This window comes from Thermobia domestica, chromosome 9 (genome assembly GCF_964235325.1).
Source record: "Thermobia domestica chromosome 9, izTheDome1.hap1.1, whole genome shotgun sequence".
NCBI classification, from domain to species: Eukaryota; Metazoa; Arthropoda; class Insecta; order Zygentoma; family Lepismatidae; genus Thermobia; species Thermobia domestica.
Window position 1 is genome coordinate 126,277,910 of NC_137462.1, and position 144,179 is coordinate 126,422,088.

Below are 144,179 nucleotides of genomic sequence, written 5' to 3' on the forward strand. Positions count from 1 at the left end.
CCCACTCTTAGGTTAGGTATCTATTTAAAAAATGGGGTAACGAAAAGAAGTGCACAAAATAAACAAACTTAAAAGAAAAATAACCTACTTCAAAATCGCACTAAACATAAATCAGAAAATAAAAATAATATTAATTGGCTTCCAGGGGCAGACCAAGGGCGGGGCAACTGCCCGGGGCGCCCAGTCAGAGGGCGCCAAGTTGAGCCTTAAAAAGTAAGTTTTACAACACGTTTTCTACTGACTTTTTTGGTTTATATTCTTGTAAAGTACTAGAGGGGACAAATGGAGACATGGCATGTATAAGAAAGAAGCTCTAGTCTTGTAAGAGTGTTCAGCTTTTGTCGAAATTCATGAGATACGTTTTATGAATGCTTTGGACTTGTAATTATTATAACGTACATAAAAAGGGTTGTTATATTGCTGTGCGTAAAACACGTTCAACTATGTCAAATGTATTTGTTGATACCTCACATTACTAGAAAAGATTGTTACATAATCGGATATATATCGTAGAATGACTCCTAATGTTATTGATATAACAAAACAATTTGCAATATAGCAGTAATCATGTATGCATCACCATTAGTAGTATGCAATAAATGCTGTTGAATATTGTTTTTGTTTTATACATATCGGTACATAAATAGTAATAATAATAAACACAATGTAATTGATACCATATGTATATTTTTGTATGTGTTTGAGTATTCATTTTTTAAATTTTTTTTTTTTTGAAAATGGGTTTGAAATAATAAAATCACGGTAATAAAATGTGAAATATAAGTTAGGAGTAAGGTGAGGGGGGCACCAAAATGTTACTTTGCCTGGGTGAAACTTTTGCCTTGGTCCGCCCCTGTTGGCTTTAAGATACGCATTAAAAAAACAGAAAATAATTAAATGCTAAAAGACGGAAGACAGTTCATTACTATTATCAATAAAATGTTTTTGAAGTTTGTTCCAGGCCAAACAAATTAATGCCTGAAATAAAATCAGTTTGGATGGTAATTTTGTAAGGCATTAATTTGTTTGACTTGGCAGAGTCTTCAAAAATTTTTACGCATAATAATAATAATGAATTTTCTATCTTACACATAATAGTGTTATTTTCTGATTTTTAACTCTTATTATTTTCTGCTTTTTACCACGTTTGTCAAAATCGACTAATAATATATATTTTTAAAGAAACAGTACTTGTTTAAAATTTTGTTTAGGAGCGACTAGGTTGGTTAGATTACAGTTTAGCGTTGCTTTCTACTAACGAGGGTACATGTGATGTGGAACTACAGTTTAACATGGGATTCTAAACACGTGAGTTTCCACCGGGAATCGAACTCTTGTTTCCCACTCCTATTAGCAATCGAATATTGTATGAAAAACAGGATTCATAATCTACTTTTTTTCTTTTGATTTTATTTTGAAACAAACCTAACAGACAGGTAGCAGACTGATAAAAATGACTGCCAGAGTCTAGGAGAAAGCATTTTCGTGTTACGTGGTACGTCAGTTTCGTGCATAGGAAAGGACTAGCAAAGAATTGTATTCAAAGTAGCTATTATTAGGCACAATCAAGAGACTTGAATTGTATGGGTAAATCGCTTAGCAGCTCTTCGACGTGTAGGTGGAGAGAATGAGTTAATGTTTTAAGTGTAGCTCACAGAATTTTACAGTAAAAGCTAGTCTAGAACTTGCTGAATGGGGTGCGTACTGCATTAACGCCTAACACACAGGATGGTACAAGAAATAATACATTCGTTTTTTTATTGAAATTATTATTGGTAACAATATTACAATGAAACTAGTATTGAAAGAAGAAACATGCTATAGAGAAATGTTCTAATGCAAAATATATTCAATATAACGGCCATTTTGATTTTGAACCAAATATAAACGAGCATAGATGTTATTGCTCAGTGCTTGGAACATGTTTCCCGTAATTTCACTGCACGACTGAATAATAAATCTTACGATCTCCATCAAATCTTAAGGGAAGAATTCCATGAGAAACTCCCGCAGAAAATAGACACATGAGTTAAAAATCTGGGCTATAACGGGGCCAAGATTGTCCACGATGAAATAGGTCTGGAAACCGATCTGAAACGACCAGTATGTTGAAATTCTCATGTAGAAACTCAACATAATGTTTTCAGAGCACGGTCTTGCACCACTCAGCATAAACTAGTGTATATTGATAGTTGAAGCAGTACCAAATAGCTGTGAAACAAAGTTATTGCGTATCACGATCAAGTATTACCCACTTTTTACCTTTTCTGTTCCGAAAGAGAAAAGTCCAATCAGTCCATGGTTGCAAAACTGCGACTCACACTGCAATTCTCGGAAAATGGCGTTTTTCATGATGCAATAGTAAATTCTCATTAGACCAAAAGCGCACATTTTGTTTGTTAATCAAACGAACGTGTGCGTCATTAGAAAACTAAACGTTTTTAAGAGTTTTCTGCTTACTTTCAGACTTACTGGGAGGATTTCTAATGAGTGTATGATTGGTCATATAGCTCCAAAAATTAACTGTATTTTTGGGAAAGCTACATTTGTACCCTTTACTACGTTTCTTATAGTGCGTGGAGTTAGCGTAAAAATATTTCACTTCCGGCTACCAGTCTGCAATTTTACACAATTCTTATATGTATACCAAAGAATAGAAAACCGCCGGGAGACACTCGATCCAATGTCCAGAACTCGTGTGATGATGTCATCAAAATGGCGGACAGCGCGATTTGAAAAATAAACCATATCTCCGTTATTTATGGACTGATTTTCTTCAAACTTGGCTCATTTTAAAGGAAATTAAATTTGCAATAAAATATGTTACTAAAATATTTCCTCTAAAATCAATCGTTTCGGAGTTATTTAAGAATTTAATAAATTAATGAGTATTTATTGAAGAAAAATACAAAATAACTCCGAAACCCTTAGTTTTAGACGAAACACCTAGGCAACGTGTTATATTGTTAATTTCATTACCTTTAAAATGAGCTATTAATGAAGAAAATTGATCCATAAATAACTGAGATATCACATATAACGTGTTAATTACATTATTAGAATGGCGGTCACAACTTCTAACACATAGCGACAAATTTAGTCAAAATATTTCACTTCCATATACCAGTTCCAAATTTTGCACAGTATTTATATACATAATAAATAATTTTAAAATACCTGGGAGACACTTGATTTAACACACTGAACTCCTAGGTTGACGTCATCAAAATGGCCGTCGGGAAAACATAGGTTTGCTTAAATACACTTAACTCCGTTACCAATCACTTTATTGAGTCTTCCAATTGTTCCATTTGAAAGAGCATGAAATAAGCTACAAAAATTTTATTCGATTTTAAATGGTTTATGACGATGACAACGTGGAAGGGAGTAAAAAACCATGTTTTAAAATGGTTGCTGTTGGCTTAATATATTTTGCAATGACATTTCTGTTATTATAAGAGACGTTAACTCAAGTAAACACATTACATCCATTGCAAGGTTGCATGCTTGTATATTTTTTTTAAGAGTGATTCATCTTTAATTATAAATTATACCACAAAAGTGTGAATATGAAAATAAAAATAGTTATTTACATCTTTTAGTGGATCCAATGCCCTCTTTTTACTGATTGGCAGAAATGAAAGAAAAAGCTTTTCTTTTTTAGGAAGGATAGCAGATATTTACAACAGTTTCTCACAATGAAAACATGTACAGTCCATTTGGATTATTAGCGCGGAAGGCACAACTATTGAAAACAATGTAAACTTTAAACAAAGTGAAAAGTTTGTAAGTTTAAACTTAATTTCTGCATTGACCCTCCCAACTACAAAGTAAAGTGCAAAGTTCGTGTATTTTTATACATCGACAGCGCGTGCAAATCTGTTTGCACTTGCATGCTATTAACTCTTTTAGCTTTTCCATGGTGAAGTTTGGGCTTGTCGACCAGAGGGGCTCGTAGTCATATGCGGTCTTCTTCCATCCCCACTCACAAGGATCCAAACGTTGGCTGTTCCGTTGAAGACAGTTTGTTCACAAAGAACATTGTAGGATGGCCCTCTTCAAGTGTTGCAACAGAGCGTTGCTGGTTGGTGGAATATTTTCAATGTGTCTGTTTTGCTGGGTAAAGAGAATCCGCCTGGTCTCATTGACGGCCTCTGCAGAACTTGATGAATGGTTCATAAGAACTACAAAGCGTTGAATGAGTAAAAACGTGTCGTCATCTTCAGAGATGTTGTCCAGAACTTGAGAATATGCCGAAAAAGCTTTGTCTACATCTCGGAAAGTCATTCACGTTTTCCATGCAGTGGTTTTACCAATACTTACAAAACTTGACACAGTGTCAGCCCCCGTAAATGCATGGAAGAAAGGCAAAAGATCTGGAACTCCTCGTGGAACTTTGTTGTGCAACTCGTGGATCGGAAGGTATTGGAGGTGCTTTCCACTGCCGTATTCCATCCAAAATTCTTTCAGTGTATTGAGTCTAGAAAAGGCATACATAGCAATTACTACCACGTCACTATCAACAGTTTTCACCATGATTTTAGAACAATCCGAGTATTCCATGGCATGCCATACATGAAGTAGGAGAAGGGCATCGGCTTCTTCATGGTATTTGGAAGATATAGCTACAAATGTCGCCTCCGTTTGCGATCCAATTACCGTGTCTCTGTAGGTGCAAATGACTTTTTTCCCGGCGCAAAGATCCATTTTGACCAGGTTTTCAGCTAAAAATTCAAAGAGTTCTTCTTTGTTTTTACTGTGAGCAAGGAACTTACTGAAAGATTTGGGGATGACAACATTAGATTTTACATTTATTCTGAGCCCAAACCCTCTCGACTGTCTTACGTCACTTTCTAGGCTTCCTTCTAGGTAGCGGTCAGAAATTAGGTCAACTCTTTCCACAGATCTTAATCTCATTAGAATGTATGATTTAACAATCTGATTGCAGTAATCTTGAAATGTCCGGCTGGATTTAGGGACAAGCATATGGATCAAGGCTGCTGCATCGATTATGAGCGAAGAAACTTCGGACTCATGAGCAGTGGTCACCCGAACTCCACTTGACTCGACGATACAGGACACCACGTCGGACTTTTTTATTGGTTTTCCGAGCTTACCGCGGTCAGATATGAAAGGTGGACATGAGCTGTTTTCATGGGTAAAGAACTTTTTGACGTCGATTCCCCTTGATTGACTAGCAACGTACAACTTGGCAAAAGGAGTACTGTCTTTTCTCAGGTCTACTATTTTCTGCTTGTCTTTGGACTTAACTGTAACTTTCTTAGCACTCATCACGGGAAGGTTGTCTTTTTTGATGACTTCATGAATGGAAACTTTTCTAAGGATCAACCGATCTTCGACAAACGTATCAAATTGGCTTTTCCCTGTAGCATTTGCCGACCTGACGCTCATCGCATTTTCTTCTGAGAGAATGATTCTACTGCTGTTGACTGTAGTTAACTCGCCTTCTTCGAATGGATTGCCGTGTGGTTCAAACACTTCAATAAGGGCAGAAACATGGGTTTCGAATTTCTTATGAAAACTTGGAGTATTTTCATGATGCTCCTCGGAAGTGATGTTACGATTTCAGGTTCCGATCCTTTTCGAACTCTCCAATCATGCGGACAACTTCGGGTCTTGCAACCATCCATTGTAATAGCCCCTCCCCTTGACTTAGACGGGATAGGTTAATTGAAGATTTTTTAATTAGTTTGTTGTTCTGCTCATGTAACTGGTCATGTGCCATCCTGGAAAATTTTCTTTTAGTTTTGCAGCCAGATATATTTCCGTTTTGGAACTCACGGAACATTGTTGGATGCATCTCTGGCAGTTGCTTTAAGCTGTACAAAAGCATTGGCAGCCATCGCGCATAGTATGATCGAGAACAAACATCCATGGACAATTTTTTTCCAGAGTATAAGTCTATCAAACTGCCCTGTCGAATGCTGCGGACCTAATCTAAAAGGAAACATTCTAGCACCATGGTGGTCTTCCAGTACATTGTGTGATAGAATATTTGTTTCTTTTCTAAAAATTCGGTAAGTATGAGAAATCACCACTAGCAAAAACGTTTTTGCGTTTTCTTCAAGTAGAAACTTCTGCCATCTACTAGAAGAAGAAAATATACGGATGTTCTTTTCATCCACTTCCAAGTTGTCATCGCCATATATAATTCATAAACTATTTACCTATAAACTAAATCGAATAACATTTTTGTAGCTTATTTCATGCTCTTTCAAATGGATCAATTGGAAGACTCAAAAAAATTATCGGTAACGGAGATAGTTGTATTTAAGCAAACCTATGTTTTTAATCCCGGCGGCCATTTTGATGACGTCAACATAGGAGTTCAGCGTGTTAAATCAAGTGTCTCCCAGGTATTTTAAAATTATTTATTATGTATATAAATACTGTGTAAAATTTGGGACTGGTATATGGAAATGAATTACTTTGGCTGAATTTGTCGCTATCTGTAAGAAGTCCTGACCGCCATTCTAATAATGTAATTAACACGTTATATGTGATATCTCAGTTATTTATGGACCGATTTTCTTCATTAATAGCTCGTTTTAAAGGTAATGAAATTAACAATATAACACGTTACCTAAGTGTTTCGTCTAAAACTAAGGGTTTCGGAGTTACTTTGTATTTTTCTTCAATAAATACTCGTTAATTTATTAAATTCTTAAATAACTCCGAAACGATTAATTTTAGAGGAAATATTTTAGTAACATATTTTATTGCAAATTTAATTTCCTTTAAAATGAGCCAAGTTTGAAGAAAATCGGTTCATAAATAACGGAGATATGGCTTATTTTTCGAATCGAGCTGTCCGCCATTTTGATGACATCATCACACGAGTTCTGGACATTGGATCGAGTGTCTCCCGGCGGTTTTCTATTCTTTGGTATACATATAAGAACTGTGTAAAATTGCAGACTGGTTGCCGGAAGTGAAATATTTTGGTGGTTTCTGACACTAACTCCATGCACTATTAGAGCTACTGAAATAAGTAAACAATATTTGACGTTGCGTTTCCGTGTTCTAAAGAAAGGGATCAACGTGAATTGAATCGGAGCAAAACAGGTACATCTGGTGTTGCTAGGCTACGCAGTATTGGGCATCGTAGAAAAAAAAGAAAGAAAGAAAGAAAGAAAGAAAAAAGAAAAAGAAAAAAAACGTTCCGAAATGTGACGTGAGAATCCACCTTCCCAAAGAGCATTAACAAGAGAGTGCCACGTTCAGTCGCGATCGAAAATGCTTAATTGTGCAAGATTTAGAAATACAAAGTTTGTCCAACTTCTTTATTTTTTATTTCATAAACTACTTACTTCAGAAAGTTGAAACTTGTGTCACTTTTCCTTTAGTCAATGTAATCTCCCTTTGAACATAAACATTTCCATGCAATATCAATGCCATGATTCCATGGCCACCAAGGATACTTCTTTAAGGATGTGCTGTGACCACTAAAATATCGTTTATACCAGAACGTACTGAGACGCCTAACTGAAAAATGAACTTCCACGAAGAGTGTCCTCTCTGTCAGAAACAGTTAAAAATCACTAGCAAAGAGGTCTAGTGAATAGGGAGCATGAGACAGTTCAAAGTTGTTAATACGAAGAAAATCCTGAATTAGTTGTGTCCAATAAGGAATGGAGTCTTGATGGAAAAGCACATGATCAATCTAATCGGATCATTTTGCTTGCAATGCTGGAACGCGTTCAGTCTTCAATACATATTCGTAAGATACAGCCATGGCCTCTAAAAAACATTGAGTGTGCCTTCGCTGTTACCAAACATGACCATTACCTTCTGGGCACTGGCAGTAACTCGAAATTTCTTTGGTGGCTGACAGCCGGTGTGCTTCTATTGTGATGACTGACGTTTCATTTCAAAATTGAAATCGGTACTTATGTCTTGCCCATTGTGGCAATTGACGAAATGGAAGCTCCATTAATGGCGTCGTCATATTGCTACCCGCACAATCTTGTAGTCAATAGTCTTGATGAAACTTTTTGGATTTTCAGGTTTCCATGCAAAATGATCTCAACAGATCCCATAGAAATGCTAGAGGCGATATCACATACATCTTATAAGACGTCCTCCATAGTAATTTCCTTCACTTCCAGTTGTTGGGCAAACTTCCTACCCTCGTACTCCTCTTTTTTACATCACCATATGTCTCACTGAGTTCTCGTTGTTAATGAATATAGATAGGTGCCTCACGGCGTAGGTTAATAAACCAGATAGTCACCCTAGAAGCTTAACCTAAAAATTACCCTGGCTCTAAATCAGTTTTTCCGGGTAACGTCTAGGCTCCTTATGACACGGAAACAACATGTTTGTTCATATTCTATGCTCTAGCAATACATTTTACATTATAAATAAATAAACAAAAGGACACAGTTATCATCACATACAGTATATGTTCATAAGGTTAATAAATTATAGGTAAGAAGTTATATGACAAAAAAATAATAAAAGGTAGTCAAAGTCGGATCATCGGCTTGTTATTAGGTTCATCTCATTATGTATTGCATGTTACCATGCAGTGCATGATAGGATGTAACCTGGTGCCTTTGAACCTTCGGACTACCTTGTAAACTGAAATTTTAAACCGTGTTTATATATGTCAAAATGAATGATTAATCTACTTGTGAGTTACAATGTTATTATTAAATATAAATTCTGTACAAACATTTGAGACTGATACTTGAGCAAAAGTTTAAATAATTATTTTTTCTGAATTTTACTATAATAATAACTTCCTTTTATGTATGTTCTGAAAAGCAATTTAAATGCAATATGTTGAATGACGTATTACATATTTTTTATACAAATTAAAGATTTTTGTAAATAAATTTTCATTATTTACTGTTAAAATAATCAAAATTTATTCTTTTATGTAAGAAAATTATTAATATTGTAATTTGACTTATTATATCTGAATATGCTTGGATTATTTAACAAACTTTTCCAAGTTGCGCAGTAGATCGTATTTCTCTCATGCGACGCATTACGTCACTCAGAGGTTTGAAGTCTTATCTATCGCATTTGTAGTATTTGAAACTCGTGTTTCTGTGTGGTGTTTTAATAAATGTATATTTCCACTTTAGATTGGGACAGCTTTATTAAATCATCCTCTGAAAATCCACTTGAGTGTTCGGCTCGGCTTGTATATGGTATTTTACTTCTTAGTAACTATTGAGCGCTCTGAACGAAATCTGGTTTTCAAGTAGCACATCGTCTAAGGAAATAAAGATCATTATATTCAGTTGTTGAGTTTGGCCAGGGAAAGATTCGTCTCGGCAACATTGGCTGTATTGCACAGTTTTGAACGCCAGGAGCTTTTGATTTCGATTCACCAACTTTGTTTCTCTTGTTTTATTTCATTTTCTTTTACTGTGACTCACATTTAATCAGAGATATTCCATGAGAAAGGAGAAACCCGTTTGTTATGTGGCAGAGGTCTAACCACAAACCTCGTGGTTCCTTATGTTTTTTCCTCTTGTCCAAACAGCTAATTTCCTAACCATGCAGTGCTTGTTTATCAAATGTTGTTTGGAAATGTTTCTAATAACGGTTACTGAAGAATATTATATAGCGTATTCGAGTATTTAGTTAAGATTTCTCTGTTGCTGATGCAGCCATTTTGCATACCAGCACCTCTAGTGGGCAATTTCGGAAATGGTGAATTTTTCAGTGTTGCCAAATTAAACTTCGGAAATTTACCTTTAATGTTACATCAGTATTTAAAAAAAACAATACAGCAGCAGACCAGTTTTTCAGAAACAATGATCCGAGAGAGATCACACTTTGTATTCCGGGAGGACATTGCTTGTACTATTCTATTTATTGTTATATTATAGACGTATTATCTTATCTCCTCCGGGAGGAGGACACTCCTAGAGCTCTGGAGGGACAGTACCTCCCAAAAACATGTCTGGAAGAAACAATGCAGCAGACATGGGTAACTTTTCTTTTTGGATCATTCATTTTCAATTTATAATCAATTTAATTGTTATACTCGTAGTTGTATGCAAACGGTTTTAGAGAACATATAACTAGTTTTACCATCGTTGAAATTATATTCCGAATAAAAGCCCTATTGATTATCACAATTCATGGCTTTCCGAGATCACTTCATATCAGGACTAGAACAAAATCGAAAGTGTCAACCATAACATAGTTTAGTACATTCAAAATATACAAGTATAATGCTACAATCTGTTGGAACATTTCTCCATCCTGTTAGTCAGTATCAAAGAGTCGCTTTTGTTATTCTACGTCCATATAACACATAGTTTTGCTACCGAAAATAATCCCTTGTTCCTCTCGTCCGCCACATTACCCTATAAAATTTTCAAATCTTAAGTGATTATATAAGGGAGTACTCATCTAAATTTTCAAATTTTCTTAATTTTAGGCTATGCATAAGTGTTGGAAGTCTTCTAGAACGGCTATGTTCGTCCGTCCGTCCGTTTGTTGACAAGTATCAGAGCAAAAATGGTAAGAGATATCGAGATGTGATTCCTAGCAATAGCTTCAGCGTACCAAGAATAGGTTCCATCTCCTCCGGTTACCTTCTATTCAAGCTAGAAGTGGTTCAAATTAGTCATTTCCCGTTTCAGTGTTAAGAAGTTGCTTTCTTTAAACGATTCAGCACCTCAAGGCAACATACAATGACTGCAACAGTCTAGCAAAATCGGAAGTAGTTGAAATATGCTATTACTACCGGTTCCAATACTGTTTTTCATAGCGGGTGGGGGAGAAAGATAAGGAATATCGAGATGCGGTTTTCTGTAATCGATTCAGAGTCCCAAGGATATGTTCCATTTCCTCCGTTAATCCTTAACCCACATCGAAAGTGGTTCAAAGTGAAACATGTAATTTAGGAAACAGTATGTCCCACTACAACCTCTCACATTTTTATTTCTTCCTTGTTGCATCCTTCTTCGAATAGTTTTCTGAAAGAAAAACTGGTTCTATAAGTTTAGAAACTCATCTATGATCATTAGTTTGCCAAGTATGATTTATTATAATCATGCAGTCCTCTTAAAACTGTATCGAAATATAGTACATATTAAAGAAAAAAATAGAAAATCGTTTGAAAGGAAAGTGAAGTTACGAAAATGAGTATGCTAGAATAGTTCAACCTATAACATGTGAGAAATTCTAGCATGAATACTTTTTTCTATGTGTTCGACTTAAAAATAACATTATGTTTATAGTAACAATATTGGTATAACATCTTGTGTTTCTCTTACTTACCAGCCGTTCCACCACATATATTACTATACATCAGAGTCCGAAGTTTGTGTAAAAGTAATTTATGTCAAAAGGGAAATTACTTGCTTGCATTATCGTATCAAATGTATGTATTTATTTTAAGTGTTAGCCTACAAATTTTGCAAGAAAGAATTTGAACTTCGCCCATGTAAACCAGTTCTTCTGGAAAGTAAGAATATCTTATATCGCTATTCAATTCTTATGTCATTGGATAGGTCGTAAAGATTTTTCAGTCTCTTCCATGGAGATTCTTACCTTGAACTAGACCTTGAGATCCGTTAGACATTAATTCTACGAGGAAGGTTTTTCACTGTTACTAAGTCACTCTGAAGGCCGTAAGATTAAATCAAAAATTACCTGAAAACCACATTTTGCATTCTTGCAACATTTTACTCCCTACAAGATCGATGACAGTTAGAAAGGGATAGAAAAAATTAAAATTACAGGATTCTGTAGTTATGATATCATCATATCATAATTTGGTTATGAATGAATAGCCTTTTGGCCGAAAGGAAGAAAAAAAATATTTAGTAAGTATGTAATTTAGTAATTTAATGTATAACCATAAATTAAGTGGTACATGGAATGTAAGAATATGTTGTGGAATAGAAGTGATTCATGCAGGAGGGAAGACATTTTATTGCAGAATTCTTCCGCAAGGAAATGCTGCAAGACCGTGACAAATTTTTAGTGTCTTTATTTATATTCGTGGTTGTTTTTTTTAAATTATTTGTCTCGGAATCAACCCACAGTTGGCCATCAGGTGTAAATACCCCCATCCGGGCAAGGATGACGTGCAAGGTCGGTACGGGAATCCGTATTGCCATAGTGAACGGGATACAAAGAAGGATTAGAAAAAGTATATGATTGGATCGTTCTGCACAGAAGAAAGCGAAAGCACTTACTTTGTATTCTGATAAACGTTTTCTCTCTATCACTCTTTATTTGTTGTCTGGCGCATACATAAATACCTAACGAGTTTATAACGGATCAATCGTAGAAGAAAGTATTTCATTTTTTTTTTTTTTTTTTTGTATTCTTTTCTCTCCTGGCAACGAAATCAATTCCTTCCTCTTCTTTAGATACAAGTTTCTTCTTGTCGATGCTTTTTATATATACAGTGAATCATATAACTTGGCGACTTAAGTCATGCGATTTAAGTCTAATACTGCATTAGAATTTTAGATTTTTGCCATGTCGATGTCTTTAGATATCAACATTTTTGTGAGAATAAAATTATTGAACAATTTACAGGCAATCACGTTTACTTTAGGTTTATATTCAGCTGCGAGACTAAGATGTATGTAGATGTAATGTTTTGATGTGAAATCTGGACAAAATGTGCCTGTCTATCCACTGCCAATCAAACTGCTCCAAAAGCATGAACTATTAACATAACCATACGGAACCTTCACGTAACAATATGTCAGTCATACTGATTTTAAGTTGAAAAGCTAATGTTATACATACATTCAGTGGCGGATCCAGGACATGATCAAGGGAGGGACTGAAGCATAGTTTGCAGCTTTATCCAGTGTAAAGCAGGATTGAAGCCGATTTTATCCAGTGTATATCTTTTCTATCTAAGTGTCAGTCCCCCTTATAGTCCCCCTTGAATTCACGCCTGCATACATTGACATTCACGTGACATGTTATACATACATTGACATTGACATCTGCGCCTGCATACATTGGTAATTTCCACGTAAGAAAATATTACATTTCAGGTCGAAGCTCATGTGGTTTTAATCTCGAATTAAGCAGTTAGCACGTGTAGATTGTTATGTTGCAATCGAGGGTTTTATTTCGTATTAACAGTACAGTATGCATTGCAAACTGTAAAGCGACGCAAAATTAAGAATATCTGGTGATGGGTAAGTGAAAAATATGTGGACCTTCTAGCCACATGCGACGATTTCCCTATCAATGCCCACTAGGCTGGTCACAAACTCAAAAAATTGTGTCACTGTCCTCATAGCGTAAAATAAAAATGTGATATCTAATATCACAAATTAAAACGCAAATTTTGTCTTGAGTTAACGCAAACTGATATGAAATTAGAGCCTCGGGCCCACTCACACACACAATTCTCCATAAGGTTCACGAAACTCAGGCTTCAATCACTCAAACCCGGGCTCAATTGCCTTAATCAGACAAGCACGTGGTTTCTTAATCTCACGCTCACTAACTTCATTGGGTATTTTTTTAAGTTTAACATTCCTTTCAATAGCGAGGCTGTATGAGACGTGGGCCGACAGCTTATCGTGGAATCCGAACCACATGAGCTCCCACCGGGAATCGAATCAGGGTCTCCCATGCCAAAGGCCCGTACTTTAACCGTTTAGTCACTAGGAAGCTCAGTAATTTCATTGGGATCACGCAAATTTGGGCTCTGGATTGCTCTCCACGTAGCTATAGTGCTTGTGTTTTGCGCGCATTGGTTCGTGCTGAATTGTTGAAGTCGATCCCGATTGAGTCCAAGAGCCAAATCTTTGTTTCGTCTAATTAAATCTGCATCTTTCCCAGTGGTAAATGTCTTCTGACAGAAATCAGCTACAAATCTTATTCCTATAATTTTACTTTCGCTAGTCATTATATTAGACGTACCTCGATCAAAACAGATGTGGTGCGGATACTGTTGTTACAAACAATAATGAACGTCACTGTTATTGAATAAGCATCCTGCAGTTAAATTCAAGCTAAGTTGAGACAAGGAGGCCTTTCGAAAAGCGGATCGATTTTATGCTGCCTTTCGCAGAGCATATCGTTTATTATCATGAAGAAAAGAAGTGACTTGACGCTGAGAAAAAATACTGAAATAAAAAGTTTAATACAAACTAAAATGTATTCGAACCGAAAACTTTCTGGAAGATCTGGTATGTCTGAAGCGTCTGTGAGATGATTTAGGAAGAAAATTGATTATGGTGAACAGTGTAAAACACAAATAAAGGGCAAATGTAGGTGCAAAATAATTTTTACTCCAAGATCGTTAAGCTTGTTGAAGAACATTTACCTCAGGAATACATTTGTTAGTACAAACGATCTAAAACAGAAACTTGAAAATAGTGGTGTTGAAGCCTCTGAAAGAACAGTAAGGCATCGGCTCTCTGATATGAACGTGAAGGCACACAGAACTGTTAAGAAGCCAATCCTTGCCATGATTCCACGGACGTCTCTGGCTTGGGGGATGAGGGGGACACATCTCCCCAATATTTTGAAATACAAAATATTCAATGTTTTATTCTAATTTAAATATAATATTGAGTAATAAATGCACCTTAACGATGAAATGAAAGCAAATATGAATGCTCATTTGTATTGAATACGGAGTAAGTTTTGCGCACACTCAATTTTTATCTATTTACTAGTAGAATACCCGGTCTTCGCACGGGGAGAATATGTTTCATTCTGAACATAATGGGCCGAGTTTGGATTTAAACGGCATAGAAAGTGTCACTCTTCATCTCACCGACCCCGAAAACTATGGATTCGGTATATCGGTCATTTTCGATTATTTTTATATATCTCCCTCTCCTTCAAGTTGCGGGGCTGAATTTGGATTTAAACGGCATAGGAACTGTCGCTCTTCATCATAGCGATCCTGAAAACTATGGATTCAACACTAATATTGGTCATCTTCGATCATTTTTAAATATCTCCCCCTCCCTCTCCCCTAAGTTGCACTGTCAAAGTCAAATGATAGAAACCATCCCAGACTGGAATCTTATTTATGTGGCAACTTTAATCGAGATTGGTCGGATGGTTCTCGAGTTATCAAGTCAAAAACATATTGATAGGCCTATATATACGGTATATTATTATCACAGATCATCTACGAATATCAAAGAGAAGTCGCTCAACGATATATTACCAAGGTGTACGGAGTCCCGGGTCCACATCTCATACAGCCTTAGTGCTAGAGAGACGCTAAACTTCAGTCAACAAATCTGCGATAACACACTGCCTCTCACTTTTTCCTGATTGACCCCAGTGGTCATGACTTCGAACCCAGGAAGAGCACACGTGATTAAGATTCCAAATAAACTGTTTACTGGTTAAGTCTTAGTGCTGTAAAAGGAACTGAATTTTTTCAATTAAATACATAAAAATTTCCCGGGTATTCAGTTATAACTTAATCCTTGATCCGGGTATTCAGTTAAATTTATCGACGTTCTACAACTATGGAAAAGATATACGGAAGCGCCGGAACGAAAGTTTGACATGATATAGAGTGCAAAATTTCACAATCTTATTTTGTTTTACACGAATTTCGATTATCAATATCAGTTTAATTTTGAATGTAGAGTAAACGTATTTATAATACTACTTTTCTTCTTAACAATCACGAAACGGAAGATGTAATTTATGTTAACTAGAATAATGGTAGAAATATTCTACCATTATTAGCAGGTCACTTACTCAAATTAAAAAGCTTCCGTGCTAACTTCTTCGTTTTGAAGCAACAATTTTCTATTGTCTATAGCCTCCTTCGCCCCTTCCTCTCTATTTTAACTCCTACCACCGTACTGTTTATCACGTCCCTCATAAGTACAGATGCTTCTCAGCCAATGTCCTACGGTTCTCTTCACTGTTAAAAATAATTTCTTGAATTTGAGAAACCGTTTCTTATCTGTGCGCCAAGACAAAATTTTCTTAGAAATGAGATTAGGCAATTCTCATTCATAAGGAAAGTAACATCATATTTTCTCGTTTCGCTTTATGCAACCACATCTACTTTTCTTTATTTCTCATTAATGAGAGTTTAAAACTCTTGTTTCTAAGGAAAAATATTCTCGGTGCACAGATAAGAAACGTTTTCTCAGATTTAAGAAAGTATTTTTAACAGTGTTCATCTTTTTAATTACATATAAGATTGTTCCCTCTCTTCCCTTATATTTCTAACATTTCCTCATTTGTTTTGTTAGACTATTAACTTAATCTTTTCCATTCTTCTCCATGCCTACCTTTTGAAAATATCTAGTCTCTTTTCATTGGTTTTGTGTAATGTCTATTATTCTGCCCAGAGTACGAAACCCCACACGGGTCATTTTATGAGTCTTTTTCCTAAAAATTCTTTTTTTAAGATCCCATAAAAATAATTTACTTCTTTCTGAAATGCTTCTATCGTCGTTCCTATCCTCAGTTTCATTTCATGTTAGCAATTCTTTAGTTTACTGCTAATACCAGCCACATACTGAAAACTAATCAGCCACTTGATCTTCCACTGGAGAAATAATACCTAATTCAAATGAAACAAGATAAAATAGATCATAGGCACACTTTTGCATTAAAGATCGAGAGGGATGCTATAAATTAATTAGTAAAGTTCAGAAATAAAAGATACTCTTTTACGTAAAAAAATACAAGTGGCAGAATCATCTTTGACTTCCTGATACATCTTTCATCTTATGTTCTCTCAAAAGGATAGTTTTAAATTAAATAGGTCTATATATTAATTGATTGCTTAATCACCAGACTAGTATTTATTGAGGTTTTAAGTAGTTAAGTTGAATTCAATAATATGTATTTTACCTAGCTTTCTACTTTTAATTATTATTATGTAACTTCATGAAAGCCCTGGAAACAAAAGAAAACAAAAGTAATAATATTAATTATAAGTCTGGAATGTAAAAAGAATCTAGTTAAATTGCTGTAATTTGCATGTATAATTCACTAAACACTGGAAAATGTGACAGGTACTGTCTCTTAGGTATTAACAAAAATGATCCATTGCAGTTTTCTACTTATACTTGCAAACACCCGAATTTTTTAAATTAAGTATTTTCCTGATATTGTAATAGAAAATATCCCTGAGGATAATGTTAGGAGAAAAAGAAAGTGAAGAGGTAAATTGTTAGAATATTTTTAAAAATATTTTTCTAGATGTGATGGAAGGATCCGTGGTAAAAGGGAAAAAGGTAAAGGTAAGAAGATCCCGAAAGATGGGCTATATTAAAGCATTTAATGATCAAAGGTTATAGAAAAGAACTGCTATACATATGCACTTCTTAATTTGCAGCAAACCACCTAAAACATACTAGGATAATGAAAGAGAAATCTTATTTGTGAGCTCCTTCGTGGCTAGCGGTTAGCCTTTGGCGTGGGAGACCCAGATTCAATTCCCGATGGGAGCTCATGTGGTTCGGATTTCACGTTAATCAGTAGGTCCACGTCTCATATAGCCTTGCTACTAAACAGGACGTTAAACTCAAAATCAACTAAAATTAATCTTAATTATAATTGTAACTTTGACTTTGCAGATCTATGTCAACTCAAACTTAAGAGTAATGCATGTTTTCGAGGTATTTCATATCGCGATAGTCTTCATTGGTGCACAGAAACTTCTTAATGGTAAATAATTGTAATAATTTAATATACACTGTTTAAATATATGGGTTTAATATAATTCCTCACAGCTCTTCCCGCTGGTCTAGTGGCTAAAGCGTAGGCGCTTTTGGTGCACGGGGTCCCTGGTTCAATTTCCGTTGGGAGAGCATTATGGTGGTTAAGGATTTCGCTTTAAACCCTAAGTCCACGTCTCGTGTATAGTAGGCTCGGTGCTGAAGAGAGTCATGTAACAAGCAGCATTCCTTGACATTATTCATGTTTGCGGTCGGTTATTTACTTGAAAGTTTGGGATTTTAACGTAAAATTCCTAAGAATTGCTGTCACTGCACCTTCAAATAAAATTTAAAAAAAAATAATAAATAAACTAACTAACTAAAAGCTTAAGATTTAGGGTAAACGACAGCAACATAATTTATGTTGAAAAGGCGTTAAATTAAACCTAAAAGTAGTGGTTTGTCTTATTTCGGAAAAGATGAATTTACAGCTTAATTTATGTTTTTAAAGATATTAAGGAAGATATACTTACTGATTAATTAGAAAGCGGCAGTAATGATAAAACTGTTGTGTGTTTACATACAATATCACAAAGATCCTAATATTCATTGAAATATTTTTAATTTTGCTTAAATCGCAACAAGAAATTGAGAAAAAGGATTTGAATAGTACAAATATTATTACCTCTCAAATGCAATTAACATATCTTTTTCTTAAAAAGTGTTCAAATAAAGCCTTTTAATTGGGTTTTACACTTTGCAGTCTTTTCCCTCTCTTTTTTGCTAACAGGAAAAAAGGGACATAGTGCTCTAGTTCTTTGATAAAAGACTGAAGGAAATAGGCCCTTAACACATACATACAAACATACAAAATACACACACTATTAGACTTATTGCACGTTTGGCCTGGAGGAGTTTCAGCTCAGAGTCACGACACCTGTCATACAGCGGTAATAAGCTTAGAGAATATGAGTACGTGTGTGTGTGAATTTTGTACATATCCATGCGTGATGCAGGAATTAATTCCTTTAAGATGTGAAGTGGGGAGGTCCAACTAACAACCTCCTTGTCGTATATTTTGTGACTATTTATGAGAATATTCTTACCGTATGTTGCCATGACTTTACGTATGTATGTATGCATGTAAATATGGCAAACTATGTTTGGGTGCTGATGCAAAAGTCTACTAACCAAGCTATTCTGTAACTGACTGACTTCGGAGACTTTCGATGACCCGTTTCCGACACTTCCGACCGGCTGGGTCTCTGCTCTTGTTGCGTTGCCCATTGCTTTGGCTGGAGGACGCACACACACTCACACCACACCGCTGGAGAAAGGAAACGAAGGGCGGAGGGCGGGGCTCAATGAAAGTCCGCCACCCGTTGGATATATAAAGCTGATGTTCTCCAGCATTCGACACATCAGTTCTTAGCAACAGATACCAACAATCCACATCACCATGAAGTACTTGGTAGGTATCCAACAATGTGTTTTGGGTAGGCCTAGTAGGTATACCTGAACATGTTGTATTATCTGTTCCATACAGTTATTAACACCACATTGAAGTTCTGACAATATAACGTTCGGTACAATTCCATAGTGCTCCGCAGATGTGTTACAGAAATCTGTAATATCATTTTCCAAAAGTTTTTCATGCACAATATTCTATACTACTAGATACCCACCAAATTATATTTCTTATTTTTTAATACTTCTAGTATGCTCTTATATTTCTTATATTAACCAAAAATAATACCAATACCAAAAATACTTTTTATCGTATAATACTTTCAGCATGTATTAACGTGTAGTTATTAACAACATATTGAAGTTTTGATAATCGAAAGTTTAGTACGTTTCCAAGTTTGTCAATCTTTTAGTTATTATTGGTATGTTTACATGATAACATTCTATATGCCTTACCAATATCATTATTAGTACTTCAAACCGTTTTGCTTGTTATTTTTGATAACACTACCAATATCTTAACACAATATATTACCAGTATATTTTTGTCAGTACCATCGATTGTTTTAAGCACTGAAAGTTTTATTAATATTACCAATATCCTACCAACACTATTATTAATAAATTAAATACTTTTAGAACCAAATTAACAACAACTTAACACTATACTTCTCAATTTGTATGTATGGTGAATGTCTTTAATAATTTCAGTATACACTATTAGTTGATATGGGAACACAATGGCTGAATAGTAAAGAATTATTCTCTGGTTTAAGAGGTCCTTGTTTCGATCATGGACTACATGAAGTTGTGATAGGCAAACGTCGTTTTTGTTGATGCTTTTGGTGTTCTTCCGTTTCTATGAATTTGCATTGTGCCAATCCTTCTTCCATCTCTATTAACTTGCATTTGAAGACTACAGGGGAAAAATGAGGCAAGTCAGTTTTTTTTTTTTACATATATATATAACTTTACACAACTGCCCTATTTTCCACTGACTTACCTCCTTCTTCCCCTGTAGGTGAAATCTTTAACATTAAATTTCTTTGTTATTAACCTTCTTCTAACGGTGGGATTTAGTCCATGCAAAGTACATCTTTCAGGCTACATAATTCTGCTGTTAACATATTTTCGACCAATTCTTGACTTACCTCCTTTACTCCCTGCGTTCTTCATTTATTATTATTATTATTCTCCCTTAGTTTACACGGGAAATAAGTGAGGGATGTCAAACTAAAAATTTTATTTCATTTTACTAGGGCAACTGTTACAAAGTTTTGTGTTTTATTCTATTCAATTTTTGCTTCGCTTATATCGTCATTGCTTGGATGTTGAGAAAAATGTTTCGGAATTTTTCCTCCTACAGAATGTTAAACATCGTTGAATTGAATTCGACTCAAAAACTATAGCCGTGAAGTGTTGGGGGCTTTGTATTGTATTTTACGAGGTGTAGAGCGGTCATATATGAAGTGCAGAGTTATGAGTTCTATACTAGATTATGATGGAATAGAATTACTCTTTTCTAATGTTGCATTGTTTTTCTCTTTTATCACTTCAGTATTTATTTCATTCGCATTGGTCATTTTAGTCATTATTAGCCACAGGTTATGACCTATTTCATTTATTATTATTATTATTATTTTCAATTTCTAATCATAGTTTCTAATTTCTCTAGTTTTACGCATTTTTCTAATACTTACAATTATACAATTTAGATCGTAATGAAAGGACAAAGTATATGTTGATACTTTCACTAAGCATCTTTTTTCTTCTCAATTTTTTTGTCTCATAAAAAAATAATCAATCACCATAAATATGCAACAACACATGAATATTTTTAGAATGACTCTAACTAATGATTGTATGTAATTGTATATCGTCCGTTGGAATATTGTTTAGCAAAGACATTCCAGTCAGGTGAATGACAAGTTCCCTTATTCAAAGTACGATATCACTGTTTGCTTTCAAATAGTTTCTAATATGAAATCTAATCCTTAAGAATAGTTTTAATTATTAATAATTGTTTATGATATCGTGAATTACTAGGAAATGACATAAATATAGTTAAATGTTGCTATGATAGTGAGGTCTATCCATAAAAATAAGAAAAAAAGTCTTAACTGGTGCAATGTAATCTACTTTCACGTAGCATATACCTATCTGAAAACCTCGTAATTTGAAAAGATGAGGGTTTAAATTTACAGTCCGTACTACATGTAAGATCGAATCCAGGTCTCCGTTCAATTCAAATTACAATAGAGATCCACGTATTCTTTAATTTGGCAATAAATACATTGGAACGATTTTAGGACATCGAATTGTCCTTGGGTTAGATGGTGGCTCAGTGGTAGAGCGCTTACCTCTGGTGCGTGGGAACTCTGGTTCGATCCCCGGTCAAGTAAGTGTGTGGTGGACAACATCGTGTCCGTGGGTTTTCTCCAGTTTCCTCCCACGTTCTCATTCCACCAACTTCTTCCATTATCGTTCACTTGCCTCAATCATCCGTTTCCCTTAGCGTAAATGGCATTATCATGAGACGTTAAACTGACAGATTTCCTTTAATTTTCAAATTGTCGTTAATTAGTGAAAATATTGGATCTGAAGTATAATTGGTTAGTTTGGAGTTCAGTGACCCTTTGCACCACCGAAGCTACAATTTAATGTGAGATCTAAAGCACATGAACTCCCACTGGGAGTCGAACCCGGGTCTTTAGAACTGAAAGCGTGTACGCTAACCTTATAACCACGATATAACTCGACCAATCTTTACTTCATCACACATAGTATTACTGATATTAGTCGATGTATTCTTTTCACGTCATTTTCTTCTCGTTCAAAAGAATGCTTTAAAAAAAAGTTTGTCTGTGACATACGTAATTCTTGGCAGTAATTATTTTAGTAATTCAAATAATGTTTATAGGCAAGCTGAGTTCTTTTAAGCGATTTGACATGATACAAAAGTGGGTAATTTTTATGTAATCATTTTCAGTACAGGAACAAATAGCACAAATAAAAATAACTAATACTATTCATAGTTTAAAGGTTTTATGTTTCATGATTGGAGCTAAGCCAGAATGTCCGTTAACCTAACTGTAATAACTGTCTAGTTATTACTAAATTTATTACACTTGCTTGCTGGAGATTTCATTGATATTCTAACACAGTCCTTTGTAACGGAAGGTAGTCTATTATTCATTGTAGACCAAGAGGTTAAAATACTCTATTCATAACTAATCGTCCATACGTTTAATATAAAAGATTATACTTTTTTCATGTTCCGAATATATAAACGTACTTTTAATACAATATAATATTATCCAAAGCTGTAAGTAACAGACGTGACTCTTGATAAACAAATACTCTTAAAAAAAACGTGTAGTAATGATTACAGTAGTCAGCAAATAATCATACCCAGTTTGTGAATATGATATATTTGTCAATAACATAATAATAATAATAATAATAATAATAATAATAATAATAATAATAATAATAATAATAATAATAATAATAATAATAATAATAATAATAATGTGAAACATGGGAATAATTTTGTTTAGCAAAGATACTTTTTTTTCTTTTAAGCAAACTAGATTATTAAATTTATCCAATTGTTACGAAGTTAATGGTAAGAGATGCACTTTACTGAGTGTACGCACTTTGTGTACTAATGCTTGTGAAGTTTAGCGTCTCTTTTCAGCACCGAGACTGTATGAGACATGAATTTACAAATTAAGATGAAATACGAACTACCGTTATGTGTTCAATACTATCCCATCGGGAATCTAAGCCGGGACCCATATAAAAAAGACACCCACGCTATCCACTAAACCAAAGCTCTTTAGTTCTTAGTTTAAGCAAACGTAATCACTATTATTAGTTTGTACAGAACCAAGTTAGATCCCAAAAGATCGTTATGAATTGTTTCACTAACTTTTCCGCCATTGTTTAATGATATTGTATTAGAGTTACAGAGTGCATTAGACTTTGAAGTTGCTATTTCACTGTTAGAAATATAGATAGTTAATTACAGATAAGACAAGGTAATTTGAATTCGTTTCCAATGGTAAGATTTTTTTTTAAATATGGTAATTCAGTCGCAAAATTGTCTTCTTTCTTTAAAAAAAAAAAAAAATCTGCGGAGTTTGAACCAGGGGAATATTTGTATATAGCAGTGAGCTATTTGTACGAAATTGATAAGCATTTCATAATTATTTATGAACCAGTCACCAAACAGGTTTGACATAATGTTTATTGTTTCTTCCTTTTTATTAAACGAAAGTGCATTTGTTAACGTCTCAGCAAGAGAATTGTATTCATATCCGTAAGCGCTAAACATATTTTCGTTTTGTTTAGCATAACATAGCATTGAAAACATTGAAGAGAAATCTCAAGATTATATGTAGCCTATATATATATATATAAAGCCAACAAGACTTTAGGTTGTCTTTTGTGCTTTAATTTTTTTGTTTGTTCCAAGCAAAAAAAAAAATGTATTGCAACACTTAGAAAATAACATAAGGCACTGGCCAATTTGAATGACGATGTGTTTACAAAGAAAGCAATAAATCCATCTCTGCCATTTCATTCGAAATACAATTTTCCTCACGGTACTTGTTATTTGAAAGAACATGCTTATTCTTTTTCCTTTCTCGACTTACAGAAAGCTCAAAACCTTGCACGTATTGTCTAGGGCTTCCATATTTCTAGATTAAAAAAGCGAGGAACGTCCTAGGAAAATGTGCAGTATATTCTTAGTTATGCACTTGCTTCTTTCTAAAATTTCAGAATTAAGTGAACAATAGGACAACACTGACTAAAAGTGAGTAACAAAGAATAAATTATTCCTGTTAGTTGAATACCAATAGTAGGAGACCCGGGTTCGATTCTCGGAGAGAGATCATATGTTAATTAGAAAGTCCATGTCTCATATTGCGTCACTGGTGAACGAGACGTTACACGCAAAATCAATTCAACAACAAAGTATCAATAATCAACTAATAGAAGAATTTTTTTTCTTTTTCTAATATCGCACGAATGATATTAATTTATGGTTTGGAGGGAAACGGGACATTTGGAGTCTCAAACAAATTCCTTTGGAATATGGGAACAGATTATATAAATTCGGGACTGTCCCGGATGAACTAGGACGTCTGAGAACCCTAACTATATAAACAAATAATTATTCTTCATTAACAAAGTTGGAGATAGAACTGGTATGGAACTACTTTGTATGAGAAGCATTCGTACAACGTAGCTCGATATAGAATAATGCAGGAGGTGAGGTTTTTCCCTAAAATAGAGCAGGGTTACCGTGGTAAATTACAAATGCGGAAGAGCCTTGGAAGAATCTTCAAATGTTTACCCTTATGATTCGAACGCGGAGCTTCCTAGTTTTGTCGTCTTCTCTGAGTATTCTGACTCATATGAAGGTCTTAGCTCAGTTACCTAGCGTAACTAGTGCGGATACTAAACTAGTAGAACACGGATGGGGTGGCAAAGCTACTTTCAAGAATGCGAAATAAGTTTATAGAGAACAGAAGATTTCGGAACCGGAGTAAGAGTATGGATTAAGAATTAGGGGAAATTCTTCACACACATATATTCTTCATTTGTCCATTCAGAGTACATATTGTTCTTTCTTCCTTTTCTTCCTTCCTTTCAATCTTTTCTTTCGATAGATAAAATCTTATATGAAAATTTTACTTTAAATTAAGTTGTATAGAGAGCTTTCGAAAAATTTAAAAATACATAATCACTTCTTTGTTTTAGGCAGGTAATGTTAAACCGATAAAAAAAAATCCAGTCTCAATTTGCCTCGAAATTACTAGAGAAAGATTATGACCATGAATAATCAGCGTTCTCGAGAAGATAACAATAACATAGGGGAAAAAATAAGAATATCTTAAGGCGTCCTTTCACATTTTTATTTCTGTTATCATATTCATAACATGTTGGTTATCCTGTGACATTTGTGTTACTTAATGCTTTCACTTTCAACTTGAATAGGCTGTCGTTGTTCTCGCTTTGGCCGCTTGCGCCTTTGCTGAAGAAGAAAAGAAGGAGAAACGAGGTGTTTTGGGTGCTGCTTACGGCTATGCTGCCCCAGTAGCCACCGCCGCCTACGCTGCTCCAGCTGTTGCTGCTGCCCCAGTAGCCTATGCTGCCCCAGCTGTCGCTGCTGCCCCAGTCGCCTACGCTGCTCCAGTTGCTAAGGCCTACGCTGCCCCAGCTCTTGCTGCTCACCCCGTCTCCTACGCCGCTCCAGCTGTTGCTGCCCCAGTAGCCTACGCTGCTCCAGTAGCTAAGGCCTACGCTGCCCCAGCCATCGCTGCTGCCCCAGTTGCCGGTTACGGTCTTGGTTATGCTGGTTACGGTCTTGGATATGCTGGTTATGCTGGTTACGGCAAGGCCATCTACGGTTAAATAATTCGTCACGCATAAGGTAAGAAATGTGATAACGAATATTTTATTCTTTTGTATCAAAAATCTTTTTGTATAGACAGAAATTAAACTAATGAAAAGATCTTATAATTTAATAGAACTTCATTAGGAATTTTATAGTTAATTTAAAAAGATGTAATGTTTATAAACAATATATATGGCTCAAATAATTTTATTTAAAAAAGTCGAAAATTACAAACATCTTAAAATTGGAAGTAAATTACTTTTTTGTAACATGTTATTTAGAGCATATAGAATATTATTTAGTGTTCGACTTGTGTTTCTCAGTAAAAGAATGTTTCACATATAGAATTTTGATTAATATATATATAATTGCAACGTGGAAGTAATTTCAAATAGTGTACAGGTATATCGTGAGTTGCAATATTTGTGTGCAATGAGAATTATCTCACATTACGAAAATAGGTTTTCATACCTCCGGATTTAAAATATTTTATGTATCAAATTTCATTAAGAACAAATTATTTTAAGCTTGATTGATAAATTTTATATTTTTTTTTTTACATTTTCAAGATGGTACTCAGAAATAACATGTTTACACTTATTTTTTCGTAGCCATTAATCTTTAGTAAATCTTTTTGTGTTCCAATGTGGCAACGTTGAACTGAACAGATATATACACACTAGTTATTGTTCAATTCTTTCAAGTTAGAGTAAATTAGTTGCCAATACTTAGCACTAACTAGGGACGTTTTGAGAACATCGAATTAAGATGGAAATATATTGGAATTATTATAACACTCCTTCCGTAACTTTCTCAGTGGCATACCTAAAGGGGGGGGGGGGAGTTTCGAGTATAAAAAGCTCTTGAACAAGATATTATGCATAAATAAACATTTACTATAATAATATATATTCACAAAAATCACGATTGCTCTGAAAGGATGAGATTTACTGTTTGAACTTACCCCTTGATGAAATTCTGCGTAAGCCACTGAATGTTTTAATTCCTTTCACAAGGATATGAAAACTCCCCTCCACAAAAATAAGTTTAAGGAACTTGTAACTTACTTATGAGAACTAAATGCGCAAATTACATTAAAAAAAATAATTCAAGAAATTCACTTTACCTAATTAGCACTTACATTATGAAAAGTTCGTTGTAATAATTTGGTGTTATTTTGTGTTGTAAGCATTTGGAAATTAGATGAAGTATAAAGTATAAAATATACTATACTTAGGTATATGTTTATTTTCTTTTTGCTTTCAGACTTTCGCACACGACTTCAAGTGCCATTTCTTCGAATAGACATCGTCTACCTACCTATCTATCAATCTGCACACTTCATCTTTGTCTTACGTCATCGATCACGACGTATTTCACATCTCTCGGATACTTTTTTTTTCACAATGTAGTAATTTATTATTACGTAATACATCCAAAACAAATATATTTCGTATTTTCATCCATAGCTGGTGATATACCATCCTGGTGATGTGTGATCATTGGTTGTGAGAGCTGGTTTAAACTTACAAGAAAAGCATATGTCTATAAAATATTCTGTATGAATGTGAATTTTCGCACATTGTGCAGAATGTTCGTATAAATAAATTAAAAAACGTTATTTTTCGTACAACATGTCTATAATTTATTTTTTTTATTTCCTGTTCATTACCCCTTACATGTGTGATGGTTGTAATTCGTTGCCTGGTAGTCTGACAATGGGTAATTCAAATGAGTTTAAATTTAAATGCTGTGTAATCAAAATATTACAAGAAAACATCCCTCGAATACCTATTATTTGAACAAAATAAATATTCGAATCACGTTATGTAAATTATTCGAACAGTTGGTCGATTGGAATGACAAATATTCGATTTTTTTTAAAAAAAACAGCAGTATTTCGAATCCTAATCTGGAAAACATACAGAGTTTGATTTCTTTCCTCATATATTTCATCATGTCTGGATAGGCCTACTAAGTGAATGCAAAATATAATTTATTATTGTTATTTTATTATTTTAACCATTTGGTCTATAATAAATTACATATTTTTACACAGTACTTGGTTAATAGAATGCTAATGATATCTCTAGAGAAAATATATAATAAATGTAATAGTAGACAGCTATTGTGGCCGATAGAAATTCTGGTTAAAGTTCCAGGGCGTGAAACGAAATATCTAACTTGTGATTACACTTATTTTTTTTTTTTTTTTTTTTTTTTTTTACTTTCACTATTTGTAGCAGCATTGAATTAAAGGCAGCATCAGTATCAATTTCATATCTGGTCATATTGCTATTACAACCCTCTTTAATTATTATTTGAAGTATTTGATTACTTTCAGGTTTGTTATACATAAACTTCTATTACTTTCAGAATTGTTATACATAACCTTCTATTACTTTTAGGATTGTTATACATAAACTTCTATCTGCTTTCAAAGTGTTCTCTGGATTGGTTTGTCTGTTAGAAATTGTATATTCAAATCTCGTCTCTTATGTTACTGCTGTTCTCCTCCTTCCACCTTTTATTTGGTTTTTCTTTTTTTGTGTTTCCTTGAATCCTATCGCCATTACTGTCCTTCTCAGATAAATCATTCTCATCTTATAGCATGGCCAATAACATATCAGTCCTATCTCTTTTGTTTCTTCTTTTAGATCTCCTACATTTAGTTTATTCCTTTATTCATTCATTCCTACACCGTTTCTTTTTGTTAGTCTTTTAATGACATTGACCTTTGAGAGAAACGGTTGGGTATGTTTGCTTATATATATATATATATATATATGTGTGTGTGTGTGTGTGTGTGTATGTTATATAGTATGTATATGAATCATCCAGATAACTGGACTTTTTCCCCTTACTAGAACCCAAATCAAAGATCCGAACATGGTCCTGTAAAGTAGAATTGTACCGTATTATTCATTATTAAACCATGACATAAAATAACGTTTTTTACATCATAAATATAATTGACATTACTCTTAATAATGAACATTTTCTAATGTTCTGACTACACTGTTTTTTAAATTGTATTTTAATACTACTAAATATCATTAACGTCAAATTTAGCAAAGTATAAGTTACATTCACATTTCTTAATGCCATCCCATGCTAATTAGACTTTTGTGCACTTGTTTGCTAAAATTAAACTTTAGAATTTAATGTCTAGGGCAATGGTTCCCAAACTAAGAAATCTAGAGGCGGAAACAAGACTACTGTAAGCGTTTGTTGTTGATGAGAAATAATCTGGAATCAAACCTTGGCTCGCATGTGCCAAAGTCTCATATGTTACTAGAAAACCAACGATAAGGACCGTAGTACTTGCAGAGTGCTTGGGAAAATTGGTTGGCAGTAACAAAATATTCTGGATCTATAATCTAAGGCAGTCGTTTTCAACTGAATACTCTATGACGTCACAATATGCTGCTCACATTCTTAATAAACTAAACGGACAGAACAAGGAGAAGTCATTGAACTTAGTGCTAAAGACAGTGGTGGCAGGTAAACAAAGGGTAGTTGATAGTTTTGTATATTCACTGCTAGTGGATTCTTAGTTATTGAACGCTGGCAACACTTGTTTATCCCATCGCAGCTATCTCGTTCCCTCCTCTTCTTTGCTCAACCTGTTCTATATGTCGTGGTCGTAATCGTCACTTCTACATCAAACCTCAAGCAGTTGGAAATGATTGGTCTATAGTGCGACCAACCGTCACGATTTTTATTCTCTCATTCCTCGTCTGAGCTTACGTTTCCTGGAACACACTAAAAATATATCAGTTTTGTTTAAGCAGTATATAAAGAGTAATTTGCATTTCAAAATCACCTTTAGGTTACCCGAGGTCGATTTCCCAGTTAATTGGTTCATTGGGATGATAGCCTATTTGTTTGTTTAATTGAGGTAAGCAGAAATATTGATGTTTTGATTTTGCTAGTTTTCTTTCCTTTAATTGTCTCAAGAACCTTTGCTTTGTGGAAATTTAATTCCATGGGGCATAATAATAATACATGTATATAGTATGTCTACTAAATTTTAAGACTGGCATTATCATAAAGGAATGCAGAAGAGAAGAATTACCTTGATTGGCTGTTAATCTTCAATATATGACCCTCCTTCAATATATGACAGGCAATTGCACTGCTGTATAGTTTCTGGATTCCTTTTTGAAAGTCCTCTTGTCTGACAATGTTGAGTTCCTTCGTTACAGCCCTTTGGGTGTCCGAAATTGAGTCAAAAGTTTTCTTTTCAACGTGGAAGAGTGTTTCATCACCAATTATGATTTCTTTCACGACGACACCTGGTCTTCTGTTTGCTCTGCTGTCCGACTGCGGGGCACAAATCTAGAACAATCTTCCTTTTCCGTATATCTTGGTCCACGATCTTCCGAACAGTATCCATAAATATATTCAAGTCCTTCGCAATAATCCTGAGGAACTGACAACGATTTTCAGCCAGCTTTGCCCGCACTTTTTGAACATTTTCGTCAGTTCGAACGATTATCGGACGGCCAGGTCTAAGGTCGTTCGTGACCACCTCCTCCCGACCCTCACGAAAACAACAATGCAAGACAAAAATGTTCTCTCTCGAGAAAGAGCATCATTCTTGTAAGCTGTTTGAATCATGTCCACAGTCTCCCTGGCTGTTTTGCCAGGTTTTCACTCACACAAAACTCGATGGCTACTCTCTGCTCCATTTCACTATATCCATGACGAACAAAGGAAACACAGTTCACTGAAATCACTGAAACTCACATGAATTCGGAACACAAATTCGTGAATTCTTCACACAACTCACAACATACTCGGTAGTAAAAACTACACACAATAACCGCTTAGTGGCTCCACCGGTGATCTTACAGTGTTGCCAGTCTTGAAATTTAATAGATACACTGTGTATGTATAACTAAAATTTAAGCAAGGCTAGTAACGGGCACATAGTCCTAGATTTTCTTGAAGTTTCACGTCTCACGATTATGCCGAAACTAGGGGAGACGGCGATTATGAGATTGTTGAGTTGAGTTGATTTTGAGTTCAACATTCCTTTCAGCAGCGCGGTTATATGAGACAGGACCTACTGATTAACGTGGAATGCGAATCACCTGAGCTCCCATTGGGAATCATGAGATTGTTGATAATGGATTAGTGACGAAAGTGCAAGAAAACGAAAGAACTTCGAGAAAATCCAGGTATACGCTGTCCGTCCATCAGAAAACCCTTGGTAGGAGCTGGGACCGAATCGGAAACCCCGTGTCAAAAGATACGCGCTCTACTATTTTATTAAATACATTATTGGACTTTTAACAGCAAATTACATCTATATGTGTAACAGAAATCAAACTTAGAATAAATATATCAATTAGTTTCTGCTAGAAAATTAGCAACTTTTGTTTACGAATTGAAAGTGCAAATATTTGAACGCTTAACAAAAGTTGATGGACGTATAAAGATGCATTATCATTGAAGTCTATATTAAAAAAAAAATATGTACAAGTGCTGCGGGTAATGCATAAGTTATGTTTAGAACATGGATAAAATTCGTAATCAGGAAACACAATCAATGAGAAGGGCTACATCAGACAAAGTTTGAGCTTCGTAAGTTAATGTATGTTTTATTTCAATTGACATTTCGTAACTTTTTTCTGTTCTTGTAATAGTATGAGTTTATCTATAAAACCTGGTTCTACAGTCACATAGCATAATGGATAAATAGAACCGTGTATAACATTAGGTAATAGAGAAAATGACCGTCTGGAGGTGTGAAGAAATGAACGTTCACTTGGAATTGTGGCAAAACGGCCAGTCATTGAACTGCGGCAACAGGCGGAACACAAAGAAACAGTACGCAGAGAATCCAAAGATGTAGTAATTGCTTGTGTACACTGAGGGCGCAAGGGATTTCCCAAAGGAAAAGAGGGGTTCCCAGCAATTTTTTAAAGGATACATGGAACAAAATAGGCGAAATGTACGGCATGCTGTAATAGATGTTGACAGCGTAAGCCGATTCAAGATGGAGAACGAAACATGATGTGCAGGGTTGCATACTCATATGCAGAAAGCAGTACATGCATACATGGAACATGTAATTAACCACATTCACAGTGATGGCATTACAAATATTGCGCACTATGATATGCTGATTGCAATAGTAAGGATACTATCAGTTGAGTAAAAGTATTTTTCCAGTCGGTAACCCTGCGTTCGATATCTTGCGGCGGCCACCCTGACAAGGGTTTTCCAGTGTTTCTTATCAGTCACACTAGTCAATGCCAGGACGACACCTTTCCGGCATCCCTGTCCCCTTTCCTATCCCAACATCGTCAAAGTTACTGCAATGTCATAAAGAGCGTTTAAATACGTAAATAATGGCTGCCCACCGTCACCTTTCATAGCCAGTTTGTAGGTGACTAAGGGGACATATGCATGATGTCAGCTAACTTCATCAGGTATAAGACGTACATGCTTGAAGGAACAACATAATTGTCAACGCACAAGTTATACGTACATTGCGGGGATATGTGCGTGCTACCAACCCACATACGTCTCCTGTAGACGAGCACCGAACAGAAAAAACAAGGACCAGTGCTTTGTTTCTCATTTGTATCAAGCACACCATAGGTAAGGTTTGAAGGTAATCCGCTTGAGGAAGTCTTAACAAGCTAGTTTTGTGTGATGCTTGCAGTGCTTCGCTTTGCAGGTAGTATTTATACAGTAGATTGCAAGATACATCAAATTACGTTCCTCAATATAAAGTGGGCAGTTGTGGAACGTGTGATTTGAAAGAATACAGAAACTGGAAGACAATACTCTAGTGTTAACTGAGGTTGTTTGTATGTGATATCACTTTATGGACAGGATGGCACTTTCTCACTATCCGAGCTGGCTGATATGTATCTCATTTATGAGAAGGCAAGGGGTAATAGTCGAGATGCGAGGCGGTTATATAGTGATAGGTTGGTTCCCTAATCGACGAGAACCGCCGCACGTCTGTTTTGAACGTCTCGATCTTCGTCTTTGAGAAACAGGATCTCTGAGACTCCAAATGGATATTGGACGAACTCAAAATGTGTGAACTGTTAGCTTTGAAGAGGAAGTTGTTGCGTCAATTCAGGTCCGTTCTCAATCCAGCACACGCGGTATAGCACAGACACTACACGCCAGTCATATGAGTGTGGTGTATCCTCTATTACGAAGCTATGCAATCATTCAAGTTCAAGAAAGTACACGAGCTGTTGCCAGAAGACTTTCCCCATCGTGTGGACTTTTTGGCAGTGGTACTTACGTCATATTATCCCATTTCGAACTTTCCAACTGTGATTTCGTGGACCGACGAAGCAATATTTACAAGACGAGTGTGTTCAACAGTCGCAACAGTCATGTGTGGGATGTGGAAAATCCACATGTCACTTTCGTGCACGATCATTACCACAGATTTGCAGTCAATGTGCTATCGGCATTTTAAACGACCATCAATTGGGCCTTACGTGTTGTCAAACTGACTTCTTGATGACACGTACCTCATATTTCTCCGTGAGGTCTTACCGGAACTTTTAGAACACGTGTCCTTGACACTTAGGCATAGAATGTGGTTCCAACACGACGGTACCCTTGCGCATTTTGACCATCATATCGAGGTCTTCCTCAATGAAACGTATCTCGAGCGGTGGATTGGCAGGGGTGGACCTGTGTTATGGTCACCTTGCTTGACTGACATCACACCGCTTGATTTCTTGACTCCTGTCTCAACAGCCGAGGATTTCATGGGTTGAGTTGTCGCAGCTGCAGCACTTATTTCTGACACACCAGGCGTGTTTGATAGCACGAGACAAACTCTGCCCTGCCGGTATCATTTGTGTATTGAGATGAATGGTGGACAATTTCAACACCGTCTACAATGAACTGTTTCTTCTTTTTACTGCGTAGCAGTGTTTGAAATTTGTGAATCCACTTTTTGAGATCATTATGCACATTGACACACCTGTGTACGTTAATGCTGTACTTATTTGGTATGTAATGTTGTCACTCGCTGTTTTGCTGTGGGCGTGTACTTGCGTGTTGGTATGCAACCCAGCACAACATGTTTCATCCGCCATCTTGAATCGGCTTACGCTATCAACAACTATCAAAGCATGTCGGTACAGTAAGGTGTTATATTTCGCCTATTTGGGTTCATGTATCCTACAGAAAATTGCTAGGAATCCCTCTCTTCCTTTGGGGAACTCCTTTCACCCTCGGTGTACACAAGTGATTACTGCATCTTTGAATTCTCTGCGTACTGTTTCTTTGTGAGTCGCCTGTCACCGCAGTTCTATGACTCGTCGTTTTGCCACAATTCCAAGTAGATGTTAACACTTTCGGATGCTAGTAAGTCCAGATAGATGCGGTATTGACTTTGTGTTACACAGACACTTTTTCCTTGTTTTCGTGTCTACAATCATTTCCCAAGTGTTGTAAACAACGAGTTGCTACACCCTGTATATATACACAGTTTATGTTTGTTTTCCACACCTAATGTTAAAGAACGTAAAGTTCCTTAAATCTAGTACTGCTATGAATGAAGTAATAAAGCACTGATACCAATCAAAGACCTCAAAACTCTCAGTCTATTCACACCAGTTCACTAAAAGAGGGTGTAACTCTCTCAAAGAATGCTAGCCACGGGTAGAAGAAAAGAACTGAGTTAATTGTCGCGTGAAATTCGTAGATACGTTAGATCAGCGGACGACTATAAGAATCATCGTATAGTTATTTACATTACAAAAAGAAATCAGTTAATGAAGCTGTTGGATAATTCATGAAGACAGGGTGTCCAATAAAAATTGGCATATCACAAAGTGCGTCATTGAAATTTTAGGGAAGAGGGGAATATCTCCGAAAAATAATCAAAGACAAGATACTTAAATTCACGTCACCTTACATTCTCACTTCTCAGCACGGCTTTCTACCGAGAAACTCAAGTCTCACAAACTGAAGTACTCTTCTTTCCTGAGCCGTTAAATGTATGAATAACAATGATTGAATTAGACGTCAATTATACTGAATTAGATGTCATCTATTTTGATCTGTTAAGGCCTTTGATTCTGTCTGTCAAATTCTTCTTATCCACAAATTTTCCAATAGGTTTAATGTACATGGTAAATTTCTCTCTTTAATCACTAGCTACTTAAAGGTCCGTAAACATAAAGTTTTCTTTCAGGGGAGACTTCTAACCTCAACCTATTATCTCAGGTGTGCCTCAGGGGAGTGTACTTTGGCCTCAGCTATTTGTCGTGTATATGGACGACTTCCACTGACACTTATCAGCTAATCCTAGCGGCCTTTTATTTTTTGCTGATGAATGTAAATTATATAAAGAAATATTGTGCTTCCATGATACGATTGCCCTACAGTAAGACATAAATTACCTTGTACTCTGATGTGAAATGTGGCAATTGAAACTTAACAGAAGGAAATGTGACTGTATTACAATTACTCTGAAAAAGTCTTCTGTTCCCTCCAAATATCACATTAACGATTCTCATATAACACACTCTGCTAGTCATAATGATCTTGGTGCCATCTTTGGTTCGAAACTCATGTTGTCTGACCACTTCTCCTCATTAGTTAAGAAATCAATGCGTATGTTGGGGCTTCTTTACTGATTCACTGCACTGTAACATCACTAGCAACATTCTATAAAACTCTAGTAGCGCTCAAGATAGAATACTGATCTTTCATATGGGCTATGGCCGCATCTATACTACATCTCTCCTATAGGGATGCGCAGGAGACGAGACAAGACAGAATTTTCCTGACAAAATTCGAGTCGTGACACAGCCCTTCTAATAGAGAAATATACATTTTTCGAGTCGAGACATCACTTTTACAGCACATATTCGAGACGATACAGCCACAAATCTTGTCTTGTGCGCATTCATATCTCTCTCGATTTTATTTTATTCTTAATTTCTTTATTGCAATAGTACGCTTTCGTATTCCCGCACTTCGAATATTAGCCTAGGAGGAACTCTTGCGACATCTTAATATCGAGACTGCGGAAGTAAGCAGAAATAATCCTGACCTGAAATTTCTTCATAAAATGGTTAATGGGAATTTAAGATCGAAAACTCTACTTCAAGAACTATCCTTACATGTCCCTTTCCACAAAACCCACAATACCCACCTATTACATCTTGCAGACCTAGGTTGGCAATTATACAGAGGTTTCTTTTCACAGAATATCGGATTATTATAACAATCTAACAACTGATATGGACATTTTCTTGAGTTAGACAGTGTTTGACAGATTAATTAAAGTCATGCTGGCCAAATAATATTACTGTTGCACTCTTTGTTGACACTGTTGGTGCTATTGTTGTTTATCTTTATTTTTATTTTTTAAAATTTTTTTTCCTGCTTGTTAACATTTCCTTGTGTAAAATGACAGAATTATGCTGTATCTGGGAATTTGTTCAATAAATAAATAAATATGACATTTGAACCAGGTAATAATTAAAAACTTGTAAGAAACTGTATAAATTATTATATAAGAAGATATTGTCAAGAATATACCTTAGGCAGAGTGGTTGATAGTGAGAACAATGAACTTAAAAATTAGAGCTAACTTTTAAAGGGGAAATGTTTTGATAAAATTAGGAGGTGCGTGATGTACCTTTGAAAGATGGGCACCCGTGGTTGGAGCATTAAATAGACGCTAAGATTATCTTTGTTCAGTGTAGACTCCTGTTGGAAGTCATGTTGGTAAAGTCTTATTGCTTCAAAACCACGGAGAGAAAGCTTACCTGATGTATCATCTCTTGTATTCATTAGGTAAATTTTCTTCTCTTAGTTTGAAGCAATGAAACTTTAATTTTAAGCACTTCCTTCCTTACCAGCCGACACTCCTAATGATATTGGACACAGTCTTATAAGATTTACATCCTGTGCTCCAATTCGCGTACAAATCTATTCTCCTAATGTGGGTACGTGATCAATTAAGCTATTTCACCAGAGCTACACTGGCCAGAGTGGCTGTATTGTTCCATAACCTGTTACAATTTGCTCCAAAATTTGCATTTTTAAACCAGAAGAGAAAATTATTAGGGAATGTGATATGCTAGCGAACTTTAAATTCTACTCAATTATCATCAACATCTTAGGCATTTTCCAATTATTGACAGGTTACTTTCCTCGATCTTCCGTGCACCATGGTCTTCAACTTACCTCTTCATCTCCACGTACAATTTTTCTGTTTTGATATTGTCCATCAATTGTAACATCCTTCGCCTTCTACCCTCTCTTTTCTGCCACCGTACCCTCTAGTATGTCCCTCATGATAGTTTTCTCTGAGCCAGTGTTCCAACAAGTTTTTCTTCTTCATGTGAATTACTTCTAAAATTATTCTTTATTTTCCAATCATTTCTAACATCCTCACATTCGTTTGCCGATCTACCCAGCTAATTCTTTCCATTCTTCTCCACGCCCAAATTTAGCAAGTTACCAATTTTTTCTCAACGTTTTGGCGTAATGTCCATATTTCTGCTCGTACAGTACAATACTCGGCACAAAGCAATTTATAAGTTTCTTTATCAACTCTGCTAGGGCTTTTCCCCTCCTACATGCTTCTGTCGCCTTCCTATTCTTGCTTTTATTTCACGTTGCCAATTCATATAATCACTAACAATATTTCCCAGGTATCGAAAACTAGTCACCTGTCGTACACAAAGAAGTTAAAAAAAATAGAAACGTTATATTTAATTAATTAATTAATTTACTACTTTCAACAAAGAAATTTCTCCATTTACAGATGGTTTACATAATTTGTTATACATATTAATTGCATCATTATAATGTCAAATAAATGAGTTTTCGTTTCATAGTTTTGAAACTACGATAGACTTCCAAACTATGTCATTTCCGTATTAACACAAATCTATAATTTCCAAGGGCCGGGGGCCAAGGGAGCAAAGAAGTTAGACCAAGTCGCCTCCTTACTACTGCAAGTACCAGAGGCAGACAGCCAGGAAATTGACTCCGTTGCATGCTATGTTATGTAGTGTCCTCCATGAGACGAGGAATTTCTCGCCTTGTCTCGCAAACGAGACGAGAAGCACTTTTATTTTTTTTTTAATTCGATACGATACGAGAAATATAACATTTATCGTTCGTTCGCAAGACGAGGAACTTTCGAAGTCTCGTGGGGAACACTAGTACATCCAAGTCGTAGATTTCAAACACTTTGTGTTACATGATTCTAATAAGATACTATAAATAGATAAAGTGATCGTACGAGAACATTCAAGAAGATTCCAACAATAAAATATGGTTTAAATGTCATTATATCACACCTTTCATGGTCTCCTCGTGATGTAGAAGGAGTGTAATAATATCTAAGATGAAATCAAGAAGGAAATAAGAGTAAAAATTTGGTTCATAAATTTAATAAACGAGACGAGAAAAGCTTTCCGGGAATCAAGACGAGAATTCAAGAAAAATTTACAAGACGAGGAGATAAAACTTTATATATTTCTAATTTCCTCTCATCTCGTGGAAAGTGTTACTACTATGGACAGCAACGGAAGAAGAATGGAAAGAAGTCTACCCGAGATGTTGCCAGAGATTATGGGATACCATTTCAATCTAGGAATGGACAAGACTGTTTTGTATAATAAAAATCGAAACCAGTTTGTAGGAAAACCGAAAACGACATTTTAGTCTTGTCCAAAACCGGTTCGGTTTTTCACTGAAACCAGTTTTTTGATAATAAACTGAAACAAAAACACGTTTTGGTAGAAAATCGAACCAGTTTTTGGTAAGAAAGAAGAAACCCGTTTTACACTGAGACAGATTTTTCATAGAAAACCAAACTTGTTTTAATGGAAAACCAAAACCAGTTTTTGATGCAAAACCGAATCGTTTTTGATAGTAAAGCAAATCGACGTTCAAATAACGGTTTTTCGAATATTTTCATAATTTGATTTTTCTGAAAACAAAATCGCCGAATTTTGCACTCACAGTACTTTAAACACTGGTACAATATTGTTCGCGACTATCTGAAGAAGAACAAGTCAGTAAGTATTCCCAACTATCCTTACATATATACAAATTTTCTTCATACGAGGGTCGGCTGATAAGTTCTCGGCCCGACCCTCTTCCGAATGTACTACCCTGATGTAATTTATGTCATGTGAAATGTTGATCTTTTATATGTTTAAGTACCAAATTTCACGATTCTACCTTGAAAGGATTTTATTTTACAGGTAATTGAATGAACCATGGCGGAGCCAGATGTCAAATTCATTAAAGAGGAGTTGCGAGGTATAATGAAGTTCTTCTTCCTGCAACAGAAGTCGCCCAAGGAAATCCATGGTTGCATGCTAGACACATTGGGTGGACAGTGCCCTTCATACTCCAATGTGAAGAAATGGTGTGTGAAATTCAAGCGTGGTGAATTTTCATCAGAAGATGGTGACAGGTGTGGCAAGCCAGTGTTAGTGTCAACTCCGGAAAAAGTGAACCATATTCATGACCTGATTTTGAGCAACTGACGGATTTCGCTTCAGGAGATAGCTGACAAAGTGCACATATCCAAAGAACGTGTTGGGTCAATAATCCATGATCAGTTGGACATGCTCAAGCTTTCTGCGAAATGGATTCCGAAATGTTTGAACGCGGATCAGAATCGCGAACGTGTGAGATCATCGCAGGTGATTTTACGGCATTTTGCGAACTCCAAGGACGATTTTTTGAATCGGCTTGTTACCCAGGATAAAACGTGGTTGTATTACTTTGATCCGGAAACCAAGCAGCAGTCATGCGAGTGGCGCCACTCAGGATCTCCAAGGTCCAAAAAATTCAAAGCACAAAATTCCGCAGGGAAGGTGCTTGCCTCAATATTCTGAGATAAGGATGGTGTTTTGCTCTCAGACTACCTCCCAAAGAGCCAAACCATAACTGCAGAGTATTACTGCAGTCTGCTGGCTAAGGTAAAGAACGCTATTATAGAAAAGCGCTGGGAAAAGTTGACACGAGGTGTCTTGTTCTTGCAGGACAATGCTCCCGTCCACAAGGCTGGCAGAACAATGGATTTTCTGAGGGACCAAGGGTTTCAGTGCATTGACCACCCCCCTTACTCGCCAGATCTTGCCCATTCTGATTATTATTGTTTCCAAAACTCAAGACAGCACTGAAATTACAGAAATGTCACAGTGATGAAGAGGTTATAACAGCTGCGGAACAGTTTTTTGCAGACCTTGAGAATTTTTTTGAGGGGTTTGAGCAGTTGCAGCATCGAAGTGCCAAGTGTGTTGACCTTCGAGGGGACTATGTTGAATAGCCTCACACTTTCATGCCTGCAGCTCAAGTCCTTCTGAGTCGGGCCGAGAACTTGTCAGCCCACCCTCGTATATACCGGTATATAAAGAAAGAGAAATGTATGTACGTATCTGTGTATGTTCAGCATTAGCCTGGAAGACCTGGAACAATTTCAACCAACAGATTTGACTTCGACCAACACTCTCGAAAAAATACTGCGAGGGTGACACCACTAGTAGGGATGCACATGAGACGAGTCGAGACAGGATTTTCCTGACAAAATTCGAATCGAGACACGGCTCTTCCAATAGAAAAATATACATTTTCCGAGTCGAGACATTACTTTTACAGCACATTTTCGAGACGAGACAGCCACAAATCTTCTCTCGTGCGCATCCCTAACCACTAGCACTCGTAGAAGATGGGATATTCTATAGGGCATGTGTAGAGCACTAGTATTAGTGTGGAACCTATAGTTTTTGAGGCTGTTGAAATGATTGGTGCCACTTCCGAAGATATCTAGGCGCAAAGTTAGGCAAGACTCTGCTAGAACTTTTAGAGTGTATGGGAAGGGACACAGCTGTAAAAATAACCGAAATATCCGATAGTAGTGTGGAAACCATAGTTTTCGAGATCCCTGAGATGATTGGTGAATCTCGAAATGACATATTAAGTCCACGTTCAGGCAAGAAGAGGTATGCCAGGCAGTAAGGATTCCAGACGATTTCTTGCGGGTGTGGGGAATTTCAAATACTCAAGGAGTTAAGTAGTAGGGCTACTGCGAAAATACTGATAGCCTTTACTGAGCATGATCGGAGATTTGTCCCGGGGAGAATTTTGCAACATGGGGAGGGAAAATCCCACAAGGCCATTGGTTAAAATTCCGACCTTGCTCTTCAGGGAAATTCGAACTTTTAGTGCAGTAGTTCTCAAACTTTTCGATAACGCGGACCCCTTTTTCATCCGGAAAGTGATCTGTGTACCCCTTGCAATGCTATCTGTAATTTCACAAGGTATTAAAAATGTGTACTAATTTGAATTACCACTGATAATAAAAAGATCAAGAAACATATTGCAATACGGAATTTATTTTAAATATACCTGATTGCTTCGTAGTGATAAATTCTTAAATGTGGGGGCATTAATGTGAGGAATTAAATCCTTTGGGTCTTTCCATAATTACATTCAAATCTGGGATAAATTTTGTCACCATCAATCTTAGGTCCGATTCCACATGAAGATGATTTCGTTTTAAGGTTCGAATACTGCAAGGAGCAGAAAAAGTTTGCTCACGCAAGTAAGAGGTAGGAAAAGGCTTCAATGTTGCAGTATAATTTTATACACCTCTTCATACTCACAGCAACTACTCAACCAAAACCTACGAAGTTCATTTTCTCTGAAAACGTTTTTCCATGAAATATCGCATGATAGTTCCAATAGCTGTTCTTGTTCTGTGTTCGTATCTTGTATGTCATGGATTTCTACATTAGTGAAAGGATTTTCAATTCAACCATTACCACGTTGTGGGACAGAGAAATATTCTCGAAAATTTGCAGCATATGCTTTCAAGTTTCCTTCAAATGTTTTGTGCATTTCAGCAGAGAGTTTTCACATGAAGTCAATGAAATCCTTCAGCACTGGAAATGATGAATAGTTATTGTTTTTTACTCGTACTGCCCACAGCTGCAGTTTCTTAATTTTAAAAATACTTCTTGCACAGCAGCTGTGAGTTCCATTTTATTACAACACATTTCAATTTTTAGAACTCGCGGACCCCCTAGCTAGATCCCACAGATCCCACTTTGAGAACCACTGCCCTAGTGGATTGTGCCTCATGATCAAAAACCGAACGCCCGAGATTACTCGGCTAGTGCCACCGGCTCAATTTACCACAAATTCCTCATATGAATATAAGAAAATAAATAGTAGTTATGGAACATAAACATAGAAGTGTCTATTTCTACATGTGTTGATACAATTCAAAGAATGCGAAAATAATTTCTATCGTCTTTTCTTCTTTGGAAATTAGAAGTTATGGTAAAGACGAAATGTAAATCGGGACCATCCCTGCAACCGATGACGTAGTCTCAAGTTGAAGAACGTTTCATGATATTTTCCTCATTGAGGAACGTCTATATAACTTGTTTTTCAGTTAAATAAGAAAATCTCAAGTAAGTCTTTAAGACACTCACACAAACATTAGTATCTTGTTTATATTTTTTTTCATGAAACGATTTTAACTAGGTATTAGTTTGGGTGGTGGAAGGTTAAGTGGCGCGGTAGGTGACTGGTTAGCGCATTGAACTTCTATTCGGTATACCCGGGTTCGAATACCGGTCAGGTTGAAAGGTTTTCAAGTGTTTCTGTTTCAATTTCAATTTCAATTTCAGTGCATACTCAGTGTGAGAAAAAAAATATTCTCTTCCCTAAAAAGAAAAAGATGTTGGAGTAAGGAGAATTGGAGGAGGTCTGTCAATGGAGAGAGTGATTCCAAACTTATTTCCAGCAGTTGTTCTAGATTTGATATTTTCGTCTACTTTCAAGCATTTTCTGATTCATGTGTGATCAGTGATTTTATTTCTTTGAATATACAGTATACAATGAAATAATGCATTACATACACGGCAATATTGAGATTAACGTATGATGTTCATTGGACAACACGCTCTGAACCAGAAAGATTGATCTCAGAATAGAGAAATGTTTCGTGCGCCATCTACTCACAATTTTACTTCCATAAAGACTTGACTCACAAGGGAACATCTTATATTGATAGTAGCATTAACCAATCAAACAATTTGCAATCGATAGAGGAGTGAAGAAAAGTGAGAAATCCAGAGTTTACGGGCCGACACACAGAAACACATAAGATACAGAGGAAAGAAGAGTCTAGAATCATGTGAAGATAGAAATGCGAAAGGTACACTGACACATGATTAAAGTAATCAAAATGACATTTACACAACAGTATAGTGAGCAAACATTGTACCCACAGACATGCTCAATAACATCATATGTAATGCAGTGTTGCCAACTGACCACAAAATATGTTTCGTTAAATGGCACGGAACACAAATTATAACATGTAGGAAATCAAATTATGAGTAGAACCATACCTGTGAAGTCATGATGTACAGTGTTGCTAACATTTGAAGATAGGCATATATGAATTTCTACTAGAATCTCGGTTGTAGAAAAGTACATATAGTATCAACGCACTGCGGAGCGCTATATCAAAAGCAACTCTGAAAAATTGACTACCAATAATGTGTGAGGTAATATAAAAATTCGTGCATGAGAAAAGTAAGCCTGCTAATCAATTGTCAATCCAACAGCATGCATCATTTCAGTTTTGTGTGTTGTGTTTGATACTAATCTGATTTTCCACTTGGGCAAACCTGCTTCGACACTGTGCTTCGTCCCTTATTTTCGTGTTTCAGTGATTACATTTTTGTTTGTTGTGTCATATTTTGGTTTTAACTAGTTTGAATCGTGTACTGTATGTTCTCTTCTACATCCGAAATTCGTATAGGAATTCATATAGTCCTATTTTCAAACACTGTGCATTATGACTTCACAGGTATGGTTCTAGCATCTAACAAAACTTCATTTTGTGCTCAGTTGGCAACACTGCATTACATATGATGTTATTGAGCATATCTGTGGATACAATGTTTGTTTACTATACTGTTGTGTAAATGTCATTTTGATTACTTTAATAATTTTGATGTTCTTTCTGTGTCGGTGTATCTTTTGCATTGCTATCTTCACATGATCTAGATTATTCTTCCCTCTGTATCTTCTGTGTTTTTGTGTGTCGGCCCGTAAAACTCTGGATTTCTCACTTTTCTTCACTCCTCTATCGATTGCACATTGTTTGGGTAACAATACTATCAATATAAGATGTTCCCATGTCAATGCTACCAACTACTGTCAGTGCCGAGAAAAGTTACGTGTAAGTTGGGTTGCATCTGTCTAGGCGTTCTCTCAACTGCAAATAACCTGGACTTCCAAGCAATAGAATTATAACAGTCAGGGGTCCAGAAACTTATGTGAGTGGCTGTACATGTCCTATTACCTTAAACTTTATGCATAATTCTGCACAATATTGGTGTATAAAGGTACTTTCTGTACCAGAGACTTACGCACGTATAGGTCCTGAGAGTCCGGATTCCCTCAAAATCCCGACTTCTCTGTAAATTAGTCTAATTTTAGGGATAATTTTGTAAATTTTAAAGTAATTTATCATTGTACTGAACTGGTACAATTGGCACACCAGACAAATACAGCGCATCCCACTAGCTTTCGAACCCGAAAAAACGTTGTAATTTCCGAACAGATGTACATAAGAAAATCAAATTCACAATACACGTACCTTGTTTCATGCTAAACATGAGAAAGGGTTGAACAGAAGCGCACACGTCAAAACAAAGACGATAGGTGGCGCCAGGGGAAGTGCTGCTTGGCATGGTGCGCGTGCGTTAGTGTGACTCGAGTCGCTGCATCGTGAGGACGGTTCTGTACATCGTACAGGAACGCGTGTTCATTGTTAAAAAATATTAGATATCGAGATCGTATCAGACCGTTCAACGTGAATTTTGCCGTGAATTTGGATGCCGTAAAGGACCATCGAAATCATCAATACATCATTTGGTGAACAATTTCGAAACAGCAGGAACCTTGCTTACGGGATATGGAGGCGCGCGTCCACGGATGTCCGAGGAGACAGTACAGAATGTGCGGCGATGTCTTTTGCAGTCCCCTAAGAAGAGCCTGCGTCGAATATCACAAGAGGTAGGGATGTCAAAGTCAACTGTGCAAAGAGCCGCCAAAAGAGCCAAGCTGTTTCCATATCGCGTTACAGTCGTCCAGGAGTTGAAGACTACAGACTGGGAAAAGCGCGTGATGTATTGTCGTTGATTGCAAACTTTGTTGCATGACAATCCAGGAATCCTAGACTACACTTGGTTCACAGATGAAGCTTGGTTCCATCTCTCCGGTTATGTGAACTCGCAGAATACTCGGGTGTGGGCCGGCAAAAATCCGGATGTGTACCATGAAATTCCACTTCATCCCTTGAAGGTGGGAGTTTGGTGTGCAATTTCCCGACAGCGTATCATTGGACCCATTTTCTTTGAAGATACAGTAAACACACAAGTTTACTTACACATCTTAAGTGAATTTGTGAATCAGCTGGACGATCAAGAACTGCGTCGCGGTTATTTCCAACAAGACGGAGCAACATGCCATACTTCCAACGTGGCCATGGCAGAAATTGAGTCCTTTTTTGGTGACAGGATAATCTCCAAAGGATTGTGGCCACAAAGATCCCCGGATTTGACACCACATGATTTCTTCTTATAGGGTTTTCTTAAAGGTTGTGTCTACAGAAACAACCCACGATCACTGCAAGGGTTGCGAAACAACATTGAGAATGCGATTCATGAGATCACACCGGAGACTCTACATCGGACTTTTCACAATATGGGACGCCGTGTACAAACATGTCTTGACGTCCAGAGAGGACACTTTCAGCACCTGCTGCGACAGTTATGTATTCAACATGAAACAAGGTACGTGTAGTGTGAATTTCATTTTCCTATTTATATTTGTTCGGAAATTTTAACGTTTTTTTTTTGGGGGGGGGGGGGGTTCGAAAGCTAGTGGGACGCACTGTACTTTGGACAATACTCAAATTAATTTACTTAAACTCTTTACATGCTGCAGAAAACCCAGGAAAACCATGACATATGAGTAGTATTTTACAATTCTTTGGTATCACGTATTTCAAATCACTTTTCGATTTCTATAATGAGTTAACAACTAATAACAACATAAATATCATTTGCAATCTTGTTACTACATTACAAAATGAACATTTCAACTTCCAAATAAATAAAACAATTTTGCAAAATAGTTTTTAAAAATTGAGAATAATTTTTCTAAATTTTCAGAAGAAAGCTTTAAGAACTACGAGACCCCTTTTCAGCGATATCTGTTGGAGGAAAAATATACAATTAATTAATCCAAATTCTATCGTCAATTAAACATAAATTCAAAGATCGTATTCAAAGGGTGGTAGATACAGTACACAGAATCTAGCACAGTAATCTTAGATTTGAATCTAGTTTAAGTGTTCAAGACACTTTAGTTCTCACGATATGAACTGATGAACTTAGTTGATACACTAAAGCGTAAATGTGTCGGGTCCCAACTAGTATTGTCTACAACATGAAACGAGACGAGAAAACCTTATTTTTCCGTTTCGTCTCGTAAATTTTGTACATCTCGTCTATTTTCAAGAAATTTTTAACATCTCGTCTCGATACTAGAAGAACTTTTTCTCATCTCGTCTCGATACTAGAAGATTTTTTCTCATATCATCTCGATACCCGAAGAATGTTTTCTCATTTCGTCTCGAAACTCAAAGATGTTTCTCATCTCGTCTCGATACTCGAAGAATGTTTTCTCATCTCGTATCGATACTAGAAGAATTATTTCTTGTCTCATCTTGATGCTTGAAGTATTATTTCTCATCTCGTCTTGATGCTCGAAGAATTATTTCTAATCTCGTCTCAATACTTAAAGAATGTTTTCTTATCTTCTCTCGATACTCAAAGATTTTTCTCATCTCGTCTCGATACTCGAAGAATTCTTTCTCATCTCGTCTTGATGTTCAAAGAATTATTTCTTGAGATGTCTCGATACTCAAAGAATTCTATCTCATCCCGCTCGATACTCGAAAAATTATTTCTCGTAATGTCTTTATTCTCGAAAAGCTTTTCCCGTCTCATCTCGTCTCGAAATGTTTCTGGTTTTGGTTTGTATATTTGGGTACTTTTTTACATTATATTTAGAAGTTACCAAAATACTTTCTCGTCTCAGTGGTATAGAAAGAATATGATATAACAACATTTAGAGCATATCGGAGTATATTGTGTAATAACTTGCGTATCATTAAACGTTGATAAATGCTCATCTTGCAATCATTTTATCAAATTACATTATACTTTGAATTATGTAACATTAAAAGAAAATTTGAAATCTAAGACTTTGGGTGAACTAGTGTTACCCACAAAACTCGTAAAATTTCTCATCCCGAAATCAAATAAAACAGAATCTCTAAGTTTAACGTCGCACGATTAACCACTTTAGGCTAAGGAAAACGGGTGATTAAGGCAAGTGAATGATTATGGAAGAATAGGTGGAATGAGTGTGTGGAAGGAAACGTGAGTGCCCAGAGAAAACTTACAGAAACAATATTGTCCGCCACAGTTAGTTGGGCGGGAATCGAACTAGAGATCCCTCGCACTATAGGTAAGCGCTCTCCCACTGAGCCACCGTGGTTTTTCATCTCGGAAAGGAGAGGAGAATCGTCATATTTTTTGTATTTTGTTCGAATTTACAAAGGTCTCGATTCTCGTCTGGTTTCAAGGGGAAAATCGACAGGAGACGAAACATTTCTCATCCTGTGGGCAACACTTGTCACCATACTACAACATTTCCACAATTTGCGAAGAGCAGGGTTCCTTACAAACTAGAATAACCTCCAAACAAGATATCATCACTACAAATACGCTGAATGATCTACAAAAATTACAGAATGGACTTGCTCAGATTAGAATAGAGAGCTACAAGAGTTCCTGTTACATATGGATTAGGATCTAGATTTCTGGGTTTTCTATGGCCATGTCAGTCCGTCACGTATAAGCAGTGGCGTATTTAGGGGAGTGGCTTCCGGGCTTAAGCCTCCCCCGAAATCTTACTTAGTATAGTAAAGTAAATGAAATATCTTGCAGAATTTTCACATTTCCAGGCAAAGCCCCCCCGAAAGTTAGCAAAGCCGCTCCCGAAACAAAATCGTAAATACGCCACTGCGTATAAGGGATGACGTTCCTTGGAAATCACACTGGAGGAAGGAAGAAAGGAATGGAGGAGGAAGAAAGCTACATGGAACAATTAAAGTAATTACCATCCCAGCGCTTACTTGGTGTGAATGGGAAAAACCCAGGAAACTTTAATTTGAATAGTTAATCTAATCTAAATGCATAAAAATCTCACTAAAGTCAACATGCAAAGAAAACTTAATCTAACCCACTATCAACAAGTAAGACTAAATAAAGTAGGAATAAATTAACAATTCGATGAAAACAGCGGTATTTTGATTGGCACAAAAAGTTTACAACTTTGATATGTATACTTACCTTAATTTTGTAATTCATGTTATAATTATTCTTCTGGTTAACGTATTATACTTTTCTATCTTTTAACACAACGATTTGTTTGTAGATTTTACTATTTACTGTTTGTTAACTCATAAGTTAGATACATTTTCTAAAATTTATCCCCAGCATACAATATGAAAGATTCAATATCCATACCACGCAATAAAAAACTGGGAAAGCGTTATCTGTTTCGAGGACACACCTCAATGGCGATCTGGGTCAACAATTCTACGACGTCTGCCTAGGTCACTATTCACGGTTGGGCATTTCCGTAGATCACAAATGAATATGACATCAGTACGAGTGATCCACGACAACCGAATACGAAGTCGACAATCACCCGTGGCAATAGGATCGTCAAGCGGTTTACAACTCGTTTAATAGCTGCTAGCAATTTACACAAGTTTATACCACTTATCTTGACCTCAAGAGCCAGTAAATCTCCTGATAATGGGGGGTTAAAATAATTCTTGGAACATTTTATGCAAAAGAAAGATATTCCTGTTATATATTGACTTTCTACCAGCGGAGATACAGGTTTAATAATGATGTGATAGCAGGGTAAAAGTGTGGGGGAACACGGGGACACCGTACCCCCGCTTGCATGAAATATCCGTCGCGTCCCCCCACTTTCTAACTAAATTACAATGGGGAAAGATGTGCACGGAGGATGGTATGACGTCATGCGTCCCTTTACCTTTTCAGATCCACTTTTACCCCCCGGGTGAAACGAAATAATAATAATACAAATGGATTGCTTGAAAGATCCTGACACACAATCATAGTCAAAGTCTTGCAAATGAAATCAGAAAAATAAACACACAGCTGAACAAGACTGCACTTATTTAATATAAAAACACATTTACAGACACGTGACGTTTCGATCTTCTAGCCAAGATCCTCAACAGACATACAGTCTTGATAAGATCATTTAAAATATTTTCTATAAAGCCCTTTAGGGTTTTAGGCAAAACGAGAATGAATCTTTTTAATATTGCACCCCCTAGTTTGGGTGTACAAGGAATTTATTTCCGGGGGTGTCCGAAAATTTTAGGGGGTGCCGAGCGATGTTAGGGGGGTGTAGATAAATCACTGAACTGAACCTATTGGCATCATCAGACAATGTCTCCGATGAAGCCGTTCAGTCAGTTGGTGAAAGATGCAAGTATCCCTTTTCGCTGGTAGCAATTTTTGCAACACCTAGTAAACTCCTTATTGTAGGCGGGAAGCAAGTTATTTGATTGACAGTTTCTCAGCGTGATCTATGTAAAATCACCAATTTGTTCTTTCTTTCCACATGGGTAGTTTGACACTATTTGTAACATCTTCAAAATTAACCAGTAGAACAAGTTTGTTTACTTTTCTTCTTTGATTTTTTTTAAAAGAAATATTCTTTCAAACCTCTCTCCAGAACACTTGTCTTAATCTGATTTCTTAGCCAATCTTGAATAGAAAAAACATAAAACAAAACAAAAACGAACTGACCGTTCATGCGGTTTCGCTGGAAGCAAATGCATTCATTATTACTCATTATTACTCACACGGTATGACTGGTAAACTTGCTATGATCACTATCAATGAGGCAAAGTTATGATTTTATTTCTCAGAATTCAAGGTAACAAACTTCTTCTTCTTCCTCCTTTCGTTACGTACTAAAAGATTACAAGGAAGATATCTTGACAAGTAATGAGAACCCGTTCATACGATTTAGAAGGTTATGGGTTCAAATCCTTGTTCCGAACATGTTTCATAAATTTTTCACTTTTAATTTTTCTTGTGCATATTTTTAATTTTTTTATTATACTTTCAATTTTCTTATTTAAGAAACCATTATGTGAATCATCAACCATAATGGTATCATTATGTTAATATGGTTTCTAAATACGAGTTATCTTTCTTCAATAAAAGAGCTCCTATTTACAAAATAACCAAGTCTATGATATCGTATTCAATACCTACTCGGATAATTTGGAATGTAAGCAGGGGCGGATCTAGGACGGACTTCTCGGGGCGAGGGGCGAAAGATTCTCAGTTTTCTCTCTAAACGGGGTCTTTCAGTATTGGAGCCTGTGCCGCTGGTTAACTTCCTTCGTCCCCCCAGATTCGCCTATGAATGTAAGAATATTTCTGCTGAAGGGTGAATAGTTTTTGCTTTTAGTACTATATTTTGACTTATATAAATTAGGATTAAAAAAATAATATTTTCCAGCAGAAAAATAATAATTATCATTTTATTTTGGTAACGATCGACATATGTTTCTAGCGTCACAAAAGTTCGTCTTTCTAGATTTTTCGAAAACTATGCATGAGAGAGCTTACCCTCTAGCAAGATATTTTGTTCAATTCCATTCAATTCCAGTATCACCTGAATAAGCGTTAATCCAACTAGTGACAGTTGTGCCTATTATCAAAACTAACGCTTAAAAAAAAATCCAAACCGTAACAGATCAATTTGCAAATTTACATATATGAATGTATTTTTACCTGCATACATATAAGTAAAATTACAAGCGGAGGTGATGGCAATCTGTTTGCCAAGCCTCTATGTAATTCAATTTGCACCTGTAAAGTTGTAAAACAAAATACATGTATTATAGTAAAATAGTTTACATTGCACGATGTTTTTTTACATTATACAATGTGGAAATACACCTTTAAGTGTAAAATATTTTACAATAAAACATGTAATTTGATTTACAACTTTACAGGTGTAAATTGAATTACATAGAGGCTTGGCAAACAGATTGCCAACGTTTTTTTTTTGTAAATTTACCCATCAATTTTTTTAGAGTGCATGTGGTATATGATTGGTTTATGTCGTATATTTGAATAATATTTAAGTTAAACAGAAAGTAAAATTTAAGTGTTGATTATTACTTTTAAGATATACCGTATCTCATTAACCTTACTATGTACTGCCAAGATGCTAGTGTCAAAGTGAAGAGCTTAGTGAGGATGGATATATTTCAGTATCAGATTCATCTCAATAAGTACCATAGCTCTTGTATATACAACATCAAATTTTTAGGTTTAAAATGAAATCCCTTTTTCTCAATTTTCTCGGAAAATATGCATAATGTTTTATACTCACGTAAATCATTTTGTTCAACTAAATAAGATTTATCAATTCGTATAATTAATATATAATCTTTGGACTTCTTTTTCGGTCAGTCCCTAATAATATTGTGGAATTTGTTTTATCTCCCTCCACAGAATTATCCAGAACTAAGTTAGCCACCCCTATTTTCCTTAATTACTGTGTTTTTCTTATTTTTAATAATTTTATCCTTTTGCAAAGTGAGTATGTAGGGTAGTATTCCAGACGTAACATTCTTTTTGAGTCATTCAGCTTTTTATTAGTATTATTACTTTAGAAACCCTTTATCTCATATTTATGAGCTACCAGTGAGGGCACAATGGCTTAGTGGTAGAGTATTCACTTTTGAGGTGAGGAGTTTCTGGTTCGAGCCCAGACTCCTCCCACATTCTCATTTCATCGTTTTTTCATAACTACTCACTTTCATTAATCACTAGTCTTCGTTAACGAAAAGTGCATAACCCTGGGACAAAAAAGAAAAAGAACCTGGAAGATTTTTTTTTTTTTTTTTGAGTTACCACCTTAGGTCTAAATGAAATGAACTGTACAAGATAACACTTAAAGCAGTTTCCATCACACATGCATCTACCAATATTTGTATATACATGAAAACATGGGACGTAATGCTCCACAATCCGAGTTTTATTCATATCGATCACGGGACTTATTTATTTATTTATTTATGACTTCTTTTACGTGGCGAAGTTAAGGCTTTGCAACCTTCTTCGAGCACTTTACCAAGTGAATACATTATATTAAAAAACACCAATACATAGAAAGTTTTAACAATCACAAAAGGAAAGTATTTTAATCACATAAAAATAGAATATCGTACTTAAGTAAAAAAATAGTTAAATACATGAAAATAAAGAAAATAAAAATAATATACAAGAGACGAAACAAAAAAATATGTCTATGTAGGAATACAATGTAAAATATATATAAAAGCTTTACAAATTAACATGAGTTACTAATTGCGTGTATATTCATACATGAGTAATTAATAATCTGGGTAAGACGAAGATGCCTCACGTGCTACTCATACCCTTATCTTTGCTTAAGAGGAGTGAATTTACAGATTAGCATCCCATACATTACAGATTTGCATACAGATTTGTATTCGTACTTAAGAACCATATACTTAACGGCCTTTTCACATAGATACACCATACTTGGCATCAGTCGTTCTTTCAGAAGAAAATGTTCCGGAGGGGGGACACACTTAGTATTCCGGGAGGGCACTGTTGGTACTATTCTATTTATTGTATTATAGATGTATTATTTTGGGCTCCTCCCTGGGGCACTCTCAGAGCTCCGGGGGGACAGTGGCCCCAAAAACATGTCTGCAAGAAACACTGCTTCTCATCAACAATATTTTCAATCAAATATGTTCAAAGAGGATTATGCTCATTGGGTTAGACCATATTTGATGGAAAATTCTCAACTTGCGGACACGTATCCTGCCAATAACGGAAATATGCTTACTATGTTGACGGATCTTATTACAATATAAACTTAAAAGAATTGTATCATTTGTGCAATGGCTATTACAAAGGAGTCACTAAATGTTAAATTGGCATTTATTAGACATTGATTGCTATGGTTTTATATGTACATCTTTTTCTTTCTCCTATCATATGGACACTCCCCTATCATTTTGAACATACAAGAATGATATACGGTCTCGTACATGAATGAATTTTACAAAATTATATACTGTATAATTTTAGTTTCGAATTGACTGCTTATCTATTAAGTATATGTGACGACTTTTGCGGAAAATTACATCGGCAAAAAGTTAAGTTTTAAGGCAAGAAAAGAAATATTACAACTTCAATGCTAATTCTTGTACAGAAACTGTACTAATTCCTGTAAGTTTCCTTTCTGTAGCTTGTAGCGACAAATAGTATTGCAACGAGACGAGAAATAAGGTTTCCTAATCTCGTCTCTACTTTTTCCTTGTCGTTTTATAAATTTATGTATAAAATTTATGCCGTTATTTTATTTCTTGATTTCATCTAAAAATTGTCAGAATCACGTCACGAGAGGTCCTACGTAGGGTGTGGTGTAACAAAATTTAAATGATATTTATTATTAGAGTATATTGTGTAATGACATGCATATCTTTAAAACGTTGATAGGCGTCATTATCTATGTTAGTATAATCACTATATTAACATATACTATGGATCATGTAACAGTAAAACAGTGTTCAAAATCCAAGAATTGGGTGAACTAATATTGCACACGAAACTCGTAAAATTTCTCCTCTTGTCTCGAAAACCTGACGAGAATTGTCTTTTGTTTTGTTTTGTTTTGTTTCGTTTCGAATTTAAAATGATACTTCTCGCTTTGTGGGCAACACTAGCGACAAACCTTAATATTTTTTTTTAGCAATGTGCCTCCCCTGAAGAGCCGCCGCTGGTATATTTTGTTGTGTCAATGGATTCGAATGTTTCAAAATGAAATTATTATCTTAACGTCCCATGGTTATGCCATGTAAGCTAAATGAGACGGTGATGATGAGTAATGAATAAAATGGTGGAATGAAGAAAGTGAGGAAAAAACCGGAAAACTCCGAGAAAATCCACACACACACACACAATGTCTGCCCACCACAAAGCTCACTTGGCGGGAGCTGGGATCGACTCAGGGATCTCACACACCAGAGGTAAACGCTCCACCACTGAGCCACTACGGTCCTCTTTCAATTGATTTAAGTAAGAATACTTAACTGGACGTCCAACCAATAGAGATTTTATGTGTTGTAATCGTCTATTGCAAATCTCTAGAAATGAAAGCAACATTTTCATTCGATATGCTTGACCACTACTGATATCCGAAATAACATTTTTCATATATGTAGATGTTAAGTTGTAATCTAAGCATAAGCTTAGTAATTACTACAAATATTAAGAGAATTGTTTAAAAAGTAATAAATTTTGTAAGAAATTGTGCTCTGTACTGAGGTCTTTTTTCTTCAAAAGAAAAACAGCAAGAAGTTTAAGTTGTATTATAATATTCACTATGGTGTGGGATTAATTAAATTATTTCAGAGAAATTATTTCATGGTGTATGCTCTAACATAACACGTAAGACATACTGTGAGAAAATTTTAATGAATCTACAAACACGTATATGTAGTTTGCTTTTGTCTTTGAAATAGTTTCAATTTAATTTTCAATCTTTCTTTAAAAAGAAATCGAAGCTGTAGTGGATAATGAAGAAAAGCAGATAAATTGTCACAAAGTAACGACGTTCTGTATTTGGACTAGATAATGGTAGACACATACTGTATATGCAGAAGCGGATTTAATGTTTTGCTATCCTAGACTCGTTACTCACCCCAACGTACATACTTTTAACACAATAGAAAATGAAAAATAAACGTATTTATGCATATTTTTGTTTTGCGTTTTTAGTAATGAATTTTCATTTTGAATCTGCTGTGAAGAACGATTTTAATCACAAATTTGTGTTTTTTTAAAGTTATAGAGAATAATTAGTTTTATTTTTAAATGTGAACTGGTGCAATATTAAAAGAATCTGGTTTTGAATTTTTTTAATGTGTAGTAGTGTGAATACGAGGATGAATTGGAAAATTCGTAGCCTGACTTACAGAATTAGAAAATATTTGGATAACTTATGTCTTATTTTTCCACGTAATTCCTCTCGACTGATATACATTTACGCCACCTCTCCTAAACGCCTCTGTACCACTTTTAAAAAATGATCCCTCGAGCCCTGCAAACTATCCCAGTACAGCACTTTTCACCTCTGCATCCGAAGAAAATCGCTGACCTTTTAAAAAAACTTTTTCAGGTTTCTAACGAAGTGAAAGTTCGAGGGGAGGGGGAAGATCAGGTGATTAGGTCCGGTATGGCAACAGTTTGAACCCACGGGAATAAATTTTTGCCATGGATGCAAGGAACGATTGAATGCGCGATATAGTCCAGCTCGATTTTTTCCATGTCACAAATTTCCGTCTCTTCCGCCGACTTAGCGCCTTATAAATTTCTCACTTGAAACAATATAGAAATGAAATTTTACACAGTGATATAAAGCGAACATAGTTATGCAGCTAATAAATACAAACATGAGATAATTGCTACCTTCCTAGTCAGGCCACGAACTTTCCAATTCACCCTCGTATTCAAACACCAAAAGTATCACTAAAACGAATAAAATAATTGTTTTGATTAGACTATAGAATAGTAGACTATAAAAATTTTTTTGTAATAATCATGTTCACTATTATTATTATTATTATTATTATTATTATTATTATTATTATTATTATTATTATTATTATTATTATTATTATTATTATTATTATTATTATTCAACTTTAGCATTTTTTCCTGTTATTATATTTTCGTTCAACGTGCGCCCCTAAGAATATTACGAGCTTAAGCCTGGGCTTAGTGGGCTTAGTGGGCATTTAAAAATGTGTTATTTTTCAGTATCATCACAAATAACGGAAGTCTTCTTGAAATACTTAATCAGTTCATTCCTTCACTTTCAGAGTAGTCAATATTCAACTTTAAAATTATTTTGTAATTTGATATACTTTGATTTCTCCTATACATATACAATATAGATAAAAATGACCATAAAATCACCTGCAAGTTTACAAAGTAACATAACATTTCAAAATTACAAACAGTGACTTTAATAACATCTATAAACATATAGAATCTTCTAGATTCTATGGGACACGAAAGGACTTTGAATAAGCACCTGCATTATATCTTTCCATAGTAGGCCAAAAAAAAAAAAAAGTTTATATATCACAAAAGAAAACAAAAGAAAAAAATGGGTTTCGTAGAATCTAAGCCCTAATTGTTACTAATGCTCCTTGAAAGAATAGTTACGTAATATTTAACGTTTTTCGTTAATGGTCATTACACCTTCCATGTCTCTAACAAAATAGTGCACAGTGTGATTAAATGCACACACAAACACAAACATACACACACACACTTCCAACTTGCATCACACGCTGCGGCGCTGCTGGAGAAAAGAAAGTCAAGGGCGGAGGGCGGGGCGCATCCGACGTTTGCCTCTCCCTCCTGGATATGTATATAAAAGCAGTACTTTCCAGCATCAAATACATCAGTTCACTCACATACAACTGTGAAAAACCCTTACAAAACACACAATCATGAAGGTCTTGGTAGGTATCTATAACACTACGAAAGTACTTGTGTTTCCTTTAAAGTGAATTGAATACATTACTGGAAATAGGTCTAACAGAGTTTTGGTAGCTAAGCTTCCAGTTTACCTGTTATATTTAGATATGACTTCAATGTTAATTATTTATCTATATATATATATATATGCATAGTACACACTAGAAATAATGAAATAATGAATATAACTGTTCGTAAGTAATATTTTGAGAGTGGCTATTGTAGATATTTCAGTGGGCCTGACTAGCAATAGTCAAGCGCTTCTGGAGCGTGAAGTGGGGTCCCTGGTTCGATTATCAGCCGAGTAGGTTTGTGGTAGACAACATCGTATCCGTGGATTCTTTCGGAGCACTCCTGTTTCCTCCCACATTTTCATTCTACCAATTATTTCATAATCGTTCACTTGCTTAAATCATTCGTCTCCCTTAGTCTAAATGACAAACGTGAGACGTTAAACTGAAAGATTTCATTTCACATTTGTAGATTTTTCAATTTGTTTACGAATGTATGTGAAACTCATACTTTAAATATGCTAATAATGTAAGTTTCTGATGCGATTTTGAATTTGTAGATATTCACATAAAAATTTCCGGTATAGTACTCATATTGAGGATCAATAATTCATAGGAAACCGACCGCGGAAGAATTAATAATACGTGGTTTAAGTGGTCTTTTGCGTGAACTATATAACACAAACCCAGACGCTCACCAAGATTGTTTTCTTGGCAGGAGGTCAAAGTTTAAGGGGAAGGGGGTTCAATGCTACAAGAAACTACGTTTATGTACGTATATTGAACTGATGTTTCTTCTACACATGAGAAAACGATAAGTAATTGTCACCTATATCCTCAGAAAAAATGATGCAATTAGATTGGTTTTATAAGGAAAGAAAGAGTATAAATGAAGCATAAGGTCAAAATCTTTAGGCTACATCAATCATTTCTCTACTAAACAAATATAGTTTTATTAAGAAAGTGTACAAATATATGTCAAGCTACTAAGTTATATTTTTTTGCGGGGGGGGGGGAGTTTCGAACATGGTGAATTCCCCTGCTAGTAGATATAACATGTTTTAAGATAACCCTATTTATAAGGTAATGATGATAGTAATATACAGATTTACATTTATTTCAAATTCTAGAAATGTTTTGAGTATGTTCTAAGTTTTTTTAGAAATTTTGAAAAAAAAATAAATACTTAAAAATTCATTATTTTACAATCTTTTCTTCAAAATTTTCCAAGAAATTTTCTCAAAAAAAAAAAAACTTCTTATATGTACGAGGAAAGGCGTTCGTTGTTTTGTTGTTTCAAATAACTGCATGCTAAAACCCTTTTTAAACAAAGAAAAGTTTCAATTGACTCCAAGGTATTGTTGTTTATTCAAAGGTTATTTAATGTGACAAGTAGAAATCTATAACCAAAAGTATCAAACGTTTTCGAATTCTTTGTTGTTCAGTAACGTGTTTTCAGTTCAATAGTGACTTCATCGATTTCAATGACATCTTTCTCAATAGCAATAAGCTTCTCTGAAGTGTTGACCTGCCTCACCTAAGTTTTTATAGTGGAGAAACTTCAGATATTCTTTTTTTCTTTTTTCTTTGAAATAGCTGACAGCAGACAGGGATATTAATAGTTTGATTTGACCGGTTTCTTCTTCAAGTCAATTTCAATGTTCCGTGTTTTTACAAAATTAAAATTCTTTATGTATAATGCAGTATTGCCTCCGAAATCCGAATGCTGTTTAATTGGAACAAATTGGAATATGAATACTGCTTTGAAATCCGAATGTCTATCACCGTTGTTCGTGCGTGCTTTTTCCATTCGCTTGGATTATCCCATATGCTTTGTCTCAGTGTTCGTAGTTTGAGGGAAATTTTTCTAATCTAGGGAAATTTCGTAGGTAAATTTAGCAAAATGGGGAAAAGAGAATTTTTCGATATATCGTGAATAATCCAGGGAAATTCTCGCGTCAACTGATTGACCAATATTAATACTTAAATTTTTACTTGTCTTTCAGAAATAAAACAACAGCATAATTTGCACCAATTGTTCACTAGATGTATCTGTGTATTTTTATCTGAAAAAAAATGAGGAAAAGGTAGAAAAAAATAGAAGCAAAAAGCAAACAAATTCAACTAGTGTGATTGGCACTTCTTTTAATATAGCTAAATTAATCTCATCGCGTAACTTCTATCATAGGAATTGGACACTCGACGAACTATTAAGAAATTGATAAGAAAAAGGAAAATTTTGTGTCAGTCGAGGAAACTTTTGGTAGGGAAATCTAGGGACGTTGTCTGTCATTTCGTTCGTTGTCGGAAGCTGTAGTGAAAAGAATTTCGTGTGATTTTTCGCTCCTCTAATTTTATCCTTTTGTACATGTTTTTATGTTATACATTTTAAATAATAACAACTTAAAGTATTCGCCATGGGATCTCAAAAGTTCATTTTTATTCTAGTATTATTATTTGTTACTATTTCCACCTTAATTAAAATCCAGTTAATTTACAGTTGAAGATCATTTTGAAATGTCGACTTCGTAGAACTTAGATTAACCCAGTTTGTATTATTTTAAAGGAAAAAAAGAAAAACTTCTCTTAGAACGAGAGTCACTGTGTTCGTATTTATAAATTAAAATTAAGAAATAACGCATTTTGACAAAATGGGGTACACTTAACTGTACTTGAGAAAGAAATCAGTTCAATGAAGGCATTGAAATTTCATTTTTTTTTCGTCCAGGAGAATATATGCTTGCATAAAGCAATGATCAAATAAACAAAGAGGGCGCTATTATTTTACTGAGGATACTGGATCTTGCACAATTACTAGTTTATAGAGTACATTCACAAATTAAGGTTGGTTTCTTCTGTAATTTTTTGTGTGTACTCTATTCTCGTATGTCAAACCTTAGATTCTTTTCGTAATGTTTCAAGTTAAAGCAAATGTTGTGTTTCTCACTATTTCACTATTTTTCACATATTTTATTACGTGTCACACTGTTTCAATTATTAGTTTTAATTTTACATAACGTGTTTTATTTTAAGCTTTCATTTTCGTATCTATTATTTGTAACGGGGAAGTGTCCATTTTAATTTTTCTGTTTTAAAAACTCTGTATTATACTGCAAAAACATCTCAATCTTGAACTATGCTATGATGTGGACTCGAACTGACCACCAGGATTCGAATCAGCAACGGTCATGTCAGGATTTGCTTGGCAGGAAAGGCCAAGACCCTCCTCGTTATAAATACATCTTTTTAACGTTTTTCATTATTAAAGTATTGACTAAAAGTACATACACATCCTAAACTCAGGGGACAGCGGTCCTCCCTTCAAACTTTCAAATGACCCCACTAACTCGAATCCGAGTTTCTTGTACTAAAGGAGCCTGAACATTAACACAGGCAGAGACCATTCTAGGGGAGCTTGAAGGTGGTACCAAGGAAGATTGACCCCACATGGACACTTCTAGCTACGGACCTGGAAGGCTCTTGGGATTGCTACGTTCTCAGTTATATGCTTCCGTTAAATATAGCCTTCTAAAGTTCAATGTATGAAACAGAATTTTTAAGAAATAAAACTCAGACGATAATCTAAAAATAAAGTTGTATTATAGAGAATACAAGAACGGTTGCCATATGGGCTAAGATTAGTTTATTTTTAGGGCGACGATTTCCAATCTTTTAATAAACATTACATGCATCTATTTGGTTTTAAACGTGTTACTTGTGATTTCTGAAACGCTTAGAAATAATTAGTCTTATTTAAGTAAAGTTTAGGGTAAGTCTGTTAATATTAATATTGCTTTTAATTAAGAATTTGTTAAGTTGAAGTCTAGTAATGTACATAGTTAAATAATTTTAAAATCTTACTGGAGTAAATTAAAATAAATTAAATTACCAATTATTTTTATGTAAGGTTTATTAGATCTTTAAAATAATATTCTAGTTTTTAAACGTTACCTACAAGCAAATGTGCGCATTCATAATATGCCACAATAACTAAATTAATTTGAACCTTATAAAATTGTCTTATGTATACTGGCTCAGGAAGGCTTTTCTAGATCATCTTAAGTTAGTTTTATGTAATATCCTTAACTGTTTCGTGTCCTTTGATGTCGATTACCATTCTACTCATCAAATCATCCTTTCAAGTCTGTTACATAATGCTAGCAAGCGAGAAAGCGCAACATTTTTGGAGGCTTACTCAAGTATAATTCCCCTGAATCTCCCTGATAGAAAATAATCTCTTTCTCAGCAAGAGTGTCCCCATACTAACAGGGTACAGGTACTTACTCTCAAAAAATCCTGTAATGTTTCCTGATACCAATATCTCACTCAGTTATCTGATACCAATCTCTCCACCAAACAGACGGCATAACTCTCTAAGTAGTTTAACAATTTACCGAAATTAGTCTCCTAGAGAAATGAGTAGTGGTGAAATCACAATTGATAATGATATAACTTAGCTTACTGAGTTGGAACAAAAATCAGTGTAGATATTGGAAATTCGCTTAGTATTTAAATATTGTCATATTATTGTTGTGATGATATGGTACAATATGATAAGTGAACTATAGTGCAAATTCAAATATCTACTCGAAATAGTAGCTACTTAAAAATATTGGGCCTTATGCAGAGTCGTTCTGACGAATGATTAGTTCCATACTAAAGAATTCGACTAACATATGTTTCCTGCAGTAGTCAGTCCTTTAGTATGACGCTAATCGTACGTCAAAACTACTCTGCATAACCCTCATTATATTTAAATATACAACAATAATTATTTTTCCTTCTTATATCATTTTGAAAAAGTTTTAAAACTTCAATCTTAACTTGAATAGGCTGTCGTTGTTCTCGCTTTGGCCGCTTGCGCCTTTGCTGAAGAAGAAAAGAAGGAGAAGCGAGGTGTTTTGGGTGCTGCTTACGGCTATGCTGCCCCAGTAGCCACCGCCGCCTACGCTGCTCCAGCTGTTGCTGCTGCCCCAGTAGCCTATGCTGCCCCAGCTGTCGCTGCTGCCCCAGTCGCCTACGCTGCTCCAGTTGCTAAGGCCTACGCTGCCCCAGCTCTTGCTGCTCACCCCGTTTCCTACGCTGCTCCAGCTGTTGCTGCTGCCCCAGTAGCCTACGCTGCTCCAGTAGCTAAGGCCATCGCCGCCCCAGTTGCCGGCTACGGTCTTGGTTATGCTGGTTACGGTCTTGGATATGCTGGTTATGGCAAGGCCATCTATGGTTAATCATTCGTTATGCAAAGGTAAGTGGAAGAAGAACAATATACCACTATTTAAGTATTTTACACATGGACAAGCCAGAAAGAAACTTAGGAGAGTTATAATTACTTTACCTAGCTAAATAAATACGCTGTAATCAAATCATTCTGTAAATTCTAACCCGAAATAATCGCACTCTTTGTTTTCGTTCCCTGAAAACAGGGAAAATAATTTCTGTAGACATATAGGATAGTAGCGGATCTAGCCCGGGGGTCTAGACCCCCCAGTTTTCTGAGGGACAAAAATAATTTAAGCTATTGTTTATATATTATTGAAAGTTTATAGTAAACATGATATAACTATCATAGTCTGGGCTCTGACTGGCCCCGCAATTTTTTACTTCTACATCCGCCTCTGGTGTAGGAGATAAACTCTTGAATGATCTTAAGTTTGTTTCATTGTTACACAAACAAATTCAATTGATCGTATAACCAGCACAGACCCCTAACTACGTATTTCATTTTTTTATATTGTAAAAATTGCCGGTCTTAAGCAACCAGAATCGTTAACCGATTTGGGAGCTACTCAAATTAAGAGGAAGCAAACTTGGGCCTAGAATGGCTGAAACACTGGTGTAGTCGACGTCATACGCTAACTATACATCACCCAAACAAAAGCTGCCTGACTACGGGATTAGCGCTACGGAACGCTAATATTAAAAATGTAGCTGTATTGAAATTGTAACGGCTATCAACACTTTTAGTCTACAATTGCTCCAACTTTTTCACGCTATTGGTCAGTTTTTCCTGAAAAGTAAGCGTCATCATTATCATTTTTTTTACTCCCCTACTTAATGAGAGAGGGCCTAATTAGTATTTTTACTATGGAATATGTATATTGTTTCGGGGTCTATATAATAAACCTGTTGGGAATTCTAGTTAGAGAGAGCAGAAAGAGGCACAGCTCTTGACAGAGGCCGGAAGGTTTCGGTGTCGAATTGTAACTAACATATATTCTTCAAAGGATTCCAATGCAGATATTGATGAAAATGGTTCCAGTACATTTTGAATTAAATAAACATATACTATACTCAGTGGCGTATTTAGAGGGGCTTCAGGGCTTAAGTCCCTTCCGAAATCTTATTTACTATAGTAAAGTATATGGAATATCTTGCAGAATTTTCACATTTTCAGGCAAAGCCCCCCCCCCGAAACAAAATCGTAAATACGCCACTGACTATACTAGATTTTTAAATTTTAATCTAAATGTATAAAATGTGGGAGAGATGTCTCCATTGTAGATTTAACTATTCATATTATCATGAATAAATAAGTTTAACGATGTTCAATGGAAGCAAATAATATGTGAACGTGTAAAACTCAGTAGCATTACGTTCGCAAGTAAAATTTCTATTTTCTTAGTGCTTCTGAAAACTTTCAGTTTACTGCAACACAAAGCTGAGTTATTCATATCGATTTTCTTTTCTTCCTCAGAAAGTGAAGTTGTTAATGATGTATTTTTTTATGATATCAGTATACGCTTGGTTTTAACGGATTTGAATATATATAATTACATTTTGTTTTGTATATATTAATTTTTTATATACATATCTTAATTCTTTTTTAATTTTTTTTAATTTCAGATTTTAACTTATTCAAAGCATCATCATAAGTGAATAAAATCTATCAACTTAATATTGGCCACATCTCTTGTCATCTCTCACAAAGGCAATGTCTTTCAGAAGCTGCATAATTTTCGCTCTCGTATCACTATAGGAGGATGCATTATAAATTTTGTGAAATTTAAGATTTATGTGTAATTGCCAAATGTAAATTTAAACATGGATTGTATGTTGGTGAATTTTGTGACATTGTACATTACATTAATAAATTAAGCCATAACGTATTTATTGTAATAAGTAGTTTTTACTGTATTGCCATTTCTCTCATCTCTAAATATACTTATCAATGTTTCAAAATTAATTTGCACTTCAAATGAGTTCGTAGAAAACGCACGAGGAAATCCAAATACGTATATGTTGAAGAAATGATCGAAGGAAAAGGTTACAAAGCGTATTTCGGATTATGTGTAAGCAGTGGCGTATTTAGTATTTTGTTTCGGGGGGTATGCACAACATGTAAATAAGCACTTATATTTTTCCTTTCGGGCACCGAGAAACTTTAATAAAGTGTTACATATAACAAATTTATTTCGGGAGGAGCTTGAGCCGGATAGCTACCCCGTAAATACGCCACTGAGTGTAAGACATAGCTGAATGAATTCAAAATGAAAGGAAATCTTACAGTTTATGGCCGTTAGGTTGAAGGAGACGATGATTAAGGCGAAGGAATTATTATAGAAAAACTAGTGGAATGAGAAAGTGGGAGGAAACGGAAGTCGAGAAAACTCACGGACACGATGTTGCCCACCAAAAACTTACTTGGCCGAGGATCGAGACAAGGGTCCCGCACACCAGAGGTAAGCATTCTACCACCGAGCCATCGACATAACTGGAAGATCAACACAACTGATCTTACAGGACATTCAACTAGTCCTCGGAATGCAATAATCTTTTCTGTTCAAGCTAAAGCTGAAAACTTTTCTGTTTTAAAAATTAAGCTGTGTCGAAAATTTCCAAGTTGATTTAAAGGAATACAATTAAATGACTAATAGATGAAATGATATTATCGTTGTTATGCTTTCGTTGGCTGCTATTTGAACGGAATTGCCAACGAAACCGAAAGGTGTAAAATACTTGGGATGTTTGATTGAAGAGGTAAAAAAGCATGGAAACTGTAAGAAGCATATTAACACCATGCTGAATTTAACTACTGTGAGCGTCAAGGGCACATCCACACTCGAGATCCACCAAGTCCGAATCCCCTCTATCAAGACTTTGTAACTCGACGTACATTTCTGCACTTTCATATATATACAAGTACTTATAGTACTTATAGTCTTTCGAGTGTAGAGTTACATTGGTTTAATAATAATTAGACGTAGTGAACCCTGGTGTTTCAAACTTTAGATCCACCCCAACAAAATTTTCTGGGCACGTGCCTGCTGAGCAGGCCAAATATTCTATCAGAACTCGTTCGCATGATCATATTTACGAATAAGGCTCATAATTAATCTTGTGGAAAAAGTCACATTCGCTCATTTTTGATTGATTGCATCAAATTTTGGGTATGTTTGAACATTCTGTATTTCTTCATTACGAAATTTCAGGTAACTCTGGTGTTTTCCGTGGTTTGATTGATTTCATGAAATATCCTGCCTTCCTCATTTATCTAATGACTGCACAAGTCCCGGGCTCAATTCTCGGTGGGAGAGCATCAAAGACATTATGGTAATCTCATTTTTAAAATAAAAATCTCGTCTTCTATAGCCTAACCTCTGATAGAGAACGTAAATACAAAATAAACAGTCTTGAAATGTTGAGTTGAATTGATTTTGAGTTTAACGTTCCATTCAGCCTTGAAGAAACAATGCAAGAACACATGGCCTATAGCCTACATCTCAAGAACTTATTGATCAGTGGCGTCTCGTGACATAATGTTTTGGTAGTGTAGCAGTAATGCGCCATAAGGGTACACTGCTAATCTCGAAAGGGTTTAAACAATCTTTCCTCTGATGCGGAACTAAAGGCAATGATTTAGTTAGCAAGAAATATTCAATAAATTTCAAAATGATTAAGAATTTATTCATAACATATGTAACAACTAATAATAGTGATAACCAAATATATTTAACACTTAACATAACAAACAACACTTGAAATTGAAGTTTCCCCTTTCAATTCTTGTTGATAGCGGTGTGAACAATTCCACATTTCAACGCCCATTAATTACTACTATCCAAATAACAATAGAAAGAACTTTCTAGTTTTAAATCCAAAAATGTTTTAGTTAATTTAACCGTTAATTTTAAAATAAACAGAACAATGGTTACGTGTGATCCGATGAACATATCCCTCGGAATCGAAGTATTAATCGGTCCAAAAATGGTGCAAATTAAAAGGTTAGAATTTAGAACATACTTATGGTCCCGTTGAATATGCCACATCAAACACATACTTACAAACGATTATTTATATAATTGATCACATTTCAGGCTTTTGAATTCACACCACTTCACAGGCGGATCTTGGATTATTTTCAATCACTCACAATTACGAAATTACTTCCAATTCAACTTAACAAATCACTATTACAATTTCTTAGATCAAATTTGTATTCTTAGATCCGACTTGTATTACCTTTTCTTCTGTTCTGACGCTAATCGGAGGTTGACCACATTTCTACCACAGTTCATAGGTGGCGCTGCTAACTCTTGATGAACAAACGAAGCACGATGTTCATTGAACCTGACCTACTAACATAAATCAGTTGCTAATTGTATGCGGAAATAACTACCATGAAATAACTGTATGCGGAAATCACCTGTTTCAGTGTCCAGACTAAAGTTCTCCCATTTTTTTTTCTTTTCTTGGAGAAATGTTACAGTATTTCACAGCTGTTAGAAAATGGTAATCCTATAATCTTATACTTATTTCAATATTCTAAATAAGCAAAATGATAAAATCAATTCAGGTAACCAAATATACTTAAACATAATAAAAAGTACCTATTCATAACAAATGGTCCATTTCATTTGTATTAAGAAATCAATTCTGCTGTTTCTCGGAACAGTCAATTTGTCAATAACACTTTTGAAGTCTAGCTTTACCATTTTTTCTCTATTAATACTATAGCTAATGAACTGAGATGATTCTGAATTATCATTTCTTTAAATGCTCTTATATTCTTTAGTACAATAAAACAACTTTAAGTTTCTGAAATGGACACATCAATATTCACTATGATTTTCACGAATTTTTCGTGTGCTGGAAGATTCTACGAATTCATTATTATTTTCACAATACATTAATGGCATCTGCATTAGACTCAAGACGTCTGCTGAGCTCCCTCCTGGCTAAGTGGTTAGCATTTGCGCCTTTGGCTTCAGAGAACAGGATTAGATTCCCGATGAGAGCTCATGAAGTTCCGTTCCCACGTTAAGTTGTATGTCCCCGTCTCATATACCTAAACTGAAAGAGATGCTAAACTCAAAATCAAATAAAATAAAATCGGAAGTCCGTTGTCTCGTATACTTGAATTGTCAAGGTATGCTGCTTTATAAACTGTTAACACTATACAAGCAACATGCAATGCACCAAATTATTATGACAATTACAGAAGTCCCTTTAATAACGAACATTTTGTCCATGTGTTCTTGCATTGTTTCTTCAAGGCTGAATGGAACGTTAAACTCAAAATCAATTCAACTCAACATTTCAAGACTGTTTATTTTGTATTTACGTTCTCTATCAGAGGTTAGGCTATAGAAGACGAGATTTTTATTTTAAAAATGAGATTACCATAATGTCTTTGATGCTCTCCACCGAGAATTGAGCCCGGGACTTGAACAGTCATTAGATAAATGAGGAAGGCAGGATATTTCATGAAATCAATCAAACCACGGAAAACATCAGAGTTACCTGAAATTTCGTAATGAAGAAATACAGAATGTTCAAATATACCCAAAATTTGATGCAATCAATCAAAAATGAGCGATTATGACTTTTCCCACAAGATTAACACGTTAGCCGCCAAGCCATATTTCGGGGGTATTTTGTACCCCACGATTTGTGCATCAGAATTATGCACATGGCGGCCATAATTATGAGCCTTATTCGTAAATATGATCATGCGAACGAGTTCTGATAGAATATTTGGCCTGCTCAGCAGGCACGCACCCAGAAAATTTTATTGAGGTGGATCTAAAGTTTGAAACACCAGGGTTCAATATTACGTTCACTACGTCCAATTATTATTAAACCAATGTAACTCTACACTCGAAAGACTATAAGTACTTGTTAAGTTATGCCACCCATGTTCTCAATATATATATATATATGAAAGTGCAGAAATGTATGTCGAATTACAAAGTCTTGATAGAGGGGATTCGGACTTGGTGGATCTGGAGTGTGGATGCGCCCTTGACGCTCACAGTAGTTAAACTCAGCATAGTGTTAGTTCTTACACTTTCTATGCTTTTTTACCTTTTCAATCAAATATCCCAAGTATTTTACACCTTTCGGTTTCGTTGGCAATTCCGTTCAAATAGCAGCCAACGAAAGCAAAACAATGATAATATCATTTCATCTATTAGTCATTTAATTGTATTCCTTTAAATCAACTTTGAAATTTTCGACACAGCTTAGTTTTTACCTTCGGATAATAGTTAACTTTGGTCGAATATGTCTGTCCTAACTTGTTTCTAAACTTTCACAATCAGTCAGTGTACTAAATGATATACCGTAGTTTGCAACCGTTTAACATAATTTTCTACATTATAGGGTAATGGTAAGATTTTAGCTAAAAAAAAAAAAAAAAAAACTTTCGAAAAAATGCTTCCGTGTCAAACAGGCCTTACACTCACTAGTACTGAGAGAGTATTTAGGGAAATCTAAAAATACAACCGATCAATGATGTAATGGAGTGTGTACAGGAATATACGAAGTACACTCATCTAATGTTTTTATGGTACAGGATATATGTATTTATTTTAATTCAGGAATGTAATTGGAATATAATGGCGTACATAAGCTATACGATGGACTTATATCTACCAAGAATTCTAGCAATACATAACTGTAACGTATTTAAAGGAAATAATAAATACTAGCAAACACATTTATAAGTCAGTGTACAGCCACGTAACATGTTTTCACTTTTGCCACTTTGAAATACATTGAGAGAATCATGTTTCAGCATATCAATAATATTCCGATTTCAATATTATTTTTTTTTAAAATTACGTCATACAAACTAAATTTCTTAAGATAGTGTGCATATGGCAATGCTATCTGTTTAGATTTTCCGAGTAGTCTTTGAATATAGCACAGTTGCATTTTGATGCACAAGAGTGAGTCTTTTAAATACTACATTGGCAACACTTATCCTACTTCTGTTATAATATCCATCACGGCTGAGATTAATGGGTTGGACTCTGATTAAATAAATATAGAATAAAAATCTGAAAACGGGGACACTTAAACGGCATCTGGACTGCCACTACTCATCTCAGCGACTCCAAAAACTATGAGTGGACACTACGTCCTGAATATTCTCCTATGTTACGTAGTGGAGGGGGGAAAATTTTCTTAGTCGGTCGCAATGGCTGATGATGATGAAACACTATTGCATCTATTCACTCTATCAAGGAACCAGGCATCAATGGACTGGAAACATGCATCTTCCCTACGGAAGAAGAAATTCAAAATGATTGCCTCGAGGAAAGTTTTGTGCATCGTATTCTGGAACATATCAGGTGTGCTATGATTGATTTTATTTGGAATAGGGAGGAACCATGAATGCTGAAGCGTATTGGAGGACAGTTCTGAAGTTGCGGGACGCTATCAAACGAAAATGCTAGAACAGAAATGATGATTGCATTCCGAGGACTAGGTTGAAGGTCCTGTAGGATCAGTTGTGTTGATCTTCCAGTTATGTCGATGGCTCGGTGGTAGAGTGCTTACCTCTGGTGTGCGGGATCCTTGTCTCGATCCTCGGCCAAGTAAGTTTTTGTTGTGCAACATCGTGTCCCTGGATTTTCTCGGGGTACATCCGTTTCCTCCCACTTTCTCGTTTCACTAGTTTTTCCATAATCATTCCTTCACCTTAATCATGGTCTCCTTCACCGTAACGGGCATAATCGTGGGATGTTAAACTGTAAGATTTCCTTTGATTTTGAATTCATTCTGCTATGTCTTACACTCAGTGGCGTATTTAGGGGGTAGCTATCGGGCTCAAGCTTCCTCCGAAATAAATTTGTTATATGCAAAACTTCATTAAAATTTCTCGGTACCCAAAAAGAAAAATATAAGTGCTTATTTACATGTTGTGCATACCCCCTCGAAACAAAATACTAAATACGCCACTGTTTACACATAATCCGAAGTACGATTTGTAACCTTTTCGTTCGATCATTTCTTCTACATATACGTATTTGGATTTCTTAGTGCGTTTTCTACGAACTCATTTAGAAGTGCAAATTAATTTTGAAACATTTAGAGATTAGAGAAATGGCAATATAGTAAAAACTACTTATTACAATAAATACGTTAAGGCTTAATTTATTAATGTAATGTACAATGTCACAAAATTCACCAATACACAATCCATGTTTAAATTTACTTTTGGCAATTACACATAAATCTTAAATTTCACAAAATTTATAATGCATCCTCCTATAGTGATACGAGAGCGAAAATTATGCAGCTTCTGAAAGACATTGCTTTTGTGAGAGATGACAAGAGAAGTGGCCAATATTAAGTTGATAGATTATTTTCACTTATGATGATGCTTTGAATAAGTTAAAATCTGAAATTAAAACAATTAAAAAAGAATTAAAATATGCACGTAACAATATAATATATACAAAACAAAATGTAATTATATATTTTTTTTCAAATCGATTAAAACCGAGCGTATACTGATGTGATAAAAGAAAAGTACATCATTAACCACTGCACTTTCTGAGAAAAGGAAGAAAATCGATATGAATAACTCAGCTTTGTGTTGCAGTAAACTGAAAGTTTTCAGAAGCACTAAGAAAATAGAAATTTTACTTACGAACGTAATGCTACTGAGTTTTACACGTTCACATACTATTTGCTTCCATTGAACATCGTTAATTCATGATAATATGAATAGTTAAAACTACAATGGAGACATCTCTCCCACATTTTATATATTTAGATTAAAATATAAAAGTCTAGTATAGTCAGTGGCGTATTTACGATTTTGTTTCGGGGGAGGCTTTGCTAACTTTTGGGGGGAAGCTTTGCCTGAAAATGTGAAAATTCTGCAAGATATTTCATATACTTTACTATAGTAAATAAGATTTTGGGGGAGGATTAAGCTCTGAAGCCCCCCCTAAATAGGCCACTGAGTATAGTTTATGTTTATTTAATTCAAAATGTACTGGAACCATTTTCATCAATATCTTCATTGGAATCCTTTGAAGAATATGAGTTAGTTACAATTAGACACCGAAACATTCCAACCTCTGTGTAGAGCTGTGCCTTCTTCTGCTCGCTGCAACTAGAATTCCCAACAGGTTTATTATACAGACCCCGAAACAACATACATATTCCATAGTAAAAATAGTAATTAGGTCCTCTCTCACTAAATAGGGGAGTAAATAAAATGATAATGATTATGTTTACTTTTCAGGAAAAACTTACCAATAGCGTGAAAAAGTTGTATTCTAAAAGTGTTGATAGCCGTTACAATTTCAATACAGCTACATTTTTAATATTAGCGTTCCGTAGCGCTAATCCCGTAGTCAGGCAGCTTTTGTTTGGGTGATGTATAGTTAGCGTATGACGTCGACTACACCAGTGTTTCAGCCATTCTAGGCCCAAGTTTGCTTCCTCTTAATTTGAGTAGCTCCCAAATCGGTTGACGATTCTGGCTGCTTAAGACCAGCAATTTTTAAAAATAAAAAAATGAAATACGTAGTTAGGGGTCTGTGCTGGTTATACGATCAATTGAATTTGTTTGTGTAACAATGAAACAAACTTAAGATCATTCAAGAGTTTATCTCCTACACCAGAGGCGGATGTAGAAGTAAAAAATTGCGGGGCCAGTCAGAGCCCAGACTATGATAGTTATATCATGTTTACTATAAACCTTCAATAATATATAAACAATAGCTTAAATTATTTTTGTCCCTCACAAAACCGGGGGGTCTAGACCCCCCGGGCTAGATCCGCTACTACCCTATATGTCTACAGAAATTATTTTCCCTGGTTTCAGGGAACGAAAACAAAGAGTGTGATTATTTCCGGTTAGAATTTACAGAATGATTTGATTACAGCGTATTTATTTAGCTAGGTAAAGTAATTATAACTCTCCTAAGTTTCTTTCTGGCTTGTCCATGTGTAAAATACTTAAATAGTGGTATATTGTTCTTCTTCCACTTACCTTTGCATAACGAATGATTAACCATAGATGGCCTTGCCATAACCAGCATATCCAAGACCGTAACCAGCATAACCAAGACCGTAACCGGCAACTGGGGCGGCGATGGCCTTAGCTACTGGAGCAGCGTAGGCTACTGGGGCAGCAGCAACAGCTGGAGCAGCGTAGGAAACGGGGTGAGCAGCAAGAGCTGGGGCAGCGTAGGCCTTAGCAACTGGAGCAGCGTAGGCGACTGGGGCAGCAGCGACAGCTGGGGCAGCATAGGCTACTGGGGCAGCAGCAACAGCTGGAGCAGCGTAGGCGGCGGTGGCTACTGGAGCAGCATAGCCGTAAGCAGCACCCAAAACACCTCGCTTCTCCTTCTTTTCTTCTTCAGCAAAGGCGCAAGCGGCCAAAGCGAGAACAACGACAGCCTATTCAAGTTAAGATTGAAGTTTTAAAACTTTTTCAAAATGATATAAGAAGGAAAAATAATTATTGTTGTATATTTAAATATAATGGGCGTTATGCAGAGTAGTTTTGACGTATGATTAGCGTCATACTAAAGGCTTGACTACTGCAGGAAACATATGTTAGTCGAATTCTTTAGTGTGGCACTAATCACTCGTGAACAACTCTGCATAAGGCCCAATATTTTTAAGTAGCTACTATTTCGAGTAGATATTTGAATTTGTACTGTAGTTCACTTATCATATTGTGTCATATCATCACAATAGGAATATGACAATATTTAAATACTAAGGGAATTTCCAATATCTACACTGATTTTTGTTTTAACTCAGTAAGCTAAGTTATATCATTATCAATTGTGATTTCACCATTACTCATTTCTCTAGGAGACTAATTTCGGTAAATTGTTAAACTACTTAGAGAGTTATGCCGTCTGTTTGGTGGAGAGATTGGTATCAGATAACTGAGTGAGAGATTGGTATCAGGAAACTTTACAGGATTTTTTGATGGTAAATACCGGTACCCTGTTAGTATGGGGACACTCTTGCTGAGAAAGAGATTATTTTCTATCAGGGAGATTCAGGGGTATTATACTTGAGCAAGCCTCCAAAAATGTTGCGCTTTCTCGCTTGCTATCATTATGTAGCAGACTTGAAAGGATGATTTGATGAGTAAAATGGTAACATCAAAGGACACAAAACAGTTAAGGATATTACATAAAACTAACTTAAGATGATCTAGTAAAGCCTTCGTGAGCCAGTATACACAAGACAATTTTATAAGGTCCAAATTAATTTAGTTATTGTGGCATATTATGAATGCGCAAATTTGCTTGTAGGTAACGTTTAAAGACTAGAATATTATTTTAAAGATCTAATAATTTTTACATTAATATTATTGGTAATTTAATTTACTTTAATTTACTCCAGTAAGATTTTAAAATTATTTAACTATGTACACTCATGTCCAAAATTATTGTCGCATGTCTATAAATATGTTGTTGTAAGAATATAATTTGATAACGTATTCGCCAGGTATTTCTTACAATGTTAGAATATGTATAATTGGCAAAGACATGTATGTGGCAAATTTCATGTCAAAAGAGCACTAAATAAGAACAATAAAACGAAAATAAAACTTTCTTGTCTGTTTAGCAACATTTTGTTTTACTCGTTATAATTTTCGTATTTATAATTCTTTTCCTATGAAATTTACCACAAATATACATTTCCCGATTATACACATAGTATCAGTATTAAAAGTACACTGCAAAATCATTATCAAATTATATTCTTACAAAAAGATAGTTATAAATATGCGACAATCATTTTGGACATGAGTGTACATTACTAGACATCAAGTAAACAAATTCTTATTCAAAAGTAATATTGTCATTGACAAACTTACCCAAAACTTTACTTAAATAAAAATAATTTTTTCTAAGCGTTTCAGAGATCACAAGTAACACGTTTAAAAGCAAAATAGCTGCATTAAATGTTTATTAAAGGATTGAAAATTGTAGCTCTAAAAATAAACTAATCTTAGCCCATATGGCAACCGTTCTTGTGTTCTCTATAATAGAACTTTATTGTTAGAAAATCGTCTGAGCTTTATTTGTTAACAATTCTGTTTCATACAGGGAACTTTATAAGGCTATATTTAACGGAAGGATATAATTGAGAACATAGCAAACTAATCCCAAGAGCCTTCCAGGTCCATAGCTAGAAGTGTTCTTGTTGGGTCAATCTTCCCTGCTACGACCTTCAAATTCCCCCCCCCCCCCAGAATGATCTCTGCCTGTGTTAATGTTCAGGCTACTCTGGCACAAGAAACTCGTATTTGAGTTAGTGGGGTCATTTGAAAGTTTCAAGGGAGGACCGCTGTACCCTAAGTTTAGGGTGTATATGTACTTTTAGTCAATACTTTAATAATGAAAAACGTTTTAAAAAATGTATTTATAACGAGGAGGGTCTTGGACCTTCCTGCCAAGCAAATCCTGACATGATCGTTGCTGATTTGTGTCCTGGTGGCCAATTCGAGTCCACATCATACCATAGTTCAAGATTGAGATGTTTTTGCATTATAAAAGAGAGTTTTTAAAACAAAAGAATTATGATTGATATGTCCGAGTTACAAATAGTAGATACGAAAATGAAAGAATAAAACAAAACACAATCAGTGTTGCCAGATCAATCAGTTGGAAAAGCAGGAGATTCAAAGATAAAAAACAGGAGAAAGCAGTAGACACATACAATGGTGGCGTTTGAATGTAAATCCGGGGGGGGGGGCAATAAAACTTGCCATTATTAAGGGGGCAGTAGTCAAAACAAGCAGTCCAGAATACATTTCCGATGAACTACGTCGAGCAAATAAAAGGGAAAGTCCCGATTTATATTAATATTATTTGCTACACACGTGTGTGAAATAAAACTTAGTGAAAGAGCAAAGTGGAGTGGGAAAATGTCTTTTCATGCACGTAGCGATAACGTAGCTATATGGTACAGTCACACGTGATCATGGTGTAAGACGATTTCTTGCTGACGATCGTGGAGAAATGATCTAAGCCACTCTTCCAACCCAAGTCCGAATCTAAGTAACACAAGTCAGAATATAGACGAATCTTATAGAAGATGACGTACAGTTGTATTCTTTGCATTCATATTATATACAGTAAAGCTATATGCTCTACAGAGCTTTGTGTATTATAACAGAGAAATTTCATCTTTTTATGTGAGGAAACATTGAAAATGCAACATTAATAATCTTCAACTTCTCGAAATAACGAAAAAGCAGGAGATTATTCACTTTTCGTTTTCTTTCGCAGTAGATCAGTAGAACGTAGAAAAAACAGGAGATCTCCTGCAAAATCAGTAGATCTGACAACACTGAACACAATTATTATAAAACAAAGATAATAGTGACATAATGACAAATAACAAAGTAGGATTAAACTGTTATGTAAAATAAATACTAATAATTAAATCAGTATGACACTTAATAAAATATGTGAAAAATAGTGAAATAGTGAGAAACACAACATTTGCTTTAATTTGAAACATTACGAAAAGAATCTAAGGTTTGACATACGAGAATAGAGTACACACAAATATTACAGAAGAAACCAACGTGAATTTAAAATGTACTCTATAAACTAGTAATTGCGCAAGATCCAGTATCCCCGGTACAATAATAGCGCCCTCTTTATTTATTTGATCATTGCTTTATGCAGATATATAGTCTCTCCTCGACGAAAAAAAAATAAAATTTCAATGCCTTCATTGAACTGATTTCTTTCTCAAGTACAGTTAAGAGTACCCCATTTGCTGAAAATGCGAACTTTGATTTATAAATACGAACACAGTGATTCGTATCGGATTCGAACTTAATCCGTTCTGCATCATGTTCGCGTTCCAAGAGAAGGTTTTCTTTTTTTCCCTTAAAATAATATAAAACTGGGTTAATCAGTTTCTGAGTCCTACGAAGTCGACATTTCAAAATAACTTTTAACTGTAAATTAACTGGATTTTAATTAAGGTGAAAGTAGTAAAAATAATAATAATAATAATAATAATAATAATAATAATAATAATAATAATAACAATACTAGAATAAAAATGAACTTTTGAGATCCCATGGCGAATACTTTAAGTTGTTGTTATTTAAAACGTATAACATAAAAATATGTACAAAATTATAAAATTAGAGCAGCGAAAAATCACACAAAATGCTTTTCACTACAGCTTGCGACAACGAACGAAATGACAAACAATGGCCCTAGATTTTCCTACCAAAATTTTCCCTTTTCTTATCAATTTCTTCCTAGTTTGTTGAGTGTTCAATTCCTATGAAGTTAAGTGATAAGGTTAATTTAGTTGTATTAAAAGAAGTGCCAATCACATTAGTTTAATGTGTTTGCTTTTTGCTTCTATTTTTTCTACCTTTTCCTTCACTTTTTTCACATAAGAATACACACACATACATCCAGTAAACAATGGGTGCAAATTATGCTGTTGCTTTATTTCTGAAAGACAAGTAAAAATTTAAGTATTAATATTGGTCAATCAGTTAACGCGAGAATTTCCTTCGATTTTTCACGATATATCGAAAAATTCCCTTTTCCACATTTTGCTAAATTTACCTACGAAATTTCCCTGGATTAGAGAAATTTCCCTCAAACTACGAACACTGAGACACAAAACATATGGGATGACTCAAGCGAAGGGAAAAAGTACGCATGAACAACGATGATAGGCATTCGGATTTCAAAGCAGCATTTGTATTCCAAGTTGTTCCAATTGAGCAGCATTAGGATTCTGGAGGCAATACTGCATTATACATCAAGAATTTTAATTTTGTCAAAACATGGAACATTGAAATTGACTTGAAGAAGAAATCGGTTAAATCAAATATTAATATCCCTGTCTGCTGTCAGGTATTTCAAAGAAGAAAAAAAAAGAGTATCTGAAGTTTCTCCACTATAAAAACTTAGGTGAGGCAGGTCAGCACTTCAGAGAAGTTTATTGCTATTGAGAAAGATGTCATTGAAATCGATGACGTCACTATTGAACTGAAAACATGTTACTTGAACAATAAAGAATTCGAAAACGTTTCATACTTTTGGTTATAGATTTCTACTTGTCACATTAAATAATCTTTGAATAAACAACAATACTTTGGAGTCAATTGAAACTTTTCTTTGTTTAAAAAGGGTTTTCGCATGCAGTTATTTGAAACAACAAAACAACGAACGCCTTTCCTAGTACATATAAGAAGTTTTTTGAGAAAATTTTTTTGGAAAATTTTGAAGAAAAGATTGTAAAATAATGAATTAAGTATTTATTATTTTAATTTTTTTTTCTCCAAAATTTCTCAAGAAATTTTTTCAAAAAAATTACAACATACTCAAAACATTTTCAGCATTTGAAATAAATGTAAATCTGTATATTACTATCATCATTACCTTATAAATAGGGTTATCCTAAAACATGTTATCTCTACTAGCAGGGGGATTCACCGTGTTCGAACCTCCACCCCCCAAAAACAAATAATAAAAACTTAGTAGCTTGACATATATTTGTACACTTTCTTAATAAAACTACCATTTGTTTAATAGAGAAATGGTGGAGGTAACCTATTTCTTTTTATCGTACATTTCATTTATACTCTTCCTTTTTAAAAAATCTAATATAGTTCCATCATTTTTTCTGAGGATATAGGTGACAGCATTAACAATTACTTAATGTTTTCTCGTGTATAGAAGAAACATCAGTTCAATCTTGTACATATACGTAGTTTCTTGTAGCATTGACCCCCCCCCTGAAACTTTGACCTCCTGCCAAGAAAACAATTTTGGTGAGCGTCTGAGTTTGTTATATAGCTCACGCAGAAGACCACTTAAAGCACGTAATATTAATTCTTCCGTGGGCTGTTTCTTGTGAATTATTGATCCTCAATATGAGTACTATACTGTAAATTTTAATGTGAATATCTGCAAATTCAGAATCACATCAGAAACTTACATTATTAGCACATGTAAAGTATGAGTTTCAGATACATTCATAAACAAATTAAAAAATTTACAAATGTGAAATGAAATGAAATCTTTGAGTTTAACGTCCCACGTGCATGTCATTTAGACTAAGGGAGACGAATGATTTAAGCAAGTGAACGATTATGAAATAATTGGTAGAATGAAAATGTGGGAGGAAACAGGAGTGCTCCGAAAGAATCCACGGATACGATGTTGTCTACCACAAACCTACTCGGCTGATAATCGAACCAGGGACCCCACTTCACGCTCCAGAAGCGCTTGACTATTGCTAGTCAGCCCCACTGAAATATCTACAATAGCCACTCTCAAAATATTATTTACGAACAGTTATATTCATTATTTCATTATTTCTAGTGTGTACTATGCATATATATATATATATAGATAAATAATTAACATTGAAGTCATATCTAAATATAACAGGTAAACTGGAAGCTTAGCTACCAAAACTCTGTTAGACCTATTTCCAGTAATGTATTCAATTCGATTTAAAGGAAACACAAGTACTTTCGTAGTGTTACAGATACCTACCAAGACCTTCATGATTGTGTGTTTTGTAAGGGTTTTTCACAGTTGTATGTGAGTGAACTGATGTATTTGATGCTGGAAAGTACTGCTTTTATATACATATCCAAGAGGGAGAGGCAAACGTCGGATGCGCCCCGCCCTCCGCCCTTGACTTTCTTTTCTCCAGCAGCGCCGCAGCGTGTGATGCAAGTTGGAAGTGCTTGTGTGTGTGTGTGTATGTTTGTGTTTGTGTGTGCATTTAATCACACTGTGCATTATTTTGTTAGAGACATGGAAGGTTTAATGACCATCAACGAAAAACGTTGAACTATTTTTTCAAGGAGCATTAGTAACAATTAGGGCTTAGGTTCTATGAAACCCATTTTTTCTTTTGTTTTGTTTTGTGACATATAAAAACTTATTTAATTTTTTGGCCTACTATGGAAAGATATAATGCAGGTGCTTATTCAAAGTCCTTCCGTGTCCCATAGATTTTAGAAGATCCTATAGGCCTATGTTTATAGATGTTATTAAGATCACTGTTTGTAATTTTGAAATTTTAGGTTACTTTGTAAACTTGAAGGTGATTTTATGGTCATTTTTATCTATGTATATTGTATATGTATAGGAGAAATCAAAGTATATCAAATTACAAAATAGTTTTAAAGTTGAATATTCAGTACGTACTCTGAAAGTGAAGCAATGAACTGATTAAGTATTTCAAGAAGACTTTCGTTATTAGTGATGATACTGAAAAATAACACATTTTTAAAGTCGTAGATGCATGTTAATTGATAATAGTGTTTATATATAGGGCTGCATTTACGACTAGGAAGCCCACTAAGCCCAGGTTTAAGCGCTCAATATTCTTAGGGGCGCACGTTGAACGAAAATGTAATAACAGAAAAAAAAATGCTAAAGTTGATTGATTGATTGTTTGATTGATTTTGAGTTTTACGTCCCGTTGAGCAGTGAAGCTATATAAGACGTGGACTTATTGATTAACGTGGAATCCGAACCACATGAGCTCCCGCCGGGAATCGAACCCAATGCTAAAGTTGAATAATAATAATAATAATAATAATAATAATAATAATAATAATAATAATAATAATAATAATAATAATAATAATAATAATAATAATAATAATAATAATAATAATGAACATGATTATTGCGAAAAATTTCTTATAGTCTACTATTTGATAATACTTTTTTCTCCTTTTTCATTTATATACTTTTATGATTTTAGTGTGAATAAAAGAAATAGTAGCGTCATGAGTACACCACGTGAAGGAGTTTGGTTATTTTATGAATTATTATTGAAACCGGAAGTGGTAGTATATTTATACCACTTTTGGTTTTAGTACAGAGATTTAGAATGAAGGTGGAATATATTTTTGGAACGGTTAATCGATTATAGAAAATTGCTTCTCTTCATCTGGTAATATTTTCACTTTGTAACAATAAATGTTGAAACCGGATGTAATTGATTTCTGCCACTTTCGTTTTTATTAGATAGATTAGAGTGAACATAAAATATATTTCTGAGATGATCTATTGATCACAGAAAATAACTTCTTGCTATCTATTACGCTTATGTGGATCAATGTTAAAATCAGAAGTGGTTGATTTCCACCATTTCCAATTTGAGTGAAGAGTTTAAGGAAAAATGGTATATCTTTGTAGAATGCTAAATCGATTCCAAATAACCACTATTCGCTGTCTCTTAACGCTTTTGTTCTGTGTGGATCAACATTGTAAACGGAAGTAATTCAATTACTTCCAGTTTTAGTAGAAAATTTAGGACTGAGATTTTCTTGGGTCACTTAATCAATTGCAGGAAATCGCATTACTCTATCTCTTACCATTTTTGCTCTACAACGATCAACGTTGAAACCGTGTCTAACACTTCCAGTTTGAACAATGACTTCAGAAACGTACTTGATTCCCAATTCTTGATCTGCTACATTCTAATCAAATTTGGTGATGATTGATCAACTAATTCTCGAGACTCTTTTTGTCTTCCGGATGGACATGATAAATATATAAAGGAGCTTTGATGAACCAAATTCCTTAAAAATAATTAAAATATTCATTCTGTATTACAGTAGAAATAAATTTCAGCAATCAACACAATTATTTTATTCGTTTTAGTGATACTTTTCGGGTTTGAATACGAGGGTGAATTGGAAAGTTTTTAGCGTGACTAGGAAGGAAGTAATTATTTCATGTTTATATGTATATTTGCTGCGTGGCTATATCCGTTGGTAGCCAGTGTGTAAAATTTCATTTCTCTATTGTTTCAGGTGAGAAATTTATAAGGCGCTAAGTCGGCGGAAGAGACAGAAATTTGTGACATGGAAAGAAATCGAGCTGGACTATGCGCACGTTCAATCGTTCTTTGCATCCATGGCAAAAATTTATTCCCATGGGTTCAAACTGTTGCCATACCCGTCCTAATCGCCTGATCTGTCCCCCTCGGACTTTCACTTCCCTAGAAACCTGAAAAAGGTTTTTTTGAGGGGTCAGCGATTTTCTTCGAATGCAGAGGTGAAAGGTGCTGTACTGGGATATTTTGCAGGGCTCGAGGGAACATTTTTTAAAAGTGGTACAGAAGCGTTTCGGAGAGGTGGCGTAAATGTATATCGGTCGAAAGGGGAATACGCGAAAAAATAAGACATAACTTTATCGAAATATTATTTAATTTTGTAAGTCAGGCTACGAACTTTCCAATTCATACTCGTATTCATACTGCTACACATAAAATAAATTCCAAACCAGTTTCTTTTAATATTGCGCTGGTTCACATTAAAAAATAAAACTAATTATTGCTACCCACCGTGCACAGACCTTATGAAAACCGAGCTCCTTGTGGATGATTTGATGGGCAGAGCCATGACTGATGTTCAAAGCAGCTGCTACCTCATCGATAGTGATTCGCCTATTCGCCAGAAACATCTCTCGAGCTTTCTAAATGTTGTCATCTGTAGTGGAGGTTGATGGCCGTCCTACTCCCTCTTCATGCGTTACACTTGTTTGACCACATTTAAACTTTTCGAGCCAAAAAAAAAAAAAGTTTTACATGATAGTGCACTTCTCCCAATTGCGATGATAGTCTTACCATTTGACACCTTCCGACCAGAGGAATCGGATCACTGCTCGTTGTTCCTCTTTGGTGCAAACTTCTAATGGAGCAGCCGTGATATATCTGCAACATAAGGAAGAAAACTGGAGGAATTAAGATGTCAATTTCAAAGCATTACCTTGGCGTGGGAGACCCGGGTTCGATTCCCGGCGGGAGCTCATGTGGTTCGGATTCCACGTTAATCAGTAGGTCCACGTCTCATATAGCCTCGCTGCTGAAAGGGACGCTAAACTAAAATCAACTCAACTCAACTCAAAGCATTACCACAATAGTATAACAATAAAATATTTGAGGACAGAAGACAAAGTGTGCAATGTAAGAAAAGTTATGACAAAACTGTAGATAATTTTTGACTCGCTCTCGTACATATTGCTGAAATCTCACGATATTCATCTATTTCTATAATAGTACCTAGGTAGAATTGATTTCTCGTATGTAGTGTATATAGTAACTTTCCTAAAAGCCAATGGATTTAAACCAAATCTAGTTAATTCATTCGTATTACTTTCTACGTAATGCACTGTAAAGAGATATGCTTTACTCGGGTCAGTTTTTTTTATCACTTGTGTGCGCTTAGAGGTGCATATATACAGAAAGGGAAAGTAAAAGATGCCACCAAAAACTACAGATAGGGCTCAAGTTCAAGAAGTACACATAACAATATAGTGTGGAGTTCTTGTGTACTATTCATTGTTGGCGGAAAGTTTTCATCTTTTCCTTTTTTCTTTTCTTCACATCAAAGGAATACACCAAAAAGTTTACAAAAATAAAAATAATGTTTTTATTGTTGCATTGATGTGTTCTCAGTGATTTTACATTGTAAATATTGGTTTAAAAAATATTAATACAGTGAAACAGAATTTTCCAAGAATTGTGCTATATATATTTTAAATTATGATTTATGCTTTATTTTCTAAAATTATGCTTTATTATGCTTTTAAAATTAGTTTCTTCTGGACCATTAGACAAACACAACCATGTTCAAGGTTCCGACCATATGTGTAAATTGCTGTTATGCTTTTTATGCTTTTCCGTTGCCCTCTGATTCACAACTCACAAAGCACGTGTCCAGGAGCCCACAGATTTCACGCTTGTCACGCTTGGATGTCCCACAGATTTCACGCTTGTCCCAAAACGTTTAGAATTACAGTAGAAACTTAAGGATGATAAAAATATCCACATGATTCCCCTTGGATTTCAATTAGATATGCCCGCTATGGAACATTAGAGTTCTCAGTTGAAACTTAAAAATAATGAAAATATCCACGGGATTTCCGTTGGATTTCAATGGTATATGGCAGTCACGAGACAATATTTGAATCTCCAAAATCGTCTTAAAGTCTATAGTTACTCCGCAAGGAGACAGAAACGGTGTACAGGAATCCATAGAAAATCCCATTTTAGGAACATAAGCAGACATCTGGTTTTCCATAGGATGTCTACTAGCAAAAATGGGACGTCTCATGGATCTCCCTTGTTCTTGAAGTGACGCCCATGGATCTCCCTTGTTCTTGAAGTGACGTCCATGGACGTCCAAGGGAGGTATGTTGTCCTATGTGGGAATATTCGAACGATGTACTCTCCAAATACCTTCGAGATTCTTCTCAACTCCTATACGACCGAATAAATTTTCTTCAATTAGTATTAATTATCAGCTAAAAGAAATTTGTTAAAAAGTTTTTCTTACAATATTATTGGTATTTTAAACAGAATATCCAACGACGAGACATATACCAATCGACAGATATTACTGAGTTGAGCAAAACTATAAAGCTCAAGCCTCGTCATCTATTAAAGCGAAATTGATACCAGAAAATATTGTTATCAACCTTATCATTACCATGCTGTGAAGATGACAATACATAGTACGGTTAATGAGATAAAGCCCAAAATCTATATATTAATAGCGGTGTCTGTGAACAAAAATCTTTGGTTCCAATTGAAAGTAATTATGTTTGTGACCCTTAATCTCTTGAACCCACGACTGATCGATCAAATTTTTGACGTAGATGCCGTTCTGGCCTGAGAGTGAGTATTTTTAGCTATTCACTTTGACGGTAGAACTTAGGTTAAGGAGGAGGAGGGGGAATTATAAAAAAAAATAGATAAAATTTAATAACTCTTGAACCAAACGACCAATCTCGATCAAATTTTCAACATAGATGACGTTCGTGCCTGGGATGGATTTCAATATTTCACTTTGACGGAACAATATAGGGCTTGGGGAGGAGGAGGAGATATACAAAAATCAACAAATGTAAAAATAAAAGTGACCATGTTTGTGGGTTATTAACTCTTGAACCACCCGATCGATCTGAAACAAATTTTCAATATAGATGAATTTCGAACCTGGGAAGTTTTTTATTATTTAATTTTGATGGTAGAACTTAGGAAGGGGAGGGAAGGAGGGTAAATATATGAAAATGAATAAAATTTAATAACACTTGAACCATGCGACCGATCTCGATCAAACTTCCAGCATAGATAAGGTTCGGACCTGGGATATTTTCATGATTTTATTTTGACGGCACAATATAGGGGAGTAGAAGGGGGAACATATATGTAAAAAAAAATTAAAAAAGTAATTGTCCTCGTGACTTCATCACGCTTAAACCACCGAACCGATCTTAATCAAATTATCAACATAGATGAGGTTCGGACCTCGGCTGGTTTTTATCATAGGCCCTTTGACGGCAGAACTTAGGGATAGGAGGAGAGGAGGGGAGAGATATATAAAAATAAATAAAACTTAATAACTCTTGAACCAAATTACCGATCTCGATCAAATTTTCAACATAGATGACGTTCGAGCCTGGAAAGTTTTTTTTTAAATAAATATTTTCACTTTGACGGTAGAACCAAGGGGAGAGGGAGGGGAGATTAATATATAAAAATAAATAGAATTTAACTTTTGAAACACCCAACCGATCTCGATCAAATTTTCAACATATATAACATTCGGACCTAGGATAATTTTTAGTATGTCGTGCCCCGCAACATGAGAAGGGGAGAGGGATATATAAAAATCACCGAAAATGACCAATATCAAAGAGCGCTTTAGTAACAGTAAAAACGGAACATGTTACTATTTTTCCTTAATTTAACCCAGCGAAATTGGGGTGTGTCTTAGATTCGAGAACGTCTTTGCTAGCCATAAATGTTTTTAATTTTGTATCATATTCAATCATTCAGACATTTATAGTGTCCTGCGCTTGCGCAGGACATGCGGGTTTGCTAGTTATCATTAACTCTTAAATTCTGTTGAAATAGAATATTCTCAACAAGCTCCCACCTCCCTAAAGTTTTCCTTTGTGTCATCTTTGCTTGTCAACGGAAGTTGGTAGCCACACAAACGACAGACTTGAGTCGCAGACTGAAATGATTGCAAATCACACGGAATCATATGGTTTGTTTCTACTAGGATTTCTTACTAGGACACCATATAATGTCCCACACGTATTAACCACTTGCTGAAATGCCCGTTCCTCGCACTGGAAGAATAATGTTTATGCAAAACCCCTTGAAAGCAAAGAAATGCATAAAATATATGACAAGCCAGTTAACAAGGCCACCTGAGGGGAAAGGAGGACAACTTTTACTATGCTTGACTTTCAAAGAAAGTTAAGCAAATTACAAATTGCTATAAAATAATCTCTTGAATCAGATTACTCTTAATTGAGTGAAATTACCGCCCTAGAAAGGGTAGGCAGTCTGGGAAATTAATTCAAAATTTACACATTTTTTTGAAAAAGCAAAAATCTACATGATTCAAAAATTTCAAACAGTTATTGTGTATGTATAGTTGGGTGGGGCAAGAAGAAGATCGAAACCAACAGTAACAACACTATGGCAATCTTGAATGAAGTATGGGTTTCTCCTCATTCAAACTGCGCTTCTATTGGATGACTCTTACCTAGTATTACCAATGCAAAAAATCACTACGTGAAAAAAAGGAAGGGTCAGTGAAAGAGCAATAGTTCATTGGGACTTGAAAGTGTTCCAGAACTAACAGTTTGGTCAACAGACAATAAAGAACAAATTCTTGAGTCCTCAGAGAATTCTTATTAAGGAACTTAGTTTACCAAAAATCCTTTATATAATTACCCTGTCTGTCTCTGTATCCGTGGATATTTTCATTATTCTTAAGTTTCAGCTGAGAACTCTAATGTTCCATAGCGGGCATATCTCATTGAAATCCAAGGGGAATCATGTGGATATTTTTATCATCCTTAAGTGTCTACTGTAATTCTAAACGTTTCGGGACAAGCGTGAAATCTGTCGGACATCCAAAGATAGCTCCTGGACACATACTTTGTGGGTTGTGAATCAGAGGGCAACGCAAAAGCATAAAAAGCATAACAGCAATTTACACATATGGTTGGAACCTTGAACATGGTTGTGTTTGTCTAATGGTCCAGAAGAAACTAATTTTAAAAGCATAATAAAGCATAATTTTAGAAAATAAAGCATAAAGCATAATTTAAAATATATATTACAAATCTCTGTCTCTTCATCCAGACAAGGAATCATTAAAAGGAGGTACTGTTTATCAAGAATAATTTATTAATACTTTCATCCATCACAGAACTAATTTTCTCGAAAAGTGTAACATAATACCTTCATGATCTAACCTAGAGTTTCTCAACCAGGGGGTCGCGAGAGGGTTTCATGTTGGTCGCGAATATAAGCGGAAGAGAGAAACATAATTAGAATCTAACACGGGAAAATATTTTAAAATATTATTTTGAATTTTGTTCTGATAAGCATATTTTTATTTTTACACATACTGTTAAGAACAACAAGAAATAGATCTACTAAACCTTTTCAACAGGTGCAGAGTTGTTTAAAAATCAGTTTAAATGAAAGAGGTACGTTATGAAACTAATGAGAATTTTGTATTGAAATACTAGAAAAATAGAAATGCAACAAAATCTGCATATTGAAATACAATTAAAATTGAAAGCTAATGAGATACCTATGCATGGTATTAAATTCGTAGTGCGGCAATGTCCGGTTCAATCCTCGTGACGCACTTTATCAAGTCATTTAAAATACTCATAAACTTTTTTAACAACTGCCCAAGCGTTTTAAACCGAAATTAGAAATCACTTTACTTTTTTATCATATGACACAAAATTATGGGAGTTATGAAGTTTTAAAATTTTCAAACGGCCTCCATTTTGAAACAGTATGACGGATCAGATTCGATATTTGTAATACGAATGAACTGACTAGATTTGGTTTAAATCCATTGGCTTTTAGGAAAATTACTATATACACTACATACGAGAAATCAATTCTACCTAGGTACTATTATATATAGAAATAGATGAATATCGTGAGATCTTCGCAATATGTACGAGGGCGAGTCAAAAATTATCTAAACTTTTATTATAACTTTTCTTACATTGCGCACTTTGTCTTCTGTCCTCGCATATTTTATTGTTATACTATTGTGGTAATGCTGTGAAATTGTCATCTTAATTCCTCCATTTTTCTTCCTTCTGTTGTAGATATATCATGGCTGCTCCATTAGAAGTTTGCACCAAAGATGAACAACGAGCAGTGGTCCGCTTCCTCTGGTCGGAAGGTGTCAAATGGTGAGACTATCATCGCAATTGGGAGAAGTGCACTATCACGTAAAACTGTGTTTTCTTGGCTCGAGAAGTTTAAAAGTGGTCGAACAAGTGTAACGCATGAAGAGGGAGCAAGCAGGACGGCCATCAACCTCCACTACAGATGACAACATTCAGCAAGCCCGAGAGATGGTTCTGGCGAATAGGCGAATCACCATCGATGAGGTAGCAGCTGCTTTGAACATCAGTCATGGCTCTGCCCACCAAATCATCCTCGAGGAGCTCGGTTTTTATAAAGTCTGTGTACGGTGGGTACCAAGAAAGCTTACTGCAGAACACAAGCTCAATCGTGTTAGTGTCTGTCAACGCTTACTCACTCGCTTCAACAACGAAGGTTGATGCATTTTTAAGCAGAATAGTCACCGATGATGAAAGATGGATTCATCACTATGAGCCAGAATGAAAGCGCCAAAGTATCCAGTGGAAACACACTAGATCTCCGACGAAGGAAAAATTCAAGACTGAGCAATTCGCAGGAAAGGTTGTGTTAACTGTGTTTTGGAACTCACAGGGGCTCATAATGGCAGCGTTCATGGAAAAGGGAAAGACGATCAACAGTGCAAGTTATAGTGAAACGTTGGAAAAGAACATGAAGCCGGTGTCACAGGGATTTTTTACCCCTAGAAACTTTTACCCTCTCGAAAGTTTTACCCCCTGGAAATCTTTAACCCCTTGTCGGTTTCTGATAATTTCAAAGGAAAAGTCAAAAGTTACATTAAAAATTCATATCATTGAAAGTGATCTCTCAGTGTATGCACTCACTTTGGGCAAGATGGCTTTAAATCCGAAGATTTGGTAGGGGGGTAAAAATTTCCTACGAATTTATTACCCCCTGTTGGTTATTGGTTACTTCAAAGACAAATTCAAATGTTACATTATAAATTGATACCATTCCGTAGTTTCTCTTAACAGACACAGTCACTTTGGGCAAGATGGCCTTAAATCCAAAGATTTGGTAGGGGGGTAAAAATTTCCTGAGAAATTATTACCCCCCTGTCGGTTATTGGTTACTTCAAAGACAAGCTCAAATGTTACATTATAAACTGATACCATTCCGTAGTTTCTCTTAACAGACACAGTCACTTTGGGCAAAATGGTTTTAAATCCGAAGATTTGGTCGGTTATTGGTTACTTGAAAGACAAACTCAAATGTTACATTATAAATTGATACCATTCCGTAGTTTCTCTTAACAGACACAGTCACTTTGGGCAAGATGGTTTTAAATCCGAAGATTTTGTAGGGGGGTAAAAATCTCCTAGGAAATTATTACCCCCCCCCCCGTTGGTTATTGGTTACTTCAAAGACAAACTCAAATGTTACATTATAAATTGATACCATTCCGTAGTTTCTCTTAACAGACACAGTCACTTTGGGCAAGATGGTTTTAAATCCGAAGATTTGGTAGGGGGATAAAAATTTCCTAGGAAATTATTACCCCCCCCCCGTTGGTTATTGGTTACTTCAAAGACAAACTCAAATGTTACATTATAAATTGATACCATTCCGTGGTTTCTCTTAACAGACACAGTCACTTTGGTCAAGATGGCCTTAAATCCAAAGATTTGGTAGGGGGGTAAAAAATTCCTGAGAAATTATTACCCCCTGTCGGTTATTGGTTACTTCAAAGACAAGCTCAAATGTTACATTATAAACTGATACCATTCCGTAGTTTCTCTTAACAGACACAGTCACTTTGGGCAAAATGGTTTTAAATCCGAAGATTTGGTCGGTTATTGGTTTCTTCAAAGACAAACTCAAATGTTACATTATAAATTGATACCATTCCGTAGTTTCTCTTAACAGACACAGTCACTTTGGGCAAGATGGTTTTAAATCCGAAGACTTGGTAGGGGGGGTAAAAATTTCCTAGGAAATTATTACCCCCTGTTGGTTATTGGTTACTTCAAAGACAAATTCAAATGTTACATTATAAATTGATACCATTCCATGGTTTCTCTTAACAGATACAGTCACTTTGGGCAAGATGGTTTTAAATCCGAATATTTGGTAGGGGGATAAAAATTTCCTAGGAAATTATTACCCCACTGTCGGTTATTGGTTACTTTAAAAACACTAACTAAAATATTACATTATAAATTGATACCTCTACGTAGCATCTCTTAATAGACGGAATCACTCTGGCCAAGATTGCTTTATGTCCGAAAATTTGGCTTCATAACCCAAAAATTGATTGTTGGTAATGTTTTCCTAGGAAATAATTGCTTTTCCAGTTTTGCACGTGATTTGCTGTCTGACGATGTTGTCTTAAGAAAAAAATGAAATGATATCTTTTCGTTTTACGTCCCACGGTTGTGCCAGTTAGGCTAAATTACACGGTGATTATGAGAAATGAATGAAATGATGGAATAAAGAAAGTGAGAGGAAACGGGAGAACCCGAGAACACCTACGAGCACGGTGTTTGTTTACCACAAACTACACACGGCCCGAGCTGGGATCGAACCTGTGACCCCAAGCACTGGAGGTGAACGCTCTACCACTGAGCCACCGCGGTGGAACCGAAGAATACAGGTGAAAATTATCTTATAAAAACGAGTACATTTTCAAACTAACTCCAGTCACCAAATTTGGTATTTCAACATCTCATTTAAAATAAAAATAAGTTTTAGCTTTCTTTATATATTACCTCGCTATGAACTTTCCTAAAATAAAACCATCCTTCATCGTCCCCAAAGTGAGTGCGTCTGTTAAGACATAAAATGGTATAACATCAATTTATAAAGTAAAAATTTGACCTTATCCTTGAAGTAACACAGAACCAATACAAGAGTATAAATCCCGTAGGGAAAAAGCACCCCTATAAAATTTCTGAAATAAAGACATCATACCGACAGTCAGTGCGTCTGTTAAGAGATAACAGGGTATAATATCAATTTATAATGTAACATTTGAGCTTGTCTTAGAAGTAACCAATAACCGACAGGGGGGTAATGATTTCCTAGGAAATGTTTACCCCCCTACCAAATATTCGGATTTAAAACCATCTTGCCCAAAGTGACTGTGTCTGTTAAGAGAAACTACGGATTGATATCAATTTATAATGTAACATTTGAGCTTGTCTTAGAAGTAACCAATAACCGATAGGGGGGTAATGATTTCCTAGGAAATGTTTACCCCCCTACCAAATCTTCGGATTTAAAACCATCTTGCCCAAAGTGACTGTGTCTGTTAAGAGAAACTACGGATTGATATCAATTTATAATGTAACATTTGAATTTGTCTTTGAAGTAACCAATAACCGACAGGGGGTAATAATTTCCTAGGAAATTATTACTCCCCTACCAAATCTTCGGATTTAAAACCTTCTTGCCCAAAGTGACTGTGTCTGTTAAGAGAAACTACGGAATGGTATCAATTTATAATGTAACATTTGAATTTGTCTTTGAAGTAACCAATAACCGACAGGGGGGTAATAATTTCCTAGGAAATTTTTACCCCCCTACCAAATCTTCGGATTTAAAGCCATCTTGCCCAAAGTGAGTGCATACACTGAGAGATCACTTTCAATGATATGAATTTTTAATGTAACTTTTGACTTTTCCTTTGAAATTTTCAGAAACCGACAAGGGGTTAAAGATTTCCAGGGGGTAAAAGTTTCCAGGGGTAAAAAATCCCTGTGACACCGGCAATTCACAACAAACGCCGAGGTTTGTTGTCGAAGAAAGTTTTGTTGTTGCATTACAATGAACGGTCACACACGGCTCATCACACAATTGAAACCATCAACAAGCTGAAATTAGAGTTATTGGAGCACCCTCCCTACAGCCCAGACCTAGCTCCATCTAACTTTCACTTGTTTGGGCCACTCAAGGATGCTTTGCGTGTCGCCGATTTGCCTCAGATTGAAACGTGCAAAATGTGGTGCAAAAGTGGCTTCACGATTAATCGAAAACCTTTTATTTGGAAGGAATACGTAAGCTCGTTGACCGTTGGGCCAAGTGCATTGATGAGGGAGATTACGTAGAAAAATTATGTGCATAGTATAACCCTAGCTTCATGTAAATAAATTGTAGATTGAAAGTGTAGATAATTTTTGACTTGCCCTCGTATATTAAAAATCCCACACAAGCTTATTACAAACCAGAAATTATAAGGGAGACGCTGGCAAGAGTATGTGATAAAATGGGGGTCGTGGTAGGAAGTAGGTTGAGAACCACTGCCCTAACCTCTTCAATTGTTTGTGATCTGAAAAATAAGACGCATTAATATATATTTCTTAACAAGATAAGGGAATTTTCAAAAAATACAAGGAAGAATAAGCTTTGAGCTTATTCATAAATTCAGGTTTATTTTGGTATTGGGAACATATATATTTAACTGTTTTTCTGTGATTGATCTTGATAATATGTCGTATAAATTTTTACACCACAATTATTTTACGATCATTTCCAAGTATTTTTTTTTTCGTTCATTTCCCTGTATATTTTACTATAATTGTCATTTATCTGTATTTCCTATGTTTCTGTGTGTTTGCTACATGTCTTATTCAATAATTTTCTAGATATGATTATAGGTATAATTTCTGTTCTTTTGGAAACAATATGGTTATTTTTTTTTATTTCATATCAATCTAATATCTTAATCGATTTTTTGTTTAGATAAGTAGCCCTGTCTTTCAAGAAATAAAGACAATTTTCTCTTTATTTGTTCTTCAGGCCTAAATTTCAGATTCTTTTAACCTATTTTCACTCTTAAGAGCCAATATTCGATATCATACTGTCATTAATTTTCTTTATTTTCAATTAAATGTACTTAAATCCATCATAGGCGATTCAAATGAATTCTTCTTTGTCCCAAAACTTCACCAAATTGGCTCCAAAACTGCATAGTAACCATTAAAAAAACATCATATAGCTAACCTTATTCATTTCTGCCAGTGATGAAGTGGGTCATGGGTAGCATGAGTCATGTCTTTTGTTCGGATCATCCGGGTCTGAGTCTCGCTTCTCAGACCCCGTGACCCAGACCGAACTGGTGATAAAAATAGACCCGGTGACCCAAACAGATCCGATGATCCAAATAGACCCGGTGACCAAGAAGCATTGGAGTTATCATTATTTTCCGTATTACTGCAGAATTTTGTAATTGATTAAGGATGCTCACTACTCGAACGTGAATATTTATTTGTTTGATTCTCGGTGTGACATATAGTATGGCCCAAAAGTAGGTATACAGTCCCGTACTGATGAATTCATTGCTTTTTATATCATTTCTTATTGTTATCCATCAGTTAGACTTAGTTTTTTTTATTATTATTACTAGCAGCGTTCACCCCGCTTCGCTGCGGTCACCCCGGAACGCAATAAACTTTGTTACTTAGATAATTTTTACTTTTTCGCTTTCAAGTGATATGATAAAAACCATAGTAGATTGCAGTAAATGTTAACATTATATCGCCTGTCATTTATGTTAACCCGCCCCGCTTCGCTGCGGTCACCCCGGAACGCAATAAACTTTGTTACTTAGATAATTTTTACTTTTTCGCTTTCAAATTGCAGTAAATGTTAACATTATAGCGCCTGTCATTTATGTTAACCCGCCGAGTCACACGGTCATGCGGGTTGCATATAAATACGTTTATTTTTACCTATGATGAACTAATAACAAAGGATTTGTACGTATGGACACCTGAATGGTCAATTATCTCAAGACACTGGTAATTGAAAATTAAAGTGATATGATAAAAACCATCTAGGGTCCAAATCCTAACAACCCCCCAAAAATGAAAGAAATTGGTTCAGCCGTATTAGCGTGATGAGCGGACAAAGGATTTTGTACGTTCTCTTTTATATATATAGATTTTTGCTCAGACTTCGGATTTTTGCATATTTGCATGTTTTTTTCCTGATGTGATACTGATATGCTCTTTAAACAGAAATTCGTTTCAGGTGTTTTGGAGTAAAATAGCAGAGTTTTATAGTGCATATATGTGCATATTTTGGAGGTTAGTGCATGTTTATCGTTAATGCATATAAATGCATATTTAAAGAACAACCAAAATGGAAATTTTTAACGTCCAACAACTTTCCTCATAAATGGAATTTCAAGTTTCTAATATAAATAGACTCAAGATCTTGAAATGGTTCATTGTTGGTTTAGGATATCTTCCAAGGTCATGCGACAGGAGAATAAGAAAGGGGTGAGTGATTCATCCTTCCGGTAATGATGAACGACTGTCACCTTTTTGGAAGAAGATATAAATAACAGTGTGAAATCACCTACAATAAAATTTCCACGTCATCCATCTCGTAAATTGTGTGGTCCTGTGACAATATAAGAATACCAAAAGAAAAATATTTCCATTTAGTTGTAGTGCGACATCTTGAAATTTGAATTTTAACTACCTCAAAATTTTGTCCCATTTTTGTCCACCCAAGAAAAAAAATGTACCATTCATATAAACAAGAAAGGACCATTTCAAAATTTCGGCGACATCGGTCACCTATAGTGCGACATCCTGGAATTTTAACTAGCTCAGAATTTTGGTCAATTTTTGTCCACCCCAAGAAAAAAATTGTACCATTCTAATAAATGAGGGAGTGTCATTTCAAACTTTCGGCCACTTCGATCCCCTGTAGTGCGAGACCTTTAAATTCAAATTTTAATTAGCTCAGAATTGTGTTGAATTTTTGAACATTTTTGTACCACGGAGAATAAATTCTGTACCACTGAAATAAATCAGGGACGGCCATTTAAAAATTTGGCTACTTGGATCATCTGTAGTGACACATTTTCAAATTTGAATTTCAACTATGTTGGTGATACCAAAATCTACAAAAAATAGGGAAAATTCAAAGCTAGTTAGAATTCAAATTTAAAGATGTCACGCTGCTGATGATCGAAGTGGCCAAAATTTTGAAATGGCCCTACTTTCTTAACTTGAATGGGACAACATTTTTGATGGTACAAAAATGTACGAAAATTGGACAAAATTCTGAGCTAATTAAAATTCGAATTTGAAGACGTCGCTCAACAGGTAATCGAAGTGGCCAATTTTTGAAATGACCCTCCCTCGTTTATTTTAATGGTACAAAAGGTTTTGTTTGTGGTACATGAGTACGCAAAAATTAAACAAAATTTTAAGTTTGTTAAAATTCGAATTTGAAGATGTAGCATTACAGGTGATCGAAGTGGACAGCTTTTGAAATGGCCCCCCTCGTTCATTAGAATGGAACACAATTTTTTCGTGGGTGGACAAAAATGGACATAAATTGGTCAAAATTCTGAGCTAGTTAAAATTCGAATTTGAAGGTGTTACACTAGGGGATCGAAGTGGCCGTAATTTTGAAATGGCCCTCTTTGTTAATTTGAATATTACAATTTTTTTCTTATGTGGACAAAAATGGGCAAAAATTGGACAAAGATATCGCACTACAACTAAATGGGCCAGAAATTTTCTAGAAGTTATCTTTTGAAACAATGGATTGAAGTTGAGAAACGTTAACAATTCAAGAAGAAAATATATTTCGCAAAGTGTATGCTAAACAAATAATATTTTCAAAGTGAGCTCGTTTTCAGAAGAGGACATTTCTATTTTGTTCGACACCAAAAGCTCAAACTTCAGCAGCACACTATTTCTTTGGCCTTCTTATATTTTCACAGCAGATTAAAGTCTGGTAAGGAGTTTCTACAACTATGAAACAAACCCGATATATATATATATGTGTGTGTGTGTTTTCATATTCGACAAAGTTCATTCCAAAGAAACCGTTGAAAAATATATGTCGGGAAGAAATTAACAACTTTTTTTAAAATTAGCTCTAAATTGATTAAAATATTTGCTTTACAAAATCTAAAACTTGTCACAGCAGTTACTTTCAGAGATAAGGAGATAAGTTCTTAAAGTTTTTCTTTAAAGTGTTTATGAGAGTATTTAAGTATAAGCTTGTGTTGCTTTGATACGTACCTCGGTTTCTCGAAAGGTAACTTTCCTACTAACAAGTAACACTTTCGAAGTGTAACACTCCGATTTTGATAAAATTTGGCAGGTAGATACTACACATAAAATAATCGAATACGTGTTTTTTTTTATTTTCTGCGGAAAAACGGTTTTAGGGGGCAAAAGCCCCCACCCACATAATTTAATTTTATGTTTTTTCATTTTCCCACACGTGGTTATTGCTCATAGTTTATATAAAAAAAGAATTAATAACACTTTGTTTGGGCTCAGCAGTATTTTTTTATATTCTAGACAACAAGTTTTACACGTCAATTAAACTTTGACGATCCCTCATAAGAGAAACATGCAGCTATTTTTTCTGTGCTTCTAACGCGATTGTATTCCGATAAACCTTGTAGTTATCTTTCAGTCCAATGTTTGACACAGACAGTTACAAACAACAAACGAGGAAGGACGTGTGTATGATGTCGTTAGGTCTCTGGATACTACCGTTACTGTTTCACCAGGTGATTCCGGGTCACCAGATCTGGTAGGCAATGTTTCTGACTGCCTCTGGATCTTCCGCTCCATCACTGATTTTTGCAATTTTAAAGATCCTTTGTAAAAATCTCTGCTGTCGGGATGTCAACTAACCTATTTAAACTTCGATTTCTATATAAACAAATTCTTGCCCTCACTCCTTTTTCTGTCGAAAGATGTTATGGGATTCTTCATCTTTAGATTACACAATAGGGAGTTAGTCATCGTGATGTTTAGAACCGCTGACACTTGCTTTAGCAAAAGGTTTAAGAAAACTGTAATTTATTGATGTTTAGAGCGTGATTTCCTAGTGTTTTCAAAAAGCGAACGTTTTGTATTAATAAAAATTTAGAATTTCTATACCAGTATTTAAGGATTTTGAATAATTGCTAACATGGTGTTTTGTGCTTCTCTACATTCTATGATTTTGAGATTTTAAACCGGAACCTGAATACGTTCAGATTAAACTTGACGTAGTAATTGAACTGCCTATTATTGCCATAATAAAAGTAAAATTTTGTTGTTTTTTTTTAAATTTGATATTGTTTGGAGATGACCCGTTTCCAGGGTCATATATGCACTGTGTGATTAACATAACCTCAAAATAAAATTTTGACAGGTGTTCTTCAAACATATTTGTAACATTGTAGTAGACGTCTGGGATTTCCATATCGTGTGAGATTGCCTATCCATGGGAGGTGAGTGGATTTGTCCGTGATTGCTGTGATTTCGTCTATCTTGTTGGTAACTGCAATTGGACCACCTGAAGTGAGCAGCAAGAGTGGGGTACAGTTGCCCCCTTCCCTGGCTTTTCGAAGGGTGTACAGTTCTTGGAAATGCATGTCAAAACACACTTATTTGCTCTCATGTACTACAGTACCTAATACACTTATATTAAATACTATAGTACTATATTAGAAATAATATATTTACTGTAGTTAATGAGGATATGTGCATAAATAATTGTTGTTTTATTTGATGTATTATGTGAACGCGTGCAGGGAAGAGAGAGAGAGAGACAGAGAGAGTGCGTGCGTGCGTTCGAAACTGTACTTGTGTGTCGATTTCTTGTCTCTCTTGTAATCCTTCTTTTGTCCACTCTAGGAATCGGTCTTTTGTTCATTCTAGGAATCGGTCGTTTGTCCACTCTAGGAATCGGTTTTTTGTCCATTCTAGAAATCGATCTTTTGTCCACTCGAGGAATTGGTCTTTTGTTTATTCTACGAATCGATCTTTTGTTCACTCTAGGAATCGGTCTATTGTCCATTTTGGAAATCGATCTTTTGTTCACTCTAGGAATAAGTCTTACATTCACTCCAGGAATCGGTATTTTGTTCACTCTAAGAATCGGTCTTTTGTCTATTCTATGAATCGGTCTTTTGTCCGCTCTAGGAATTAGCCTTTTACCCACAATTGAAATCGGTCTTTGGCAATCTTCAAAAAATATTGGCAAGATTAAAACTTCATATATTTCAGGTATTGGAGAAGGAATATAAAGCATAGAGTATTGTTGTTTCTGGCATCAGTTTAATCGCAAATCAACTACCAGCATAGATTCATTCAGAAATGTGAGTTTTACGTGATCCTCTATATACTGTCTTTACCAGAGTTTCTTATTGTAACGTATATGGGTACGTAAAATTTTGACTTCAGCTGTGAGATAACTGCTATTACCTCTGTATTTTTCTTCGTTTTTCGAGTTACAAATTAGAATATTTTTTTTAATGAAAATTTGATATTCTGACATAAGTCTCCAAGTATCTATTTTAATTACATATTTCTCAACATATCAGAGGAACCGTGGAGAAGAAATTGGATTCTGCTATTTTACAAATTCAAACATGAAGAAGGAAACTGGATTCTAGTAATCTACAAAATTCAAAAGTTAGAGAAACACATTCCAAAAAAACAATATCAGCTTTACTACAAAATAATTATTTACAACAGTTGAATTTTAATACAAGTTTACAGAGTTTTTCTTCTATACTTCTGTAATAATTTAAATTGTACATCTTCTGAGGAAATAACATTGTACTATCCAACTACAGCTTGAATTGTCATTTCTAGTTCAAGCTATGCTGAAAAAGAAAGAAAGAAAGGATACGTCATAGCAATTAACATAGTAGGCAACTCTATGAAAATGATTACTAGTTTATGTTAACATACACATGGTGCTCGGAAACAACACAGACAAACTTTAGAAGACAATTCCTTCCGCGAAAGTATAATAATAATAATAATAATAATAATAATAATAATAATCATAATAATAATAATAATAATAATAATAATAATAATAATAATAATAATAATAATAATAATAATAATAATAATAATATCAAATTTAGATCTATATGAGTAAGTTACAAGATGGCTTAGGTAGAGATGGTGATTCATGAAAACTTCTGCTATTGTGGTAACTGACCTGAAAATAATTACAGAATACCCTTGTTGATGATGATGATCCATAAATATTCGTCACAGTAGAGTGATTGTCTGCTTAAAATTTATCTGAACATTTTAGAAAGGGCCAGAACTTGAGAATGAAATGTCACATAAAAAAAAAGACTTGGCAATTATTTTGAGCCTAGATTCTATTAATGTGCTTATATCTAACTCATTTCAATGTACGTAGACCAACAGTAGAGTAAGACTGGGTCTTTTCATGAATAGGAAAGAAGAAAATTCTTGAGGTGTTCCGCTAAAGAACAGTGATTTAGTGCAAGAAAAACATTTCAGAACACCTTACTTTTGAAAAACGAAACCCAAAACCGCTTACTGGAAATGCTGTCACTTATACAAATATATCAGAATTGGGCATTTGTAGCGTAATTTAAGAACTTTCACTTCCAAAAATGTAACGAGCTTGGATATTTATTTATACAGAAATAGTCTATTTCAACCAGTAGCGTAGCCAGAATGTGTGTTTGGGGGGGGGGCCAAGTGCTGTTATAGGTACATATAGAGAAATTACAAACAAAAAAATATATAAACATAAAAATATATAAAAAATTACAAACATCAAAGTACGAAAGTACATTGTCGGACCTCTTTGGGGGGGCCGGCCCCTCCGCCCCCCCCTTCCCTACGCCACTGATTTCAACTTTGTTCCTTTATTTTTGGATTATTCTCCTTTAACCATTTACTGATTTAATTATAAACTTGTAAACTAGTAAATGCACGACATCTACTAATGAATTAATGGAATCTATTCCTCAAAGTAATCACTAAGCATTTTTACCCGATTACTTAACACTTCAATTATTACCTTTTTATTGGTCATATTTTTAACATACCCTCTGCAGGCTGTAGCTCCGAAATATATAAAATTTTCACGAGGGGAAATCATTTCACAAAGTTTGTTGGTGTTGTTTTCCGAAGACTCTACATAAAGGCTAATTCACACATAGAATGCTGTTCCCATGCCCTCCCCCGTCCGTGCCATGGCCCACGAAGTCTCACATTTCGGCGGCTTTGAAAATTCATTGAAAATGAATTCAATGAAAATTAATTCATTGGAAATTCATTAGGTTGTCTTTTTTTTTTAATTCACATGACGTGCCGTCCTCGTGTCGTTCCCTTACCAATACCCGATATTGTCCCCTTGAAAATAGACTGGAATAGTGGTGACGTTATTTCCTCTCCGCTACCATGGTGATCGCCATTTTGTTTTCTATACAAACGTGAGTGTGTAAATGAGGTGTTGAGTAAACAACGGCTGTGAAATTATTTAGAATTTTTAAATACTTTGAGAACGAAGTAAAGTTGGTGCAAAAAGGCGAAAATGCTCTTGAATCAAATCACGTGTCTTCCGTAATGTATGATGGTGAATTTAAATATTTAAAAGGCAGAGTGGAGGCAAACATGAAGAACTGAAGTAGAGGTAAGTTTGTATTCATTATTCGTTTGTATCCTCGATATATTGCACAGAAGGGGAACAAACCATGTGTAAAGATCGTGTTGATTTGTCTGTAGTATGTAATATTACAATTGTGTGTTCTCATCGAATCATATTTGGTCATTTATTTTGCCTTAGTAATTTTACGTTTACGATTAAGAATTTTATGTTGCCTACAGAATATCGAAAATATTTAGTAAAGGATTCTAGGATATTGCTTGTTCATTTTTGCTCAATTACATTAATGTTTACAATCAAACACTAACACATCACCATTTATGCGTTATTTCTCAGCCTTCGCTCGTGTTTGTATAGAAAATAAAATGGCGATCACCATGGCAACGAAAAGGATGTGACGTCACACTATTTCGCTCTATAAAAACAATCTCATAGTCGCGGCTTGACGTTCGTGATTATTCGGCTTTTCCCGGGAGTATTCGAAACGCCGTAAAGTTAACTAGAACCAATAACAACGTCTATCTCCTTGCAGTTTACCTTTGGAAATAGTTTAAGGTTAATTCACTAATAGTGTGTTGTTCCCATGCAACGTGCCATGGTCCACGAAGTTTCTTTTCAAACTTTGACAGCGAAATTTCATTGGGTTGTATGCTTTTAATTCACAAATGATGTGTCATTCCACGACAGTCCGCCTTGAAGAGAAACCAGCCCGTTCGTGGCTCTTCGGCCACGATCCTTCGACTTTATTCGGAGCACATGAAGCTCACAAACAACGTCTTGTTCCTTGCAGTTCGCTTGACATGAAATACTAGATAATGAGTACTATTTTCCACAAAACGAAACGAGAAATAAGTTTTTCTTATCTCGTCTCGTAAATTTAGTAAAAATCCCGTCTCGTCTTGACTCTTCAAGAATTCTTTCTCATCTCGTCTCAATTTGTCTCGTATCGTTTTGTAATTTTAATTACAAAATTAATGACATGACATTTTTCTTAATTTTATGTAGAAGTTATCATAATCCTTTTGCTTTACGAGGGGTCTACGAAGGGTGTAATATAACAAACATTTAAACCATATTTATTATTGGAATATATTGTATAATGACTTGCACAACTTTAAACATCGATAAATGCTCTTATTTTTGTTCCTAAAATTTCTCATATCTTCTCGATTCTCGTCTCGAAAACGGGATTGTCATGTTCTAATCTCGTCTCGAATTTTAAAAGATACTTTTCGTCTCGTTTTCACGTCTCGTGGGTAACACTAATAATGAGATTGTGACATTTAGTCAAGTCATGTATGTTGACCTAATTATAAATTGTATTTCAAATTATATAAGAAGTTCAGGAAAATAATATGTTTACAATAAATACAAGCGGTCTGTAAAATTCCTGTGCAGTATGAATTCATGCGTCTATGTAAGTAATGTATGACCTGTAAACCAATTTGCATGTACATATATTCCTTAAGGAAAATTATCGGTACTTTAACGTGCAGAAGTGTAGGTGTAGATGTTTGTACATCAATTCAGTCCGATTTTTAATATGTTTTACCCAAAACATGTAAACTAATCAACACGGTACTTCGAGTGCACAACAACTTTTCGAACATTCTGTTATGAGTACTCAAATTATACTTATCTCAAAGATTATCGTTACACATAACTGTGATGAAACAAAAATAAACGTATAAACATATAATGTTGCATTTGAAGCTACGTACCAAGTACTACTCCTCGTTATCTTGAGTTACCCATAAACTGGCCTTCCGTATGTTGCATAGCCTATTGGATATGCATACGCAATTGGTGCGGCAACTGCTTTAGCTACCGGTGCAGCTGCATATGTAGCAATGGGAGTTGAAGCGTAGGCGGTAAGAGTTCCAGCAGATTCATAATGACCAACAGGAGGAGCAGCTGCAGCGTAAGTAGCGACAGGAGCAGCTGCAGCATAGGTCGCGACTGGAGCAGGTGCAGCGTAAGTAGCGACAGGAGCCGGAGCGTAAGTTTTATGTACTGGTGCTGGTGCTGCGTAGGTGATAGCGTAAGTTGGTGCAGAAGCAGCGTAAGATGAAGCAGCATAGGTTGGAACAGCTGGAGAAGCATAAGCTTTTGCCACTGGTACTGCAATGTAGGTGGGAGAGGCTACAGGCTTAGCAATAGGAACAGCATAAGTTGCAACAGGAGTTGGTCCGTGTAAGGCATTTCGTTTATCCTTTGTGATCTCAGAAGATGCAGCTACAATGGCAAATGCCGAAAGTAAAGTAATCTGAAAGTAGAAGAAAATAATCAAAACATCCTTAAAATATATTTAGTGGTAAAAAAAAAAAAAAAAAAAAAAAAAAGCAGTGTGAATTTTAGTATGTTACAAATTAACTCGCTGAGAACAGAGAAAATAATACGGAAATGTGCACAGGAAACGACTTATTATGTGATATATATAATTTGAATGAATACTTTTTATCACTCATTCAATTGGAGTTGATACCATTTGTTTTAAATTTGTCATTTTTAGCCTGGAAACTGTGAAACAAGAAATATAGGCAAATTTTGTAGTTCAAATCATTAAGCCAGTGTGGCTGCTATACAACTTAAAAAAATATTTACAACAAATACACACAGTTGATTGAATCCTTGAATAATAATAGATTTAATCTGATACTCCGTTCTTTGCATATTAGAAATGTTTTTTTATATAAAATATTAAATTTTCAATTAGTTTTGAGATCAATTACAATATTATTAAGTATTTTTTTTTTCATAAAATAGCACAATAAACTGGAATTGGCAAGTGAAAGATAATATATTTAGAGAATAATTTACTTTAAATTGAGGTAAGACTGAAGATATTGATTTTTCAAGGGTTAAAATCTGATCATTATAAATTACGATTTCGAGGCAGCACTATTATATAAATTGTTTGAAATGTTCTCTTTGTATATATAATTCAGAAATACAATTTATCTTAAGTATAAAATGTTTTATTCCATAGATCCGATGTAAAATGAAAATTATGCACTAATAATAGCAAAATAATAGATATGTTATATTTCTGTAGTCATAAAATAGGAATTTCTTTCTTTTCTGTGCAAGAAATGTATTATAATTCCATTCTTCTGTCTTTTCTGTATTATAATTTCACCAAGAAGGAAATATTTTGAATAAACTTCAATATAATAACAGAAATGAGGAAATATTGGTTTAGGTTCCTCAGAGTGAACTTCAAAATTACTTACGTACAGTGCTTATATCCAGTATCATTAATCACTATTGGGAAGTTTCACTACATATCACTACATTATGAAACTAATATTTAGCGAGCTAAGGTTTAAATATGTGAACATCGATCTTAATTGGAATCACTTATTTTATTAAAAACTTGATATAGGCAACGGTATAGAATTATATATCATGACTGTAATGTTAAAAAGCTTATATAAACTGTAGTATGAAATGGACTACCTATCGTAGATATTTTTTCGTTTAGTGATTGTGTCTTTTCTAAATAATACGATATTAAAGAAGTCTAGTTTTTTCCAAGGTTTTTTCAACTTAATGAGTGTAAAATTAATTTCCCAAACTATAATCATACTTCATTTTATCCTGAAAGTTGTGTTACATTATATTAGTTCTAGTACCGTTAAAAAAAATTAAAAATTTACATTAATTATAATTTGATAGATTTGTGTGATGATATGGTAGAAGGTGGACAGTATAAATTGTTATGTCAAGTCTGTTATGCATGGTAAGTTATTATGCAGTAAGTGACCTACCAATTACATCAGAATTATTATTATTGCTATTAGTATTATTACAATTTGAAGTAAACACATTGAATCAAAATTAAATTTTGTCCTTCTACGTTTATGAGTGATATTTGACTGGAGTACTGTATAAAAGAAAATCCTTTTACAAGAAACATAATAGTTCTTAACTCTAAGTATTTAAATCAATTACTATATGCTCAATCATACAAAAACCATCATAGAAGATATGGGTGACGACATTAATTTTTTACTTCCATTTTTTAAAAACTGACTCATGAAATATGCTATTTTATGCGGTCAGTATGCAGAATGTCATCAAGGAGAGAGAGTGGTTCAAGTTCCCAAGTTCATATATTTAAAGTGTTTGTATACCTATCTCACTATGATAAATGTTTAATTTTGCGTAATATCTTGCTCAAGGGAAAAGTTTAGGTCTAAACCTGGAAACCCCTTTGTGTGTGCCATTGTGCAGGACTGCTGATTTACTTATTGTAAACAAAATTGTTATGAGAAAATTGTCCCAGCTATAATGATGTCTTCGTCACGACAATGTTAAACAGGATGTCAAAAAGATAAATTATTATTATTATTATTATTATTATTATTATTATTATTATTATTATTATTATTATTATTATTATTATTATTATTATTATTATTATTATTATTATTATTTAACAAATCTGGTTTTGCCAAAATTGAGTTTGAATAAAGCAAGGTTTAAAATTGAACAAATATTTCTAATTTCGAAACAAATTTTATAATTTTAAGAATTGCTACATGTTCTCATATCTACCCGTTGGAGTCAGGTTCAAATTTGTTTTTATGATTTGTGAGTAACTATTGTTCATTTTCCTTTGTTTAAGATTTCCATTTCTTTTACTAAAGCAATTGGAATGTGTCTACTTTCAGTACTGAATTTTACTCAAAATCAATAGAAATATTTGTATTTTTTTTTTTTTGATTGATGAATTAAAGCAAGATAAATTTTTGAGAGATTAACAAAACCAAACAGCGGGATTTTTGAACACGGTAAATATTTCATTATTATTATTATTATTATTATACGCTGTGAATATATATATCACAATTACAAAATTAGTATGATCAGAAGTATTTCAGGAACTACATGTTCGCACTGAACGAAAGCACTGAGCAGGAGCGTTGTAAACTTTTCTTTGAAACAATATCTTTCTTTACTTGTAATGTTCTCTTGCATACTCCTTAAACGAACCACATCGTTGCACAATTTATTTGGTTAATCTCGTATTGAACACTCATATTTAGTTTGCACATTTAGTAGTTTGTTTCTCGTTCTCAAAATCACTTTTTTACAAAGAAACCTTTAGATATAAGTTGTATATGCGAGTTGAACATCAGCATATTTGATGCTAATAACACTTGAACATACACAATTTTATTAGATTTCGGTTGTTCATAAAGTTTCATTTAAACTTTGTCGAACACTTATGGCTTTCATAGTAATTTTGATGGCACTTTCTCACTCTTATTCGGTAAATTGAGTATATAATAGTTGACAAAATATTGAGTGAACGGTACACGTGTTAATTTATTATATTATTATTATTATTTACGGAATATCGTACTATTGACAGAATGCGTTACCGACACACTTTTTAAAACTTACCAAAGTATTCATTTTCACCGGAGGTATATAATATCACAGATGAGAGATCACTACTGTTTTGCGCAAATAATATAGAAATCTCTTTATATATAGACCTATATATTACAACGATTCTTTTTCTTTTTTTTACAAGTTTGCTCCATATATATCTCCTTTTTCCTTGTTCCCTCCTTCCCACCCATTAGCTTTATTCGCGCGTTCCGATTCAGCAATGTAGATAATTTCATCGTGGGAAAATCACCCATACATTAGAACGACGTGATACACATGTATAGAAGAATATATATACTTCTTTATTTTGGCGCATGTGAAGTTTTCCGAATTTTATGAGTTATGTTATGTTGACATCGGCACTGAAGATTTCTGTCAGTTTTTCATACACCATAAATGTACGTAGTTTTTTCTTCTCAGCTTGAAAAAAAAAATCCCTGCTCCATTTAACAGACACATCTAATTATACGAATCAAGCACAGTAACTCTTGAGAATTAAGTTTAATTTTTTACGAAGAAAATGTGTTTCACTTTTTATTTTTTATCTTTATTTCCTTTTTTATTATTATTTTTTTCGTAATACTCTACCGCTACAATTAAAAGCACACCACGTATTCTAATTGCGTTACTAGTATTTCGTAACTTGAGCGTCAACAGTATCGTGTGTGTATATGTACATTTTTTTTTTATTATAAGTGGTTGTTAGTAATTATAATTAACATGGAAGAAGACAGTATAACACGGCTTTCAATTTTTCTGAGAAGCGTAACGAAGCTTAGTAACTGTCTATTACTTCTTCAAGGCAAAAGTCATTTACTTCTTTCCCCTACTATGATAGTGTCCTTCCCATGATACTGTACTGTATGCTTACAAAGTAGCGAATTACAATTTTTTTAGTCTTCTTCTTTCTCTTCTCACGTGTTGGAAATTAAATTGCTTGTTTTTTTTAATATTTATTTTTTTACAAGGAAATAAACAGCACAACAGATTTGACGAATGAGGAAAAATCGAAATAGATCAAAAAGTAAATGTTAATTAATGGATGAGATTTTTATTTCTATTGCTGAAGTGTGGTGGACAACATCGCGTCCGTGAATTTTCTCGGGGTACTTCAGTTTCCTTCAACATTCTCATTCCATTTAATACTCCATCATTGTTCACTTCCTTTAGCCTAAAGGACATAATTGTAGGACATTTAACTGAAAGATTATACTTCATCTTATTATTTTTTTTTTATTATTGCTGAAGTTTGCAAGTAGTATGTATGTCACTGTTGGAAAACATAAGCAAACAAACCAACAACATATACAATCTGCTACGTAACAGTGTACTTTTTTTACACCACAATAAATAAATAAATAAATAAATAAATAAATAAAGAATCTGTTCCAGTAGAATAGAAATTATCAGTTGTCATTGACAACAAACAACATACTTTTTTCGCGCCCCAAAAATTCATTTTTCCCGATTTTCTCAAAAACTACTCATGAGAATTTGCAGTTAAGTATGTAATTTTGTTCAGTTCAATGTCATCTTTCGATTTGACATATGTCTTACCCTTGTGCACAACATATTAATTTATAAAGGAACTTCTTCGTGTGTTGTATGGTTAGTGTACGCATTTTTGGGGGTGGTGGTGATGGAAGAAGTTCGGGTTTGACTTGCCGTGAGAGCTCACGTGTTTTGCATCCACATTAGGTTCACGTTTCATATAGTCTTGGTGCTGAACGAGACGCTAAACTCTAAAAATCAACCAATTATGGTTAAGCAACAATTAAAGTTTTAGACTTGATTATAAGTTTGGGATATATCTTATCAACTGTACTATATACTGCCATCCTCATAGTGCAATAGTGGAAAGTTTGTTGAGAGTACATTATGGTACAACATAAATTTTTAGATTTGCAAAAATAAAATAGTTTGTTCTCAATTTTTCGAAAGCTACGCATCAGGATTTATACCCATCCACACTGTTTTCTTAAATCCAATGAGATCCATCGAACCGTATATTTCTTGTCTTGGAGCATTTTTATTTCGTTTTGCCTGTAATGTTGTAAAAATTATTATAAATGAACAAACTCTATGGTCAAAGAAATCCAACAGTTCTGCAAGAACCTCCCTCACACTGGATCCTACTCACACCAGTCAGTAGTATTCGTTGATACCAATCTTTTGGGGCGAGCAGTCACGGGTTGAATTCCAGATGGGAACACTCGGTTGAAAAGATGTGATAGGTTTTCTAGGCCATCTATTCTGAGTGAAGTTTTCGCTGGATGTTCCACATTCAAACCAGACAAATGCTGGGATGGTACCTAACACACAGGCCCTAGGCTGACTTATTCCTTACCCTTTCCCCAGATAATGTGCTCACCGAAGGAAGGCATCCCTCATACGCGACAGGCCCTTCGTATTTTCTCATTTTCTTGGCGACTCTAAAAGGGATCAGCATCTTTGTCACCGTAGGGAGCACCTACAATAATGCAATACCGGAGGAATACTGCAAATGATCATCTGTGTAATGAAAGCCATAATTACAAAGTTTTTGTATACGTAGTATCCTAATCTTAATTATCAAAACTATCTCTCTACTCCATCTATTTAATTCCTGAGTTTGGTTTATACTTTTTCTGAATCACAAGAGAAAGAATATTGGCCATCTTATCCTTGTTCTACTGATTTAGTTGTTACACTAGTTATGTTAGAGTAAATGGGCTAGAATCTAACTTCGCGTAAACCAATAATTTGACTGTTTTGATCTTGTATTCCCAATTCCAATTTCACATACCTCCTAGGAGCTGTATTGGCAACTGAGTTGATTGGCAAATGTTCAGCAAGGTCGCTAATTACAACCTAGCACCAATGCTGACAGTTGGGTAACCTACCGTTTCCCACTTTCTGTCCTGCTAATTATGCTGCTAAGATTATACATCTCTTGATCTTGTTTATAGGATATTCGGAAGTGTGTAATTATTAGGGAGTTTTGTGTTAATCCATCGTTCATCATTCTTTTTCTTTTTCTTTTTTTTTAAATGTTCTTTTCTCTCTCTCTCAAAACGCAGTTTTGGAAAATCTTTAACCTTGTGTTCATCTTTTTGAGTTACCGATCAATTTTTCCAGTGATGTCACGGGTTTCAAGGTCACTAGGGTTACAACATTTGTTCGCGCGGAGAGAAAAATCGAGTGCATTTAGAAGAGAAATCAGTAGATTCTAGCTACTGGCGGTTTTCCTGGCGTTTCTGCTTCTGTCATGGCAGGTGAACTGTAATCTGAGTTGCGGTGCAGATTTTTCTGTACTACGTTGGAGTCAAGTTATGCTAGATACCGCATATGTACTCCTCATCTTTGTAGTATGTTCCGTACAGATTTTCTGTATGCTGCTACGTACTCATTACCCCTCCACCCGCCTCCGTATATTTATTTCCAGCTAGAAGGTAAATCAAGATCGTATACAAGAATGGAAATCTGTAGTGTCTGTATACAACCAGATAATGCGTCTGTCTTAGGTTTATTTCGGAATGTTGACAATTTTCTTAAAATTCGAGATACCTTACCCAATATAGGACAGGTGGCAACCTTAGTCTTCCAAGTGACGCTTCACGAACTTCATGATCCGTTCCGTCACTGCAAATTTCATGACCATACTACAATACAAGAGATAAAATTACGTATTGTATTTCATAATTGATCTATTATTAATTTTATTTTCTTCGCATGGAATCGGTACTAAAATTAACTTTATTCCAGATTTACCACCCGAGTTGAGTTGAGTTGAGTTGATTTTAGTTTAGCGTCCCTTTCAGCAGCGAGGCTATAGGAGACGTGGACCTACTGATTAACATGGAATCCGAAACACATGAGCTCCCGCCAGATTTACCACTCGAATACTGAGGTCTACTTACATGCAAGACTTTCATTTAGCACTCCCCGTAGCCTTAAAGCTTTCTCAATGACTTTAAATACACGTGTTCGCAGATTCAAACCTTATAATGCCTTGAAATTAAAAAAAAAAAGTTCGCATCCTATTTTAATTGTAGGTCACGTTCTTCGTATCCTTGCCGTTACTGAAGGACGTAAAGCAAAATTACTACTTTAAAAAATCACGGAATTTTGAAAGTTCCTCTACTACTTGCGCTGGCATCTCTGCAACATGTAGTCCCTGATGTGATTCTCGGTGGGAGAGCTTTAAATGCACTATGATAGTTCGGATTCTACTTTTAATGGTAGATCCCACGTCTTATATGTGTCCTCGGTGCTATAGAGAGACTCTATATTTCACGAAACAAAGGATTTTTGAACTTGTACATCGTTACCCGTCTAAGCGATATGACAAAAACTATCTCAGATTCGAACTTCATCTAGGTTGAAAATTTGATCGAGATCGGTCCGACGGTTTAAGTTGGTTCAAGTTTTATTTATTTTTATGCATCTCCCCCTTCCCTTTTCTTTCCCCTCCCCTAAGTTCTACAGTCAAAGTGAAATGATAAAAAAAACATCTCAGGCCCGGATCTCATCTATGTTGAAAATTTGATCGAGATCGGTTGGTTCGTTCAAAAGTTAAGTTTTATTTATTTTTATATATAAATCTCCCTCTTCCCTCCCCCTCCCCTAGGTTCTACCGTCAAAGTGAAAATTACAACGATATATGGTTATTATAATGATATTGTCAATCTGTACCTATTTTGTCGATACATGATCAGAGGCGCGATAACCAAACATATATACAGTTAAAAGAGAAAACAAGTAATTAATCGGTTGTCATGGTAAACATTATTATGAACACGATACATAAAAAAGTATGGTTATTGATGTATAGTGTATGTATAAATGGAAGAATAAATCGACATAAGTCGGTATGTATAATATTATAACTCATTGAGATAGATTTGATGTATCTACGAATTAGGGCTAGAACGAAAAACAAAAATAACTCAAGTATTTTTCGTTTTATCTGGTGCCGTAGACCCGGGAGTAACGACCTTAAGTTCTGAATACGAGTATGGACGAGGTATATTTGTATACATATATTATCTCTTTTATGAGTTTCACCGTTTTGAGAAGTGGGAAAAGAATTCAAAGAACTAGTGATATGCAAAGTTCAGATGTTATGGACGTACCAAGTACTTTAGTGGAAACCATTCCTGAAAATACCGAAACATGGTCAGTGTAATCTTGTTGATACGATCAGTCAACTACTATTTGTTAAACTGGAACAAATACAAAAATCGAATGATGAAAAGCTGGAACAAATACAAAAATCGAATGATGAAAAGCTGGAACAAATACAAAAATCGAATGATGAAAAGTTGGAACAAATGCAAAAATCGAATCAACTACTAACTGTTAAGCTGGAACAAATACAAAAATCGAATGATGAAAAGCTGGAACAGATACAAAGATCGAATGATGAAAAGCTAGAACAGATACAAAAATCGAATGACGAACAGTTAGACCAAATATTGACGCAACACAAATCTCTTGCAGAGAACTTGCAAGTATTGTTTGAAAAAGTTAATGGTACTGGTGTGAATATGAAAGTAAAACCGGAAGAAGGTCAAAAGAAGGTCGATGGACGAAATGAGAATATTGAAGAACAGGATGAAAACGAAATAGCTGAACCTGTGGTGATTGGTGATGCGGTAGATGTTACAATTAAAGAAGAACCATCATCTCCGGCCAAGGAGACCACCACCACTACTACTACAGGCGTATTCAAAATTGAAGTGAAAGGCCTGCCGAGATTATACAGGTTAGGGGAATTGAAGAAATTGTTGACAGACGATTTGAAGTTGGGAAGCCATACTATTAGGTCACCGAAAAGAGCGAGTCCTTGGATTTATTTGATCTTCAAAACTGAAGAAGACCAACAGAAGGCAGTAAAGACCTTGAATGGATACAGTTGGAAGAAGCGAGTTCTTTCAGCTAAAGTTGCGGAAACTGATCAACGTAAGGGAAAATTGGAAAAGTCTGATGATAAGGATTCTACAAAGGCGAAAGTTGAGTTACCTGTAGAAAATAGAATAAAACCTTTGTGGGATATTACTTATGAAGAACAGTTGAAGAAGAAGACTGAAGAAAGAAAAGAGAAGAATGAAGGACTTGCAGACTTTCTGAGGCATTTGCCTATAGGGAAGATTAAGGATGATTTGAAAGATTATTTCCAAAACAGAGAAGGAAACAGCTTGAATGTAACATCGCTCTATTTCCAGACCTTCACTGAAAAGGAAGAAAGTGAGAAACCTCCACCACTGCAGCTGTTGTTCGGAAAAGAATATGTGAAAGAAACTATCTGTGACATGAGTTTCCGAATATCTCCAGATTCTTATTTTCAAGTGAAGACTTCGGGAGCCGAGCAGCTTTATACTTCCATCGCGGAAGTGGTTGAAGTTGACGAAGAAACTTCCTTGATAGATGTGTGTTGTGCCACTGGAGGAATTGGATTTACTCTTGCTAAGAAATGTGCTCAAATTCTTGGCATAGAAATGTCGAACCAGACATTTGAAGATGCAAGAGCCAATGCCGTAAAGAATGTCATCACAAACAGCGAGTATTTTGTTGGACGGACTGAAGATATTTTGCCCACCGTATTGGAGAAAGTAGCTGGAAAGAAGATACTTGTTATTGTAGATCCACCTAGAGCTGGGCTTCATCAGAAGTTCAGCGACGTAATGGAAGAGTAGAGCAAGAACAGGAAAATAAATATCAGATCAAAGTTGGTGACATGGTACTAAAACAGGCAAATCTATAGGATTTCGCAATATTGATGAGCTGAAGGTATGGCAACCTTCGGAAATCACATGAAACAAATGGCTGAAGCTAGTTGAAACTTTAGTCAACCCTGATGTGTTAACTAAATTAAACTTGGATAACAATTCTTAATCTATTCTCTCAGATGTTGCGAGTTATGATGTGAGTACTTCATTTGAATTTTATAAGTGTGCAATATATTGTGATATGATTATGATATACTTGTTGTTTGAAATATTTTATGTTGTTGATTCATTCTGTCTTTGTGATAACTTGTAGTGTTGTGTTCATCTTCATTTTTACCTTACGTGTTCAAAAGAGATTTGATTGTGTTAAATTGAAATCCATGACATTGATCTTAAATTGTAGTTTCTAAGTGTAATTAATGCCTTCTAATCTGGTTGATATTTGATATGATGACGATCTTAATTATAATCAATGTTGTTTGTATACAGATGTCCTTTGCTCAATACCAAAGGGAACCGTTAACTAGTAACTCTGTGTAACCCACCAGCTAGCTATAATTTTTGAATAAACCCGTAATCAATATTTTTTTTTGAATCGACGCTTTTCTGATATACAATTCGTAATAAAATAAAATGTTTTTATGAATGAATTAATATATATATGGAGAAGGAAGAGAAGAGAGGACTACTTATATTGATGTAATAATAATTAATACGAGGGCTGATGTAATAATAATTAATACGAAGGCTATTCAAAAAGTGAATGTTTGAAAATATTTTTATCCAGGGTTCTTTCCTTCACTGTAATACTGTTACGGAATTCCCATTCTGGGCGACATTTTATACAACGATATATTGTTATTATAATGGTATTGTCAATCTGTACCTATTTTATTTATGCATGATCAGAGACGCAATAATCAAACATATATACAGTTAAAAGAGAAAAAAAATGAAATGAAATCTTTGAGTTTTACGTCCCACGATTATGCCGGTTAGGCTAAAGGAGATGGTGATGATGAGTGATGAATGAAATGGTGGAATGAAGAAAGTGGGAGGAAACGGGAGACCCCCGAGAAAACCCACGCACACGGAGTTAAAAGAGAAAACAAGTAATTAAATTAATCGGTTGTCATGGTAAACATTATTATTGACACGATACATATAAAGGTATGGTTGTTGATGTATAGTGTATGTATAAATGGAAGAATAAATCGACATTAGTCGGTATGTATAATATTATAACTCATTGAGATAGATTTGATATATCTACGAATTAGGGCTAGAACGAAAAACAAAAATAACTCAAGTATTTTTCGTTTTAAAATATAGAAAACTTTTCAGTTTTCAACCTCACCTAGGTTGAAAATTTGATCGCGATCGGTCTGTTGTTCAAGGGATTAAGAGTCACAAACATAGTCACTTTCAATTTTATAAAATAGATTAGACTTTGACTAGCTGGGGGCCGCCCCATGACCCTCTCGTTTACTCAGCCTACAGTCTCACGTCTCTTATGTGTCAACTTTGCATCAAAAGTGAATTTCGTGCATTTCCTGAATTTGGCTCAGCTGGGTGCTTCGCCCCCTGACTCCGCGTTTACTCAGCCTACGGCTTCGCTCCCCTTAAACCCATAATTCTACCAAATTTCAAGTTTCTTTTTTCGTATTTCAACTATGTATGATAAGATTTTGTATTAGAAGAAAACGCCCATTTAAATAACATGGGAATTTCTTCATCCACCTTTAGACCCCTTAAAAACTAAAAATTATCACTTTTGGCAATTTTTCTGTGGGATAGTTCCGGAAAGCTGCAATCATGCCAAATTTCATCATTCTAATCTCGCCTTAAGGGCTTAAACATTTTGGGGAGTAGAAGATGCCTCATACAAAAACATGGGAAAAAATGCATCAAAAGATTGCGGTCTTGGCTAATAATTACATTAGGTCAGGACTCAAACTTTTTATACTGCCTCTAAATCGTTTTCGGTTTTTTTTTTTTTTTTTTTTTTTACGTAATAAGCATATCATACTGAGTTAAATTATAGTTTGAGTTTGACTATACTATATGAAATTCTCGAGATATGTGGCGTACAAAGAAAGTGTTTGATTGAATGAAATATATTGTTTTTTTTTTTTTTATCAGAGATCACACATTTTTTGAACGGCCCCTAAATACAGTTTTAGTTTTTTTTTAACAGAATAAGCACAAAATACTGACTTAAGTGATAGTTTTGGTTAGGCAACACTGTATGTAGTTCTCGAGATATGAAGCGTACTAGAAAATGCTTGATTGAATGAAATATATTCGATTTTTTAGATCAGGGGTTTCAAAAATTTTGAATGGCCCCTAAATCGAGCTTTCGTTTTTTTTTTTTTTTTTTTAACGTATAAAGTATAACATACTAAGCTAAGTGGTAGTTTTAGTTTGGCCAGAGTATAGGTCTATGTAGTTTTCGAGATGTAAGGCGTACAAGAAAATGTTTGATTGAATGAAATATATTGGATTTTTTTTATCAAGAGCCACAAAAGTTGTGAATGGCCCCTAAATTGAATTTTCGTACATTTTACGGAATAAGTATAACATACTGAGTTAAGTAGTAGTTTTGGTTTGGCTACACTATATGTGGTTCTCGAGATATGAGGCGTACAAGAAATTTTTGATTGAATGAAATTTATTTATTTATTTTGGATCAGGGACCATGAAAGTTTTGAACGGTCCCTAAATCAAGTTTTTGTATTTTTTACGGAATAAGCACATCATACTGAGTTAAGTGATAGTTTAGTGTGACTACACTGTATGTAGTTCTCGGTATATAAGGCGTACAAGAAAATGTTTGATTGAATAAAATATATTGGAATTTTTTGATCAGAGGCCACAAAATTTTTGAACGGACCCTAAATTGAGTTTTCGTATTTTTTCTGAATGAGCACATCATATTGAGTTAAGTAGCTCAAGTGGTAGTGCGTTGGCATCGCATTCGGGAGATTGTGGGTTCGATTTCCGATGCCGACCATCCTGACTTTGGTTTTCCAGTGTTTTCCTCAGTCCTACCAACCAAATGCCGGTATGGTACCTGCTAAACAGGCCCCGGCCGATACCTTTCCAAATCGTTTCCATTGTTGTTGTTGTTAGATATCCAATATAAAATGGCCTTTAAGCTGTATCTGGTGATTGTTAAATAAATAAATAAATAAGTGGTAATTTTGGTTTGGCTACACTATATGTAGTTCCCCGGATATAAGGCCTACAAGAAAAGTTTTGCCTGAAACATATGGGATCTTTTGATCCAAAAACATTCTACCCGGGTTCGATTCCCGGCGGGAGCTCATGTGGTTCGGACTCCACGTTTATCAGTAGGTCCATGTCTCATATAGCCTCACTGCTGAACGGGACGTTAAACTTTAAAAAATCAATCAATCAATCAAAAACATTCTACAGTTGAAAATTTGAATTTTTGGTGATATACTTAGATAACGATAGTAAAAAGCAAACAAGCATACGAAGTTTCAAAATTTTTATTCCAATTCCAAGTACTTAAAATATGAGCTTATAAGTCCAAAAAAAAAAAAAAAAAAAAAAAAGTCTCATTTAAGTAACATGTAGAATTTCATCTCCTCTTTAGATTCCCTACAAATTAAAAATCATTCGCTTTTGGCAATATTTCTGTCGGTTAGTCCGAAAACGCTACAATCATGTCAAATTTAATCATTGTAGCCCTACAGGAACCGAACAATAATTTTGTGGTGTAAAGGTATTCCATATAAATAACATGGGGAAGATTTTTCAATTCCCATAAAACCACTCTAAAGTTGGATTTTTTTTAATTTTAGTGATTTATTTAGGTAACGCTAACGAAAACGATCAAGCATACCAAATTTCAAGTTTTTATTCCAATTACAAGTTTCTAAAACATGAGATTATATGTCCAAAAAAAAAAAAAAACATTTAAATCAAATGGGGAATATCTTCATTCTTCCTTTAGACCCTGCAAAAATTAAAAATGTTCACTTTTGGCAATTTTCCTGTGGGTTATTCCCGGAAAGCTACAATCATTGCCAAATCCGAACTTTCCACCTCAACCGGAAGTACTTGTTTATTTTATGTCAGTTCATGTAGTTTTATGTATAGTTAGGATTTGGTGCTAAAAGTGCTTCCTTATAGGCGTAATGGTTGTTTTGTGGTCTGTAGACTAATGGTTGTTTACTGTGCGGTTCCGGGTTCGGGTTCCTATGGGGTTACTTCCTCAATTCAGACACGTGCACATGAATTTATTTTAGGCGGGATCCAAATTCAATATGAGATAAATTATATTAAAATTTGTAAAATCACCTGTAAAATTAAAATAAATTTACAGACAAGTTGAGATTTTGCAGGGTCCGGACCCCCCAGGACACACATCGTGCGTACATCGCTCTCTCGAATGCAACCTGAGTAGTGATTCAGTCTCTACTTACAAAGTAAATTCCTGAAAAGGGACGTTAAACCATAGCATCCAATAGACAGAAAATTTATCTTTTCCATATAACTTAATCCTTTTTTGGGGAACAGGATTTTCATCACTTACTTAATTGACATAAAGTTGTTGTAACAGTTGCAAGGAAAATTGAAACTCTCAGTTTCTTTTGGTTGAATCAGTGATTATTCGTTTATCTTCTTGAATCCTATTAAACTTCTATATCCTTTTAGGAACATTACTTAGGAGAAAAACATTTGTCGTCCTCTTTTTATACAACAAATGCAGAAATGGAAGTAAGAGAAACTGTTTGTGTCCACTTCATGTAAATTTATTTTTCCGTCTTATGTAAGCAGAGACTTTCTAAGTTCTTGCTCCTGATGAAAACAAATCAAAAAACACGAATCATTCTATTGTCATCTTAACTAAATAACTAACTTTACAATTTACGCAGAGGGACGCCTAACATGTGTTACTGTTTTGATTATAATGAATAACTGAAAGAAATCTGAAATCAATTATATCTGAGTTATTGAAAATTGTGTTGTTATAGCGATATTTTCGGAATGGAATTCAATGGTCTACTTTTTGTGGTTTCATATCGAAATGATTGCGTATTCATTAAATTAACATTTATTATGTAAATTAATAGCTACTTATACGTTAAATGTTAGTGGCAAACATTTTTCTAAAATATTGTAACCTATTTAAGGAAACAAAATTACACGAAACTGTTTTGTTTTCATTTTTAAAATTGCTACTATGCAGCGCACCATCTATGAGCTAAATATATAATTTTTGATATTAACATATTTACCGTATGACCGTACATAATAAAATTTATCAATGTGCAAACGGTTAACTTATTTGAGTAAGATCTTCCGGTAGATGATTGCATCAGATCTTTACCAATAACAAGACTGGAAGACATCTGCAAAATCTTCAATATGCCTCAATATTTTTTTTAATATCTCACTTTTGTAATTAAATCAAAAACAACAAACAATATTAATGAAACGAGATTATTTAGTGTTTAGTAAATGGTGTTAGATGAATACTAATCATCAGTGGCGCCGATTTCTGCATAAATTTGGGGAGAAGGAGCGTTCGGTGTGTGTCTCGTTGTTACATATACAAACCAAGATTCGATCAAAATATCTAGATCTTGGGGCTACAGGGATCGTACCCTATACCAATTTATACCCTATAGGAAAACAGCTTAAAACACCTGCTAATTATTTTAAGGCTTCTAAGCTTTCTTTAAAAATCTTTCTTTCTTTTTAACTTACAATAAATCCCTCTTGGTTTTCTAGATTCTCGTCTTTCATTTATTTTTTCTCTCTTTAGAATATCATCCATAAGGATAGTATATATTGTACAAGTGGCGTACACAGAATTTCATTAAGAGGGTTGAAGCATTAGCTTATATTTGTTTAGGAAACGACGGTGTTAAGGTTTCCGACGGGTCGTAACCCTCAAAAAATTGAAAATATGGATTTTTATCTTATTCAGCTCACTATAGTTCAGGCCATAGGTGAGAAAAATATTGTAAGCTTGTGTGTATTATTAAGGCAAATAAACCACTTTTTATACTTGTGTCTTGCAAGGCTGTGAATGGAAGTTAGAGGTTATTATTATTATTATTATTATTATTATTATTATTATTATTATTATTATTATTATTATTATTATTATTATTATTATTATTATGCTCACTGGCATTTCCATAATAAAATTAGGAATTTTTATAAATATCAGTATCTTATGCTTCGCCCTCTGTGGCCCCCTAAGGCGGTGCATTACCAAAATAGCATCTCATGTTAAAAAATACATACCTTTTTACAGCAATAACGGTAAATTTCACATTAATTGATTCCCCCAAAAAAGTAGCTTCTTCCGGTATGTCCATGCTAAGGACATTTATGGTGAATTTTAAATGGGATTTATGGAAGGGAACTTAGTTCCATATCAGTCACAGGCACATTCAAGGAGCGTCGGAGTACTAATACCATGACATTTGTTATTAATCTGACGCTCAATGTCATTTCCAGAATAAAACTTGAAATACATCCATCACCTTATGCTTCGTCCCCTGTGTCCCCTAAGGCGGTGTGTTACCAAAATAACATTTCATATTTGAAAAACTCATATCTACTTACTACGATAGCTCCAAATTTCGCTTTATTTGATTCAGAAAAAAAAACTTCTTTCGGTATGTTTCTGCTAAGGATATTTATCGTGAATTTTATGTGATTTTTGAGGAGGACTGTAATCTCATATCAGTCACTGGCACATGTAAGAAGCATTGGAATGTTAATTCTGTGACATTTGTTATTAACCTGATGCTCACTGCCATTTCAATTTTAAAAAAAATGATTTTTTTTATCAACATACCCCACCTTATACTTCGCCCCCTGTGCCCCCTAAGGCTGTGCGTTAGCAAAGTAACTTTCCATATTAAAAATCACATACCTTTTTCCTACAATAACGGCAAATTTCAAATTAATTAACCAAAAAAATTCTTTCCGTTTGTCTAAAAAAGGATATTTTTGGTGAATTTTTATGTCATTTTTGGAAGGGCAGCTATAGCCCCATATGAGTCACCGGCACATGAAGGGAACATTGGAATATAATTCTGTGAAAGTTATGATTAATCTGACGTTCACTGGCATTTATAGAGTAAAATTTGAAACTATAAAAGATTCATGTCCAATTATAAAATCATCCACTGCCATACGATTCGCTCCCTGTGTCTCCCTAAGACGGCGGGTTACCAAATTAACATCCCATATTTAAAAAAAAATACATACCTTTCTACAGCAATGACGCCAAAGTTGTCATTGATTAAAGAAATAGCTTAATCTAGTATATCTCTACTAAGGTTATGTCTGGTGAATTTTTAATGTGACTTTTGGAAATCGGGCTGTAACCCCATATCAGTCACTGGCACATTCAAGGAGCATCTAAATGTTAATTATGTGGCATTTGTGATTAATCTGACGCTTACTGGTGTTCCCAAAATAAAATGTTGGGTTTTAAAATAGTAAAACACCACCCACCATCTCTTTTACGCCCCTTGCCTCCCAACGAGGTAGCCTTACCCAAAATAATATTTGAGACGACCGTACTAGCATTGCAGATGAGTGTTATTGCATTTTGTAACAAATAATACTCATTTATCCCAAAATCTTTAGCAATAATTATTGGAGAAAACTGCTTCCAAAACTTAACATTGAATCTCCCATAAGGGAAATGAACTTTCATGTTTATGCCCCCAAAAGAGGGACTGAACACTGATTTTCTTTTATTTGCTTTTAAAATTTTAAAAAATTCAGACATTTTTCAATAAGAATGTCAAATTTCATATTAATAGTGTGAAAACTTCATTTTCTTGCAGTGCTGTAGGTAATTACACGAATTATGGAACAGTCTATATATGTGCTGTATATGGTAAAACTTGTTCCAAGCAAACGTGGATATGGCGAAAACTTGTCCATTGTGAACAAAGTGCATGGTCCTAGCCAACGAAATAGGTTATACAATGGTAATTATTTTGCATAATATGGAATCTATCCAAATCGGAACGGTAAGCAACAATTGAAGAAAGAAACATTTTCAGAATAATCGACGTTAGAAAATTCTATTTTTAGTACATTCCAGTATTTTTTACATCTTTCATTCTGTTCGCTTGCTCCATGCTGTTTATAAATAACTTAGAACCCATCTTTTGACCGGGTACAAATAACGGTTCCTCGGCAAGTAGGGAAAGATGCGAGAATGTTTGAACAACATTCCTTTTCGCTTTGTGAATGCTGATTCAGTTTGTTAATAATACTCCAAATCAATAGTTAGAATGTGGAAGAGAATGGAAATATTTAAATTCTTGGAGAATATTCCTATTAGGTCTTCTGACGCTACAACAAATTACATGGACATTTTTACCTATTAGCGAACAAGTTTGTTTGCAATGTTTTTTAAATAGTGAACATCATGACTAAGTCGCATATCTCATTTTCTCTTTAATGATAAAGTTATCGAAGCTGAAGAGAAAGACAAATCTCTACATGGGAAATAATAATGCGATTTAGATGCGGGAAAACACTAATTTATGATGGGCTAAATCGTACAGATAAAATAATGAATGAATGGCCGCAAGGAAGTAGTCAAATCAAGAGGAAGCGAAAGAAAGCTGAAAACAAAGAAATTAACAAAATTGTTTGGGAATGGGTCACTAATGTGTTGTTTAATATAAATTTAATAATAATATTTAAGTATAATTAAAACTTTTAAAAACTCATTTTAAATATAAAGGCAATAGCAACATTTTTTTTTAAAAAAAAAAGGTATTTCATCAAACATACAAATCATTGTAACAACTTCTGGTGAAAGGGAAAGTGTTCTGCCACAATCATATAAAAAGCCTCACTCTTAACAATAACTTAAGATTTGACTACCAAAATCTTAAATAGGTTCTTTGAGGTTTTTAAAAATGGCAGCACACTCTCCTGGCCAGTAAGTTGTCCTTTTTTTCCTAACTGCTTATTGTTATGATGACATTAGCTATGCTAGATTGTTGGTAAGTTTTCCAACAACAGGCTTCACTAATACTACTGAGCATTTAAAGTTATCATTTATGTAATCATCATGTTAACTAATACCTTTATTTTTAAAAATATAAATCTCATTTGGCTCTCAATTTATCATTATATTTGTTTAAAAATATCTGCTTATGCTAATGGCTCATATATAACTAATTAAGTATTTTCATAACCGTGCCTGTAAATAGCAAAGAAGCAGAGATTATATATTATTTGTCTAATAAATCTGTTAACAGATCTCATCCCTTTCATTTCACTTAATCAACAAATAATAACATAATATAATATTTTTAAGAAACAAAACACTAATGCAAGGTCAAAAAAATATGCACATATCTGAACCAATACCACAAAATGAAGATACTAAAATGTACTACAGTATAGTTTAATGTAGTAGGCTATATGGTAGTGCAATGTAGAGAAATACAATGTGAAATATATTTTATTATTATTATTATTAAGTTAGCTAGCTATGATGTAGCTAGCACCCATTGCGAGGGCTACACCCTCTATTTGGGAGAGAGATTTAACATTATTATGGCGAAAAAAATTATTTTCTGTTGGGCAAAGAGACATTTATGAACTGTATTAAACCGCCATAAGTTTTATTTATTTATTTATTTTATTATACGTGAGGAGGTCCTGTTAGTGACAAGCGGGTTTACTGTGCATGATATGAAGGTGAGATATGGGCCGGTACGTGTGATGTGCTGAGGATACTGATGATGTTATAGTCCGGATGATTTGGAGGTACGGTATATTTATATAATGCGAAAAGCAGTGAGAGAGGTGTAGACGTGTGGTGATGGCTGTGAGTGTAGGGAGCGTCGCTGTAAACGGTTTCAAAAAATAAAGCGTGTTCGCTGTCATACCGTTGAGTTATATATTTAATACGAAGAGCTTCAATATGATAAAGAAGGTGAGGAAATGTGATGCGGTCGTACAATTCACGGGTTGGACTTGGTAATTTAATGCGGTAGGCTAGGCGGAGAGCATGTCGTTCCATTATTAACAGCTTTTCGTAATGTTTTGCGCTTGCTGATATCCAGGAGATAAAACCATATGTAAGTACGGGACGGAGGAAGACCTTGTAGGTGTTGATGAGCGTAGAAGAATGGAGACCCCACGTTGTACCTATGAGACATTTAAGTAAATTTAATCTATTTTTGGCTTTGCTTACAACGGTAGCGAGGTGTGGACGCCATGTAAGATGATGATCAAATGTTATACCCAAGTATTTCACTGTCTTTGAGTGCTGTATGGCAGCATCATTGACGGTAAGGGCAAGACGAGCTGGGTTTCGATGAACTCGTGATCGACGTTTTGGTGGAATAAAGACTATGGCCTGAGTTTTGGTAGCGTTTATTGTTAAGCGCCACGTCCGACACCAATCGCTAAAGCGACGGATAGCTTCATTCATCGCAGTGTTTATTTGAGAGATAGTCTTTGTTAACGCCAGGAAAGCCGTGTCATCGGCGTACTGAAAAGTATGAATGTTTTGCGGTAAGGACGGCATGTCAGCGACATAAAGCAGATACAGCAGTGGGGGACAAGGCAGAGCCTTGCGGAACGCCGCTATGAAGAAAAACAGGATAAGAGACACTGTCATTGATGTAAATGTAAGCCAGGCGGTTTGAAAGAAAGTTAAAAATGAAGCGGATGTACGTAATTGGAAGACGGAAAGACAGAAGCTTGAATAAAAGTCCCAGGTGCCATACTTTATCAAATGCCTTTTCGAGATCGTATAAAACTAAACAGGCGGGCTTGGAAGAATTGTAATGATTAGTGATCATGTTGGTGAGGCGAAGTAACTGATCGTTAATACTATATCCTGGTCGGAAACCAGCTTGATGTAAAGGTAGCAAATTTTTCGCTGTTAAGTGAGTGTGAAGTCTTTTGACAAAAATGCGTTCCAATATTTTGCTGAAAGTCGGAGTTAATTGTATGGGGTGAAATATACTGTACAAGAATATTAAATAATTACATGATTGGAAATGCAGTATGAGATTTTACAAAGCTATCAGTGTATAAATGAAATCAGCGAGAATCTACAGCAGATATGCATATTAATATTTACTTGAAATTATTCAGATTTGAAGTAATCTTGGTATCCAATTTTGTATACAAAGATTACTTGTCCAGTTTTGAAAAAAAAAATGGATCCCTACAATTCCGTTTTGAACAAGTTTAACTAAAGTTCATTCAACGAACCTTCTGATCCTGATGTAAACATTACAGAATGGTATTACTCCGCCAGTCATCGGATGATTGGCTATCGGTGAGCACTTCTTTCGAGAAGCACGTGCTTGTACCCTGTCGGTGTTTAACATATTCCTCGCACGCAGCCATACTGTAAACCGTGATTCGCGCGCAAGGTGGGTCAAAGCCACTTTCTGCGCATACATATTCTCTTTTATTGCATTAATTCGATTTAGTTCTTAGACACCGTGTTGTTTCTGTTATATAACTGTAAGGAAATTGCATTTCTGGTAATGAGCCTTACAAGCAACAAAACCATTCAAAAACTGCTTATTTGACAATGGACTATTTTCTTCTGCCGCATGGACGTTCCAAGGATCTTTAACCAATAAAATGAAACAATTACCACGTGAATCTCTTTACATGAGGTACTGAACGTTCTTTGAATGAACTATATATATATATATATATATATATATATATATATATATATATATATATATATATATATATATATATATATACTAAAATATCCGCTCTATGAAAATATCAGGTCTTGCTATCATTTGAGAAATGCGGTGAAATATTAACATTTTCTCTTTTTCTATTTCTTCCTTTTTCTTTTCTTCTTTATTTCGCCTTTTTTTCTGCTGAACACACTCATAAAAATTCTGGGGGCTCTTCCAGAACAGAAGCACCCCTGAAACTGGCGAGTTTCATCTTTGTAACATGATGAGCTTGTAAAATACTCCAATTTTAGCATAAATTTCAAGCACCTCTTTTCGTTTGAGCCTCTCCTTCCCCCCATAGGATACACATCAAAAAATTCCAAATACCTATGGTCTCTTCTTAACTTTGGCCTCTTTCATATAATTACTTAAAAGTCAAACCAACGGTGTGTATTTGCATGCCGGCCTGTACAAACACATTCATTCTTAACCTTTTTTCTTTTCTTTTTTTTTAAAGGAGGGTCTCAGTTTGTCTTGTATGTATGTTTCTATGTATGTCTGTACGCGATTATCTCGAGAACTGTTGGTTACTAATCGAATAAGCTATTTCCAAGGAAAGTTTATACATGTAAAAATTTGAAAAAGTAATAATTAATTGATTTAAAAAATCAGATAATTCCTGAGAAAAACATCCTAAAATATACATCATCATCATCATCATCATAGGTATTCTGCCTTTATTGGCAGGTCACTTGCCGCAGCTGAGAAGCTTCCATGCTCCATGGTCCTCCGCTAACCTCTTCGTCTTCGCGTATGATCTTACTGTTTTAATATCGTCCATTAATTATAGTCTCCTTCGCCCTCTCCCTCTCTTTCCCGCCACCATACCCTCTAGGACGTCCCTCATGATACAATCTCTTCTTAGGCAATGTCCCAACCAGTTTCTCTTCCTCTTTCTAATAATATCTAAAAGTGTTCTTTTCTCATCCACCATTTCTAACACTCTCTCATTCGTTTTCCGCTCGACCCAACTAATTCTTTCAATTCTTCTCCACACCCACATTTCGAAGGCTTCCAGTCGATTTTCGTCACCTTTACGTAATGTTCACGTTTCCGCCCTATACAGTACAACACTCTTCACCAAGCATTTTATGAGTCTTTTTTTCAACTCTTTATTCAAGGTCCCACAAAACAGACTTTTCTTCCTCCTAAAGCTTCTTTCGCCATTTCTATCCTTGCTTTTATTTTCCGTTCGCACTTCATGTTATTACTAAGAATACTACCCAGATATCGAAAACTATTCACTTGTTCTATTTTCTCCCTTCCTACTTTTATATTTGACACAGATCCCTTCGTTCCAATCACCATGGCTTTTGTCTTTCTAACATTTATTTTAATCCTATATTCTTCAAAGCCCTTTCTCATTTTTTCTAATATTTTATTGATTTTCTTTTCAGATTCTGCAAGAAGCGCCAAATCGTCTACAAATCTTATGCATTTAACCATTCTACCGCCTACCAAAATGCCATCATCATCATGTAGGCTCTTTTTCACTATCTCTTCTAGATAGACATTAAATAGTGTTGGCGAGAGAGAGAGCATCCTTGTCGAACTCCCCTTCCAATTGCACTCTCTTCCGTCAGTTCTTCCCCTATCCTAACGCTTACTTGTTGGTTCATGTATAAGTTTCTTATGAGTCTTCTATGTTTCCATTCCAACCCTATCTTCGTTAGAACTCCCAACAACAATTCCCAATTCACGCGGTCAAAAGCCTTTTCTAGATCAATAAATAATACATACACTTCTTTCCCTTTTTTCTATAAATCTTTCACCGATCGCCCTTAATAATCCAATTACATCTCTTGTGCCTTGCCTCTTCTGAACCCTAACTGCTCCTCCTCAACATCTTTATTTGTTCTTTCATATAACCTTCTGTTCAGTATTCGGAGCAGAATTTAGCTGCATGAGATATGAGACTAATAGTTCTATAATCCTCACATCTCTTTGAGTTCGATTTCTTAACCATCGGTATCATGATCGTTTTCAGAAACTCTTTTGGCCATTCTCCTGTTTCATATATTTCATTGCATAGTCGCAACAATTCTTTCTTTCCCTTGTCTCCTATATTTTTAATGAATTCGATTGGTATATTATCTATTCCGGTTGCCTTTCCATTCCTAATCTCGGATATAGCCTTTTCAAACTCATCCCGAAGAATACTAAATCCTTTATCATCCTCGCCTATTTCATTTTCTACTTCAACATTTAGCCTATACGGTCTATCCCTACTCTCATATAAGTCTTCTGCATATTCTTTCCACCTTCCTATGACCTCATTTCTCTCGCTGACTACCTTCCCATTCTTATTTTCTACTGCCATCATAATACCCCCTTGTTTCCTCCGAAATTCCGTATATTTCACCTCCTTGTACATTTTCTCATATTTCCCAACTCTTTATAATTCTTCTATGTTCTCGCATTTTCTTTTGTAAAACTCTTCCCTCGCTCTGTCTGTTTCTCTTCGTAATTCATTATTTAACTTTCTGCCCTCTTTTGTACCAACCTGTTTCCACATCTTCCTCTCCCTCATTTTCTGCAACATCTGCTCTGTAACCCATTGTTTCTTAGCAGTTTTGTTTTCGCGGTATCCTATTGCTTCTTCTGCAGCCTGCTGTAAGCAACGTTTAATATGTTCCCACAGCGCGTTACTACCTGCGCCTATCATTTCCTCGTTTGAACATTTTTCTTCGAATTTTTCAACGAAAAGATTTCTTAATACCTCGTTATATCTTCTTCTCTTGTGCTGATTGAACCAAGTATTCCCAATTACTAGTGAATTCTGTCTACAGAAATTCACCAGTTCCTCTCCCCTTTCATTTCTTTCGCCTAAACCATATTTGCCTACGATACTACCTTCTTGTTTTTCTCCCACAACTACATTGAAATCTCCCATTAGAATTATGCATGCAACCTTCTTCTCCCTATCTATAATTTCTTCTATTTTCTCATAATTTTCCTCTACTTCTTCATTTGTATGCGAAGTCGTCGGTGCATATGTCTGTATCACCATTAGATCCTTCGTTTTCCCTTAAGTCTTAACATCAAAACCTATCATCAATAAATTCTACTTTCACTACCTTCTCCTTTAAGCGCTTTCCAAGAATTATTCCTACGCCATTATGACCGCCCTTTTCATTACCTGAGTAAAACATTCTATATCCTTCGCTGTTCAATATCCCATTATCTTTCCATCTAACTTCACAAACGCCTACCAAATCCAAATTATTTTGTTTCATTTCTTCTTTAAGATTCTCTGATTTCCCTCCCTGTAACATAGTACGTACGTTCCATGTTCCTATCCTAAACCTTTTGCTCATCCCTGTCTTTCTTTCTCTGTATGTGTTCCCCCCTTTATTACTTTCTCTTCCAATATTCCTTCCCAAGCCATCCCTCTCCCGGAGATCCGAATGGGGGATATTTTAACTCCGGAACTACATTTTGACCTGCGAAAGACCATTGTTCATGTTCTATATTTGCTGCCAGCAAACTAGGGAAAATAGAGTGGTGGTTTCCCGTTGTCTTCGACCCTGCAGTATCCCAGCCGTTAAAGTCACTCTGACCACGCCTGGGACTAATGTCCAAGTTACCGTACCAATCACTATGATTTCCGCCAACTTGGGTACTGGAGAACTGCTGCCTTCTCCCAGAACATTCTTTGTCTGGCTACTCCACTTAGACCAATTCGGTAGAGGTGGCCCTTCTGGTAGTGAACTACCACCGAATAAAATCGTTATTTTTGCGAAACTAACGATAATTTTAGCAAAACTAACGTAAATTAACGATAAACTAACGATGTAGATAAGACAAAGAAAAATTCGTTAGGTGGGCGGGACAACTTCACAGACGTCACCGACACAGCTCTTAATTTCACTGTAGCACGCAATCCTCCCCACCCGACTAAAATATACTGCAACCAGAAATTCAACGAGGTAAGGCAGGTTACATGAATCCAAGGCTTAAGAACACTTCTGCCAGCTTTATCCGAATAATTTAACATTGGTGATGGATGTTTAAATCATTGGCGTTGTGATTGCTCTTTACATGCCGGTCTTCGCCAACTTTTGCCAGAATATCATGCACTTCTTCTACGATAGGTCACCCACTGCTAGAAACATCTTGAAGATCAATACTTCCGGAGCGAAAACAACTGTTTCACTGACTTTTGTGTATCTCTTTCCTGTTTCAAGTACCTAAATATCCACAGCCTAATAAGCATCTATAGGGAGTTACGATGACCATTGGTAGAAGCTAACATCTGATTTCAAGAGTCGAAGGTTTGATCTCAAGCCGTATGATTTCGTGACGGACGACAGTGGGAGAGGGAGGAGGGAAAGAAATTCAAATATAGGGTAGTGATAGTTACATTCACGTGTGAAAGCTTAGAATTGCGGTAACAAATGATCGGATAGCATTCATATTCCGATTAAATTTAGCAGCCACAGTCAAGAGTCGGAGGCTTGGTCCCAGAACATGTGAGTTCGAGACGGACGACATTGAGACAGAGCAGAAGGAGATTCAAATATGTGAATAGAAACGGATACATTCACATATGGAAGATTAGACCTGGAGAAGCAAATGATCGGACATCATCCATATTCTGAAGAAAATTGTGATTTTGTGAAGCGCATAAAAATCAAAATTTCTCCGTCGAACCTGCGAGCTTCACACCCGAAGTTGTTGAATTAAGGTGGAGAACTCTCTTTGAAGCATCAGATGATAGCGAAAGAAGATAACGATGATAACACTTAGAGGATGAGGAATTAAAGAAAATCACAGAATTTGACTAAGAACCTCTTGGCTGCACGAAGTTAACCACTCTCCCACGGAGATTGCTGCGTGACGAATTATGTTCTTATCGCAAGAATACTGACACTTTCGAGGCATGAAAATGGAAAAAAATTACTTCTATTAGGAATGGTAATTGTTTATAAATACTCAAATAGGCGTTGGAATATGTCGAGAAAATTTAGTGTCTGAAATACTACAAGGTATCACAAATAAACATTCTCACCAAATAATAGGGATTCAATATATATATATATATATATATATAAGATAGATATAGATATTTGTAAAGTATTAACCTAGATTAGTAAAAGGACAAAATCTGATAAAAGGATATAGGAATTTGAAGTATCTAAAGGTAACATTCCAATCTATGGAAAGTTTATATGCACGTTAGTATCAGTCTTCTACAAGCTGGTCTAATGGGTAGCAAGTGCGTGGTTGGTGCAAGCGGACCAGGGCTCGATTCCCGATGGAATAGTATAAAATGTTAATTTCATAATCATTCACTTTTATTGAACAACTGTCTTCTTTCGTATATAAAAGAATAATAGTAGGCAGTAAAACTAAAAACTTTCATTTCTCGAACTTCTGTTATATGTTTGACTCAGAAAGTTTGATTCTTATGCTACACAAAATCACAATTTTCCGCGAAATGTGGATATTGTCTGATAATTTTTCAATATACTCCGCCACAAACTAACATGGCCTAGAATTAAATCTCACACTTTTGTGAAAAATGTAAACGTTCGATCAACGGGCAATCGTGACTCGTAGGTTTGTTGTTGATAGGATTCGAACATTTAGGCACTTCACACTGGAAACATACACAAAAAATTAGTGTAACAAGAACTAAAATTAGGCACATGAAGTAGCCAAAATAGTATATATAACATACCAAAAAAAAGTACTCGAAAACTATATGAACATTTGCATGTAGCTACTGAGAAAGAATGGAAATGAATCATTGAAGAATAATAATTTCTTTCAGTAGTTTGTAAATAAAGAAGTCCAAGCGAATTTATCTCTGAGTGGAAGGAGTATATTGCGTCACAGCAGCATTGAGTTTACGATGGCTGGCTTAGACGATTTGCATATCTACCTACGATGTAAAATGTAGCTGGTTGCGGAAGGTTCGCCCATCTTCACATCGTAATATCTTATATCTGACTCTAAAAATGGCAAAACTTTGCACATATGCTAGTCTGAATATCAGCCGTTAAACGATGTTACGCTGAATCCGCTGCGACTAATACACCTTGCCATTTGGGACATTAACGCCATCTTGTGCGCAAAAGAATAACTACATTTTAGAATACGTTATATTTTGTAGCGGTTTTCATTAATGTAATGAGCTATAAAGTCAATAATTTGTAGATTAATTACTACGCATCTCTTCACGCATGTTTCATAAGGAAAGTATTTTGTAGGAAGTTTGTCCTACCTTTAGTTTAGGTATCTAAGTAAACTACTGGGTAACGGAAAAATAAAAAAAAATGAAATATAACTGACTTCAATACGCATTAAAAAGCAAATAAATAAAAATCTAACTCATTAAAAAGCAAAAAAGAGATTTAAAAAAATATGAACCGACTTCGAAAAAGAGACTAAAAGGCAAGAAAATAATAAAAGCATTAAAAAGCAAATGATTATCATAAGAAAAATCACTGTTTTGAAGTTATGCCAAGCCAAACATATTAATGACACATAAAATTACCATTAAAATAATTTTATGGCGGGTAATGGTTTGTTAGGCTTCTTTTAGTGCATTTTTTGAAGTCGGTTCATATATTTTTTAGTTTTTATTATATAACACTGTAGATAACAGTTGTAGTTTAGTTCTAATTGTAGCTTGCGCCCCATTGCTCCCTCTTCATGCCCCAAGCTGAGATCCACAGCTGTAATGCTATTCTTTATTTAAAATCTGAAGATTGAATGTACACATGACGGAAATTATAAGACTAGTCTCACAAGTCCGACAGTATCCACACCAGAGCCAAAAAGAGTGATTTTTTTAAATTTCAAGTTGTTTTTTTTTTCAGCAAAACATTCTTGCATCGGCTTGTACTTAATGTACAGTGCTTACAGTTATCACAAACTCTTGAGCGTAATTTATTGTTTTGTTGTGAAATTTGTTTACCATGTAGTTATGTGCTTTAAAATTTTAAACTTATCATACTTTTGTGTTTTAAAAACTCAAAATTGAACAATAGGGAAATTACCTTTTTTAAGGGAATAAAATTTTCTTAAACATTTATTACATTTATATTTTTTCCAACAATAAAGATATTTGAGTCATTAGTATAGAAAAAAGTATCAATTACTCCAGTTAATGGTGAGTAAACAGTATCTTTCGAAGAGCTATAAATTCTGACTTGTCAGAACATTCAAGTTATAACTGTTGTGAATAATGTAAGCAAAAGTTACTTTAGAAAATGTTACTTTTGAATATAACTTTCTTTTATATCTTGAGAGAAGTGGCGGATCTAACCCGGGGATGGAGGGCCTAGTCATCCAGTTTTTTTAAGTGACAAAAATAATTTAAGCTATTATTTTTATATTTTGAACGTTTATAGTAAATTGATAGTTTATCTATCATAGTCTGGATTATGGCTGCCCCCCAGTTTTTTACCTTCTAGATCCGCCACTGCTTGAGGGGTGTGTCTTGACATTGACGCTCTTTCTTTTATTGTCACAGAAAGGTATTTCTTAATAGTCTTTTTTCACGTGATTCCAACATAGTGTACTTAAAAGAGATGACAAAGCTTCAGCAAAATAGCGGACTTAACACAAAATAATAATGATAACATAAAATTATACAAAACATTTACAGAAAAATGTATCCACATAATGATAAGTAATCATATCTAGTTTTAGTTCAAAGTCCCAGAAGTATATTCTTCAAGCTGAAGGAGGTGGATAATTAATAAAAATTATGATTGTAAAATTAGAATGTGGAAGTTGTCCACCGCAAACTTCTATTACCAGGGACCGAACCAGGGACATGTTTCTCACCAGAGATGAACGCTGCACTACTAATCCATCGTCTCCTCAAATATGCAATCCTGTAATATTATATACTTGAGCAAATCAACATAGTTTCTATGCTAGAAGGTGTTAAGTAAGATAACATAAGTATTTGTACCCTGGGTTGCTGTGACCCCATTAGGTCGGGTTCAGTACTCTTGCTGGTATCACAAACCCCTTGGACAGATGGATATCTCAACCGGGCGATGATAGTTGGTAAATCTATTGAGCACTAAATCAGGTCTTTGCTTTGCAGTTGACGCACAAAAATAGATTCTCCGTTTAAGATTAATTTATTTTGTTTGAAGCGTCTTGTCCAGTGAGAAACATAAATCAAATATGTTATAATTTCTTATGAGTATAAAATATTATTTCACTACATACTGCACATGAGAAGAAGGAAAAAACACTGATTATACATGAGTTAGAAAGTGATTGAAATAAACTGAAAATATAAACTTGGAACAATTGAAGGGAGGAAGTTTGTTAGTCCCTACTCCAATTCCCCATTATTTCAGCATATATTTTATTCTCCAGAAGAAAGATTTGCTTATCACACTAGGTATGGTTTGAAATTGAAATATATTAGAAAGTACGGCACTGATTATATATATATAAACCTTGCAACGTGTTAACGTGTTACTTTCACCTTTATTTCTATTTGTATACGATTGTTGAAGGATATACTAAATTAAAGAATTAATAACAATGTTACGTTATGTGTTATGTTTTCATTAACCAAACTGCCCACAGCTATTTTGGGTGTCATAATGGGAGTTTATCTTTTATTAGTTTCACCTTAATAGATGACATGTTCCTAAACATGTGCTTCTTGGCCACGAATTACATGCATATCTTTTAGCGGCATAGAAAATTCGTTTCTGTCGATCTTCACTAAAATTCGTACAAGAATGTCCCTCAAACTTTATTTAGCTCAGTAAAATCCAACGATTTACATATGTCTTATCTTTAGATACTTTTTAGTTATTATTTCAATTACTGTATGCGTCAAAAGAAGTATGTGTGTCACAGCAGTGTCACTTTAGATTTTGCTAAAGGGGAACAAGATTTCGACTGCTATGTAAGAAATTCAAGGTTATTTTTTTTTATTAGTATATTACTATATCATTGATCAAGCACGTACGCAGAAATTTATTTCAAAAGGGATCCACAGCATTTGACGGGGGGATCCAAATACAATAAGAGGATAAATTATATTAAAACTTGTAAAATTATCACTAAAATTAGACTACATTTATAGAAAAGTCGGGATTTTGCAGGGTTGTCAAAACACTTTAAACAAAAATCAAGGTAAGAGAGGCCTAGTCTCTTTTATATTGGTTTGTTTAGATTGTGTTTGGACAAGCCTGCGGAAAAGTCGTGGATGACCCTTTTCGATATAAATAATCGATAACTTCACTAACGAGTTTTTAAATACGAAAGTTAGCATCACTGATAGCAAGCTTTTAATACATCACAGGGGCGTCACTTCAGACTTCACTTTGGGGAAGGGGGCAAGAGTACCATCGACATGAAGACTTTCAGATTTTGTACTAATATATTAGTAGACAATTGATTAAACTATATTTGTTCCTCAAGCTCTTGGGGAGGGGGCAATTGCCCCTTCTGCCTCCCTAAATGATGTCCCTGATACAACACTAAAAACGATTGTGCATGGGGCCCACTAAATTTTCTCCATTATTTTTATTATTACAGTGTGTATGTGTTAGAATATTTTCTATCTCCATTTCTAACTACGTACTATATCTTACGAGTGCAAATATTAAGCAGAAAATAAAATAAACAGAAAGACAAATTTTTACAAAAATATTTTTTTATTATTATTATTTCTGCACGTTTTCATATGTGTCAATAGAGAGACAAACGAAATATACATGTATATTACCTCATGAGGTATATATGCATTTTACATAAGAAAATCATTGTGAATGGACAACATTGCTTGCTTGAGCTCATAAGTTAAATTTATTAAACGAATGCATTCGATGACAACAATGGATGATGACGCTGATAATGAGGTTCTTTGTAGCCTTACAGGATGATGCACGTCCTTGATGATCTCTGAAATACAATAACAAAATATATGCAGATTTTCAATATGCAATCAGTTATGCAACATTAATAAGAGAGATATCGAATTTCACCTCAAGTTTTTCTTTTTTAATACTCGTAACTATTTTTAAACTAACAATTCTATTTTTAAAATAAATTAAAGATTGTTATGGTAAATGAATGATTATATTGTTCTCGATATGATTGCTAATAGGAAGATAAACTATTAACAAGGCAAAAAAGTATATTAATAACATATTAATGTATTTACAACATGGTGTAATGGATTAACATCGATTTTTTGCTCTCCCCGTGGGCATTATGCGGGGGGAGCAAACATAGTATGTGTTGGCTTTCTCGGAGTATTCCTACGACCTCTGACTTTTTCATCCCACCATTTCATTCATTTCATCATCGTCTCCCTTAGCCTAAGTGCATAACTATGGGGAGTTCAACTACAAAATGTACGCACCAACAGGATGCGTAATCAACTTACTACGTTGATGTTGTGCTATGTTACTAAAAGCCAGAATATATGTTACATCCTGTAAATGCTATGCTTTGATTATTATTATTATTTAGATCACTAGTTCTCAATCTAGTTAACCTGGTGTCCCCTTTGCAAACGCTGCATACTTCAGGAACCCCTCTCTTCTTTTTATGGAAGACAAAATGTCGAATATATATCATGTGAGAAGTTTGCTAAAGGGAAATTGTAATACTTCCTTCATGATTCCACAGTTTCCCAGTAGCTTTTGTCCCGTTTGCTCGCTCTTCATACAATCCAGTTTGGAAACCACTGAATTTGATTTATATAAGACAAGTACCAATTTTAGAATTTTGAGACCATTAATTATCTTGTTTTCGTCTTCTGGTTTTACTGCGAAATTCTTGAAGCTCACGAAATCACCGAAAACAGAGTTCTTACTGTGAGTGTGTGGAGTGATACTACCGCATTATTTGCAACTATTAAAAAACGATCAGTTTATTATAATATGTAGTAAGGCTCTTTGTAATGTAAGAAATCCATTGGAATGAGACAACAATTTGCCGTTTTGTTATATGTAGACCAAAAAAATCAAGATTGGGAAGTTTCTAATTCCCAACATCTTACCTAGGATACGTTCTATTGGACAAAGCATATGTAAGTAAATATACGATTTTGTGGTTCTCTGAGGCCAAGTGACTAATATGTATGCTCTTTTGTGAATCTGATCTCGGTTTCGACTACCGGTGAGGATGGATAGAAATGCAAGCAGCGATACATACAAATCCAATTTAAGCATTAAACAAAAAAATATGTTAAGCTTTACCAATAAATCAAGACGCGGTAGTATGAGTTATTTCTAAACTATTGTAGTGTGTTGTATGTACATTATGGGTAGTTGGAACCTGAACAAATGTTTTAAAATCACGATAGTATGTATTTCCTTAAAGATTGAGGGGTTTGTGGGTAAATATAGTGAAATGGTACCTACAAAAAATTCTCCTCCACTTTTTGGGGAAGTTTTCCTGTCTACTGAAAAATGTTAATAATTGGCACAACATATACGAATACTAACTTTAAAATAATAATAATAATAATAATAATAATAATAATAATAATAATAATAATAATAATAATAATATTATTATTATTATTATTAATAATAATAATAATAATAATAATAATAATAATAATAATAATAATAATAATAATAACTGTATGATAGTCTCTAACATTTCAGTAATGTATTTAATATTTGATACGAGCTTAACACGTATTACAATACTAATGCTACTACTTTTGAGTTTTAAAATTACTTTATATCACGTCACATTTTCTAATTATTCCTTTTAAAATACCTTTTCTAATTTTATTTTAACATCTTGTCATTCTAACCATCATTTTCTTCATTTTACCTTGCTGTGAGTTCTTGGCTTCAGTAATTACATTGAATAATGTTAAAAGTGGGTGGAGAGTGAAATAAATGGAAGGTTCTTAATAACACGAATACAGCCATTGACATTAGAAAAAAGAAAGAAAGAAAAGCCACAAACGAATTTCGGTTGTATGACACAGTTTCGTAATTGTTAAAATATTTTTATGATTACACCATGAGTATTCTTAAAATCTTTTACAGTGTCAGTAGATCAAAACCTTGAAATTTCACGAAAATTTACTTTGAAAAAGTTACCTATCAGAGATTAAATCAAGTACATAATCTATATGACTGACACTAGTTCTCGGATCTTCGTTCCTGCTTCACTAATTGTTTAGATTAAACGAAAACTGATTTCTTAAAAATCATTTCCGGTTGCTAAAGTAAAGTCAGTAAATACTCCAATTAAAAGAGAAGTTTATTGTCAAATGAAGCTTTTTGAATCATAAGAATTAAATATTTACTTAACAAATCATAATACATATTTAAAGAATAATTTGGAGTGAATAGTGGTAATTGTTTTTTTTTTCATATTCATTTAATATGTTTATCTCAATTTGATATTGAGCACAATATTCAGAAAGACTATGGGAAGTACCTTCTATAACGACTGTACTATGGTGTATCAAAAAATATACTAACTGTATTCACAACAATCCATTAATTAGAGTTTAGTTAGGTTAAAAAAAATCTCTACAAGTAGAGAGAACAATATATCAAACCTTTTCTTAAGAACTTCTTTCAAATTTTATAAGTAACAATTTTTTTTTAAACATGTCTCCCATTACTATAACACTAGCATAGCAGCCCATGACATCTTTCAGTTTGGTACTATGCAAAAATTAACAAAGTTAAAGTCACAGTGGCTCTGTATTGCCTCTAGTACATGGGGTCCTTCATTCGATCCCATCTTGTCCCAAGTGGGCATAGTAGTGGACAAGTACTGTGTGTGAGTTTTTTTTTTTCGGGATCCCCCCGTTTCTTCCCATTTCCTTTATTCCACCATTTCCTTCATTTATTATCATCATGACCGTTCTCCTAACCCCGGTGCGTAATCATGGAATGTTAAACTAGAATTTTCATTACATTTTCTTATAAAACAAAAATTGAAAATTACGAGTTAAAGTGATTTTCTTTTCAATATCTCATTAACAATATTGTGTGCTATTGTGTTGCTAGTGATGTAATAGAAGTTTTGGTATTGGTATATTTTAATGTCAATTTCATCTTTATAGGGATCTTGGTTCTCGTGACATATACCATCAATTTAATGTTAACTTTTTTTTTTTTTGTCAATTTTCTCAAAAACTGTGGACACTCTCAAATATGTCATTTCGCTCAACTTCCTATTCATCGATTGACACATGTTTCATCTTTGAACATTTTCTTTTTGTATTTTCCATAGAATTCATAATTTTCAACTTACCTTACAAACTAAATGTAAATTTTACATTTTAACCGTAGAGGGCTTTGCCGTATCCATAACCAGCATAGCCAAGGCCGTATGGGTATCCAGCATAACCAAGTCCATAACTAGCAATGGGAGCAGCGTAGGTCTTAGCTACAGGTGCAGCGTAGGCAGCGATGGGAGCAGCAGCAGCAACAGCTGGTGCAGCGTAAGTGGCGACAGCTGGAGCAGCATATGCCTTAGCAACTGGAGCAGCGTAGGCTACTGGGGCAGCGGCAACAGCGGGTGCTGCGTAGGCAACTGGAGCAGCAGCGTAGGCTGGGGCAGCGTATGTGGCATGTGCTACTGGTGCAGCGTATCCAAAACCGTAACCCAGACCCAAAGCACCTCGCTTGTCCTTCTTTTCTTCCTCTGCGAAAGCACAAGAGGCCAAAGCAAGAACGACGACTGCCTGTAATGAAACCGAAAATATTATATTAGTCACAATCTTTTAAAAACTTATGTTCTCTCAAAATATAAATTATGTATAAACATTATTTAATCTAATACTGAACAAACATACAGTAACTACACAAATGGTGAGTGAATAATCAAGACCTAGAAGAACTAATTGCAGAAAGATGGAATCTTTGCGATAATATTTCTACATGTGTGTAAGTAAATTAAATAAAAAGAGAGAGAGAGAGACAGAGAATTGAATTTGTCAAATACGAGAAATCATGTCAGACTCATGTCATTGATAATTAGAATATCTAGTATTATAGAGTTGAATTATTTCTTGTACTACTATATTTTCTATATTCAAAATATAGTCATGCATATCATTGAGAGTATTTTTTCCTTCTAGGTGTGTTGATGCAAAATGTTGAATAGTACAGTACAGTCATGTTCAAACGGTTCTCTCTTACTTATCTTTAAGGAAGATTTAATTTCTGAAATATGATTTCGAATCTTATAAGGAAGATATCAGAACGAATAAAGTAAAGATCACTCCTTCTTGCGGAACAGGACAGAAAAACCCAAAGGGTGTGTGGAAGTAAAAGCTCCATTTTGTTCTTGAGTTCGGAACTCATTGAGGTGATATAGTCAACAACACCACAATTCAAAATGTTTACTTCCTCAGGTTGAATTATGAATTATGTTAATTTGTAATAAAGTATGGATACAGTACAGCAATTGAGGAGTAGCTTAGGAGGTTCAAAAAGTCTGGATGATGCTACAGCTTATTCATAATTATTTCTTTTTTAAAAATCATCTTATTTTTACTTGCTTCTGCTTCCCAAAGTATCATGTGTTTGCACTGTCGTTAACTAATTAGTATAGAAGAATAACAGACATCAAAAAAAGAAATCTTTGAGTTTAACGTCCCACGATTATGCCTGTTAGGCTAAAGGAGAAGGAGAAGTTGATTAAAGCAAGTAAATGATAATGGAAAAATTGATGGAACGAAACTGGGAGGAAACCGGAGTACCCCCAAAGAAAACCCACGAGCACGATGTTGTCTACCACAAACTTACTTAGCCGGGGATCGAATCAGGGACCCCATGCACCAGAAGTAAGCGCTCTATCACTCAACCACCATGCCCGCTAACACAAGTCAAATTTCGATTAAATCAGAGCTCAAGCTGATTACAATAACTAACATATTCAGACGGTGCACACATATTCTTTTGATTGCCAAGAAAAGACCAGAGGAAAGTTACTTCTTAAAGTAGAGCAAAGGAGAGAGAGGAAGAGGAAAACAAGGCAACATGCTCACTGGCTGAGAATGTGTCACCATGGATGCGTCCATCGTATGCACAGCACAAACGCCAATCAAGTAATTTTTATTCAGAGTGTATTATGTATTTAACAAAATTTTGTATACAACACAATGTATAATAAGTGCAATAAAAATCATCAGTATTGTGCTAGAAGATTTAGTATCGTAGTTTTTACGTCTTAATTTTGTGTTTACGGTTGGTAAATTTGCAAGGCCAGTTTAAACCATTGTGTGGAACACTGAAATGCTTTGAAGTGTCGATAAGTAGCTTTCTTTACGCCTGTTTTCACTAAAACTACAAAATGAGATTTTGTTCTACATTTTCTTCGAGTAGTTCAACACACAATTACTTGTATTATTATTATCCTTAAAGTATATCTTTCCACGCCTTGATTAATAACATTATAATATAGTATAACAGAGGGCCACGGTAGCTAATAGCTTGCTAGGTCTACTTGCCATCTGTGCGGCCCGGGTTCGATTTCTGGCGAGGAAATTTTTCTTGTTCTATTCCTCTTTCCAATGCGCCTCTGAGGTTCATCCAGCCCCTTTAAATTGGGTACTTGTGGAAGCAATCTGCGGAAGTAAAGGGACCGGAGCTTGTTGCTGATCACACTACCTCCTTGAATGCTAAAGTTGATTAAGTGTGGAACTTTTACTTCTATAAACAACCCCTTAAGCCTTAATGCAATGTTTCTTCCAGGCATACTTTTACAAGTAGCTTTGCTCTCTTCTCCCGAACTTGGTCAACTGCCCCTCCACTAAAAAGAATTATATTGCTATTGCCAATATACGAAAATAAAGTCCCTGTGAAGTTCCTTCACAGCTTGTTTTCTCTTCCTGAACAAAATTTTCTCGAAGAAGATCTACCTTCATGGCTTGTCCTGCACACCGGCTGACAGTGGCGTATTTAGGGGGGTGGCTTCCGGGCTTAAGCCCCCCCCTCCGAAATCTTCCTTAGTATAGTAAAGTAAATGAAATATCTTGCAGAATTTTCACATTTCCAGGCAAATCCCCCCCTGAAAGTTAGCAAAGCCCCTCCCGAAACAAAATCGTAAATACGCCACTGCCGGCTGACCTTAACTTTTTTTAAAATATATAATGTAAATGAACATTTTGTACTATTTGGGAATTATCAAGACATAAATACTCTTTTTTTACATGTAATCTTTAGTGTATAACCCTACTCTTACGATAAAAGAGTAGAAAGAATTATGTTTGCATAATATATCTGTAAACTTCATTTTCAGCTATCCGAATTTAGTACAATGACTGCGATCTGTACAATATTATTTCTTTGACTTTGAGGGAGGTGGGGGCTCGAGCCTCCCGAGTTCCCTTCCTGGGTATGCCACTGAACCAAATGAGATTGACGATAAACTTAGATAAATGTCTATGAAAGAATTTGTACTCTTAAGAGGATCTTTGGTCTGAAATGGAACCCAGGATTTCATGGATGGACCAAAGTGTTTTAGTGTACTGAACAATCAACCAAGCGGGGAGGGGAAGAGAGAGAGAATGAAATTTGCAGGTTCATACAGAGGAGATTCAGCTGATTCGGTATCCTGTATTCTAATACGATTTGGATACCCACAAAGGATTATAAACTAATGAAACAAACAAATCTCAAAGAGTACATGTAAATGTGGGTTCGTGACGTTTTTAACGATTTTCTAAAAATAATGAAAGCAATAAATAAATAAATAAATAAATATAAATATAAATAAAATGTAGGATTTATAGCGATTTAGTTAACTCTTTAACTGATTATGACTTCAAGGCATATGTGCAGTGGAAATGGCTACGACGTAATATTACGTCTTGACTAAAAAGTCACTAATGTTCAGATGCAATGAAGAAGGTCTCTCTTGAAAACTTTCCTTCTTACATTTAAATCGGAATCGTACTCTTTGTAACGTTTTTTGTTTATTGTCGTATACTATTGTTGTTTGTGTGAAACATACATCACTGTTTCATAGTTCTACGGTTCTTTTGGCTACGACGTAGTATTACGTCTGCCACCTGAGAGTACACATGTCCAGAAAACTGTGCCAGTTAAAGGGTTAATTTGTATCTTGACTTATTATCGCGTCGTTATAATTCAGGCAGTTTAATTACCCCGAAATCAAGAACATCTAAAGAAAACAATGAACAGTGCTTTTTTTTTTAAAAAAAAAACACTAGAACAGTAAATGTAAACTAAGCTCTCTTGAGTTACTGACCAAAGACGGATATGGCTGGCCAAAAGGTTTTTCAGTTGGGTAATGTATACTCAACTTGAATTCTACAGATTGAAGTTAGCCGTAAAGAGTCCACACCATAGGCACCCGAAGAAATTTTTCTAAGGGGGGGCATCTCCCTGGTCGCTATGTTACGTTTGGTATTTTTGCTACAAAGTGCCATCCCGGGTCCCAGTGCTGGAAATATACATTATACATTTTTGTGAGCCAGGGTGAGGAGGATCCCCCTTCGGGCGCCTATGCTCCACACCCTTTTGACTTCGATACTCATGGATGTGATGTCAACACTACAGTCTGACCTCTTTACCTTCCCAGATATTTTAAAGAGGGTGGCTAGACGTCAAAAACGCGGATTAGAAATAGAAAAATAATTACGGCGGCTCTATTAGCGCTGCATTCACGATAGAAAATTATATACAGTTAGCGGGACTCGAACTCAGGAGACACTGCAAATACTAAAGGGTAAATATGCAAACTACATTATTTCATTATTGTGTGAAACCACGCTAAACCGCTATGATGCCTATATCTTCTATCATCATTATTGTTTCTTTCTTTCTTTCTTTCTTCTTAAGTTCTAAAACTGTGAATTCGCACATATCTGTTGAAGAACTACCGTTGATGAGTGTAAACAGCAAGTTCTTACATCAGTTTCTTTGCGTGGTTACTCAATTTTGTATGAATTGAGCACATTTCTCAAGCCTCATAATCTGGTTTATATCGGAGAAAGATTTTTTTTTTTTTAACAAGTCTTATTATATTCAAAGCACAGGATTTATTAGTTACTTTTTCTTCTCTCTCTTCCACGCCCTTTAAAGATAGCTTCAAAACAGGAAAAAAGAGGTGTGAACGTGAGTAAAGTAACTGCAATCTAGTTTACGTAACCAGCCGGCTGCTTCTGAGAAGTTCAAGGAAATAGAAAGTTCTAACGTAGCGTCCTTTCGTCCGTGGCACTGGGAGTGAAAGAAGTCTCCAACGCGTCACACTGATTGATGGAGATTAGAAAAAAAAAAAAAAGAGTTCAGCATTTCCTCAGCGCGCGCGACATATTGCGAAAGAAAATAATAATAAAACAGCTGTCTAAGAAAGTCTCGGTACATTAAACTTGTCAAGATACTTCATCTAACGTAATTAATAATGAAATTTCTATTTTAAGGTTCACACAGTTCATTTTACGACTATACTTATAACATGTTATCAACTGAAGATCATTATCAATTATGATGTAACTTCTCACATTACTGCTTTCTTGTAACCTATTGGTCTCTTAGGTTGGGGAGGGGGGCACAGTAGGCTCAGTGGTAGAGCGCTTACCTCTAGTGCCTGCGGTCCCTGGCTCAGTTCCCGGACAAATAAGTTTGTGGCAGGCAACACCTTGTCCGTGGTTCATTTCCTTCAACATTGTCGTTCTACTGATCTTTCCATCAGCATTCACTTGTCTTTAATCATCCGTCTCTCTTAGCCTAAAGGACACAATCGTGAGACGTTAAACTGAAAGATAGCATTTTCAATTTTCTCTTGAATTTGGTTCCCTTGCACGCACAATTTCTCGCTATTGACCCTAGTATCGTGAGGCAATAGAGGAGCTTTTTGAATTAGAAGGTGGCATATTCTGATCTAGACAACCTAGAAATAATATATCACGCGAAAAATGTGCAAGTCCCTTATTATACAGAGATAAGTGCTTTAAAACTGATCTGACCCTAATGTACTGTTGGATTTAATTTTTTTGTTTATTAGGGTCATACGCTAGTGGGTCTTACAAGATTTTCGTGACTAAGCGGTTAGCATACGCGCCTTTGGCGTGGGAAACCTGGATTCATTTCTCGGCGGGAGCTAATGTGGTTCGGATTCCACGTTAATCAGTAGATCCCGTTTCATATAACCTCGCTGCTGAAAGGGACGTCAAACTCAAAATCAATCCAACTCAAGCTTTTAATGTTAGTCCGTTACTTCACACAACAATTCTTGATTGGAAGTTATTTTTTTTTTTTATTCCTGTGTTTTGCAATAAGTAGCTAGAGAAGTATATCGGTCTAGTTCGTCATTCTCTCTACTTTCTCAGTTAAGTTTATTTGTTCTCTTTTCGGCACCGAATCTTAGTCCTGAACGTCAGTAAGAGTCTCGTGTGCATTCTTCGGTAATCAAACCCGGTTTCTCACAATAAGTGCAGAACTGTAAGCAGTTTTCATACAAATAATTCCACAATATATTGCTTAATTTTCTGTACTAAAATGAGAGTACAGCCTTCTCTGCTTTCAGTGAGTAATAAGTGAAAAATACGAGACTGATTAAATTTTATAAAGTAAAATAGATTAATGGTGAATGTAGGTCATAATGTTGTCACAATCACCTATTGAAACGCTCTTCTTCGCGACTAAGTATGCAATATTGTCATATCTCGTTCTAGAGATCCGGGTTTTATTCCTATTGTTTGATACGTTGATTTGAGTTTAACACTCCAGTTCAGCATAGATATTATGTAAAGTGGGGTCTGAACAACTATGCGGGTTAGTTTTGGAGTGAAATTCCCAGTAGAGATGAAGTGCGACGCAACAAGCGTCAAAGGGTTTAATTCCCAGTGAAATTTCATATCGTTTAAATTTCCTTTTATCCTAAGTATGGGGTTCACATTTTATGTGCTGAGGAGAAAGACGAATATCCTTTCACACAAATCCTACATGCTAATAATATCTGAGAAAACGAATATATTCATTTTTAGTGATTCTTTTTATTCAAGAACTTTAAAATTGTATGCAAAATCATTATTCTTTGGTTAATGATATAATAGCTACTATGCTACTGTAGACTGCTTAATTAACTAGGTTTTTTGGCTTGAAATCCGGAAGGTTCATTAAATGTTGTATATAACGATAAATAGTAGAGAATGCATAAGTGCAAGATAGGTTCGGATCCCACATTGAACTGTAGGTCCACCTCTCATTTTTGCCTCACTGATAAGAGGGACGCTAAAATCAATTCCAAATCCAAAAACAAGTGCCAGATATCCTTCATTCTATTAGTTTCAAGTACATTAAAATTTTTAACTTTTACCAGTGTGAGCAATTGAAATAGATTTAAAGTGAGCAATATCAATAAAATCAACCCATAGAAATTCCATTTGATATCAAAGAAAACAGTAAAATAGTTCTCAATATAAATGAATGAGATCTAAAAAAAAAAAAAAAAAAAAAAAAGAAAAGAAAAGAAAAGAAAAGAAAGTATTCAACAACGTTCAGTACAAGATTTTTTTTTTTAAATTATAACCAAATCCGTGTTTAACAGTTTTGTCGTCGCGTACCATAAAAACAAATGCCGCCCCCTCCATACCCCGGTGCAGAAAATTTGAGTCAGTAAAGTACGTAATGAAAGTAAAAAAAGTGGAAGCAAATTTTAGAATGTACATACAATAGATGTAAAAATCATGTGCTATATGTGCTATATCCATATGAGAGTGCATTATACGTGTCTCAAACAGTAGCGGCATTGTAAATTTTTTAAGACGTAGGGAGGGGGGATAGATTAACCACCGACTTAAGATTTCACGTATTTATCAGTATATTAATATACATTTTTTTTAAAAACTTGACGTCCCGAGCATTTTCATTTTGACCTATGTGTAAATATGCCCCTGATAATAAGGAAACAAAAGGAAGATATGTTTCTGTTTATATGTTTTTCTATGACCACAAATATTGCAAAAATATAACTAAAATCATTTATTTTTAAATTTAAATGGAATGATATAAGAAATTTTTAGCATATTATTTTGTCTGTAGAAGACAAAAGTATTATTTGTAAGAAATCTGTTGTATTCAAAGCGAAGAAGAAAAATATGTTATTATGAGCTTAGTTTCAGTTATGGAAAGAAATGTTGCTCTTTATAGAATTTATACTCTTTGTATAGTCACAAGAAAAAAAAAAGTTTTCTAATTTTTCTTTGTATTTTTTGCA

The 144,179-nt window shown here is 34.9% G+C and overlaps 3 protein-coding genes across 3 annotated transcripts in view; 1 reads left to right on the plus strand and 2 right to left on the minus strand.

Annotated features, from left to right (window-relative positions):
• The first annotated feature begins 18,945 nt into the window (after nucleotides 1–18,945).
• LOC145661002 (uncharacterized) lies at nucleotides 18,946–63,436 on the plus strand. Its single transcript, XM_081726439.1, has 5 exons — nucleotides 18,946–19,101; nucleotides 25,107–25,518; nucleotides 58,025–58,113; nucleotides 61,153–61,562; nucleotides 63,161–63,436. Exons 1-4 carry the CDS (start codon nucleotides 19,090–19,092, stop codon nucleotides 61,543–61,545), a joined length of 906 nt encoding a protein of 301 aa, XP_081582565.1. The 5' UTR covers nucleotides 18,946–19,089; the 3' UTR covers nucleotides 61,546–61,562; nucleotides 63,161–63,436.
• Nucleotides 63,437–69,668: 6,232 nt separating this feature from the next.
• LOC145661003 (uncharacterized) lies at nucleotides 69,669–104,656 on the minus strand. The gene is made up of 5 exons (XM_081726440.1): nucleotides 104,549–104,656; nucleotides 100,888–101,402; nucleotides 89,488–89,545; nucleotides 71,553–71,962; nucleotides 69,669–69,944 (listed from the first exon to the last, which is right to left on the minus strand). Exons 1-4 carry the CDS (start codon nucleotides 104,558–104,560, stop codon nucleotides 71,570–71,572), a joined length of 978 nt encoding a protein of 325 aa, XP_081582566.1. The 5' UTR covers nucleotides 104,561–104,656; the 3' UTR covers nucleotides 69,669–69,944; nucleotides 71,553–71,569.
• A 27,980-nt stretch (nucleotides 104,657–132,636) lies between these two features.
• The window catches only part of LOC145694998 (uncharacterized), a 13,147-nt gene continuing 1,604 nt past the window's right edge, over nucleotides 132,637–144,179 (minus strand). The window contains exons 2-3 of the mRNA XM_081771824.1: nucleotides 136,242–136,674; nucleotides 132,637–132,902 (exon numbers count right to left, since the gene is read on the minus strand). Of these exons, the coding sequence (XP_081627950.1) occupies nucleotides 136,270–136,674 (405 nt within the window). The 3' untranslated portion in view covers nucleotides 132,637–132,902; nucleotides 136,242–136,269. The remainder of the gene's footprint in view (nucleotides 132,903–136,241; nucleotides 136,675–144,179) is intronic.

What these genes read in the sequence shown, in the direction of transcription:
- LOC145661002 (XM_081726439.1), top strand. An exon ending in TTACGGCAAGGCCATCTACG is followed by an intron (nt 25,519 to 58,024) that starts GTTAAATAATTC and finishes TGTATAATGCAG; the next exon opens with TATTGCCTCCGAAATCCGAA. An exon ending in AATGTCTATCACCGTTGTTC is followed by an intron (nt 58,114 to 61,152) that starts GTGCGTGCTTTT and finishes TAACTTGAATAG; the next exon opens with GCTGTCGTTGTTCTCGCTTT.
- LOC145661003 (XM_081726440.1), bottom strand. An exon ending in TACGGAAGGCCAGTTTATGG is followed by an intron (nt 89,546 to 100,887) that starts GTAACTCAAGAT and finishes ATGTCTTAACAG; the next exon opens with ACGCACTCACTTTGGGGACG. An exon ending in TTAGGAAAGTTCATAGCGAG is followed by an intron (nt 71,963 to 89,487) that starts GTAATATATAAA and finishes TAACTTGAATAG; the next exon opens with GCTGTCGTTGTTCTCGCTTT.